The sequence below is a fragment of the Blennius ocellaris genome (assembly GCF_963422515.1).
Source record: "Blennius ocellaris genome assembly, chromosome: 6".
Classification (NCBI taxonomy): domain Eukaryota; kingdom Metazoa; phylum Chordata; class Actinopteri; order Blenniiformes; family Blenniidae; genus Blennius; species Blennius ocellaris.
Window position 1 is genome coordinate 17,821,272 of NC_137655.1, and position 144,179 is coordinate 17,965,450.

Genomic DNA, 144,179 nt, shown 5'->3' on the forward strand with positions numbered 1-144,179 from the left:
TGTGAAAAATAGTAAGAATGAGAATTTAGACATAAATGTTGTATTAAAAAACATTATTACAGCAAAAGAGAGAAGTATTACGCCCTATGGAGTTTTAAAGCCCGCCAAAACAAATGAAGGCAGGTTTCTGATATGTCTGTCTGCACTTGTAATGCAATAAAAGCTTCTAAATTTCTCCCCATGAAAATTGCCTTGAGGCGATGTTTTCTTTCCCTCATAACACGTCACTTTGATTCAGTGACCAGCTATCTGGTGGACTGCCAAGCGTCTGTTTTATTTTTTTTTCTTCATCTTCCTGATGATGTTTTTCCAGACCATTTTCACTTATTGCACCCTCAGGTTATCACTTGCTGCAGTCTGGCCATGTTACAGACATGACTCCATATGTCCTAATGACACACCACAGCTCATGCAGCGCAGTGTTTTCACCATATATCTTGAATTGCTAACACTGAGCAGCACTATGCACAAAGGGAGCGAGAGTCTCACCTTGAAGCATCTCTTGAACCTTTTGCTGATGATGTACAATGCGATAGGGTTGATGCACGAGTTCAGGGAAGCCATATTAATTCCAAAATAGTCAAGGACAAGAAAGACACTGAAATAGAAAGAAGAAAATTTTAATACATTTGACAAAGTTAATTGGTTTTGTAATGAACCATAAAAATAAAGATAAAGTTCCCGATACTTGTATCTTACCTCAGTAGCTTGCACCTATTAGGATCTTTCTCATCATATATGGTTAACTTCAAGAGTCTGCTGAGGTAAAGCGGCAACCAGCAGAGTGCAAACACAATCACCAGACAGAAGACAGTTTTTGCAACTTCTCGTCTCTATAAAGAAAAAGAATAATGGCTCATCATTAATTCGCTTAAAAAAAATTAATTATGTGTGGGATTACAAAATGTTATGAAGTGCACTTGGAAGTCAAAGAGTTTTCTCTCCACCTGCTTGATGTGGTCAATTAATGTGCTCTCTGTATTTCTCAGCATCTTCCTGGCCATCAGCGTGTAAAAGACGGCGGTCCAAGCCAGCGGCATGCAGAAGTAGAAGCCAAAAAGCCACCAATCTTTTACGGCTTTGTAAAACTGTTGATCAAACATGACAGAAACCCACACTCTGTCAGAGCAGCAGAATGACATGATATTCAGAGGACGCCATGATACAGTGGCCATGAAACAATATTTGACAGACATGTACACAGGTTTACAGAGACATCTGCAGAGGGAGGGGGGAAAAAAAGCAGGCATCTGTTTGGCTGAAAGTATGTGGAGAGGAATAACAGAGCTATTGTTTACATCAATCCTTTTCTACAGTTATAAATACTACTGTATGTTGGAAATGAAAAGGATAATCAGCTCCAACATGTGTGGATCTCTTCATTTTATCCTGTTGCTCAGGACTGACACAATCGCATTACCTGCATAAACTGCGTAGTTTGCATGGGATGAAGCAGACAGATTCTCAGATGCTTTTCTTTATAGTCCATTGTTATCATATCAAAGCCAACAACTTCGGGAACAGCCAGCAGGATAGAAATAACCCATATGAGGGTTATTTCAATTGCCGTCCACATAGAAACCCAGATGCCTTTGATTTGATTCCAGGATACTACAGCCCGGTATCTGCAAAATCAGGGAGAAAGCGTTTCGGCTCAGGGAACATTTGTGTGTTGGAATAATGTTTTTTTTTTTTTTTTCAGCTGAAGAATATTTCAAGGGCTTATGCCGAACAAATCTACCTGCTTGATGAAATACAGATAGTCGCCACTAAACACTACTTTCTTGGAGGGGGTGGGATGGGGCTGCTTATCTCCTTACCTGTCAACACTCAAAGCACATAAGCTCAACACGGTGATTCCAACAGAGGTTTTCTGGATGAACGGGACAAGTTTGCATAATAGTAAACCGAAGGGCCAGTCTTCTGCTATGAGCTGCAACAAAAAGGACAAAGACACAATGAAATCCAGATAAGATATAAGGTTTATAAATTCAGTGACTGGAAAACAAGATGAGATGATGGTGCAACTTTTTTTTCTCATTTTGAATGCACATAATGTGGAAAAATGACTCACCCTGTATGTGTTGATTGGAATGTCTATGACAACGTGGATGAGATCCCCCAAAGCGAGGCTTGCAATGAGAAAGTTTGGTCCGCTTCTCATGGTTTTGTTTACATATATGATTTTGAGTAAGGCTGCATTCCCCACTATTCCAACGATAAACACAATTAAAGAGACCATAACATTTATATTTTTGAAGGTGTTTCTGACTCCTGCCGACTCCAAGCACATGGGGAGATGTGGTGTTTTTGGTCCGGCGACTTTAGGTGGATGAAAGGAGCCGTTAGTTTGTTGGTTTCCTGGCGTTATGAAACTCAGGGAGGTTGTTTCAAAGACTTCAGACACTGAGGACAATTCTGAAGGCTGATCATCTGCCAATCCTGTGACAATCAGGTTTCCCAAACACAGAACAAGAGCCACGGTCCTCATTTTCAAGGATTTCTTCCAAAATCAATGAAATGTGTTTTTTCTTTATTTGCCAGCTCTAGACAGAAAATGAAAGTTGCAATAAGAAGAAAAAGATTTAGGTAATGTTAGGGATTCAGGTAATTTACAAGTGTGAACTGCAACCAGTAGCGTAAAGACAGTGATACGGTATATTCAGCAGCTTACCTTAGGTTGTTTGTCCAAACTGAGTATGTGAAAACCTTTTAAAAAAAATAAGCTGTAGATTCAATACAAAAAGCTACTTTTTATACTGGATGTTGTTGTGCTTGCTGTAAATGTCTGAAACCAACTGGGGGAAATCAGAGTTTTATAGACTATAGTATTGTTGTCAGCATTACTCATCCATCTGTCAGTAGTGACTATAATTACTTCCCTTGATGCCTCACCCTTGAATGGAAAGACAGTGTTGAAGTGTGTTATCTGCTTTCATGCAGTGAGATCATTTTATAGGCTTCAGTAGGAGTGGAACATTACACTTCTTTCCCCTTTCTTTTGACAACATTTGGCTATTATCTGCTTTGACATAAAAGTTTCCAGCATAATCTAAATGAAGCAAAATGCCTCTTGCAGTGAAGAGATTTCAATGTGCTTAAAGCTCGAAACCTTTGATCACTCTGTCACACTTCCAGTCTTCATTAATTATTTCAAAGGTAATGTGTAGCAGAAAAGCTACCTACCGCTACCACATGACATTGTGAACGTACAGAAGCTTAATGCACTTCCAGCTGTACTTGAACAATAATGAAACTGATAGGAATGGAACTGTACAACATTCAGTGAGTTTTCTCTGGAGACTCTCTTTCAGCTGACATCTCACGTCTTAAACACACGAGTCAGTCTCCATCCTACCGCAGAAGCCCCGCCACCGCATCTCCAGAGCCTTGGAGAAGGTGACTTCTTCCCCCGACAGCTTTATGACAGCCTGAGGAGCCTGGAGGAACCAGGAGACGTGAGATGACGAGAAAGATCCCATTGTTAATAACACACCCGACAACTACACCAGCTCTCTTTGAACAGATCTGTGCCTCAATCCTGAAGAATGACCTTGAAACCTATGCGCTGGCATGTTTCCACAAGAGCTACAGATTAAGAAGACTGAGCTGGAAATGAGAAAAACTATAACAACTATTTACAGCTATATTGTCTGCGTACCTGACAGTGAAAAGACTTTTCTATTTTCTTGTAGGTCAACCGCTGGATAGAATCAAAATGCAGCATTTTCTATAAGCAGGAAAAATCTTAGTATAAAGTATTTTTCAACACAACTGACTATTCCTTATTTATTATGTTTTCAACCTTCTGAATTAGATTCCATCAAGGTGCTACTTTATTCGAAAATGCATTTTGTTTTGTTTTTGTATACTTGAATCTTGATCCTATTTCCATCTGCAATGTTCGACCGACAATGTCCAATGATGGTCATATGTATTGGTCAAAGTGCGCATATGTTTTTTTACATACAAACTTAAATATGCATTGTCTCTGCTGCCTAAAATGTGTGTGTGTGTGAGTGTGTTGTTCAGCAAAAACATCACTGCTATGGAACATTTGCATTTGACCACAATATAATTTGCAGACATGAATTATTCAGTGCAACAGAGTTTGCACTCACTGGCTCTCATAGATTTAGTCTCTGTGAAGAGATTCCAGCATTTTCAGGAAGGACAAAACAAGTGCAGGTCTCATGTCTAAACACATCTAAAGATTATTGAATTTTTAAAAGTCCGTATAATGGAGAGTCTCTGGTCTGTAATGGGTGATACCTTTCTGATTTTGGGGGGTTTGTCTAAGTTATTTCAGCACCGAGATGAAATATACAGAGGTGAAACGCTTATTGTGTTTGATTTGCACAGACAGTGAAGCCAGGCACTCACAGATCAGTCCACTCTCAGCAATAAACTGAAGCGAGAGCCTTGAAAATAAAAGTGTAGTTTTGCTGTGTTTTCTTTGACAGTAATGATTGTGATTTAGACGACCGCTGACTCGTCAGACCACGAGACCAGCTATGACCTCTTGAGACTATGGGCCACAGCACTGAGCTACCATCTTGTTTGGTAAAACAGATCATCAACGAGCTGTGTTCAAATAGGAGTGGTTAGTCACAATATGTCAAGTTAGGAGTATTTGAGAAGAGGAACACAATGAAGAACCATGTGTAACAGTCAAATGAATTGACTGCATCAAATAACATTAACATTTTCTCTGCTATATAACATTACAAACAAATGAACCCCCCAAAAATACAATAGACAGTATTGGACTGGCCTATGCTATACACAATTGATGTGGAAAAGTATTAGGACAGGAAAGTTTATTGAATTTATTCGAACAATTCTTTTTTTTTTGTTCTTTCTGATAACTTAAGTGTATTACGTCAGTAACTCATCTGGCATAAATTAAAGCTAAAGATAGTTGTTTAGTTGTGACCAAGATGGTAAAATAAGCTAATAAACAAAGGGTTTACTCCAAAGAGAAAAATCCTAAACTGGATGAAGCAAAACAAAGGTAATATGTCTAATCTGGAGAACGGAAATAATGGAATAATTGTATGAAATATGAGCTTCACTGTCCAGTAAACAGCTACTTCACAGAGATTCTTAGAAAAATATTTGACTTACTTCTACTTTTGAGACACGATCACACATTTATCCAACTGCATTATGTTCATGTTACTGTGCGGTGGTTAAATCTTCATCACGTGCAGAATATCAGAATTACTTCAGAGCAGTTTTTAGCAGATCAGTTTCTGTATGTGTCGGTATATTCATTAACAGGGGAGCTGTGAAACTCACTATGATAAATGAGTGTCAGTCAAGTAGGAAGTGTTTTGATTTTGTTGGCGAAGCAGAAGCATTGAGTAAAAGCAGTCAGACAAGGAAACATTTTAGGTGACACCTTAACAGTTTTGTGTGTTAACAGCTTAACAATTTGTTTGTCTTATTTTGTCATTTTATTTTGTATACAATAAGTAAAATCTGAATAATGAGCACAATGAATGCAATGGAAATGAAAACTTAACTTTGAAAATGAGTAGGAAGAAGCATGCGCTTAATCCTCCCCAGTCAGTTTGTTTGCAACTGTGTTTTTTCATAAAATTTAATACATTTCAATAACAGGTCCTAATTTTTGTATCAATTAAGATTACAGTATGCATAGTTGCACTGACACTTTTGATACAGTTGACAGCAATCCATATGACTTCATGTTTCACATCCGCAACAAAGATCGTCATGAAAAAAAAACCCAACTATTTACTACAGCTGACTAAAAGTGTTGTATTAAAGCATGGCAGAAATTCTTTATTTTCCGCGCCTCCAGTCTCACCAGAGTGCATGGAGGTCTGCATGTTGGATAGGAGATGTATCACTTTGGAGAAGAGACAGATTGGGTGTGGGAGGAGCAGAACCTCTCTTTCAGCTGTCAAGGTAAGCTGTGTCATCAGTTTGGGTGCGAATGGGTCACCTGTTCCTGCCCTCTTTTGCTTCTCATGACTTAGACATCTGTCAAATTTCTAATTATTTCTCTCCTGTGCTGTTCAAAAGAATATTGAAGATCCCAGTTGTTACTGGCAGAGGTGAACATGGACACTGTGCAGTCGCAGTGAAGTCACATCTTCGTTTCGCCCACAATTTAAAAGTGAAATAAGAAAGTATATTTACTTAAATAGACTGCAGTTTTCACACACTTGAGTTACATGGTTACCTTCATGCAGAAGCTCAGTAAAATATTGTGGAGTGTTTACATCACTTCTTTGACAGATATAGCTGATCTGGATATTATATAGTCACAATATATGCATAATAAACAAACTGCGATAATATATAACATATAACCCGCAAAAACATTCAACAATTGACTGCAAGCTTAAACTACTGATGCTATGCAGCTGTATGATAAGACATGATCTAGTGTCCCCTATAATATTCAGTTTGAAGTAATTATATTGAAAATATTATAAGCAGAGATCACTGAATGTTTTACCAAAGATCTCCCTGTGATTTGTAAATATTTTCTATTTTTTTCCAGACTATAGACAACAACACACACAAAATACATGGTTAGTAAATATTGATATTGCAGGATACCTTGAATTACTGAAGATTATTGTAACAGTTTTGTACTTGTTAGCACTCTTAGTGACATAAATTGACTTGAGGTTTTTCTTTGCATGTTCTCCCTGCATGTTGGATCTCTCCAGGTACTCAAGTTTCCCCCTACAGTTCAAAAATATGCATTTGAGAATAATTAAACTGGCAACTTGTCCAGTTTATAATGGCTTTTGTCCTGTGTGAGCTGCCCTGAAATTGATAAAGAAATATAGAAGATAATAGATTGACAACAATCAAAACCATCGTACAAACATAAAAGTTCAGTATTTTAATGCCCAATCAATGTTAAAAGAAAAAGAATAATCTTGTTTATCAATTTGCAACAAATTAATGTCAAAGATGTGCTGCTATGAAAAACGCCCTCATGTTTTTATAACCCAGATGAAGGCATTATGAGTGCGGAACCCCTGCAGCTCAGGCACCTGTGGTGGAGCAGACTGGTGGGCGGTGGATGGGAGTGTTTGAGAGACTCCCTGGTTAGGTTAAAAGATGTTTAGAAAGGCACAATGAATGCTCAACAACAATATTTTAGGAATCAGTGGTAATAATGTTTGTTTGGATGTTTCTGCACAGTGTTATTTCTGATTATTATCTAATATCTAAAAAACACATTGCAAAGTGTGAAGCTTCTGTAATATTTGATTTGCATTCATTGACTGGGTTCAGTTTTTTTGTGCTTATTTCACGTGGGAAAAATGTAAAAAAATTTAAAGGAGGAAGAAAAATGTTATTAGTGTCCACTGCTGCAGCGCGGACTCAGACTGGAGCAAAAACAAACTTCACATGTTGTAAAAATAGCGTGAACATTGCTCAATGCCTGGAAATGACTGTGATTGCTTTTTTTTTTCCATTTCCCACCATAATAACAGTGGGTGGAGGTGATAATATCAGAGGTTGAGAGGTGAGTGTTGCTCAGTATTTTTTCTTGCTGCAGGTATCAAAGGTTGAATCTAAAAGCTGCTCATTGGGGTTATTTGCCTGGAGCTTTGTTAGCTTTTCACCCACAGAGGCCATACTGGGAAACGAAACTCACTTTGAGAGGGTCAGTGAAGTTTGCATTGTTGTAATTTATTATATTAATAATATTTGTTCTAACTTTTTTATGAGCATTAGAATCACCTCAATCTGTGGTGAACAAGCTTTCATTGCAAAGCAGCGAGGCAAATTAAAAAAAAAAAAAAGGGCTTTGTAATACAAATTGTTTTAGCCCTTTTGTCACGACGAAGCTTGAAGAATGACGAGCCTTATTTAGGAGCAGAGCACAAATGAGGCACCGAGGCAGTCAGATAGAAAGACTGATGTGAAGGCTCATGCACTCTCAATATGAGTGAGAATGAGACAGACACTGCAGGAAGGAGGTGAGTCTCATGCACTGCCTGTTAATTTGTCTGGTTTCATGGACGACACAGATCAACCCCAGCATTATGATCACAAACCTGTGAAGTGTATTATTCCGATTATCTTTTTCATTAAGGTGGGTGGGCTATATTATCCAGCAAGGGAACATTTTGTCCTGGTAGTTGAGAAGTCTGTTAGTATTTAAGTGATTTTAAAGAAATGTGAAATTGTTATGGAGCATCTTCAATCCTGCAGCTCTTATTGTGGGGCGCTCCCTGTCTGCAGAGGTCAAGATCTATCAAAAGTGGTCCGAGGAAGGAGATGTGGTGAACCAGTGAGGTTCATGGGTGGCCAAAGCTCAGTGATGCATGTGGAAAGTGGAAGCCAAGTCTGTGTGGTCTGACCCGACGATTTACTGCAGCTCAAATTGCTGGATCAGATAGAAAAGTGTAAGAATACACAATGGATTGACGTTTGAGGGCATGTGGGGAGCAAATGGTGGTGGTGGTAGTGGTGGGGGGGGGGGGGGCTGACACAATGTGAAGATGTTTTCATAATAGTGACAGCTGATGGTGTCTTCCAGTAGTTCCCAGCCTGTGGTCCACCATAGATCACATGAGGCACTTTGCCTGCAGTGAATTTTGTCAGGAATGGTGGTGAACAGGATTCAAACGCCAACTAGTCCGGGATGTAAATTGAAAGTAAAGTTTATTTTGAGTCGCTCCAACGGGGCGGCAGTCCGTAGCGAGGGATCGGAGAAGCAGAGGCGGACGTCACGGAGACGGGGTCTTCCGAGCAGGACGGAGCGGCGCACACCGGGACTGTACGGGAGAACACACGGAGGTCAGAATACTCGGCAGCTTCCACACACGAAGCAAACAACCTCAAAAAACAATGAGCACGAGGGGCAGAGTCTAGGTACCGCAGAGTATACGTAACGATCTTGCGATGAGTGCCTGGAATCCCGGTCCTTAAATACTGGCTTCCTCATCCGCTTCAGGTGTGCGTCCTGCTCCGTCTGCTCCGCCTACGATCACACACGCCCAAAAACAACAACACAACAGGAGACATCTGCGGGTTGTGACAGTACCCCCCCTTTAATGGACGCCTCCTGGCGTCCTACCCGGCTTCTCCGGATGCTCCCGGTAGAAGTCGGTCAGCAGACTCCTATCCAGGATGTGACCCCGTGGCACCCATGACCGTTCCTCAGGACCATAACCCTCCCAGTCCACCAGGAACTGGAACCCCCTGCCCCGGCGACGAACATCCAAGATCTTGCGGACTGTGTACGCTGGATGGTCATCAATGAGCAGGGGGGGCGGCGGGGGCTCGGTGGAGGGGCTAAGAGGGCTTGACTGGACAGGTTTCAGCAGAGAGACATGGAACGTGGGGTGTATCTTTAAGGATGCTGGGAGCTTCAGCCTCACCACCGCCGGGTTGATGATCTCCTCGATCTCAAAGGGTCCGACAAAACGAGGCGCCAGCTTGCGGGACTCCACCTGGAGTGGAAGGTCACGGGAGGAGAGCCATACCTTCTGTCCAGGTTGATACGAGGGGGCCGGAGTCCTTCGACGGTCCGCCAGCCTCTTGTTGCGCGCTGACGAGCGAACTAAAGTGGCCCTCGCCTCCCTCCAAACGCGGCGGCAGCGCCGAAGGTGGGCCTGCACCGAAGGCACGGCAACTTCCTCCTCCTGGGTGGGGAACAGGGGGGGTTGGTAGCCGAGGGCCACCATGAACGGGGACATACCAGTGGCCGAGCAGGTGAGGGAATTGTGGGCATACTCCACCCATGGCAACTGAGAGCTCCAGGAGGATGGATGCCGAGCCGTCACACACCGTAGTGCTGTCTCCAGGTCCTGGTTGGCCCTCTCTGTCTGACCATTCGTCTGAGGATGATACCCTGAGGAGAGGCTGAGAGACGTTCCAAGAGCTTTACAGAATTCCTTCCATACCTGGGACGTGAACTGCGGGCCTCGGTCCGACACCACATCCAGAGGGATCCCGTGCAACCGGTACACATCCCTGACCAGCCGATCCGCTGTCTCCATAGCCGTGGGCAATTTAGGGAGGGGGACAAAGTGCGCCGACTTTGAGAAGCGGTCCACAACAGTCATTATTACCGTGTTAGCTTCAGAAGGGGGGAGACCGGTAACAAAGTCAACGGCAATGTGGGACCAGGGTCGACTCGGGATGGGCAAAGGACGGAGCAGCCCTGCAGGAGGTTGGCGAGATGTCTTGCTTCGGGCACAAACGGCGCAAGCAGCCACAAAGGTCCGGACATCCCGGGACATGGAGGGCCACCAGAAGCGTTGCCTCAGGAAGGACAGAGTTCGCTGGGAGCCTGGATGACAAGTCAACTTAGACGAGTGCCCCCACTGCAGAACCCTAGACCTCATTGGCTCCGGAACAAAGAGACGGTTAGCTGGACCATTACCCGGATCAGGGTGACCGAGGTGCGCTTGTCTGACCTGATTCTCGATGTCCCAGGAGGCGGCTGCGACCATACAGGTGGAGGGGAGTATGTTCTCCGGTTCCCCCTCAGCTCTCTCAACGGTGGTCTGCCGGGACAGGGCGTCAGGCTTAGTGTTCCTCGAACCTGGTCGGTAGGTAAGTGTAAAATTAAACCTCCCAAGAAACAGCGCCCAGCGTGCCTGCCGGGAGTTCAGCCGCTTGGCAGTCTGCAGGTACGACAGATTCTTGTGGTCTGTCCACACCACGAATGGTTGGGCAGCACCCTCCAGCCAGTGCCTCCACTCCTCCAAAGCCAGTACTGCTGCCAACAACTCCCGGTTACCGACATCGTAATTCCGCTCCGCTGGGGTAAGGCGCCGTGAGAAGAAGGCACAGGGATGCATCTTGGAGTCCTCGGCACGCTGGGATAACACCGCACCTACACCAGTGTCCGAGGCGTCAACCTCCACGATGAACTGCTTAGTGGGATCCGGATGGCACAGCACCGGGGCCTGAGTGAACAGCTGCCTGAGGGTAGTGAACGCCTGTTCAGCTGCCGGTGTCCACTGAAACGAGGTTGAGGTGGATGTGAGTTGAGTGAGTGGGGTTGCGACCTTACTGTAGTTCCGAATGAACCGTCGGTAGAAGTTGGCAAACCCAAGGAACCGCTGCAACTGTTTACGGGTCGTCGGTCTGGGCCAGTCCACCACGGCTTGGACCTTGGCTGGGTCCGCCCTCACCTGTCCCTGTTCAATGATGTACCCCAGGAAGCTCACAGAGGTCGCATGGAAGACACATTTCTCTGCCTTCACGAACAGCCGGTTCTCCAGAAGACGCTGGAGCACTGCGCGGACATGGAGAACATGCTCCTCCTGGCTGCGAGAAAAGATCAGGATGTCATCCAGATACACAAATATAAATTGATTCAACATGTCCCGCAGCACGTCGTTGACCAGGTGCTGGAACACTGCCGGGGCATTTGTGAGTCCAAAAGGCATCACCAAGTACTCAAAATGCCCGAGGGGAGTCTTAAACGCCGTCTTCCATTCGTCACCCTCGCGGATCCGAATGAGGTGATACGCATTCCGGAGGTCGAGCTTGGAAAACACAGTGGCATCATGGAGAGGCTGGAAGGCAGAGTCCATTAGAGGCAAGGGGTATTTATTCTTAACTGTGATATTGTTCAGTCCTCTATAGTCAATGCAGGGCCGTAACGTACCGTCCTTCTTGGAAACAAAAAAGAACCCGGCTCCAACGGGAGATGATGAGGGACGGATCAGGCCGGCGGCGAGGGACTCGTGGATGTACTTCTCCATGGCTTCTCTCTCAGGACGGGACACGTTATACAAGCGGCTGGAGGGAAGGGGCGCCCCCGGAAGAAGCTTGATGGCGCAGTCATATGGTCGGTGAGGGGGAAGGGAGGCAGCTCGCTGCTTACTGAATACCTCCCTTAGGTGGTGATACTCAGGAGGAACCGAACCCAGGTCGATCTGCTCCTGGCCCGTGGAGGGAGGTGTCAGGGGGCTCCCTGGAGCAGACTGGAGACAGTGAGTGTGACAGTAGGTTCCCCAGCTGGAAATGGTGCACAGGTTCCAGTCGATATGGGGGTTGTGTCTCTGTAGCCAGGGGAGACCCAGGATCAGCGGGACGTGAGGCGACGACAGCACCAGAAACCTAATCTCCTCACTGTGGTTCCCGGAAACCAGTAGGCGAAGGGGAATGGTGCGGTGGGTGATGTGGGCCAACCTCCTGCCATCCAGGGCACTCACAGTCCAGGGGTTAGGAAGAGGTTCCAATGTTAGGCCAGCCTTCACCGCGAACTCCTGATCCAAGAAATTGTCGTCTGCTCCAGAATCCACCAGGGCGTACAGTGAGAGGCTGCCGGCCTCACTGATGAGAGAGGCTGGGAGTTGAAGGCGAGAGGGAGCCGAAGGCTGGGTGCTGGGATTATGGCTCATCAGGACCACCTCCAATCCTGATAAGCCTAGGCTTTTGGCTGATGGGGACATGTAGCTCGTTGGTGTCCTGCCCCCCCACAATACAGGCAGAGACGGGCCTTGAACCGGTGTTCCCTTTCCGCGGGAGACAGGTGGGCTCGTCCGAGCTGCATGGGTTCCCCAGGGTCCTCTGGAGCTGGAAGGGCAGGATGGAAGAGGGATGAGTTAGCAGGAGTGGCCGCCGGGATCCCAGGATGGTGTAGAGACCGATGGGTTCTCTGACTCTTGCGCCGATACCGGAGTCGATTGTCGACCCGGATCGCTAGGGCAATGAGCTCCTCCAAGTCGGCCGTGTCGTCCCGGGCTGCCACTTCATCGTGGACCTCATCGGACAACCCCTGGAGAAACACTCCTTGGAGTGCTGGCTCATTCCAGCCACTCTCCGCTGCGTAGATCCGGAAGTCCACAGCATACTCGGCAACCGACCGCGATCGCTGAGACAGAGACATCAGTCGTCGGGCTGCTTCCTTGCCCTGGAGAGGGTGATCGAACACCTGCCTCATCTCCGCCATCAAACGGTTGCTCGATCCACATATGGGTGACCCGTGCTCCCACAGTGCAGTCACCCACTTGGCCGCCTTACCAGACAGCAACCCAATTATATAAGCAACCCGAGAGTCATCAGTGGAGTAGGTGGCTGGCTGCTGTTTAAACACAAGTTCACACTGGAGGAGAAAACGGCCACAACCTCCCAGTTCTCCAGAGTACCGTTCTGGAGTGGGGATCTGGGGCTCCCTAGCGGCGGTCGGCGGTACTGTCGCGGGCGGGGGAGGAGTTACGGCTGCGCCAGCCGCAGCGTCACGAGGCGGTTGTTGATCGGCGACAAGCCCGTCCAGGCGGCTGGTGAGGCGCGACATCTGGGCGGTCAGTTCAGTAAGTGACGTCCCAATCTCCCGGAGGAATACCTGGTGTTGAGACAGGAGGTTTCCGTGTGAGGAGATGGCGCGCTGGAGGACTTCCGGGTCGGCTGAATCCATGGTGGCAAGATCGTTCTGTCAGGAATGGTGGTGAACAGGATTCAAACGCCAACTAGTCCGGGATGTAAATTGAAAGTAAAGTTTATTTTGAGTCGCTCCAACGGGGCGGCAGTCCGTAGCGAGGGATCGGAGAAGCAGAGGCGGACGTCACGGAGACGGGGTCTTCCGAGCAGGACGGAGCGGCGCACACCGGGACTGTACGGGAGAACACACGGAGGTCAGAATACTCGGCAGCTTCCACACACGAAGCAAACAACCTCAAAAAACAATGAGCACGAGGGGCAGAGTCTAGGTACCGCAGAGTATACGTAACGATCTTGCGATGAGTGCCTGGAATCCCGGTCCTTAAATACTGGCTTCCTCATCCGCTTCAGGTGTGCGTCCTGCTCCGTCTGCTCCGCCTACGATCACACACGCCCAAAAACAACAACACAACAGGAGACATCTGCGGGTTGTGACAGAATTTGTCACGATCAAGTTTGCAAATGTCAAAAGACACTAGTAATAAGACTCTTTACGGGAATCAGAGCACATATGAGAACAATTGCTTGTATTCTGAGGTGTCCTGTGTTTGTGTTCTGGTGAGGGTGAACGTGTGTTCTTTTCCTTTAATGTGACTTTGGGACAAATTGGACACTGGAGAGGCGGTCCGGTGTCATTAATAGGTGGTGGGTGGTAGAAAGGTCAGGGACCATGTCTGTATTTGATAGATAAGCAGCAGACAGTTTAAATATTTGTTGTAAAAATAAAGCAGCTTCCATTTCTTTGTGATAATTGTTAGAGGAAATTGGAATAGCATCTGGTTTTGTGCTTTGTTTTGTTCCTACTCATGCAGATTCTAACTTGGTCATTGCGTAATGTAGGTATAGACACGACTCCAAAGAACACCTAAAAAAATTGTATATGTATAAAAACCTAAGTATTCAAACTTGAGCTTTGTCTCAATAAATAATGACACATATTAGACATCCAGTCTTTCTTATACTTCTGACTGAAAAAATATGAATAAATGCAGACTCTTCATTATTTGTTCAAGGCGTACTGAAATCCGGCATAACACCAACAAGCTGTTAAAGAAGATTTTCTAAATCAATGATGAGTCTCACACCCCTCAGATAATTAACAAAAAGGCTGCCTGCAATTTCTCCACAACAAAAACAGACAGATGGTGAGCTCAAGGTATACTCGTGCTTTTGCAATGGCATTGTTGTTGTTGTGGCCTTGCTTAAATCATGGGGATTTCATCATCCGTCAGTGCCAGAATAAGAGACGTCATTGCTCAATTCTGAAGGCATTATTTCCCCCCCCCCTCCAAAAAAAAAAAAAAAGCCAGAAAAAAAGAGCTGAGCCGATTGTATTTTCAAGAAACCTAACTATTTTGTAGAGTGTCTAAAGGAAGCCATTAAGATAATCTGCAAATGTGGGGAATGTTTTCTGACCTCACATCCAAATGGAGCTGGTAATGTTTTGTATCCTTTTAAGCTGTGCGCAAAGTGGGCAATCAAAGACTAGGTCAAAGTACAAATGAGAGGCTACATTTGATCTCGTTGATAAAAAAGCGTTTGCACGGAGTTAATGATCCTAATAGACAAAGTTATCCTTCTGGGAAAGCAGCCATTATAATATCCTCCGCAGAAGCTTCTAACTTTCACTTACATAATCTTGGAGGACAAGGACGCAGCACTCAGCATCAAAGGCACTTTGACGAAAACAGGCTGCACCAAATGCTCTCATCCCAGTGGAATGAGATGGTAATTGTTATGCCATTAAAGTTATAATTTAAATAAAGGCCCCACTGAAATAAGGTCTTAAACTAAGGGTATGACATTTTGAGAAATACGCTCATTCACTTATGTGGTGGAGAATAAGATGAGAAGATTAACACAACTCTCGTACAGGAGTGCCATGTCAATCTTCTCATCTAATCTGAAACTTGAAAGTGAAGTGGCCTTCCACAAATGTAAAACAATTCTCTTCTATCAATTATAAATGTGATAACATGTCAAAACCCTGACAAACGACATCGCTTGTACCCTCAGTGTGAAGTGTTTAAGACATCTGAGTTTTCTTTTTGACGAGCAGAATCACACTAACCTCTCTGGTTTATTTAAAGGTTGAATCTGATCCTGGTTGGGATCTCTGCTTCACTGAGAAAGGAGATTTGACAAGGTGCTGGAATTGGTTCTATTTTGATCCACATCCATGCACTTTTTTTTTTTTTTTCAAGCCTGTCACCTTGATCCCTCAGCCACACATTATTGTGCACATGCACTCACAAATGCTCATACATCCATTTTCCACATCAGGATAACATTGTCTCTTGACTGTGTGAACAATGGAGATAATAAATATCAATGCTGCACAGATTGTGCCTGCTGTGACTAAATGTTTCTCTTATGCATGAGAATCATATAAGTCATAATGTAAACTGAATGCAGCAAATTGTTGCCACTTTTATTGATAATCAGTGGCTTATTACCCATTAAAAAAAAAAAAATGGGGGGGGGGGGGTCCTTTATTGATTTGTCCTGCCAGCCAAGAAAATCAAGGACAAGACATCCTGGAGAGATAAAGCCGAACAAAGAGCATGGAGATTTACTGTCTGCTCGACCAGATGCAGACCTGCATCTGCAAATCTGCACAACATTAAGCCACATTATGGCGCCTTCACCCCGATGCAGCAGTTTAACAAACAAAATGGAAAAAGAGAAGTCACCCGAAAAGATAAAGGCTTGTGTAAATTAGGAGAGAAAACATAATGACAGTGCAAGAGTTCACTGCATTAATTGTCTTATGTGTCAATTGTCTAGAGTCATTCAGAGTTAAAGCTTCACTTGGAGCTTTATAGATAAAGATTTGTATGTTTTGGTCAATAGTTTAGTCCGGTTCAGTTAACGTTACAAAACAGTTCATAGTGAAACTTGGCAAAAGAATTTTCAAAGAGAACTTTTCTATGAAGGACGAAAACATATCTCGCATTTCACAGATGGCATGAAGGAAACTGAAAGAAAAAAGTTAGTGGATACCAAGCTCTTACATGGAGGTCAAATACATACAGGACATTGTCAGTATGTAAGTACTAAGTCTGGGTATTGACGGGCTGTCTTTCAGTTCAACTATAAAGCAACAAAATGCTAAAATTGTGTGGAATCTATGCTATTTCTGAATGTTATTTTCTTCTTGGCACTGTCACAAGACTATAGCTTGCAATGAAACACATCCAGCCCTGGTTCTCTTCCTCCCCATGTGGAGGAGGTCAAGCACGTTGGGGTCGTATTCACAAGTGATGGGAGGAAGGATCATGAGCTTGGCCAAAGATTGAGACAAGCAGTCGCTGTAGAAGAAAGTTATCATGGAAAAAAAGAAACTGAGCTCTGTGTTCATCAGTCTCCATCCCCACCCTCACATGCCGTCATGAACTCATGACCTGTGGAATGAGTCTGAGATTTCTCTGCAGGGTGACTGGCTTCAGTCGACATGATGACGGATCGAGAGACTCAAAGTCGAGAAACCACTCCTCCAGATTGAGAGCAGCTACGTACTCAGGTAGCTCAGAGCCTGATTAGGATGCCCACTGTCACCTCTCATTAGAGGTTCACCAGGCACGTCCAACTGGGTGGAGACCCCGGGGTCGGGTCAGGACCCGCTGAAGAACGAGAGCAAGATTCGGGGGAAGTTGCACGCACCCCACAAGCTCATGTGGACTAATCAGAAAAAGTATGTGGAGATTTTCAGGGTGAGGGAGACACAGCAAAACCTGTGAAAGTACGTGTGCACAAAGGACAAAATACAAAGTAACAAAAGGTTCCCTAAATTTACAACGCCTATTATTTTTTCTTTATTGAAAAATAACTAAAGAGATTGCCTTCAAGCGCTTGACAAGGACAGGCAGCGTTTTAAGAAAGAATCCAAGTTGCTCATTTAGATATAAAAACACAACTTGCACAAAATGTGCCTTCTCCTTAATAAGAAAAGGGTAAAGAAAAAAACGCAGCCGCCACACAGACACCAAGTTATAAATACACCCCATCTGTCATCTCCAAATAACACCCTGCTTTTTTCTAATTTTACCAAACTCGAAACTAGTTGCCATCTGTACAAGCAATCTACAAACATAAAATGATAATAACAGCAGCCATTAAATGTGTGACTGTTGAATATTGTAACATAGCAGTCAGCTGGACATTCTGGTCCACAATACAAAGCTGGCACCAGAACTGAAGCGTTGTTTGGCATAAGTAAAACCCACAGCAGTATTTTTTTTAATATGCTTCGTGAGAACAAGTCGTATCAAAAGCTATAGAACAACTGTAGATGTGGAGTCTTCATGAATTATTGATGCTTAATATTCTGCAACTCTGTTCCTGTTGCCAAACATTGGTATTTTTCTGAAATAATTAAATCTACCAGTCACATTCTTCAACAAAATGCTTCCCCCAATGGGATTTTTGGATTAGAACTTTTTGGATTTGTCTTCAGTTTTAGTCTTGAGAGTGGTAAAGGTCATGTCGTGTACATCGTATCAAAAATGAACCTCTAGTATTCCTGTGATAAACCCTGTAAGAACATCCTTTATTTATAATAACCAAGACATTGTAAAGCACACCACACAGGGTTTCTGTCTCTGTGTGCATACCTGTTCTATCAAAAGACTCTTTCATGCACGATGATATATTTGAAATCTATTTGGAATACATTTGAATGGAACTCCAGTTTGCTCAAAGCTGTTGGTAACACTGATGGTGACCTATTACAAGTCTTTAGACTTGTGGAATAATTTATTTCCACTTTCTTGTTCCTATATATGGCCAACTGCAAGACTGTTAATTAGCTGTTATTCCAAAGTCTTTAAATTATTGAGCTTGTACAGTAGCTAAAACAGCATGTCGCTGCTGTACTCTTAGAGTTTGTACAGTTACTTCCGATTATTAAACACATGACCCACATGAGCAAGATTCATTCTGCTTCTTTTTGTCTTACTTTCACTCAATCTAATTTACATTTACATTAAATTATAGCTGGGCAGGCTTCATTAGGTTTTGCAGTGTCCAGAGGATCACAACAGATGGCATGCAACTACACCATGTTGTGTATGTGAAATCGAATTATTAGAATAGAATAGAATAGAATAGAATAGAATAGAAACAAGGATACATTCAGCAGGAAATGTATTAAAATTACAAAGCACATTGTGTATTTTGCATGATGATGATGATGATGATGATGATGATGATGACGATGCTGATGATGATATGGTTAGTACTCTTACCAAACAGTGTGATGAGGTTCGGGGGTCTTTCTATCAGCAGTTTGCATATTCTCCCTGTGTTTGCCCGGGTTTTTCCATCATATAGTAAAAGTATTAAAACATAATCTATATCTAAATTAAACATTACTCATGAAAGAGACATTTTCCACACTTGCGTGTATGTTTTCGTTCATATTGTGAAATAGGTGTGTAATTTCAAGCTTGATTTTCGGCTGTCTCAGTGTCGTCGCTCTCTTCACGTAGCCCAAAAGCACTGCGTCGGAAGGTTCCACCACCTGCTGCAGGACTTCTTCTTGTCACTGAAGAAAAGCTCTTGATGTCTCTGGTTATACAATCAAACACCACCCTGATGGTGCTGCTTGATGGAAAACAATCTAAACATCTCAGTGTTTACTGAGATGTTTACTCAGTGTTGTACCACACATCACAACAGTGCTGTGTGGTAATGGGCATGGTGAGAACCCGAGAAAAAGAGATCAAATAAAAGAAGGGAAGTCGATCTAAAAGAAGTACACGAACGCTGCAGCTATGGAACACAAGGAGCAAAACATGCCGCGTTCATTTAACCATCCTGAGAGTCTCTTGTGCATTTGTGGTTTCTCTGCTCACCTCTATTTCTGTTTGTAAGTCAAGGATAGCACAGAGATGATGCAAACATCCCGTTCACCGGGCAAATCAGCAGAGCCAGATTAAATCCTACATTTATAAATAAAGATATGGTCAGGAAAAAAAAGCCACAAATACACAGACTTTCGTCACAACATCATCGAGAACGTACACTTATGCAGGGAAACAAAGACAATACAAAAACAAATCTTGCCTGCATTGTTTTACAGGTTTTGTTAAAATGATCATGGTGAACATAAATCTGATATCATAATTAATTCCAACACAAACATACACAAAAACCAAAACAAATAAAGGCGCAGATATAAATATAAATGAGTCAACACTGGTATAATTTATGCTAGAACAGTAAATGAATGTGGCATCCTCTCCATTGTGCACACTTTTTTCATTTAAGCTCAATCAGCTTTGCGATCGGTTTTCTATTTGACTTGTCTTTGTGTCCTGCCATCCTTTAACCTGGATCACAGAAGAGGGGCAGAAGATGAGAAATACCAGTTCATCACAACGGTAAACAACAACCACGTCACCATGACCTTTGAGGTCAAAATGTTCACTTGCTGCTGAACATATTCCACCCACTAACCAGTGCCATGGCAAAGAGATTATTCATTTCACCGGTCGTGGTCATAATGATAATAATAATAAAAGGAAATAACTGGCAGACGGGGGTATCTCCACAGCCTCTTTTGAAAACAGAGCATTATGTCATAATAAACTATGCACTCAAATTAAAAATATATATAAATTTCCTCTTTAGCAGATTAATTCTCTTTTGTTTCTTGGTAATAAATCTCCAAAGAATGAAGAGCCTTTTTTTAAACCTTTTGAATGGTGCCACATTTGTAAGGAATATGTATTTGTAGAAAGAGTGGCAGAGCTGAACATGCAGATAGTGTCCATAAGAAAAAAAAAACAAATATTTGCTGAATCTTCTCTGCCAAAACCAAGCAGCTTTTCTTTGCTCGTTGGTTTTTTGTTTTTTGTTTTTTTTTTTGGGGGGGGGGGTTATGGGCAAAGTATTGGCAATGTACCAAGGTATTCATTGAACAAATGAGGCACTTGATTGTCAGCATGTGGATGTAGCAGAAGCGCAAAGCAGCAGACAATAGCAATGCAAAGAAAAGCTGTTTGGCAAGGGTGGTAAAAATTTCTTTTAATGCCCCAATGGAATCAGCTCTGCTGCTCATCCCACAGATACATATTCCTTACAAATGTGGCACCATTTCATCAGGAATTTAACATGGTTTTGACTGGATTGCATTGTCAAGAAAATAAATGTTAGAGTGAAGATATCATATATCAAAAACAAACGTCTTAATTTCTTTGTGAGTAGATTAAATATTTTGCAGAATTGGTATTTCCCCTCACACCCAACATATACGTGGAGTTTCTGCATCTGTGCATGTCTGATCGGTCTACGCTACCCAGCGTAGAACAATCTTTCTGCAGGGTAGTTGAGAAGAAATGCCTGAATCCCTCCTGGTTTGGTGACTCGGTACAGTTTGTACCTGACGATCTATGCTTTTGATTCAAGTTGTCGTCAGAATAAGTGTTTAGTGATTGACTGTAAATGTCTGAGATAATTATGTTTTATGCTTTTTTAATACCATGTTGGTTGAATTCCACTTTGAGGTTTCAAATTAAATATTGATGCTTCTATTTGTCTTTGAAGTTTTGAGTATTTTACAGCTTTTCTCATCTTTTTTTTTTTAGTTCTGAAAAGCTCTCTGTTACTGGAAAACTGCTAAATAGAAATTTACCATCATTATTGTTGTGAGTGACCATTCATGGACTAAATATAATTAAAAGAGAAAAACCAAAAAACTACATGTAGAAAACACATATGACAGACAAGCACTTGGAGCCTCATACAACAGGGGGGGCATTAACACAAACTCACAATGAGGCGCTATGGCTCGTAAAAGAAAAACGACTCTCTGAATGACAGCAGAGAAACGTCCTTGACAAAATAAAAGCTTCACTGGGATGCCCAAAGAAGGAGAGCTTTCTCTGAACTCCACTATTTCTGTGCTATTAAACTAATATTTGAAATGCACTTTGTAGAGAGCCCTCAGACAAACGGAGAAAAGACACAATTAGCATATACGAAGCTTTTATTGTGTGTGTTGTATAGATAATTTTCCAACTGCCAAAGAAATGTGGATTCGAGTTTTCACAGCCTTGTCTATCCTTGTCACAGTGTAAGTTTCATCTTGTGAAAGATGATATGACACGGTATCCAGAGACATGGAGTTTCACAGTTTTGATTTATTCATGAAGCACAAGTTGAAGACCTCAAAGAATTTAATAAATTATGAACTGTCTTTGTTTTTTCCCTCCTCGGAGTGTTTCTGAAAAACATGAAGTCTGAGTTACAAATATCCCAAGATAATGAAGTGTTGGATTCTCTCAGTAAGGAAACTCCCCAAACTCCTGCAACCTGCCAAGGAGAAACTGAAGTCTTTAACTAATGTGGACAAGGTATAGAAGAAATGTCACTTTTAAAATGTACCTTTCCCTCCTGTTGTATAAATTTGAATTAATTTATGGACCACACATATAATTTACATTTATCTTGTATCTTTATCCATCACTGGTTTGAAAACATGTCAGAAATTGACTTATTTTTGGAACCGCTCGTTAGCTGGAATATTTGGATGCTACATATTTTCGACAGCGCATTGCTTTAGGAGAGAGAAAATAATTAAGAAAAAAAATGCTAAAAGCGAAGACTCGGAGAGCGTTTTCAGATCTCAACCTCGAGTGGATCAGAGGAGCTGCTGCAGACTGTGTCGAACATTTGCTGCGAGCTCTGCCAGCAGCTGAAAAAAAAAAAAAAGCCCCAGTGACCAGTGATCAGATAGCCAACAGTGCTGACCCAGAAGAGGTGAGGGAGTGAGTGTGCTGCCAGAACTACAGTTAATATGGAGCCACAGACATCGTAAACAAAAACAGACTGGACAGAGGGAGAAAAAAAAAGGAAAGAAAGAAAGAAAATACATGATTTTTCTCATTCCCACTGTCACTGTGTGCAGCTCGGAGTTAAATCACAAATAATTATGAGTTAAACTAATTTGAAAAATATTTTTAAAGCCTTCGAAAGTCCAAGAACTTGCATATAAGGGGAATTTGTGTCTTTAAACTGGCTACACTCTCTGTGTTTGCCCTGTGATGCGCTGGAGACCTCTCCGGGGTGCACCATCGTCAGCTGCGATCGCCTCCAGCCGCCATTACCCGAAGCTGAATACGATGGACTTCAGACATAAAATAAGTGGCCTACATTTTTTTTTTTTTCTTTTTTCACAGATTTCAGACTGATGTGCTAAATTCTGGTCCCAAAGAGCCACAGTCCTGCACGTTTTCTGTCTCCGTGCTCCAACACACCTGAGTCTCATAAATGTGTCATCAACAAACCCTGCGGTAAGCCTGACAGAGGGTTACTCATTACAGTCGGGCGTGTTGGAGCTGGAAGTGTTTGGACACATGCAGGGCCGAGGCCCTCCAGGAACAGGGGTCGACACATCTGGCTTTGGAGATGGTTGTGTTTGTGAGTCAACCATGCTGGTCTGACAAAAACATCAGAACATTAAGCTGACTGACTGTAGAGATCCCTGTGAGATAGAAATCAGGGCTCCCGCAATGCTGCGTGCTCGTCTCGTAACTAATAAACATTGGAGACATTGTGGTTAGGTGTAATGTTTCACTGCAAGACCAAATGGGGTTCGGTAATTCTGACACATAAATTACACATTAAACTAAGTCGGTGTACAATGGTATTACTGTGTTAGCATTACCATGGTCTCCTTTGAAGCAATTACCTGAAAGGACCACTCAGCCAAAGTGCAGCCGCGGAGCATTTGAGAACAGTTTTAAGCTCTCGACGGTCATTTTATTAAGGTTTGCATACGTCTGTACAATATGCAGTGCTTTAGGTTCCTTTATAACCATTCAAGGCTGAACAGAAAAACGGATTTTTTTATACCATACAAAGTCCAACGTCTCAGTCTAACTAAATATTTAAGCAGCAAACATGTCTGAGTGTCCTTGGTCGTTGTTCAACTTTCAATCTCCTTTGAGTGGCCTGAATATTCCAACATTTCTTTGAGACCTCACATAAAAATTTCTCAGCAAATTGGATTTTGATTCCTTTCTAAAAACAAAACAAAAACAAAGCAAAACAAACAAAACTAAACAACAACAATAAAACTGTTGAATGAAGCTGAGACTTCCTCTTTGAATTGGTAAACTCTGCGAATCTGAAATTGTTTCTCTCTCTCTCTAAAAAAAAAAAAAATAATGATTCAAACGTCTTTCCAGTCTGGGATTCTCTTATAATCAGGATGCAGCTTGCTTGCATATCAGATGAGCAATAATGAGTATAAATACATAGCGAATGCCTGTTTGCCTTGAATCAGAATTTTAAACATTTTCAGCATTTCCACATTTATGCTCGGCTCTTTCTTCTTTGTGGTTTTTTTTTTTTCCGGCTGTAAGAAGGAACGGATGATATCAGAGAGTTTGCCGAAGGGCGCAGTGGTTATCTCTAAAGAAGCTGTGACTGATGGGGACCCGTCGATGCAGACAGATCAAAGGTCAGGATTGCTCGCATCTATTCCTGGCTTCCACCCATTAAATGGTGTTTTCAAATTAAATTTCAATGCTGTTGAATCTGCGATGGTACCGTTTCCGTAACACACTGCAGGTTGAACAGCTTGGAATAATAAAAAAAAAAAAAAAAAAAAGGGCTTCAGATAGTCAGGCCCCTTAAGCAGGTTACACACACCATCGACCACAGAGCGATGTCTCATGCCGATTAAATTTGCCATTGCTTCCCTTTTTGTTAATCCATGTCATGACACCTTTAACTTCATTATAAGACACAAACGAGAAAGTGCCACCCCACACAATCGACTCCCTGATGCTGCTCCGAGTGCCCGAGAGTGAAGCTTCACTCCCTGAAATAGGAATCACACACTGGCAACAAGTTCCTATTTAGAAGGGGTGGGGGGCTAAAAAAAATAAAGACAGGAGTACAAAAGCACAGATCTTTCTCACTTAACCTTGGTGTTGTTAAACGTTCAAATCATCTTTTATGTTATTTATGCACTTTAAAAAGTCCCACAGCATTATGACACTGCCTGTGAAACACGACTATGAAGCATCCTTTAAAGTGAGTGTACTATAGCAATCCAATCTAATGGCTGTTGACAGTATTTGCATTTCAAATGCAAATATTAAGTATGTGTAGATCTTCCTACAGCTGCTGCATTAATAAGCAGTAGAAAGTCTTCTGCTGTGGACCTTGAAGACAAACCACAACAGCCTTGTATTCAGGCAGGTTTAATAAGCAGGCGAGCCGATACCGCAAAACTCGCTGCACTTGGCACGAGTGTTTAATCATTAGTGACATTTCACTTACCAGTGTGGACATAATTGACCAACAAGCCATTTTTTTGAGGAGGAATTTCAGGTAAAATTTTCAATTACCGAGAAGATACTCAAAGGAGCAAAATGACAAACTATCTGGATGAGACAATAAAAACTCCCAGAGGGGTTTATTGTTCACAAGCTGCGTCTCTTTATATGTAGAAATTGGACTTCAGAGAGCCTCCTACTGCACTGATGCAGAAGATTTGAAGACATCCTGGAGCTGACTGGGCAGGGATACGTTTGCTCCAACAGCAGCATCTGCATCCACTCCCGATAGCATGTGACGTTTAACTGATAATGATCAGGGGGGGGGGGGGGGAGCACCAAGTATTGGCAAAGCTGAAAGTAACTCAACAGGGCTTGGTTTTTTTTGTTAACATACATTTAAAATCATTAAAACAGCAGCGATAAGAGCTTGAGATCAAATCATTGATTGTAATTTACTTTACATTCTGTCACAGCCAAGGCAAAGGTCTCGCACTGCCAGGAACTGACATGCTTCAGAGATATCTGAAGCAGAAGAGTGCAGAGATCAATGTCCTGCTCCAGAACATCCAGTCCCTCATCACCTATCAAAAGACTGTCAGTCCACAGAAGGTCAAGCCCCAGCAAAGACTCATCTCACAGATGGAAAGACGGCAGCTGCCAGTGAAACAGAAACTGTCTGCCAAGAAGACCCCCTAAAGTCAACGATGTCCTTGAATGGCAATTTCTTCTTTGTGTGAAGTGACTTGAACTATCGTGTTCCCTGAATTTAAATAGAAAGACAGAGCATTTGAGAAACAAAGCCAAGAAGCATTAATAAGCTTCTTTTTTTTTTAATTCGAATGTCCATAAATAGCATAACTGTACACATCATCTTACAAAGATCACACCAAATGTTACAACAGTCCCGTTACTTCTGTTACTGTGAGCGACCGCGAGAAAATACACCCAAGAATCATGAACATAGCAAATCCGCCCAAGGTCACCAGTCCATTATATTGCTAGAATAAACCACTTTAATCAGCATTGTTATAAAAGAAAAAAAAAAAGGTATAAAACATAAGATTTCATTGTCTTTTTGTACATATTTGCAAATTAATAAAAAAAAAACCAACCCTCTAACAAGGACATTGATTAGACGAGTTTTGTGGATTTTGATTCAAGGTGAAAACTGGAGCTATTAAGGCAGCAAGACGATTTGTGCATGAAGAACTGTGTATCTGTATCTTGATTTGTGTAGGTCTGTCATTTGTCTTACTGCATACTTAATTTACACAACTTCCCTTTACATGGGTGCTTTTAGATTCATGCGTGGGTAGTGGAAGTTATGTGTTTAATATGGCTGATGGCTGTGGGTCTATAATACCTCAATCGCCACTTTCATTAAACTTTGGCCTCTCAGTCAGCTTTGATTTTACATATTTATCAGCATATTTATTTATCCCCATAAGTAGAAAAAGGAAATAAAAAAGTATTATTTGCCCTCAGTTTTGACTCCATTTGAAATCACCGACTCCATAATGTTACTTAGTGTTACGAAGGGCTGTATAACCAAGGAGAGGACGCACCAACAAGAGTGAGCCTGCCAGACGACACTGAGAGCAAATAAAACCTGGAATTATTTGTTGTGGAAGAAAAGGAGGAAAAAAAATCAGTCTGTCCATCCAGGTTCACATATGTATCTTTACAAGGTGTTGAACCAATCACAGCAGATTGTTCACACTATGGACAGGTTATGAATCCATCACAATACAAACAAAGAGAAACACCCACATTCACACTTAAGTAGTTTTCACAGTCCCAATAAAAAAATCTGTGTAGACAAATTTAAGTTGCATTCACCATTCGCATCACAGAAACTCATATCATTATACACACACACAAACTTCCCTGCCAGCATGCACGTATCATTTTGCTTCGATAATAGCTCCGTAGAAAACCTGCCCGCCTGGACACACCTGCAGCATCATTAGGCTCCGACTGACCATTTTACAGACTGCTACATTTTAAAATATTAAACAAACCTTTTTGCAGCATTTTTCTCTTATTATCCTTCCAAAATAATCAAGGTGGAATCTGATTGGAAGTACCCTGACTCGGCTACCGAGCTGAAGAGCTCCATTTGTGTCCCCCCCCCCCCCCCGACCCGGGTGTGCAAATCATCTTTATTCTGAACAATTTGGTGTTGAGATGAAACTATCATAAATCCACTACAGTTAAAATGGATCTCTCCTACATTGAACAAGCTTTCCAAAACACCCACTTCTTTTTTTTTTTTGTCAACGAAATGATCAACTCAGTACCCAAAAAATAACTCTCCACCTCCCAGTTGGTTGTCGACTTCAAGATGAATACCTGAACCCTTTCATACTGCTGGAGCCTCTTGTAGAAAAATCTTTGGCCTTGTGCAGAGCTTTTTTTTTCTTTTTTGCAATCAGCTCAGCTCTCCTGGTCCAGTGTGCAGCTGGTGTGCGGTATTCTGGTCATCTCTCCCACTCAGCCTCCCAGCTCTCCTGGTCAGGGCTGGAGGTGCAGCAGCATGTTGCTATCCAGGGGGTATTCGCCAACATTGCACCGCTACACCAAGCATTACTTATTCACAGACAGCAGCAGGTTGACCTGAAAGAGAGCCGTGAAAAATTATGAGCGCTCACCGTGGCTTAGCCGATATCTGATGTTTAATGATACTTGAACTGGAATTTTGGATGCTGCTGCAGTATTATTCAAAATATGCCAGGTGCCTTGAGGCGCTGCTCATCCATCCAGAGAGTAATATACCTGCTCCATAGATGGACAGGCAATGATTTGAAGGTCTTCTCCACTGTATTCCTCCTGAAGCAAAGTGTGCAGTCTTTGGAATACCTGCTGGATGTTATTCTGTGGAAAAAGACATGCTATTACTGAGTGCTGGAAGGAAATTAATACTGCATTTCCATCTGGCCTATGTCCCCTCACTATCTTGTTTCCATGTCAACCGCTGAATTTTGTTCCTCTCTCATTCAGCCTCACCTGGCACCTTGATGAACACTACACAGGCTGCACAAAGATTTCTCTATTAAGAGTTCAATCGCACAGGCAATTTATAGCTAAAGGCACAATCTCCCAGCCAAATTTAAACAAGAGTCAGGAGTCACACAGAACTATCATTTATATCCCTTTTAAATTAGGAGACAGGCTTTCTAATAAAACGTCGAGGTATGAATGTGATCCAACAGTGCAAGAGGTTTGTTAACACTGCAGAGTACACCTGCAACAGACCTGCAACTTCACCCCATACAAGGAGCCATCAGCATGTTATCAGTTCAACTTGCTAGTAATGTGCGAGTATCTTCCAAGTTATATTATTTGAAACAAATTAGACCTTGGAGTGCAACATCATGTTATTCACGCTCCGTGGATCTTGTATGAAAAAGAATCTTGAATTCTTTGAGCTTTAACAATGACTTGAAAAGCAAATGACTCATGCAGTACATGCTATACTCTGGTTCTGCTGCCACCCACCCGGACAGGCTTGAAAAGGATGAACTCTGTGTCTCTATTGGCTAAGTACAAGGACATGCTCTGTAAAGTGCTGGGCAGCTTGCTCTTCATCACCCGGTAGGTCGCCATCACTATATCGTTGATCTTTGCTGGAAAAAGGAAGAAAAAAAAAAAAAAAAAGACAAAAAGGAAAGACTTGAAAAACATTGATGTGCCGTCTTTCAATAATTACAGGTCATGATGAATTATAGTGCGATGCTCATGGTGTTTCCTGAAGTAGAGCCTTACCCGGCTGTGCCCAAGGTTGCTGAGGCAGACTGTATGTGGGACCACCTTGGATAGCCATAGTTTTGAGAGCTGCAACCTGAGTGCAGAGAGCCAGAAGAAAACATTAGTTTGAGGAGACCTAATTTGTGTTAGCTACGGTGAGATACACAAACAAGCACAAGATGCTCGGCTGTCGGTTCAGCCAATTTAATACCGTCTTGAATTTGAGTTGTTTTTATATAAATACACACACAAAAAACCCCAAACACAAACAAAACTGAGTGCAATGGGTAGACAAAAAAAACCCACAAGTGAATAGTTGCAGCAGAATCACTATATTGTAAGCATACAAAAACTGTAAACAGCCACACGCACATACTCCCCATCAAGTGAATTAGATACCCTTGGTGCAAAATAGCTGTTTTATCTTCACTTGTCAGCTAAGTACCGAGACCGTCTGTGATCAGTGAATAAGAAAATATATATTTTTTTTGGTCTCAGGGTTCTTTTTTTTTTTTAAAGGTAAAAGCTGCAAAAAAATTGAAGGTCACGATGAGCCGTCGCAGCCTCGGGCTAAGTCTGCCTTCACTCTAACAGTTACCTTGGTGAGAAACTCCTCAAGGTTCCCCACAAAGATCTGAGTTTGCTGCTGGATAAACTGCTCACAGCTGAACTTCAAGTGCCGGTCCACATCCTTCTTTGAGTCGATGTAGTGCTCCTTTATCTCTGGCGTTCCCTGGAGAGCACAGAGTAAAAAAAAAAAAAAAAAGCTTTGGCACTATCAAGTGGCGTTTCCCTCAGGCAGGGTCCTATCAAAGTACATAAAGTATATAGTATGTTGAGTAGAAAAGGTGGAAAAGAAGACGAAAAACAGTACCTCTAACAGGAATTCAAGTATGGCGTTGTGACTGTTAAATCGGAAGAATTTGGGGACAGTCTTGGGGTTGAGGATTTTGAAGGCAGCATCTGAACACAAAGCAGAGATTAAATCTCAGCTGGTGTAGAATTAGAGTGCCCTCTAGTGATACTCTGACAATATGTCCTTGACTGGGGACGAGTGTGACAGTCGCAGCCGATCTGCCCTCGTGGGCCACCGGTTAATGTACATGATGGTGTTGGATTACAATTTCCACATTAATTGTTGCCACCGGTGCGTGCGATAGGCACAAGTTGCTTAATGAGCATGAAAATGTAATGACTGGCTTTATGGCGCCGAACGCCAATGTTCCCTCCACCTTTAATTATCTTACCTCGCGTTTTTTTCAGGTCCAGTGAAATTTCCTTGATGGCAAAATCGGTGTGAAATGGGGCAATCTGTTCACGCATAATCAGCAGGTGCTTGATCAGGAAAAGTTGCCCATCTATTTGTGTCTACAGAAAGTGAAAGCACACTGTTAAATCCACACTGGGGGGCTGCCAGCACAAAAGGGCTGACTACCCAAACCAATGCCAGAATTAAAAAAAAAAGAAGAAAAAAAAAAAGAAACACAGGCTCAGAGGAGATAAGGGAATATCTCTAATTAATAAGCACTGATTAATCACAGCCAGGAAATGAACATATAACAGTGGCAAACAGAGGAGCAGAAAACATTTATTGTTTCGCAAGCAACTAAAACACTGGAAAAAGACACTAAGTGGAATCTGTCTTCGGAGATTGATGCTGCGGCGTTAATTTGACGTGTTCGGCTGAAACGGGCCAGTTGGCGCAGATATTGACAGCATATTTGAAGGTGAGAGCTGCCCATAAATAAAGGAAGGTCTGCTGCACACTCAGTAAAGCATAATGAAGCACGCATTAAAACAAACTTTCAATGACATAGCAGCTGCCTTTTGTTAAGGATTTTGTAGCCTTAAAGACCATTATTCTCGAGAGAAACTGATCTTATTTATCGAGGGGGAAAAAAAATTACTTTTCTGGCCATTTCAATGAAAAGAAAAGTTTGTGAAGTTCAGAGGAAAAATACAGAATGCACATTATTCTTAACCATGTGTGCCAACCTTGTTTTTAAGGATGATGTCAGAAGCTTTAAGCAGGGACTGGATGCAGGCAGATAAGGCTTCTTGAGATAAACCCTGGAAGACCGCTCTCTACAAAGAGACCAACATTTGGTATTAAAAAAAAAAAACCAACAACACAAAAAAAAAAAAAATCAACAAAAACAGTGAAGTTGCAAAGCTACAACCCCGGAAGAATGTTTGGCTCAATAAATTAGCAAGTTAGAAAAATTGAAGACTCACGTCAATACATCTGTAGAGCTTGGATAGACAAACCAGGGTTCGTCTGACAGTAGGGTACCACATGCCGTGCAGATCAGCAGGAGAGACAGATGTCGGTATTCGGGATGCTTCAACACTGCCTGTATTCATTGATTCATTTTACAAAGGAGGAGAAGACATCAGCCCGATGACAGCAACGCCAAATGTGGAAGAAAGGCAAAGTGAAAGCAAGTGTCACGATCTGGAAACAGACCAGCATTGCTGTTTCTTCTGCCATCGGGATCCTCAAGCTGTACATCAGAAAACATGGACTCCTGTGACATCTGCTTCATCTGCTCTTCCTTCAAGCTCTGAGCAATTCTCTATTGATGACAGACAAGCAAGAGGCAAAAGGTGGTTGGTAGAAAAACGTTAAGATTCTGTAGAGTCATGTTTTTACCGTTTTTGTTGCAACAGCAGGCCTAGGGGCTTCTTAGAGGTACGAAACATCATGAAATGCAACTCGTAAAACAAACGTGTATACAGACGGAACGTAAGATAAACATCTGAAGTACATCGAGAACATCGCGCGGATTCCGCATCGCATCTGAAAGTGCAACACGTTCGAGAGCCGTTTAATATAAACTGAGACTCACAGGCATAGTTAAAAACATCTGTGGATATTCGCAAGACCAGAAGCCTTCAAGACTTTAATTTGCATAATTCAACTTAAAACATTCAAACTTTTTAAGCAGCTGTAGATAGACAGTGTTAGATGTGGATTTTTTTTTCCCTTTCTTGACTACAGAAGAAGTCTACAGGTCTTTGAACGCTTAACATAAAATGAAATTAAACTTGAGGAGAAAGAAACAGACAAAAAGACTTATAAATATCTGAAGAAATATCAGACTCTGCACTATCGAGTGATTTTAATAAAAATAGAGAATATGCAACACATTTAGGAGCTTTGAAATATCAGTCTGGACTCAAAGGCATATTTAACAGTATGTAGACCAAAGACCTTCGGAGGCTTAAAACATCAGTCCTTATCAAGGAGCTTCTGGGAGTCAGTAATGTTCTGGTTAAAGTCAAAGACTATAAGACGCACATAAAGAGCATACGTGAGTATAAATTATTCGTCCATCTCCCATTCTGCTTTATTCAACAATCACATTCAATTTGGAGCTACCATTTAATCGCAAACCCAACCCAATCAAGCAGATGGATAACATGCAAACCATACAGAGAAAGTGTGAGGCAAACGCTCTCACCACTACACCAGCGAAAAGACCCAACTATGAATTATTTAAAGCTCTGTTTGAATCTGATGTGTGCATAGGCGATAGGCTCCATGCCTCCCAGCACAAAAGCATTACCTCCATCATTTCCAATTTTTCAGGATAGGCCAGATCCCCCGGAGCTGGGTTGTAGCCTGTGATATCAGTCTGGATGTAAATGTGGGTCCTATACACCAGCCTCTCCTGAACATCCTCCAGCATTTGCTTCACCAGCGCATCAAAGGCCCCCAACTGAGCAGCTGTGGCGAAAGACACAGAGGTCACGTTACTGTTCAGCCAATACCCAGAAAAACTACAAAGCCCCGCTTTCGAGGTTGCTGTGAACACGATCTACATATACATGCCTCACGAGCTGAGCTGTGCACTACGCTCAGGATGTATAGGGAGATTGCATGTGGTTGGGTAATGATGGAAAAAATATCCAAATGTCATGAAAGCATCCCACTGCTCACACCAAAGCCAATCTAATAATTCTCTGCTTGTACATTTTTTTTTCTCCCCAACTTGGAAGACCTAATGTTTGACTGAACCGATCCATACTCTGAGTTTCTGTCAGAAAACGAGACATAAAAGTTTCACGATAATGAATGATGAAATATTTTCTCACTGACAATATCAGAAACGGGTACGGTTTATTTCATTAGCTTTTATGTCTCTGTAGATACATTCTTCTTTTTTTAGGTGTTTTAAATCATTCAATCCATTCCAAAGACGGGGGTTTAATTAACTTCGACTGAAATAGAATCTTGCAAAGCAATGATGATACAAAAACAAAGAGCGAGCCCAAACTTGAGAGGCGTTTCTTGGCGCCAGTTTAACAAAATGTACTGCAGACGACACGACGCACCGTTGTTGTGGACGTGATCTTCCAGCATCTCGTTCTTCAGGATGCTGCAGAGCTCAGACAAGGTTTCCAGGTGGATGATGTGGATGATCAGAGGCCGGAGGACGTCGTACAGCGATAAACACAACTTCTCCAAGAGCTCGCTGTCAAGAGATTCAACACAAACAATTCAGTTGCTTTGTTGAAGACAAAAGGTGCGGAATGGCTCGGTTAGTAGAGCGGTTATCTCCCAATTGGAAGGTTGCAGGTTTGATCCCATCTCTGCCTGCTCAAATGCCAAAGTGTCCTTTGGCAAAAACACTGAACCCCGAACTGCCTGTGTGAATTAAAAGTCTTAAAATACAAATTTTTTCCAGTCAAGCTTCAGGGTTTTTTTTTTATTTATTTTTTTATGTTTTTATTTTTTAAGTGAGACATTTTTAAAGTGTGGCAGGAAATTACTGCTGACAACTGTTGGTGATAAAAAAAAAGAAAAAAAAAAGCACAACTTAATTTGAGTTATCTGGAAAGTCTTTTTATACCGTCTGCTACTGTTATGCTTGTAGTTTTGCATTATATCGTATTTTTAAATGGTCTTCATCACACGCACAATAGATTAGTTTCAAAAATGTGTGTTGACATAAAATAATCATTTGATGATAAATTCTAAATAACAATAATAGAATGAAAAACACAAGTTTCCCTTCCAGTTTATTCTTTCTAACAGGATTTATTGTGAATTGTTAAAAGGAAAAATATGGTAGGAAAGGGCCTCCTCCTGATCCTCAACCCACGTGCAAACACTTTGAAACAAAGAAAACAGGAGTGGATTTAAAAAGACAATAAAAATGCGGTATAAATTTGTATTTCAAGAACGGAAACCAAAACATCTACGACCGCTAATTGTCTTTTCAAAATTGGCACGCCTTTAACAAACATGTCAACGCGTTGCAGAATGATCGCGCTCGTGTCGGTGAAGCGCGCTTCTACTCACTCGAGTTTCTGTGTAGGTCTGGTGAAGAAGTCATTGTACAGCTGGTGCTCATCCTGACACACATGCACCATGAATGCGCAGCCGCTGCGAACCTGTACGAAAACACAGTTAAGGATCGCACGCTGCCAGGCCAGCAAATACCTCGGCTCCACCACAAAACCAGTAAACACATTCTCCCAATTAACTATTACAGCAATCATTAACACGATGCATAACCTTTCAAGGTTCATTACAGGAAAGCTGTGGACAGGTGGTGCGGCTGTTATGATGTTTTATTGCTTGAAAGTCTGACCTTTAATTATAGCCTCCCCATCAAGCCAATTAGCGGAGTGTTTAAAATGCCACAACAGTATCAGAATACGTAGTCTGAGCAGGAGCCAAAACTGGACCAGGTTTGTCTGGAGTATCACATTAGAATAAAAAATATTTCACAATCAATTACTGCCAACCTTTGGGTCAGTAAAAACTTCAAATGCAAAAAAAAAAAAAAAAAAGGAACGGGAGTAATTTACAGCTTTATAGATGAGCTATGACGAAGGGTACACAAACAACTCCGGCGAAGCAATTCACTGGTGAACAAAGCAAGGAGAAATCTCCAGACGCCTGCTGCACACAATCCCAGGTTATGCTCATTTATCATGTGCACAGCTTTGTGTCTCTAACAAACAGTGCAGAAAATACCCCAGAGGGCCCACACTGTCCATTCTCTGCAAGCTCAAATGTCACCTTGCTATATCCGAAAGGGCACTCCCCACTTCGAACCGGCCAAGCCTTACCAGAGCACAGTGGTCTTTGCTGTTTTGGTTGGTCAAGTCGGTAATGGTGGATCTGATGCAGGGATTGAGAAGCTGCTCTCTCTGGTCGAGGTAGCACTGATGGATTTCACCGAGGAGCTGCTGGTACCTGCTCGTGTCAATTAGAAAGATTGATTCGTTTATTTAGGACAACAACAGTGGGGGGAAAAAAATACTTTATTCAATCGAATATCAATGTTAATACTCACTCAGGGATCTTTTCTGCTCGCTGTTCAATCTGTTCAATAAGTGACTGAGGGAGCAAATTGGAGCAAATATTTTCATTGCCGGAAATTAAGGGAAATAATGTAGCATACATTTTGGGTGTGTAATGAAATAGGTATACTCACTCTAACTTTAGGTGCAGCTGCTCTGAACTTAACATAATACAGTGTGAAGGCGTTGTCGGCATTTGCCAAACCCAGTGGATCCTGGCAGAGACACACGCAAATATCAATCTTAGCATCTGTTGACTTTGTAAGAGGAGTGCGTCGTCTGTACTTACCCTTTTTGTTAACTGGCTTGTGAGATTCTGCAAAGTGTTTACGATGTGGATCTTCATGAAGTGCATAGCTTTGGAAAGACATTGTTTGAATTTGGCCAAATAGACCGGATAGTCCTTGAAGTTAGGCTGCAGTAGAAATAAAAAAGACGATATTAACAGGAATCAAATCAAGAAGGATTACAAAACTACACTAAGAAGATCACTTAGCGATACTTAAAGTTGAATGGTTACAGCGTTATATTTTACTGTTTAATTAGGGGACATGACAACTGATCCAAGTGATCAACATGATACTTTTTTATTTTTTTCCCAAATGAACAAGTTCTGGCTGCATTCTGGCTCCATACACAGAAATGGAGAGCTCTCTGAACAAGCATATAAAATTTCATTAATCAAATACTATGCCCTTTGGAGTCACCAGATCACAAAACAACCAAGCAGCCACGGGTCACTTTGGAACGCTGCGTGACGGGAATCCCAACTCCAATTACAGGTTTATAACACTTCAGTGAAGTTTTTGGAGAATAAATGCCGTCTCGCACTGGAGCCGTTCTGGCAGAACTTAGTAGCTTAATGCCTCACTTACACTCTTTTATTTCATTCTCCTTGCAATAAAAATCCATTCAGTGCCCCAGTGCAGAACTTGTATTGCAATGGAAACACAAACGTGTGGTGATTATCATGTTTGTTTGAATTTTCACGATGCAAAAAAACAAAACAAAAAAAAAAACCCTCAAAAGATGTATTCAAATTGGAACAAATGGATATTAGCAATCCAGAAATTCAACCTGTTCGCCATGTACAGTGATAAAGACTAAAGCATGTTTGCGTAATCGTACTCACATGTGAAGAAACATATTCTATGCAGTCGTCTAACTTTGACAGCATTGGAATGAAGCCCTCACTGTTCACAGACAATGTCGGCGAGTTCAGTTTCTGCAAAGACAACAAAGAAGTGAACCTAAAGATATGTACTTTTTTAAGCAAAGACAGCAAATATAATGGTTTCACTTTATAATCTGTCAAATACAAAAAAGTTTACTTTTAATTACAATTATTTATGTTTTCAAAGAATAGATTTACACAATAAATACAATAGTCATTCAAAACTTTTTTGTGAGCGTATTAAAAAAAATACTTTGGTAATGTCTATTCAATATTTAAGTGACATGCATGTCACAGTTCATACATTCAGTGTTTAATTGGCTAGATTATGTTGATGACAGGAAATACGTCTTACCGTGTTTATGTTTTCCAACTCATTAAAATATGACAGTTTCTGCTGTATGCTCTCTGCCAGGTCAACCAGCTCCGACTGTGAAGAGACAAAAAAAATAAATATGCAGTTAAAAACTATTTGACATGACAGTTCGGTCTCACCCTGTTTTTCAGGTTCTCCTAACAGTCAAATCTACACTAAACTCAAGCGCGACATTTGCAAAAGCTGGCAAAACCAAGCGTCACTTAAAGCTGCAATAATAAGATATTTTAATGTACTACAGAATAACAAACAAAAAAAGGTATTTCTACTCCTCGCAGTGACTAATTTGATGTTATCCCACTTGTATGTTCACTATTTTTAGTCAAAGAATATAAACAAAATATCGATTTCCCGGAGTGAAATAATAAAATACTCTCGCCATATTAAAAATAAAAGAAATGTAGGAAAATCACTTAATAATGCTTTTTATCGTCATTATGCAAAGAGTCTATATCTAAATAATGATAGCAGTCATTGATCAATACATGGAAGAAATAGGAATTCAAAATATAAAATCAATTAAGATATCCTGGTCTTTACAGGAGTAACAACAGTTGTGGTATTTGCACTCAGTCTAAATACTGAATGAAGCAGGTATCAGGTGTCGGGATTGTGTGCTACCACACCTGTTCTTTTAGGAGCTGTTCACAGGCTTCATGCAGGGCGCCGGTTTTATTGGAGACAAACAGGTACTGCTTCTGGAGGGAGTCCAACTGCTCAAGAGCTGCACTGACGTCTTTTAAAATAGCGTCACATTGTTCCTGGTAGCAGTTGAGATCGTCTCTTGTTCTCCTGAAAGGGAATCATGGCACAAATTGCCAACATTGTCAATGAAAAGCTAAACATATGTAGCAACATCCTTACGTGAGGAAGTGGACAGAGAATCGGAGAAAGAGTAGAATTTTTGAAAACGTGCCAACTCTTATTCTGTTGTAATGGCCCTTGTGCTCCAGACCCAAATAAGTCCTTTAATAGTCCTCTGCTTATTTATCTAAGCAGAAGTGGGTGTGTAAAAGCTTTGGTCAATGACATGAAATATATTGTTTTAATAAACTAATCGTACTTTGTTAATCCCCTCAGGGAAATTCCTTTTGTGACAGCCACATGAGACTGCTCGTGGGGGTCAAGGGCTCAGTGAGAATCAAACTGGCAAACTTCTTATTCCAACTCTTTCTCTGGCCACTAGAACACCGCTGCTCACAAATAATGCAGCTATAATGCAGTTTGGGGTTAGGCTCAGTCACGGAGCACAATATACACACAATTTAACTGTTGAGGAAATTAAACTAAGCTTTCACGATTAGAAAGTAGAGTTTTGGAAAGAATCATCTTTGTATGATTCAAGGAGCCCCTTTTGGGGAATTTTTTAAAAAAAGAAGTAAAAATGGTTAAGTTTAACCCAAACGTACCCTAAAGTAAGCTTAAATCTGAAGCTTAATTCAGAGAGTGATATGTGATAAATAAATATTTCAATCTGAGGCAAGTTCAGTGTATGTTTCATGTCAAAGTATTTTGTTTCTGGTCTGGTCTTGCATGTCCTCCAACTTCAAACTCCTCTCATCAATCGAACAGCATGACACACGAGTGAAGACATAAGCATTAAAAGATTGAAGTACCTATACTTTGCACTCTCTTCTTGGTCCATGTTCGACTGTAACTTGGCAAACCAGGCAAAGAACTGCAACACAGAAAGGCATCACATCACTTCCAAGAACCTCATCTGCCTTTAATAAGTCCTGTAACAGAAGAGATGGAGACCTGCTGTGCAGTCTCGATCCTGTCATTTTCCATATCCAGCATCTGGAAACCTTTGAGCAGGACGTCTTCAGTGGAAGCAGGGACAGTGGCTGTGAAGGTGGACTGCAGGGACCGAGAGGACAGGCTGCACAGGTCCTCGATGGGAAGCTGCAAAAACAAAACAGGACTCCACTTGAAGCTAACATAGCTACATGGCTACAAGTGTCGGATTATAAAAACAAACACTACAAACTAATCAACTCGTTGGCATTCCGTGGCAATATTCCTCAGGGTTATCGTAATAAAGTAGTGCGAAAAAGACAGCTTCCTTGTCTATATACACTTGCGTGCATAAAGTAAGTTAGCAGCTCTGTTAGCCGGCTAGCTGCCCCGGGATTCCGAGCTCACCTCCGAGGGCACAGACAGAGTTTCAGCCGCAGCACGAATCTCCAGGACGGAGTCCATCTGCTTCTCCGTGAGGGGAGCCGAGGCATCCGTGCGGCGGTCCCATAAGGACAGCTTCTCCCTGGTTTCCTTGTCAGTGAGATCCAAAAGGGAGTGATCTGTGGACGCCATGGCCGCTGTAGACAGCATCAACGTCAGCAGCAACGCACACAGGTACTTCCTGTTCCGGGAATGTGGGCGGGGCTAGCTTAATGGGCGGGGCTTGTATGTGTGGGGCGGAACCGATCTTTGTTTACGTTTACAGACGCGTCTTACGCAGATCTTGGAAATGTTATGACCCAAATCTGCTCGTTTGCTTCATGTTTACGAGAGGCAACATGATATAAGGTAGTCATGTTGGTATGTCAAACAGAGATAAGTCCATCTTACTTTAACACTTTTGTGTTTAATTGCATTCATAGTTTCCTTAATTTCGATATCATTGTATTTATATGATATTTTCAGTCTTTACACTAGAGGCAATAACAAAAACTTCAGAGAAAAATCAATGGCGCTGACAAATATACCATTTGCTTTTTAAAGTGATAAAGTTATCTTCATGTATTTTTCTTTTTCATGGAGCGTGTCTTATTTTTCGTTTTATTTTTCTATGGTACTTGATTTATGAAGACTGTTATTGTTGCAATTTGCATCATATACATTGACTTTATATTTCAGTCAATGTATATGCAGCAGTAAGTATCCTGTATTGAAAAACAATAGACATACAGTACATAAGAACTTGAGTCAAACTGCTTTTAGTGCTGTAAAAAAGTCATACAGTTGCAATAATTGTAACTGTAAACAGACCTACAGCCTTTTTTGTGGTGGACTATCATAAATTAAAATGTACTGTTTAGGCTATATAAGTGCTTCTACCTTTGGTGAAAATTCTAAAGTTTAAAATCACTTTATATTTTCTGTATAATTTGAGTTGACCTATTTACTCTTTTTCTTACTGATTTCCTGGCACCCACATCTGTTCTGTTCGACTCTCGTCTTGGTTGTGTGAAAATTTGTACAACAAACAAGCAATTAAAACAAGTCTAATTGCTTGCGTCATTTATTCTTCTAAACCAAAAAGAATTCCAGCAGGTGGAGCCCTGAGGGGAATTTTAAACTTTGTCCTTTCATTCAATCTGCCAAATTGATTTTCTTCAACAGGCAGTCAAACATTTTTTCCAGTGAATGTAAGTGTGGTACTTGTACAGAGATGTTATTTTCAAATCTGTCAACTTCAGTGTGTCTGCTTGTTCAGTCAGGTGGAAGAAAAAGTGAGTGGGCGTAGAAAAACTTTGATTTGATGTGATTTTATTCACCTTGTGTTTACTTTCTCATATTGCAAAGTGAAATGTGTACCAGTGAAGTATTAGTGTTCATGTCAATGATTAAACTCAGTGGGATCACCTCAAAATGAAAAGTTTGGTAGTTTGTACAACTGTATTTTACTATGCCAAAAAAAAAAAGTATTGTGTTGTGGCACAACAATTTTAAACAGTTCAATAATACAATTCCTGTGACATCAAATGGAAATGAAAATGTTCATGGCAGATCATATCATTGAATGGGACAATTTTAAATAAGTTAAAACAGATATTTTCCAAATCATGAGGATTAACAAACTTACATCAAATGCCTTCCACTTTTTCTTTTTACAGGGAAAAATGAACACGCCTGAAAATCCTGTCTTAACAGTGTTACAAGGAGGAGGTGGTGTATTACAGCTTTATCTGCAGGGAGTCTCATAGAGAGGTCACGGAGAGTTCAGATACCCCCCCCCACCCCTCCTCTTTTTCTTTTTTGCTCTTGTCTACTTAGTTGAAGGGAGACACTGCAGAATTCAAGCCACGTTACTTCAGTACAAAAAGAGATGTCAGAGCAAATCTTGTCAAAACATGTATTTTGGTTCAGCGCAGGTCAGAGACCCATAAAGAAACACTGACACTTTCCTCTATGCTGGTGTTGCCGTTTTCTTTTCACTCTATTGTGGACACTTATTCATGCTTCAGTGGAAACCCCAAAGTGAATGCGTACAAACAATATGCGTGTATTTCATAGTTTTCCTATCGAGATACATTTGTTGCTTACACTTAAACAAAGAAGACAATCCACACAGGCAATTATATCATTTATTGCATGTTGTTCAAGAACTTTAAAAGTAAAAACTTTATGGAGGAGCTGTTCTGAAATGGCTACAACAAAGGGGATGAATAAACTCATGGATCTAACTGTACAAAGGCATTTACATGTAATAAATATCTTAAAAATGCTAGGTAAAACAATTTTTTACTATTATTACTGGATCAATTTAAGTGCATTTCCCTTGAAATCAGTGACGGGTAAACATGTGTATTATAACATACGTGGCTTAAAAATGCATTTACTCAGGATGCTCTTCTAACAAAGTGCTATAATGTTTAATTAAAAAATTAATCAAAAAAGTCTGTAAATCAACCCTCAAACATTTGAGAAAATGACTCACTTAAAGACTGATGATCATCCTTTTAAGCACCACAAAGATAAGCGTGTATCACACGACTTTAGAAATCAAACGATTTAAAATATAACTACATTTCAAATGTAAAACCACCCAGCAGAACAATGTACATGAATGTGCAAAGCAAAAAAAAGAAATACATTTACAAGTGCCTTGAAATAATTTCTTCAATAACTCCAATTAATTTCCACAAAGCCTCAATGTCAAAGCTCTAATGGAAGTGATTTCTTTTTTTTAATTATCATTACTCAAGATCTGTCCACATCACAGTTTGCAGAACGGGCAGTTTAGTGTCTGTACGGACACATCAGTTGTACTCTGTACCCTCTAAGTGATCAGGGATGGGCAGTCCACTGAGAATTGTTAAACATCTATTCCACACGCTAAACACGGGGCAAACGGGCTGAACAAAGTCGATGTCGAACGTGTGCAAGTGCTGAGAGCCGACGGCGTCGTAGAAGGACAGCAATGCAGAGTCGTAGTCCAACAAAACCCCGAGACGCCGCAGGTGCGGAGTGGGCTCGATGGGTATCTCCTTACTGTTGTGGCGCACCACCCACGAGTTGTTGCAGCGCGCCAGAACCCAAGATGCAGAGTTTTTACCAACCCACTCGTGCTTTGGCGCCGACTTGTAAGCGATGCCCACTGCAAACCTGCGCCACAAATGAACAGCTGCAAATTAGGAGTTCAGAAAGAATAATATATAGCGGTAAATTACATTCGCCTTGTTGTGTGCCACTATTGAAAGAGTAGAGATCATTTGTAGTATGGTGCAACTACTGTTACAATGTTCCAAATAATACTTAACTACAAGAAAAAGTACTGTTGTTTAAAAAATACTCAAGTACAGGTAGCTACAGCGCATTCATCTAAAAAAATATTTAAAGTCTTAGATATAGTCCATAGTAGTTAGTTGCCTTTTACTGCATAAACAATAACATGCATTCAATGCATTTCTCAAAGAATGAGGTATATATTAATAATACTACAAGCATTAGTTTTGTAAACATAAATAAAATATAATACCGGGAATTAATGATAAAACTTATTGGTTACAAAATAGCAGATCAGAAACATAGCTTACATGAAGTCAACTGTGTACTTGTATAAGAAATAATGATGCATGAAGTACATAAAAAACACTGCTTAACACAGTACATGCAGTATTATTACTAATTAATTGCCCCCCTGACTGTAGTTACAAAATTACTTTTGAGATCTCCCCGTGTTGAATAAAATTGTATGCTGACAATCTGAGATACACCATCGTATGTGAAAGAAATCAGGGAAGGGTTTTACCATGTGCTTCCTCCAATCAGAGCTTCCCAGTAATGGCGACCACTGTCGATGTACACGTTTCCCGTGACTCCATAGCTGCTGTGACTGGAGAAGCGATCCTGGCTGTGGCTCTTTTTGGATGAGGTCTCGTCCCTCTCCACCGTCAGGTTGTCGTGGGACACCCTCAGCTTCCTGTGTGCAGACTTTGGGTCCAGTTTGAATGGCTGACCTTAAAATAGAGGAGAGAAAATGTTACACACATGGATCTAATATGTTGAAGATAACTAACGATTTGGGTGATTGTGTTGAACTGTTGACATACTATTGGTCTTCAGTCTGCCCGGTTCACTGCTGCGGTTGCCTGCCTGGTTTATGGCCTTCACTATGAAGATGTATTTGGTGCCACACTGGAGTCCGTGCACAGTGTAGTGATTCTGCTTAATGTTTGGCACTATCATCCAGCTATCAGCAGAGTTACACAAACCTGCATTACAGACACAAAAGTCACTGACCCAGAATCCAACATTTTAAAGTCGGATGAAATGAGAAGTGAAACAACGTAGAGCAACAACATTGCTATTTTTGACTCATTAAACATGGTCACATTAATACTCTTGGTAGCGTGTGCAAGCACTGGAGCAGATAAGAACAAATTGCTTGATTAAGCATGTGAGCGCATTAATGTAATCAATTCACACAGTATGCTGCTTATTTCAATCCGGAGATAGCATCAAGCCTACATTGCAAATGTGGATGCAAATCTGCTCTGTTATTTTCACATCTCTTCCAGGGCAGTGCAGAAATTGTAGTGTATTTTGGTAACATCTCATTATCCGCACAAGCCAGGAGAGAGCTTCTCTCTCTTGTAGTTACAGCCCAATATTATGTTTGGAAATTGTAACACAGCTCCTCGTTCCTTTCAAATCTCCCCGTCACTGTTATGTTTCCCCACCACAAACATCATGCTGCACTCCCATAGGAAAACTGCACATATACTTACTGACAACATTGGATTGGTTGGTAAATATGGCGTACTGAAGTTCATACGAAACAACAGAGAATTCGTCGTCTGATGTCCAGTGGACTGTGATTGTGTCATATGAAGCCGTGCACAGCTCCTCGCGGATCGCTGGTGGATTTGGTGCTGCAAAGGGAAAACAAAAGGCAAATGTTATCCAAAAACAGTAATGGAAGCCGAGTGGGATGCATTCAATACACAAACACATCAAATAAAGGGCCTAAAAAATATGTTGACAAGACCTGTGCTGGATAAATGGCATCATCCGTTTGTTTTTTGTTTTTGTTTATTTTTTTTTCCGTTCTGACGAGTGTGATTAATCTAGGCTGGAGTTTCTCCAGCTATTATCGTGAGATCCCCCATGCAGAGTTAAATACACACGACGCACAACAGGAGCCGAGTGTAAACAATCAAACCTCTTCCATTCAGCAGAAAAACAAAACAAAAAACATCCCAAATACCTGAGGTTTTCAGTTTTCTGCCACTCACTGACAAACCCATATTTAAAACATATGGCTTCTATCCTGACTTGCAACATCAATGCTCTAAAAATAAGTGTTGTTCACATAAAAGAACATTCATTTTTATAATGAAAAACAAAGATTTATGCAAACAATTTTAAGAATTGTTTACATAATACGTACATTGTACCCTATAATTCAGTACCGATACAACCCAAAAAAAAATTTCTAGTATTTACACAAATTCAAAAGGGGGAATTTATAATAATATAACAAATATATTAGAATAATGTAAAACTGAGAATGAAACAATAGAATATTTTAAACCTGTTCATTATATAAACATTTTGTGAAATCCAATTTCATTGGCCAAAGGCAGGGTATTCCCAGGACAGGTTTACTTTATTTGTGACAGGTTTCACCAATTAGCCACAGGTACAATTTTTGTACGTGTATGAGAACCCAGCAAAAATAGAACAGTCAAAATCCAATGCACACACAAGGAGAACAGGCAATCTCCACACAGAAAGGCTCATAAGCTCAACCCAGACTTCAAATGTGGACATTGTCGTTGCATACACTCCACTACTAAGAGGATTCAAGACAAACCATAACATAGTGTTCAACAAGTTAAACTTGACAAACCTGTGAGGTAATCCAAGCTTTCTAACATTTTCTTCTCCCTTGTGAAGTCCAAGGCAAAAGTATCAAAGGTGTCATTCAGGTTTATTTCTGGGAGCAGGATTTGGGAGGATGCTGTTGCCATAGACACTCTGTAAAAGACAATGACAAGTACTAAAGTGCTTTTTCACTCAAATGGGTTGTTTCTTATCAGGATTGCATTTTCCCCCGGTCTCGTTACCTCTCACAGATACTTTTAGCCGTCTGAAGGAAGCGGGTGTGATCCGTCTCTTTGAGGGTTTGGTCAGCATGAGTGATGAGGGAGGAGGACCTCTCGATGCACTGCTTGCAGCTGGCTATCTGCTGGGCTAACTTCCTCAGCCTCAAGGTCTGGTAAAGAAACAAAAAACAAAAAAAACCAGGACATGTGGATAAATAAACCAGTAAATACACATGAGGCACCGATGAGGCGCCAACCTGCCAGGTGCTCTAGGTTTCTCAATGCCAATTATAAAATCCTGCAAGGGAGAAAAATCAGATTCCACATGATCCTTATGATACCATTATAGTCACCACATGGTTCAACCTCCTATCTGTGCTTTTGTTGCCCTGCAAACTGACATGAGGTATGAGGTGAGGAAGGAAAGAATCTCCTCCAGAGAGTCCCATCAGAGGAAGTGGGACTCTATCTTACACCGACACTAAACACTGCACAGCATGCCATCACCTCTCCGAGGGCCAGGATAGGAAACAATTTAGGAGGCACAATCCCATTGAAAATATTACCCAACATGCCAGACCGCTTTCAGAGTGGAGGAAAAATGCAGAGACAAAACACAGCAACAAGCTGTGATGAGTCAGCCAGTTCAAGTAGCCCACAAGTATGCAAAGCCCATCGTGAAGGACCGCCGTTTGTTTTATGTTTCAGCCCAAAGGTTAACGGCTCTTTTCACTTTGACCATTGCTTTGCCTTCACCACGTGTTTATTGCACTCCTGATGACAAAAGGTATATAAGCCCAAGCCCAGCTCTTTTCTTACACTGAACCACATTGTTTTTGTGCCTAAACCAATCCAAACAGAGACGAATCATGTCTGTGTTTTATTACCCTCTGATGGGTTTCACAAAGTAATTTGGGTTGGATGACTTGTTTGTGGCCACAAGTGAAATTACAGACATATTTCACCTCATATTGCAGGATTTTTCCCCTAAGATTCTCAGTTGCTGTAAAAACACAATCACTATCACTATCCAGCCTCACCGAGAGCAAACGGACATCAAAAACAAATAATATCCCCAAGTTATGTGACATACGATATTTTTTTTGCTCATGTAATGAAAATCAAAGCTATTTTAAAGAAGTCAGTAACGTAAATTACTTTCCTTAAAGCTTGGTAAGTTTAGCTGTGAACCAACTGAGTGTTTTAAAAAGTTTAGACCAGTAATTCATTTGATTTCTGATAGCCTAGCATTCATTGAGCTTGTGACTGGAAAATTAAGTTTAGACTTAAACTGAGAATTAATCTAGGAAGAGAATTTGATGTTCGATTGGTATCAAACATTCCACACCAATGTAGCAACCGCGGACAGCATCAATAAATCAAATTCTCTAAAAATAAAACTAAAGCAGTGAAACAAAAACAACTGCTTCCAATTGGAGTAAAGTCCAACTGAATCCAGTTCACGGTCTGAAAAAGCACCAAATCCAACATACACACTTGTGTACCCTGATGGCCCAATAGCCATGTTCTGAGTCCACTTTACTCTTTTATACCGATGCCAGTTATCACATTTTATATAATAGTTTGTACCTCTGTGTGATCAATAATTCCAAAAGCCAGTGCGTAAGATAATGTGACCTTTATACGAATGTGTGGCTGTAATCAGACTGCCACAGTGTCTGTGGTGAACCCTGAGGGAATCTGTTCTTATGTGACACGTTTCCAGCTGACCGTGCTTTATCGAGGGTGGAATACGAGTGAGGTTTGTCTCAGAACAACGGGTGTAATTAGCAGAACAGTCGGCTGCGCCCACCCCCCGTGGCGCTCCGTCAGGAAAGATCTGTTCAGGTCAGGAAGTCGATCGAGAAGCGAAAGAAAGAAGAAATGAGAGCTGGTAAAGAGGACAGTGGTGAGGGACGAGACCCGGGAAGGAGGGCTCACGAACACAAGTAGCATCACCATCAAAAATATGAAGAAAAAAAAAAAAAAATGAGGGAGAAAGCCCAGATTTGCCAGATGGCTGAAGTCTGTCGCAGGCTCGGACCATGGAGCATTTTATTGGGCTTATAACCGTAGGCTTGTTATTTTGGTTGTGATGGGTGTATGATAATTTTACCCAACATACAACAATCTGGAGCATCTGGTATCTCACATCTCGCATTTCCCATATGGCGACATTGCAGCACACAGGAAACATATGAACACCAATCGGGCTACGGCACATGTAACAACCAATAATGTAATCATGACTTATCACGTAATGATATTGGTCTTTTTGAGTGCAATAAAGCCAATATTTTAATAACATGCCAATAGTGTAATAGATTATTTTAGTCATTATTATAACGTCTTCCCAGTAAATGGATTACATTTGTCATATTATTGAAGAGGCTTTAACAAAAACGAAAACATAATAATTGCCGCCAATAATGTATACATAACCAGACCCATAATTCTTTGAAATCAAACATTTTTTTAATTCAAGAAATATGTATAGTGGATAGTATAGTTGTCATAGTAATACTCCATAGTATCTCTGGTGTTTGTCAAAAAGAAAACTCATTATTTGATTACAATATTGGCAATTTACTAACTAGACTGTTGGTTTAATTACATCCAAAATGGCCAAAATGATTACGTCATTGGCCATTATTGCATACATATTACATATATTATTGCTTGTTACTACACAGAAGAACAGATACTGCAGTCCTGAAACACCTGTGTTGTGTTTGGATGCATACAAATTCAACTTTTCATCTGTATCAAGATAAATGGAACTCGACATAATCTGTTTAACATTTGAAACAGATCCATAAGTTCTCGCCATATTTTGCTGTTGCACTCTAATAAAAACACCATGCTCGGGTATTTGCCAGAAGGCAAGGTTATCAATGCAGACAAGGCGATAAACAAACAAACATGAAGATACAAGGGGTGATAAAAAAGAAAATACCTTTCCCTCCTTTATCTTGGTGGCTATGATTTGTCTCCGCTGCTGTATGATATTAATCAGCAGGTCACACTCTTCCACCAGCTTGTTTTCTTGCCGCGATGCATTTACCTGGACAGAGCGGGAGCACAGATAAGAGACGGTGAATCATGGTGTTTTGCTATCAATTTGCCTTGTGTCACATGTAGTGCTGCACGTTTCATTACAGCATGCATTACAACACAATGTTTTGCTCTTGCAAATGTTGTGTGACAAGGAAAAAAGATTATAGGATGATGCTGTCTTCTCATGTTTGACAGTAGAGAGCACAATCAACTGACCTTGTTTCCAGTTTCTCTTCAGAAAACAAGATTAAAGGACCTGGTGACGAAGTGACAGAGCAACATCTCTCGCTGGCTTTTTATAAATCTAAATTAACCCATTCCTCTCAAAGATTCTACACTGAATCCAGGCTTGTTCTGTTACTGAAAGTGTAATTGAACTCATTTTTCACAGGTTGTCAAGTGTGGCATCGACTGATGAGGCCGCCTCGTCACTAAAATTAATGAGCGTTTGTTATGCTTTGTTTCAGCTGCCTCTAATTTGGTGGAGTTACAGATGAGAGTTTTCAGAGCAGATTCAATAAAACCAATGTTTACTGAGTCATTGTTGTAAGGCTGTTATTTACTCATTAATTCATAACTTTAATTAGATAGAGTTTTACAAACCTCCATCTGCCTTGGTGATGAAGTGACGGGCAGAGTTTATTGTATGTGAAAATCGCTCCAAGTGTCTCTTATGAAATCTTAAATTTCTCATTCAAGTCTTGCAGCTGTGGAGCCATTTTCAACTTTGTGGTAGAATAAAATAATTTGTACAAAACAACAGGGCAACATTTGTTTGATAGATTTACTCAATAAGACAATTCACAATGAGTACGCTTAGACATTATGTGGATTATTCAAGTTTCCACATGCTCCGAAGCCGCTTGATTTACATGAACATGTTGCAGATATTATTGATCTGAAAACAAATAAGCACTCCGTCTTGCTGACATGAGAACATACAGCTTACAGATACAGCAATTCATCATGAAGTTAATATTTTAATGAGTTGTTGCCCATGAAATGCCACAGAGCCTGAAAGGTAACAGATAAACAACCTCACCTCCACATGTTGGCAGGTCTGGATAAGTTTGCCCATCAGACTTTCCAACTCACTGGTCCTCTTGATGAGATTGCTGAGGTTGGAATCCAAGGCCTGCTGCAAAACAGAATTGAAAGGGAATATTTCATTAGATATGCTCCCCCTCTCCATCAGACTGTAAACAGCAGAATAAATCTTAGAGGAAAGTCAGGTGAATTGGAACATAAAGACCATATAAGGACCAAACGGAATGTGAGCAAGTGAAGACATACACGGCTGCCACTGAAAGTGGCTGCCCACATTTCGGTTATGATCAATGTGAAGCCCTCACAGTCTCTCCCCTGTGCGCCAAAGATCCCATCACACTGCCTGCTGAGGCCATGAAGCTTAGCGGAGCATCTGCTGGTGATTTGGACAACTAAATCCTGACTGTATTAATCACGGACTCAGATCAAAGGCTTATGTTTCAAACCAAATCTCTTTCTGTAATTAAGTAGCATGGTGATGGTGTGTGATGGCAAGAAACAGCTTCACAGAATTTTTTTTCCCCCAATGAATAAAATATTAATGTGTATTTATATCAAAGTGAGCCATTTGATTTGAAGTTAAACAAGATTGAAGTTGTACTGAAAACAAAAAAAAGAAAAGGAATCGTAAGTGGAAAACAGAGCAACTTTAAAACTGATTGACAGATGTTTGCAAATGCTAACAACCCACCAAAGACCAATTTTCACAAAATCAATGGTGTTTTGCAATGTTGTTGCCTTCGGAGTATGCTTTCAGCCCAATTGCACAAACAGATAGGAAAAAAAAAAGCTTTTTTAGTTTGTTACTGAAAGTTTTTGATTATCCATCTTTTATACTGATCCATCACAGGACAAACACAGAGAGACAAACAATCACACACAGTTTAGAAACTCACATCAAACATGTTTTTGACTGTGGGAGAAAACTACAGTCCTGGGAAAACATGCAAACTCCCCCAAATTGACAGGAACCAGGGATATTCTCACTGAGCGGCAGGATAAAAATACCATGTCACAATTTTTATTTTTCCACGGGGGATGCAATTGTTTAAAACCAAACCATACAACCTTGATTCAAAGGATTTCAGTTTAGAATCTGACTGCTTCTTCAAAAATCTTGATTCAGACCAGATAAAACGCATTCAATTAATGTATGTCAAAATAAAACTGATGCAGGGTTGCCAACTTTCAGATATTCAGAATGAAAGTCACCCAACTGACTCCAAGATCATGTGCAGCTTGTGAATCTTGTAGTAAAAGGCAAAATTTGGATTATATCAACTTCCTCACAACAGAAAGTGAAAGTTGTGAGGATGGGTCCTGATATAGTGCCACTATGGCTTTATAAATGTGATTTACATTAGATTCATGTTGAGAAATACACCTTTTAAAGAAATTATCAGTTTTAGAAACCAGGCCACAATCCCCTTTTCATAATAATCTCTTAGTTTAGAGGAACTAGAGCATGCTGGGAAAAGAAAATCCCCCAAATCCCTGTTTTATTTGAATTGGAAAGCTTTATTGTCATTATACATCACATAATTAAATTACAGCCACACATGACATTTAAGATGCTCGAGATGCTATTGAAAGGTCTAAAAAAAATTACTTTTGTATTTTTACAGTCAACAAACTATTTCCATCACCCGATACTTCATTTGATGAATAAATAAAGAGCTGATCTCTGTGATGGATATGAGGTTCAGTTTGCATAGTTTCAAAGTACGAAGTGGGGAAACTCGCTCTCTTTAAAAACACAACAATGCCAAAAACAACATGTGCAATATCATCTAAAATTAATGCATTTTCTATTATACAACAGATCTGCCATTTATATATAAGACAAACTACAAAGAGGTAAGAGGAGACTGACAAAGCAGCCAAATAGTGGGGAGACCTCTTTCATGTTCACTGTTTCACGTTGTGATTTTATAAGACGAATGCGTCACTGCCGACGGAAATAGAAGAGGCTTTGTTTCAGCACTCTCATAAATATGATTTATTCATATGGAAAAGAATGTGATGAAAGCCATTTCAGATGAGGTGTTTCCAGCGTCTGCGAGGGGCGAGTTTGAACTTTCCAAACGGGCACATGAAACATAAGATATTTATCAAAAAGATGTTGGATATAGCTGAATGTATACGCTATAAAGACATGGAGGGGAGATGGAAGAGGAAGTTTGAGGCCAACCCAGCTAACATTTGGCTGTAATGGTTTTCTTCATGTCCCTATAATGTGGCGCTCGCTACAATATTCATGTTCTTCACATGTTTATACAACTCTTTCTAATGGAGTTTCCCAAAATCATATAAACCTGATGAGAGGAAAGAATAGCTGCTTCCTTTTGTACGCGAAAGCTTCTGGTCCCACACCTTTGCATTGGCTGGTCTCTCTTCCTTCCTCTGAGTTCTCATAGGTCAGTGTCAGGTCTTTGAGTTTTATCCTGTGTCAACATGAGGAATTGTATCCACGAGCTGCTGCTTCCTCCTGAGAGCTGCACTGGGCTTGTTATACATCTGACAATTTTACTTTGTTGTAGGGGAGTTTCAGCTTTTGGTTGTATCAGAAACATAAATCATAGTGCTGTAATCTACCATGATACGCACCTATTAAAGGTTTACGCATGTGCTGCAACTGTTAGCTCTGTTAACTGTGCTGCATTAGAAGCTAAGTTCATTACTTTCTCTGAGTATCCACATAGTACAAAAGTTCTGTGTATAACTGAGAACTTGGGACAAACTGCAGATTGCAGTTTTCATGATCACAACAGTTCTGCTCATCAAAAACTGTGCGTTTGAAGCTGCAAAACAACAATTTCACTATTGAAAATCAAAGATTGCTAGATGAAGTAAAACTGCACTTTTATTCCCTTCATCTTATTTATGGATTTATTCACTTCCAGGTCACTGAGGCCAATCAAAGCCAACAATGAGTCTAGTATAAAAACAGGCTATTTAAGTTTATAGGAAAACATCTATGATATGAAAAGAAGAGGAAACAAGAAAGTGCTAACTTTGAGTTTCTACATATTAACTGCATTTGTCTTTTAAATGGAATTCCAGATTTGTTTTATTATATTCTCATCTGATGGAATGTAGGTTTGTAAACACCAATTATCAAAATTGACATATTCTCTTGTGTAGCCATTGTTTTTAGTGCAGTAAATGACAGAGAGGAACATGGAGCATTGAATTGTTCTTTTATGACACTTGAAATTGTCATCTTGATCTACAAAAAAAACAAAAAAAACATTCAAATCTGTCATAGTGAGACTGAGGACAGATTGTAAACTCCTCCTAATCACTTTATGAGTGGATCACTTCATGTTGGAACCAAGTCACAGCAGGGCACAGGGGTCAGGATCATTATACATGTATGCATTGTTTTGGTGGTGCTCGAGGGTCAGTCTTGACCCCAACTGTGGGAAACTCCACTTTAATTGCTAACAGAAAAGGCATCCACCGTAAAGAAATAACAGAAGTCTATGGTGGTGGCTGCACTAACTTTCTGTGATTAAAAAAATGAGAAGCTGAACAGACGATGACTTCAGTGATTAACCTGCATTGACAGTTGCAGTAGTTTTGTCTTTCTTTTTTTACTATTGGAGAGCATAAAGTTCAATTACAGTAAACAGTTTAGTGTGGAGAATAATGGAGGCAGATCATGTTGCCTGCATTTCTAACTGATACTTATCCAGTTTTGTCAAAAATACACAAGACAGCATGCAGGGCACATAGTCCCAAATAAAAATATATTTCATGTTTTGATTGTAGCAATATCTCTATTAAATAGGCCAATATGTCATACAACAGTAACATGTATTATGCGTATTATATAAATTATTTAAAATACTTAATCACTTAGGTCTTCTCAGTAATATAATAATACAAATACTAAATAATAGTTGTCAAGAATAACAGGCTTTTCTTTAAGATACATTCAGAGCAGCTGTATGTTTTAAATTGCCGAGTATGTTTCATGTGGAATACTGCTCGACATATCTTTATGGTGTCGAATAATACACATCCGATAACAAAGGCAACATACAATCATATCTTTTCAATGTTTACGACATTCAGACGTACTGATCTCACAAGACAATGCTGCAGGCCAGAGGGACATCACTGTCTTTCAAACATGAAGTACTTCACCTCAGCTGCATAATCAATTCTGTGACCAGGAAAATTAGTCAAGAAAGTCCCACTAAATGATGATGTATGTGAAGTCGAATTGTATTTGAAGTAGGGGTGCTATTTAGCATTTAAATTCATCTACAACTTATTAGCCCCATTTTTAATAGGCTTATTACAAAATAATAAATGCAACTCGTCCCACCACTGCAAACCATCATTAATGTTAAATACATCAACTCTAATCAGCAGTGTCATTTCACTAACAAAATGACCTGGGTCGTAATTTAATTTACCCGACTCTCAAGATTACATGTTCTTCATGTGGCTGGATGCATATTTTTCCTCAGAGTTCAACTTGGTTTGAAATGAGGTCAAACTTGGAGATGCTTGTGTGTATGGCCGTTGAGTGTGTTTACATTAAAGCCCAGACGGACTGGCAAAATGTTTCTTTTTCCCCTTAATGCTCCAGGCTCTCCTGTGACCTTAAATGGCAATGCATCAAAAATGCATGATGCATGGATATTTATAGAGATGATTATAACCTCGACTCATGTCACATTATGCCTAAATCATGCTGAAGAGGTAACACAGAGTCTCTCCCACATACACACACAGACAGACAGACACAAACCTTAATGTAACAGTATCCATTTGTGTCTGAGAAGTGTGTGGCTCTGTGGCTGTAAATGTGTTTGGAAAAAAAAATAAAAAATCACCACCAAGCTCAGCTGCATCCCACCTGAGTCCTGTCCTGCAATGCGTGAGATAAAAATCTCCCTAAGATTGGAAGTGCCGCTTCCTCTTTCACTTGAAGCCTAAAACAATGCAAGTGAGTGCATGTAATATGAGGTCAACAGAATATACAAACAATTCTATCCATTAGAAAGCCGCTATGAATTTACACCACCCAGAGAACTAAACATTCTGTGTTATGCCCTATAATATCATAACCCTAATGTATAACCATCTACTGTGTGTTATTGAACGGCAGCCAATGGCGCCTGAGAAAGACATTCCATACACAAACCAGTGAAAACAAAACAGGCTCAAGACTCGCCACGAGGCAACATGGCACTTTCATATTCCTCCTTGTCAATGACCAGTCCCAGCTAGTTTGTATAATGTTGTTCACCATTTGTTTCCTTTGAAAAGTGCCATTCGTTTTCAGGCAGATCCATGTTGCAAATCTGCCCTGAATGTGTAATCAAAGAAATGATGCTGATCACCTGGTCTGCCTCCTGGTGAGAATGATCACGCCCCACACAGAGAAAGCGGTCGGGAGATTTCTGCACAACGACAGCATGATCAAACAAAGGAGAGAGGTTAAAACGGGTCCCCTAAACTATGAGTTAAGAAGAAAAAAAAAGATTGTTAAAAAAAAAAAGATTGTTTGCATCCCAATTCCACTGTGACCGAGTATTGTGAAAGAAAGAAATGGGCACAAAGGGAGGCCGAGTGTTACTTCTGATATATAAAACCAACCTTTTGTGACTCATGCATGAGGACTCTGAGTGTTTGTGGAAAGAATAAAAGGAGGACGCTACCTTTTTTTTTCATGCAGTCTCTGGACAAATGGTGGGATAAACTCGGGCAAACTTTGAATCGAAAGGCTTCATCTTGTCGACTTTCAGACATCAAATTCACACAGGAGATACAGTACGTGATGATCTAAAAGACAAAGCCTCACTCCCCGGTGTTCAGTGATCCTACTACTTTTGTGTTAAAGGCATTACAATAAAGCTCCAGAGCACAAATGCTTCATGGCAGACTATTAAATATGACACTGCAAGTTAAAATCTCCTCTAAAAGAAGCTGGAGTTTACAATGAAAGGAAAGTTGAACCACCTTTTTAGGCTCCGGCTAAGAGCATCTTCTCATGTCTTATTGATGTCAACCCATCTGCTGAAAGCAAGCAGTTCCACTTAAACTGAGACTGTGACGGCAACGTCTGGCCCCGATGCCTTCACATTTAAGATTGGCCAAGTGAGAAACAGCTTCCCACTCAAACACTAAGACATAACTGTAAGAATTAATTGAGTAAGGAAGTCATTTTGTAGAGTTCACTTCACTCTGGTGATCTTGGGAAGTTTATACAGTTTCTAAAGTGCCACTGCAGATTTGCTTAAAGCCAACACTCACGACCAAATTGCAAATGACATCCCGCTTTCCATAAAATAACAAGTAGTAGTTCCTTACAGAGCAGTTGGTTCAGATAAAATGCGTGATCAAATAAAGCCAGGTAGAATTTTTCACATCATCTCATCGTTTGAAAAAAAATAAATAAGTAAAAGTAAAGCATATATAAGTAAATCATCAGCATGTGTTCAAACTGCGACAAACAACCACAACAAAAGCTAAATTCATTATCAGCTGTTGCCACTCTCCCACAGAGATGTACTGAACTGAAAATGACTTCACATTCAGAGGATTCTTCTTTGATTTCAGTGTTCAGATTTTATCATTCCAACATAAATCTCCAAAACATTCCCACAAAGCTACAAATGATATCTTACCTTGAGTTTGTCATATCGGTCACTGAGAGCGGCGACTTGGTGGTCTCGGTGTCGCCCAACTAGCTTACACAACGCGCAGATCAACTGTTCATCTGTCACACAGTACATGTTAACCTTCTCATCCTCATGCTCCAGACACATGAGACCTTTCAGATGGGAGTCCAGTAAAGGCTCAATTAGACGGTGGCCCGTGAAAGGCTTCTTGTTGGGATGGGTGGCCTTGAGACACTCATCGCAGTAGGACACCTCACAGGTGACGCAGGTCTTCACCGCGTCCTGCGGAGGGTCCTGCTCGCAGAACTGACACTGAACCCGGCTGCCGGGCGATGTCATGGCTTTGCTGTCGGGGACGGCTCGCTCACGCCGAGTCTCGTTAGGAGAGTTAGGTCCACTCAGAGACGCCTTCTGATAGCGGTCGATGATGTTCTGCAGGGTTACGTTGCGCTTCAGTCCCTCTAGGCCCCTCTGGTTGAGGGTGATGACATAGCGACAGGTTGGGCACTGAAAGGCGGTGATCGACTGAATGGGCTCGCTGGGGGTGCAATGGGAAACCAGGATTCGGTGGGCACAGTTGAAACAAAGGCTGTGAGCGCAGGGCAAGAGCAGCGGGTCTTCAAAAAGCTCCAGACAGATTGGGCAGGTCAGCTCTGACTCCAGTGTTTCCATCTTCAGGCAAAACAAAGAAGGAAAGTAGGCGAAATCCAGGGAAGCCGATTAGCTATCTGTGAAAAGAAACATAAACATATGTGGGTTGTTGTATACCTTCTTGGATGGGAGCGAAAGTGTGTCGCTTATTTCCTTTGTACTGTTCCAAACACCATTTAACTGAGATGAATTGATAATCGCTTGTAGTTCCAATGCCCAGATAGAAAACTAGAATACAATACTTACATTATGAATTTTCTGTCTTGTTTATTGAATGCTTCATTAAAAATAAATAAATAAATAAAGTTATTCATCTCTGTCTTGAGCGTTATTTGATTTCCATTCAAAATTCAACATGAATACATGTATTATGCAATAAATATGACGCGGCTATCTGATTATGGAGATGAAATAAATTGGAAAACTGCAACAAGCAAGTGGGAGAATCCTGGAGCAACAACATGTTAGCATATAATACATAAACATGCATCAGATTTGCGTTTGGTCTCTCTCAACAAACTTAAAGAATGCAGCAGCGGCTTATTTTAATTTGGCACAGGCAAAGTCTAGCCTGTCAGCATGTTTTCTCCTCTACACGGGAGACCGTGGGCCACCAGGCCAGCAAGGACTGACAACTCAGCCAAGCAGAAGTCTATTGGCCTGCTTGCTGATGGCTGGGTTTCCACACCATCACAGACACTGAGCCTTTGTTCCCGGCCAGTCAGACACCCCAGCTGCGAGTGGACATACTGTGCTCACAGCATCGCTCCATGTGAACTCTCTACCTTCACTCATTATGTGTGAAAAAGGCAAAAGCTCATTATCTGGACAGTCGGATACAAATAGCCTTTTGAAGTTGGGAGGATACAGCAATTACATCTGAGCGACAGACCTGGGTTTGTTCTTTCTGTTCTATTCAAATCAACACAGACAACCAGTTATCCCGCTGTACCGTACAGGACAAGAAGCAATTGTTGTGCCTGTCTTATGTGACTATGATGCATCTGTGGGCCTTTGTTTGTTTGCTATTCTGTTCTTCATAGATGAATTGACAAATGCAGGTGTCTGGAAACTAAGAATCTCCTCATCATTTAAAATCTTCACTCCCCTGCAAAGTAAATTTTTAATGATTGGCATTACATATTTAATATAATAAAAGCACATTAAAGTCCCAATTGTGCTTCGAGTGAATGTTATCTGTGTCAACTTCTTGACTAAATTATACATAAATCTATTCAGAGTTATATAACAGTTGCACACAATAATAAACAGTTTCCTGCATTCCTTTCACTTTGACGATTTTCCTTTGGAAACACAATAGGATATGAGGCTGGTTTTAGCAAAGCTACTAGCAACGATTTGCTGCCTTTGCAGATCTTGTCAAACAGGTTAGGGTGGAGATTTTCCAAATCGTCACAAATTTAAAAAGTTAAAAAAAGAAGAAAGAAAAGCAAAGCAACGACATTCATCCTCTGAAGTCATCGAGTGTTACAACATATCCTGAAGTTACAAAGCGCTTGTAAAAGGACACTGTGGAAAAGAGCTCCTGCAAAGTGTGTCACAGCCCCAAGTACATTACGCACTCCTGAAACTCTCCATTCATACACAGTTTACTTTACCCACCGATGGATTTCGCCCCACTTTGCACTGCCGAGACATTTTTGCTGAAGGGAAACTTCTGAACCGAGTCATGAAAACATGTTTATAACAACAACTGCACCAGTAACAAACTCCAGCATGCTGTAGAGGTCTACGTCCGGGTGGCACGGGTTCTTCACAGCCCCAGTAATCCTGCAGCAGAGCTGTCATTAAGCATGAGATTGAGCAAGCGGGAGCAAGCACAACAGGAAAAGTTGCCCGACAATTCCAGGAAAGCCAGCTCCACCTACAGCTGGAAGCTCTGGCAAACACTCGAAGAGAGAGAGGAGAAAGCAGCAAGAGGGAGAGGGAGAGAGCCAGTGTATGAGAGAGAGTCAAAATCAGCAAATAAGCAGAGGCGCAGGATCACACAGAGCCTGAGCCTGCATCCTCACAGGCAGGTCAGTGTCCTCTCAGCCCTGCCCATTCATAGATTCAAAGGGGTTAGGATCAGTTTCAGGTTTCCTTGTGTGACTGTCCCTTTGCTTCAAGCAGCACAATGCTGTAGATTGGAATTTTCCTCAGAAAATCCCTGCGGGGAGTCAAAAAGAAAGGCTGAAGACACAAATAAAGATGAGAAGGAGCCTGAGAGGAGGCAGCTCATCTGTAACGTGGGACCGAGGTCTACAATTCCCCCAGCATCGAGCAAACAAAGTGACAGAGAATTTGTTGGTTGCATCAACAATTCTCTCAGAGGTTTATGATTTGTTGTGTGGAAGAGTTCCTCCAACATAATACCGTCTTACTCTAAGGCTGCCAAATAACTGCAGAGTCCCTCAGCAAAAAAAAAAAAAATGAAAGACACAAGCAATATTACAAGACTACAAATAAAGACAGTCACTGTGCAGCATCATCTGCTACATCCACATTTGTCCCAGCTGGCCCTCATGTGGGAATCACCGAGATGCCATCTGCTTACCATGTGCCTCTGTTTCCAGACACACCCCTGCTGCGCTCCATTTGAATTCTCCTGTCATTCAAAGGATTCCCCAGCGTGACTATCCTCTCCAAGATAGTTACACACTGTAAATATTAAACACTTGCTAGTTAATACAAAGCTGTGGGTACAGGCGATGTTGCTCGGGAGATGCACGTGGGAATGTGACTGCTGGCATTCCCTGTGATGCCATGCCACTGTCATCATCTGGGAGGAATCCACTCCATCAGGAAGAGAAGTCGTCGCTTTTGACTGAGCACTTTGTCGGAAAAACATCTATGATTAAATTTAAAGTAACTTGAAAGCCCTTTCTCTTTTGTCAGGTGCTCGCATCTAAGCTGAAGCCGTCAATTCCTTTCTTATTTGCTGAATGCGTGTGAGACAAAAATGATGGCTGCAGCCAAACTGCAATCCATGTAATACAAAATCTTTTAACCAAGGGCCTTGTAAGAGCTCATCAATAAAATCCCATTGCATTCAGCCAAATGGCATCCCAAACAATAATAATAATAAACAACATGCTGATGCATTGTTGCTAATTGAGAGTACAGTGACGTGGAGGCAGGTTTGCAGATTCAAATCTCAATGCAGACAGGTTAACATTGTTGGAACATGAGTATGACCCTTCACCCCAGCAGCTAACTGGACACCATGCTGTGGCAGCCCACTGCTCACACTATGCTTGGTTAAGTGTAATAACTATGAGGTTTGTTGTAAGTGGAGATGTATTTTCCCCAGACGGTACCAATAAAGTATGCTTCCTTTCTTCTTTCTTAACTGTAGTAACACGTCCTCTTGTTTACATTGTATCCTTGGGCATCTGTTTCTTCTGTGTGACTACTGAGATATTAGACACTTTTTTTTATTTCTTATCTATAAAAGTGTAAGGTTTTATTTTCCATTTTTACAGTAAAAGCATTTATAGATATAAATCCACCAGATAATCTTAGGATGGAGCACATACATGCATACATACATACATGGATGCGCAGAGAAGACATTCAAACCTTCCACATAAAGGCTCCAAAGCCCAAATTAGAGTAAGACCAGAGATAGTATTATTATGAGGTGAGAGTCGTGCCCACCATACCACAGAGAAATAGCATTGAAGTAAAATCAATAACATATACAGTATATATATATATATATATATATATATATATATATATATATATATATATATATATATATATATATATATATACTCCTCATGGAAGGTACTGTCATGTTGAAGTTTCCTTTTTATAATTCAAGGAAGAGTGGCAACTCCACATCATGTTTGACATCACTTAAAACCAATGACAATTGAGGGAGACACATGAGGTGGCCAATCAGATTACATCCTCTTCTCACCCATTCCCTTTTTGCTCCACCCCAGCACATATCAAACCCCCCCCTACAGGAAAAAAAAATCTGATAATCTCACAATGGTCATGCAAACTTTAAGATAAGGAAATAACACAGCAGCCTATCTCAGCATATATTATAATCATAATCCCATATCAAACCTACTCTCTTATCACAAAACCATCCTTTTATCTCGTGTATTCAAACAGACACGTTTGTTCAGTGGCTTGAAGCTGAATCTGTGCAAGTGCTTTCCTTTAAAAGCACAGCTCAGACTTGCATTTAATTGCAGTTGGCAATTTGGATCATATCACAGCTGAAGTGTGAATCAGGATACTTAAGTGCTGAGTAAGCGTGGATAGACATTTGTGAGACAGATGCCCTCAACTGTATGCTTCTCTGACAAATGATGAACTGACTAAACATTTTGAGTTTTATTTGATCACGATGTAATGGGTCATTTACAGATGAAACAATTACAATGTCTCCGATATGAGAGACAATTTCCTGCTCAAGCACTTTCTAATCCTTTTGGATATGGTCTTTTATCACCCTTAATGATAGCTCTGAACCATGCATTCAGCAACTGAAAGAGTGTGATTGCTCTTTGTCTTCTTTCCTGGGGCAGACACCTAACATATTTATCTGTAATCCTGTCTTCACAGCGTAACTGTGACCAATGTGTGGCCTGTTGCTGCTCCCTAAAGCAGCCAGCTCAGCAGCGGCCCACTCACTCCTAATGTGATTTACAGCTGCAGCAGCAGCAGCCAGCTGATTAGACTGACAAATCTACCTGATCTGCAGCTGCACACATTACCCAGATTAGCTTAATGGAGCCTGGCCTTGACCAACAGCCACTGATAGTCTCACTTAAATGATTATAGAGGACAAGTTAATTAGAAATCTAAACATTTCAGATCCTGAATTTAAGACACATATTTCAAACATGATTTCATTTGAAAAGAATAACAGCATCATCACTTTTATATTGTCGTAATTCAACTTTTGGCTTGAGCCTGCTTGTAGAGTGCAGAGGTATGTTAAAATGTTTATGAGGCCTCAATCTGATTGAAAGCCTAGAGAGTGCATAATATTTGCAACTACTTTTTTTTTTTGGTTAGTGAATGAAAGAAAGTTCTAGAGGTCAGCTCAGCAGGTTCTTTTTCCGTATCTCTGTCTATTTAATGTCTGTGCTGTACCGGTCATCCTGGTCAGCAGCACAACTTGCACCAAAAGCTCATTTCCTGCCTGCGGCTTGGCAGGTGGCATCAACGGGAAAACACTGTATCCGTCCCACAACCACAGGAACTTCACATAATGTCACTTTCCAAATATGTGGCTGGGCCCATTTAGTCACAGACCAAAGCTGGGAAAAAGAAAAGTTTTAAAAAATCTTTATCATTGTGCTTTAAACTAAAGCACATTATATATTGTTCAAAACCAAAATGATGCTCTATACTGCTATTTTAATAGAGTCTTGCAAGAAAGAAAAGTTTCCAGAGGTCAAATAACGACAGTGCGTTGATGTTGAGGAAAACACTCAAAGAGCGACATCATGTGGTCGACTATTGAAATGCAGCTGAGTGAGTAACCAGGTGTGCTGCGGAAAGGAAACCATGAGGTGTGGGCCTTTCCCTCCTTTAAAAAATAGATAATCGTGCCACAAATATATCATCAGAGGAAATTATAATTTTGTTTTTCATCCTATGTTTGGTGTCCTACTGCATTTAGGTTTAGTGAACCTAATCTCCTTTTATACATTTATGACATCCACTTGTCTAACCTTCTTAAGCCCGCATAGTGTTCCGCATAGTGTTCCATTTGTGAATCCCCTGCCACACCGATATGTTCTTCCTGTCTACAACAGTGACATGGAATATACACCCCACAGTGCCAACATAAGGCAAACTACACAAGTTTTCAACTAAAACGAAGAAAAGTGTAATATGAGCCAACAATGGGGGAAATTAAATATGGTTGACTGCAAGTGGTTAATGATCATTTTTGAATAGTAATTATCCTTTAATTAAAATCACTGTCAAAAGCTCTTATACAATGTAAAGCCCTCCACATGTGTTGCCAAGGTAACGGCTGTTTGTCACACTGGAGATCACAGGCGGAGCTCTGGTGGGAAGATGTCTAACATTTCTGCAAACAAGAACAAGATAAGTAACTAATTAATAGGGAATACCGCAGACTCAACTGCAGTGCCCTAGTTTTACTCTTCATTAGCTCCAGTTTGCTTTTATGTATGCATGCCTGTCCCAAACTGTGTCCAGATGTGCTGCCAGAGCACATATGGATGTTACAGAGGAGGGAAATGTCAGTAGCTTTTATCTTATCTGTGGAGCAAAAGGTATGTTGTGGGTCACGAGGCTGCCAGATTATGAATGAAAGGGCACTTTTTAATCTTTCACATGGCTGTGAGGGTCAAAGGAAATGTAAAGAAAATCATCTTTTGATGACCAAGAAATCTTGGTACTGATAAACTGACATGATTGGCCAACTTTAATTATATATTTAGCAATGATAGAGTCAAATACACTCTTAATCTATCACATTAAAATATAATCTTTCAGGCAGAGCAAGTGCTTACATGTGTAATAAATGTGACAAAACACACACTAAATAGCTGCTTTAATGCTTGAAATCTATTTTGTAACACCCCCCATCCCCATGCTTTTTAATTACAAAATCCCCGTTGGCCTTCTCACTTAGTCATCTTATTCCTCAAATATGATCCAGAGTATGAAACATGAAGGAATCTGTGAGCACTACCAGGCCAAACAACCTTAGCATTAAAACAGATCCCAGCCTGCAGGCTTGGAAACACACGGTGACTCATTGTTTTTGTTCAAAAAACCCACACAAACACAGAGGCAGAGCCACAAGAAGAGTACAGGGTGAAGTTAAGTACGACCTCTGACTTACCTGCCACATGGTTGCAGCCATAAACAAGCAGGAAAAGAAAAGTGCCACCTCTAAAATCAGTCACTGTTGATATTTAGTTGCTGCAAAGCTGTCCCACTGCAGTGCTCTGAACTTTAAGCAAAGTGTCTCGCTCCTCCTGCTCTCTGTGGATCTGTGACCCTCTAACCCTTCCCTCAAAGCCCACTGAAATATAGCAGGAGAATCAAAACTTTCTACCCTTTTTTTTCTTCCCTCACTGAGAACTCTACCTATCCCATCTAGATGTGGGCTGCCAATTGTTGCATTAGCCAATAGTATGAAAGGGGCAGGACTTCAGCTGGTTTGGTCTATCACTCTGGGCTATCAGAGCATGGCCTGCTGCCATAACTCTCAACAAAGCCTTATTGTCACCCTTTAATACATGTAAGTATACACTCTACAAGACAACTTTCTGTGAATTGATTCGACATTGGGCGCAGACTTTTACAGTAAGTGGAGCGATGACATTTGCAAGTAACTTGAAGGCAAAATCTGCACTGTTGAATCCATGTTAGACTTTATTGCCACGCTCAATCTGTTTCACGCTTAAGGCAATATTCAATACAAATGAAATAGTGCGTGGTGGAAACACAGTAATCAATTATCGTTATACTCTCCACATGAGAGAAGAGTGACGATTTGTCTGTGGAAAAGATCTAATTCTGTCACAGTTAAAGGCACAGTATATTCAAACAGGATCAGCCGTGTTTCATGCTGTGTACTTCTGACAATTAACATGTTTATTACCAAAGCTGTTCAACAAGGAAGCGTCATTGAGATGAAAACATAGGTTAATTTTTAAACTCTGAAGCAACTCTATCCCATAAAGAATCACACCCTTTTTTCTTGTGGGCACATTCACTGAAATGGAAACGTACAGGAATGCGGCCTGGCTGCGACAGCTGACTTAGATAGTGTTGAAAGTTGTCTCACATTGTTGGCATCTGTTCACCAGTCTTTGGTTGTGAGGAAAATGCTCCCAACACAAACATGTGCTGGCTGACACAAGTGGCATGCACATGGGGATGCCGATATAAAGTTTGATCAGATGCTTAACTCTGGAGTTGAGTTTACTGTGAAACTTTTTTTTAATTAATTCAACTCGATACATTTACCTGGGACGACCTTGCTGTCAGAATCAAACAAGACTTTTTGTTTAGAAAGTTTCTCTGCAGTTGTTTATGTTACGGGACATAACACAGCACATAAGGCACAGAGTGATATGGATTTAAACCCAAGGCGCCTGCCAGGAGTCTTTGCAGTTCAGTTTAGCCTGCAGGGCTCCAAAGAGTATGACAAGAAAGTAAAACAACTGCTGTTCTCAGGTATGTTAACGTGCACGGTGAATTCAAAAATGCAATGCAAACGTAAAGCCAACACAGTCTATGCTGTTTAAATGTATGCAATGAAATATTTAAAGGAACAAAGTAAATTACTGTTCGACATCAAACCAGAACCTTTCTTCTGTTTGTTTACGTTGTGGTCCTCAGCTTCCTGTCAATCCAAAACAGTACATCACTACATCTCCAGTGTCCTGACAAAAATACACTGAAGTGGTATTAATTTAGCTCATTCAAAGTTTAGCTGAAGTGTCAAAGGGAAGATTTAAAGGGAGTTTTCAAAGTGCTATCTATTGGAAATACAGATCATGCCTTACCTCTCAGCCTGGTAGAAAGTCAACCAGACAGTCCACAGTCAGGGTGACAGATGAATACAGAAAGAAAGCCCAGGAAGAGATTTTTCTGAAAACACCGGCTTTCCTCTGAAGCCTCCCTTTAGCTCCTACTTTCTGTCTGAGTTCTGCAGCTTCATCTGTCTCACTGCTATCTCTGAAATTCTCCTCACACAGCCTCTTCTTCTCTAATCCTTTCTAAAGCAAGGCGAAACAGCTCCAAATGGTTCAACCAGGCACCGACTTCTCAGGCTTTTCCCTCTTTGTATTATTTTGTTGGCTGGGATCATTAACTTAGTCCCATGAGAACATAAGGAGGTAAATAACCCCCCTCCTTCCTGTGGGTGGCTGTCAATCACATGTGATGATGAGGAGGTGGTGGGGGCGCTTTCCGCCTCTGAGGAAGCACTGCTGATTGGTCACCGGGGAACAGAGGTGCCCTGCACGACAAATGGGAGCTCTGGGATGGTTGGAATTGTAAAGATTGCTCAGCTGAGGTTACATGCACATTTATAATAGACTATTACACTGCTCAGTCATTTACATGCCATTTACAAGAATATAGAGCCATTGAAATGAGTGAGTCATCAAATGTGGCAGTAAAGGTCTATTTCATGCAGCTGAATGCAAGGAAAAGGTAATTTACGATGCACATGAGTAACCAGGTGAATGTGAGGGTCAGCATTGGTAATCACAAGTTCTATAGAGGACCCTTTGGTACAGTCTGGACCCTCAGCGGGGGGGGGGGGGGGGGGGGGGGGGGGGACTGTGAAGGAGGCAAAAAGCTTCAGTTGCCATGACAGTGTGGCATGAGCAACGATGCATCCCAGCACTTGAGCCAAATGCCACTCTAATCTTTTCACTGGCAAACCTTCAGCTCTCTCCTCACAGCTTGTTTGTTTCTCAGTCAAGCCTAGTGCTGTCTGTCACCATCCAGTCTTGTCCAACATCCCATGCCAATCTAAAGTCTGCTGCATTTTGTAAGGAAAAGGAATGTGTAAAGACACTTTTTTGTGAGACAACAATACCTGAGGGAGGTCACTCTCCTTCTAAGTGTCCCCAACTAAATTCTCAGCTTGGCAAGCAATGAGAAACAATGGGCAAATTAAGACTCACTTCCAGTGCGACTCCAATGCGTGGCTCATTCTGTACAAATTACCAACACGCTAATGGATTTGTAAACAGTACAACACAAATTTATTCACAGACAGCAAAGCCACATTATTCTCACATTGCTCCATAGATGTACACCACTTTTCCACTCATTTACGACAGCAAGTCATCAACAAGAAAGCATTATTGCCCCTGCCCATGGCTATACAGTGCAATATACATTCACAAACTGTCATTGAAATAATTACTTTGCCACTTACTCTCATGCTGGGTTTCATTTCGATGCAATAAAATACCATTAAACTCAAGACACTGCCATGGATTTTAGTGTCATACTGACATTTGAAGCCAGTGCTTTTAAAGGTGAAAATCCCTCACAACTCCAGGGTCAGTCAAAAGTCACTCCCCTTTCTGAACAGTAATAAACATTAAGTGGAAAAATGTCTGTTTCTGTTTTAATCATTCTATAAAAGAGAAAACCCGTCTGGGTTGTGGTTTTAACAACTGTCCCCAACTCGCCCACTGAAAACCCAAACTGATTTGTATAGTTTCTGTGGCTCTTAGTCCGGGAAATAAATCAAAATAATTTATTTATGTATATCCCTGTTACTTAGTAGCGTGCATCTGTGTCAAAACAAATACAGTGTTCTACAAAATACACATTTTTGACAACAACTACATGATCATTTATCTGCTGTGACAAAGCTGAGGCCTCCAGACATCAGGGACACAATATTTAGAATATTTTCTGTTAATACGAATGTACAAGAAGCAATCAAGATGCTGACAATTTTTATGTAATCCTACCAAAATTATGTTCAGAAAATATGCTTCATTATACTGTACATAGATTCCCTTATCAATAAATAACAGCACTGTTGGAATAATTATTCAAAACAATTGAATATTCATCCTCACTAAATAAGGCCATTTGCTGCCTGAGGCAGTTCTCTCACTGACGGTTGGAACATCAAGCTGTATTAATTGGGGGAAAAAAAGACCTGAGAAGGGCCAGGAAAAACCTCCTGAATGAGCTAAGATAAGAAGTTAGACTGGAACAGGCTGTGAAATTGAATGTTATATAAACTTTGATGCTTGAGAAAGAAAAAGGGATTTCTCCGAGGGAACAAGAGAGAAGACATTTGTAAACTGCATCATCATCATATTACAGGCTTCACCTTGGTTTTCAGCCACAGAGCAAACTTGATTCATACAGAACAAAGAAACACTAAAATATGCATGTAATCCGAGGTGTGCAAATAGTCGCGATGCAGAAAAGAAAGTATAAGTCAACACTTTCAGACTCATATGTTTGTTTGATCAGCAGGACGACAAAGTGCACATGGTCAGAAACTGCCTCGACACCAAACAAACTGCTCACTCAAGCATCATAATATCCACATCAGGGTATTTCTGGTAGACTCGGCATGCCACAGAATAAGCATCAAATCTGACTTACACACAGTACGAAGTGATCCTCTGAAGCACAGCGACAATACGCAATATTCCCATTGACAGGTCAGCTCTTCATTTCAGAAACACATGGATGAGAGATTAAAGAAAACATAGAGTAGCATCATGGCTAGTCCCTCTCCATGCTCTCTTCCTCATTGCCAAAGCTCCCCACCCTACCACAACCCCAGCCGTATGCTCATACGAGCGTGAAACATGCCCAGGAAGCGTCACTTCCACTGGGTCATTTCATGGATACTGTCTCCATTAATGGTCGGGCCCATCAACCCCCCTTGTGGGGTTGTGCTCTTGCCCTTGGCAACCCCACCCTCTCAGCAATAAGACAAAGAGGTAACAAATGGAGGGACAAAGGGGGGGGGGGGGGTTGCACAAACCTTGGGGACCACATTTTGATGAGTTTCTAACTAACCAGCCAGGCCTTGAGCAGATGGGATCAGTCTCCAGGGCTATGCTGCATGGTTGCATTTAATACACAGCAGTATACATCCTCACAATAAATGCTGTGCTGCTCTCCAAATGGCACTCATCAGATCATAGAGCTCGTACAAACAAAAGCAAAATATCTTTGCTCTGTTATGTTTGCAATTAAGCCCTCAGAAATGACAATAATTATCGTTTGAATGTACATGCCTAATTGAGTTAACACACGCCTCAGCATCTAGATTGTCTTTTTGATCACACACACTGATCTGAGTAACAATAATTATTTTCCTAACTAGGACAGTAGAAAACACTCCTCAGTCTGCCAGGAAACAATAAGATGAAAGCGTAGGCTGCCCCCGTCATGGCAAAGGTTCAAGATTTTAATTGCTTTCATCCCCAAGGCATGCTGCCCATAAACTAAGCAACACACAATCAATCCAAACATCAGCGAAATGAATGAACACGTTAGTCGCAAGCCAATTAACGCTTACTGTAATTTATCTTCAAGTTCTCAGTGAAGTTGTATTAGCTCTGTGCGAGGGTACAAAGAAAAATGTGTCCTTTTCTCATTATAATCACATGAAGAGAGTAGAAACTAAAGTGTATGAAATATGTGCTGTAAGCACCAACTAATACCTACATACATTTAGTGTGATTTATGATTAGCTGGCAGAACATATAAGGCCATTGTGAGCAGTGACCTGGAATTGATTCCTTTACTCACTTTGCTGCAGCTTTATTGGACGTTGTTCATGGTTTTGCCAACAGCAGAATCGATTGTCACCCTTGTTTAGATTTCTGGTGTGCATCCGACAAATACATTTTGTGTTTTTGAAATTATGGCTCTGAAAGTTGATTAAAATGTACATATAGTTGAAAACAATTCCTTCCCAACAGTCTTCATGAAGACACTCTGGTCATTTAACTGTCCTGACCTGTTTTGACACATATAAAGTGGTTTCCATCATTATATGCTGCTTTAAAGTGAGTTCATAATATGAGACTTATGATAAAACATTAAATCAAAGTTGAAGGCTGAGGACACATTCATATGTGATTTAACAAGAAGACTAGCTATACTTTGTGGCTAAACCAACACATTGAAAAATTGTACTTGCCAGTGTTTTCTCATTGAAATAAAACAGTGCAGCAGTTTTGGAAAAGAAGGGTCATATGTTATGTTTAGTCCACACCACAAGGCCTTTAGCCTGAAAGTCTTGGCTTTTTATTTCTTCTTTTTTTTTCCTGTAAAGAAAAAAGTATCCTGTTGAAAGGGTGCGGTGAACGCCTGCTACATTCTTTGCTGCTTGGAGAAGTCTGTAATTGCTTCCAGCTTCTGAGAGATCTACTGAAAAGAAAAAAAAAAAGCTGGTGTCACATCTTTATCACGAATCTCCCACTGACAACACTGAATTTATCTTATCAAAGAAGGTGCTTCTGAAGCGTGCAGCCATTTCGCCTGTCTGGTAACCCTCTCACCAGACACCCAACCCCCAAAATACAGTCTCCATTTCACATACCAACTGCTGCAATTAAACGCAGCGCTTCTCCATTGCAGGTGGATATAAATGTTTAACTTCTCACTGGAGAAAAGGTTAAAGACCTATTGTTCTTTTCAGTTAGACAAACGGTGGTACTTCAGCGCCACGTTCAAACCTCCTACACCGACGGTTTGCTGGAGGTGGTCTGAACATCTGTTGTGGTGTGCTGCGTTCATGCGTCCAAGGAGACCGTCGGAGCCAAAGGCGGAAGCCCAGCTGCCGGGATCTGGGTCAGCAGCATCTGGGCTGAGGGATGTTTTCAGAAACTCTCTGCTCAGGTTAAGTTGTCACTATTGCACCATCAAAGATAGTGGCAGATGTTTAACGCACGCAGACGTAGAAGCACCAGTTACTGCGGCTTTAGAGATGGTCTCAAGGTTAAAAGCTTGTCAAGCTGATCAATTTTCAGCTTTGGCTGTGTACGTTGGCTCGGTGTGACCCTGTACAATTGCTCCACTTACACTCCACTCTGGGTGTCAACAAAGCATTCCTTCAAGACGGTGCAGGACACATTCCACAATCTTGGCTTGCGAAGCACATTTTGAGGAGTTTGCGAAAACGAATGAACCATCCACTGATAGATAGAATATTACTCTACAGTCGCGTCATGTGGGGAGTCAAGAACATGTACACAAACATAAGCCCCCATTTCCCCACTGGACCCCTTTATCATGTACATTCACTGGCTCTGAGAAAGAGAGTGAACAAGCATCAGCTCTTGGCCAGTCACAACAACCAGGCCCGGAAATCTCGCAGCTGCTGACGGAGCTGGCACAGCTGACCTCTCAGACACACTTTTGTTTCTCATCTGAAGCAAAGACTTGTCGAAAGAGAGCTGTGTAATGAGAGAAAGAGCCAGGTTTAATAAATGGATCGAAATTACTAGAGCACAAGGGAGTTTTAATACATTCAAATGTTCTTCCTGGACAGGTTATTTCATTAAATAGGACGGTTAAATGAATATTATTCAACACCTCAAGCACAAAAGATTAATATATTTAAAAAAAAGAGTACTTTAGCTGATTCTCTTAAAACTGAAACAAAGTGAGAGCCCCAGAACAATAGCAGATCCAGATGCTTGTGTGAAAGAAAGTACTGAAAACCAAAATGAATTCGCCAGAGTTCCCCTCCGCAGTTATTTGGCACAATTACACATTCTGTTCTCGCTTAGAACAACATGGCATCACTTTTGTTCCCACCAAAACAGAAGTTGGGAGAAGAGCAAAGCTGCAGATCGAAGACTGTGAGCCATCTCATGAAAATACGCACAACTGAAGAGCTTGGACACCAGAAGTATGACAGTAAATGCCTTCCAGCACATAGGAAAGATTGGGTTTTTGCCGGTTCAGTAACTTGCCAGCAGTGAGAAAGAAAAGCTGTTGTGTCCAAACTACACTGGGTTGTCAGCAGATGTGATGCACGCACAAACAACAGCAAGCTTGTTAATAACACTGCATATCTGACTTCTCTTTAAATTAACTTTTCTCGCACAGAGTCACCAACATTTTACAATCTTTTCACCCGTACTAGATAAAGTGCTGGTGCCTCTTTTCAGGCAAACCCGTCTGTGCACTCCTGTGCATTCATGCATGTGTTCATTTAGTATTATCCTGACGGTGCAGAAACCAGCCTGTTTGTTCCCCAAGCAGAATACATAAGCTTATTACATATAACATGTAATAAGTAATATGAAATCATTAAAATCTGTTCAGGTTTTTCATCTGTAAAACATAATGCGCAGGGAATTTTGGCCTTTAGTCACTTCTACTGACTCAGCAAAATGCTTGTCAGTTGCTCCTTTGCTCAGTCTGAGATAATTAGCAATGCCTGTGTGCAATAGGAACAGCATTTCCAGGTTGGCACTATTTAAACCCCATTAACCCACTAAATGTTTCTTTATCAGATCTTACCTGCTTCCCCATGGCTGCGGTGGTATGTGTCTCTCCCTGGTGAATAAATACTAAAGCTAAAACAGACTATCACTCTTAGGCAGCTGGCACCTCCCCTGAGGTAAAACAGACAGGAGACAGAAGGCTGAAGGTGTTCATTCTGCATGTGCACTCCCCCTTCAGTGGGGTGTGTACCGACACATACCTCACTGACACACACTCTCAGACTCATCTGCTTTACAGGTTTACACAGGAGCATGGAAAGCTCCAGAGAAGAACACTTAACTCTTTGATGAGCTGACATTGATGGCAATGAGCTTATCCCCATCGGGATATTCAGCCAAAAAGAGTGGAGCTTCCTTTTTTATTAATCCAGCGACAATAGCAACAAAACTGAAGAATAGAAAGAGTTCAGTCCGGCCTTATATAGCTACTTTATCAGATAACACTGATAAAGGGCTTTTCTTCACCACCACAGGGCGGCTTTATTATGTCGCCATGTAGAGAAAAAATAAGTCTTAAAGCCGAGGATTCACAGCAGCCAACAGGCAAGAAGCAGCATAGCAGAAATAAAAACCTTGTTATTAAGCAAGCGAGAATTGCTTTCCTCCACCCTAATGAGAATTCATCCTGTGAGATAGATGAGTCAGACTGAGAACACAATTCCATAATGAGATCATATTTGAAGAATTGGGCGTACATCCCCATGAGTGCGGGGAAATAACTTTGGTCAGACCTGATCTTATCTTTGGAAATGCTTGCATTTGAACTCATCAAGAAATAAATCACTGCATTGAAAGGTTAAACACACACACAATCCAACTTTGGAAGGAAAAAAAGGTGAGGATGTAAACCTGCGAGGGAACTTTGCTATTCTTCAGTCACGTCTGCTGAGGCACAAACATAAAGACTTGAGTAGCCAGGATCTGGACAAGTAATAGGCTTGGCCACACATTAAATCAGGACTGGAAAGTTTTGAGAGCTGACGAATCTACTTGGGGAGAAAGCAGAAACTTTAGACTTAGTCTCCATGGAGGCTATTTTTGATTTTTTTGATTTTTTTTTTTTAAAGGTGAAGCTAGAACTCGTGCAGGAGTTCAAATATACAAAGTCATATCATGACAAAAACAGGAGACTGGCAGTGGAGGTGCACAATTAGTTTCTGCATCACTCACACAGCTCTCAGGGAAACATGCTATAAATCAAACTGGAAGTTCGACAACATAAGCATCTGTCCACACAACCAGATGTCCTCTAACCTTGATTTTGGGTGTATTAAAACTATAATATTACAGTGGATGTGGATACTAGCGAAAAGTGAACCTTCGGGGCAAACTCTGAGTGGTCTCTCAATGGTGTGTCTGACCGTGACTTGACTGTCTCCAGTTAGTTTTGTGTGTCTGAGTGAGCGTGGCAGAGCCACTGAAGTGGTGCAGGTGAGGTTAGAAGCCGACATAATGAGGTTAAGGAACGTCTTTCCTTCAGTAATTGAAGCAAACTCCTCAGGCACCTCTCACCTTATTTTCACCAAATGTAGCACACAGTTGCTTCTAAAGATGGCGGTGTCTTTTCTGTCTTTCTTCCAAGGGGAAAATAAATAAATCTGATTGGACACAAACGGGTCCTGGAGTTCAGTAAATCATGCTGACAAAGCATTTCACCTGTGGAGTCTGTTAATGTATAAATCAAACCTCTGCTACTTGTCTAAGAAGAGGGAAAAGTGAATTGATTCTTGCTCTCAAGGAGACTGCTGGGTCTTCCCCTTTTGAGACATGATGACTATAGCAGTGATCTCTATTTAACAAATCTCGTCTCTCATTAAGCTTAAGCATCGCTCTGAGCAGGTTTGTGAATGTGAAACACTGATTTTTTTTTGGTAAATGTATTATTAATAAGTCTATTTTTTTCTAACCTCTCCCTACTTTGTGCTTTGTAAGAACTCAGTTTCGTGTCTGTTCATTGAATTGATCTGATCTGACCCAGAGGACTGAATGGGCTCCAGGAAAAAAAATAATAATCAGCTTCTCTCAATCAGTAAGAACTGACAGATTCAGGTCTCTGACGTTTCTGCGGCTCTTCTTTAAAATGTCATCCGTACAAGGATGTCTTCCAGGTTCTTGTTGCAAGACATTTTTCTGTCTTCATCTGCGAGGAAACTGCAAAAACATGGTGATTAGACGGGACTTTTTACACACCTGTTGAGGTGAAATAATTACACCTTTATGCTTCCTTTATGTTTGATGATGTCACTGAATTTCCAAGAAACAGAAGTTAAATGAGTGTGGGTGTGTAGAGTTTTTTTTTTTTCACATTTATGACAGATGTTTAGTATCAAACTATTGGTTGAGTCATTCTGAGGCTTCACTTACCTTAGATTGCATGAATTAAAGTTTGGTTTGGATCTGCTTCGTGGTAAATGTTAAGTAGACCAGTTGAATTAATTTAATTTGTAAGATCTATCATTAAAATAATACAAAACCTATATTTATGAGAAAGGGAGTTGTGCTGCATCATCTCAGCATAAATTGAAACGCTTGTTATAATGCTGCTGCCTTGTGCAGACTGATCAATAGATAATCCTCATTTAAGGACTAAACGTGTTTCCTTTGTCAATTGTCCGTCACTAATCAGGTAATACTCCGATGATCTGATTAGTGATGGCACTTGGAGGGTTTCTCAGCTGTTATACGCTGTATAAAAATTGTCAATAATTGGTATGAACATTTTGTGGGCATTTTGTGGCCACGATAGGTTCTTTTGGAAGAGAAATCTTTACAGAAAAATTGTGGTAAAATGTGTGAAGCATATCTCTTTCAATATAAAAGCAGTAGCATCTCCTGCAGTTCTTTGTCTGGGGAATTGTGTGGATTTTTAACAAACTAGGATGTTTATATTATACTACAAAACACATAGAGGTTTAGAATATTTACTGTTTTTGCCCTCAGTGTTTAGTTCTTCTATGTCTGTAATAGGAACTACCGGTACATTTCAGAAAATGGCTCTCAGATGCATATTTTCACAGAACATATGTTGTGAGATTTCACATCTCATTAGCAAATGTGAAGTAACCACTAAATGAAATGTTTAGAGACCTAAGTACTCTGTCAGCAAAAAATAGGAAATGAGGACTTGGCCATCAGTGGGTGTTGTTTGTTGTCTCATACAATCTCAACAACAAGCTTAAGGAGAAAACATCTGGTGGCTCTAATTTCTCATGTTGCATGGGAGTCATTTTTTTTACTGCCACATATTTTTCTGTTTATTGCGCAAGTTTGAGGACTGAACAAAACGGACTGCTGAAAGCTGCCTCTTGGTTACTGTCCTGAAAGAATCCTGTTAGTGTAATTTAAACAACAAATCACCCACGGCCCAGCACAGCCAAAGAACTGACATACTGAGACTGACCCAGTCCAATCCACACCCCCTCCGATCCCCCCATCCGATCCCCCCGTCCAATCCCCCGTCCCACCCCGAACACAGTGTGCATCCCAACTGAGCTGCTCCAAGTATCATGTGTACCCAAGGAGAAAAGAATTGAACATAGCTGGTGAAAGCTATGGGGTATCTGCAATCTCACAACCACATGTAGGTCCACACATGTCATCTATTTCCAAAGCATCGAGAACACTGAGTATTTGAGCAACAGATCCAACATATTCTCCGTAATTTTTGTTGACTGCAATGTGGTCCCTGTTTCACAACGAGAAGAATTAATCATATTTATCCCAATTGGAGCATGAGGCAGACCAGATGGCGAGAATGAAATAAGATTTTGCAGGCTGCCTGAACACAAGTCTTGTGTTGCCTTTACCGAGTTTGCAGGAAAACACGACGGGAGAAAGTGTTTCTCAGTATTCTGGGCTGATAATCTCACACTGATACAAATTAATTGATTTGGAAAGGCTTGACATTAAATTAAAAATTCAAAAACCCAGACTAAAAAGTGGTTCTTCAAACGCTCCTCTCCAAAGACAAGATGGGAGACTTGCTCAGAATCCGAAACTGCACAAAATTGCTTGAACTTGTTTTTATCACTGACACACTTGGTATCTGAAACATCACATTTTGCTCATGAAGTGTTGAAGTGGACTAAGCTGAGAGGCTTAATGCAATCACAGCTAATCCTTTTATCTTTAAGGGTTTTTTTGCTGGGGAAAAAAAAAAAAACTCTATTTCCCAGCGAGGACCATGGCTCTCATAAGCCACTGTTACTGACATCTGCGTGCTGTGTCACTCTTGCAGCCATCAATAGACTTCTTACTGTTATATTACATGTTTTTCCTTGAGGAAAATGATGGATGTTGGTGTTTACAGTTGTCGAGTCACTGGAGAGAGTTCCCTCTTAATAAAGGCTGTGGAAATGCATTGTCAGATAGACAATGAGGCCCGAGTGGAGTCATTAATCAGCACTAAATAACTTTGGGTCTCAACTTCGCAAAATGCAAATGCAGCACATTCACTTGGTTGATTGGGGGCAAGGATTATATTTGACTTAAAGGTACCACTCCCAGATTTTAAGCTACATTTGGAACATTAGCAGTGGGGGTAGACCTGCTCATACATGCTATGGACTCTATCAGTGGGCACTCAGTCGCGTCAAACAGAAAGGGAGTCAAGGCAGCCTGCTTAAACCAGCATAACAGGAAGTCCAGACCTGCAGCCTACAACGGCAGAAAGAAGAACATTTTATTTAAAGGACTTTTGCATGCATGACTTATACCTTAATTAGTTCTCTAGAGATTGATTTTTTTTAATGTCCTCTGCAGAGATTTGTGTCTCAATGTCGACCTTGGAGCCACAGGGCCAGGTCCTCTCTTGTTTCTGAACACTGAGTCTGGTTTTTGACGCGACCTTCCTTCGTCCTCCCTGCAGCTGCTCCTGATGCTGCAGAGGAGACTCAGTCCAACAGGATGGACTCCCTTCCTGCTGGGAACAGCAGCCACACTGTGCCAAAATAGACCAAATTACATCCATCAGCACGACAGAAAAAAACATGTGCAGTTTCATCTGGTTAATTTGAATGGTTTGCTTTCTGGATGCAGGTCACCAAGAAAACAGTATCCTCTGTCATCCAGTATTTGTGACTGTTTAGAACAATGAAAGGCTTAATCTGCAGCAATGAAAAAAAAAAAAAAAGCAGGGGAACAGTGATGAGGCTGGATTTTCTGTAAAACACATCCAGACATCCTGTTCTTTCTCTTTGGTCTCGTCAGAATGAGACTGTGGCACAGCCAAGGCATCCTGACTCCCACAGCTGTGGAGTTTAACCCAACATCTTGTCTTGACAATGTTCACTGTCTTTCTAAATGATGTATAACCCTTTTCTAACACTTAGCAACACTATTCCAATAAACGCTGTGGTTTCCATTATTGTGAAGGTATTTATTCAAAAACACCCCATAGCAACAGAATAAAACTATTATGAGACTGTTGTACAGAGGTCTGTCAAGTTAACCAGTTAGTGACATTAACATGCGTTTCGGGTGATCCCATCTCAAGTGGCAAGCTTTATAAAGGCATAAAGGCCTGGGTAGAGGATACCATCCATCTCATAACTGCACGCCGGGCTATAGAGGTAATAATACAATCCGAACTTAAGTGAATAACGCATGATATAGACAAATGTAAACTGCCCTACCGCACCTTTAACACCTTTTAACCACTCACCTTATATACATTTTGTGATGTCTACTATATATACACACTAAATATACACACACATATTTATTATTTTCAAAGCCAGATATCAACTTTAAGAACCATCATTATTGACATTAATTAATATGAATTGCAGAAGACAACTGAGGGTGTAAAACAACACAATTTGTTTTTACAGAAAAAAAACCCCCATCATAGCTAAGTCTATTAAAAATGACATCAAACAAATAGCTTATCAATATATAATGATTCACTCCGTGCTCAATGCTCACTGGTTTGAGGAGGCAGAGAAATCATTAACCAGAGAAAAGTCTTTTCTGGTGTCATGCTGCCCCCTGATGGGCAATTTAGGTAACTCTTTGAGTCCCGTTACTTCATGCTGCTTCTTGAAATTACCCCCCACTACAAAGGGTCAAATTACATTATCTGGCACCTGCGAGCGTATTTCATTAATAGGGGCTCAATATGCATCCCACTGTCTTTTATCTCATCTCTCCACCCTTTTCTATATAGCTATTACATTATTTAAATGATCCTGTGGTTCAGAGAAATAATTTAGTTCATATATTATAAACATTTATATTAAAGGGAAGCCATCTATCAGGAGCGTAGCCGGGGGGAACATCAGCACAGCCATGTTCTCTTTATGCAGCACAAATAACACATGTCAACTCTACTTCATTCATGAAATATCAGTCAGATTCAAACTTCAATAAAAGTAAGATCCTACTATACCCCAGTCTTTGCATGTTTGCATAACTTTACTCAGTCGTTTCACTTTTCCAAATCATTAACTGAGTCAGCAGCGTCTCATCATTCAGTAGAAGTGATTTCACTCCGCGTTCTCATTTTCGTACTGGCAGCAAGCGTCTGCTGTGTAAAAGATACACTCACAATGAAATGAATAATGAAAGAAAATATTACTGAGTGGTTTCCATGTTAAACACATGAGACAAATGACTTTAATTAAAAAGAGAACAATGAAAATGCCTTTATTAGGTGACACCAACAAAAAGAATATTTAATTTAATATTTTTTTCATTAAATTACGAAGTGCTAATTTACAAATACACAAGATTATCCACATCAACACTATTTCTTAATATTACAAATTAAGTTTGTGGATAAGCAAAAACCATAGTGAAATGTGAAAAAAAACAATCCAATGTAACACATGTTTAAAACACATCTTCCACTTGAATTTTCTGGACAATCCCCATCAAAATATGAACTTTCCACCAGTAATAACATTGCTAAGCCATATCACTTGATAATGAGAGTTTATATTTTTACATTCAATATTGAAAATTATTCAAGTGTAATTATGACATTCGCGTCCAAATGGAAGTTTATGTTAAAAAAAAACTAAATATTTTTTTTTACAACAACTTCATATAAACTACGGATTATGAAGACAATGATGCTTCAAACCGTGTAAAATAATATCAGTAAATGCATGTACAGTTGGTATAAGGTTTTATGTGTGTGAAAAAAACAAAAGTGGTTTACTACAGTAATGATGATCTGCTGAAGTGACAGGAGAGGGTAAAGTAATCATCATCATCATCATCATCATCATCATCATCATCATCATCATCATCATCATCATCACACCAGGGTTTCTGTGAGGGCTTCTGGATTTTCTTTAGACATCATCTGCCATACGTGCCACCTCTCCTTCTGCCAGTTTGTGGTGTCGGGTCCCTTTTGTTCTCCAGGCCTAGAGGCGTGTGTCCTGTCTGCAGTCTGGAGGGCTGGGCTCTGCAGGGACAGCTGTGGGCTTTGGGGGTGAGGCGTGTGTGTAAAGAGGGAGGGTGTGGAGTGAGAAATATGAGTCTCTCTTAGTGGTCCAGAGCAGCAAAGGGGAGACAGACTCTCAGTCCTGACCTTAGGTGATGGACACGCAGGGCATCCTGTCCTTTGTGCTAAGTTGTCTGAGCTCATGGCTGCTGATTGGCTGCTCGTCACCTGATGCAATGATGATTCTGGCTGTCTCTGCTCTCTCTGGTCGTGAGGGCCACTGCTGCTGCGAGTCACCGGGAGGTGTGGCCTGCTCTCCACAACGCCCAATGACGATTGTGTTGTTCTGACGGGCAGCTTGTTGTTACCTTGGTGACTGCTCAGCCCCTCCGACGATCCATAAGAGTCGCACTCTGACGTGTCTCCAAGGGAGCCTGGGCGGAAACTATTCATTAACATCTTGCATTCATTTCATAACCTGGGACCATCTGGAGCAAAGTGTAAATGGATTCTCTTACCAGTGATCTGATGGCCGGTGAAATCCTTCCTGAACAGTTCATGCCAGGTGTCCCAGAAATTGTCAGAAGAGGCCTCTAACACAAACAAAGGAATTAATGTGATTACTTACAGCTGGTTCACTACAGCATAATATCAATAAAACATATGACAGAAACAAAGCCACGCCCCTTTTTAAAATGTGTTTCTGTTTCCCTTTGGCTTCAGTAAAGTTCAAATATTCAAATATGTTTCCATTGTCCTGAAAATATTGATATCAGTGACTATACAAGCTTTTTAAGCAAAAAAAAACAAAAAAACCTGTATGTACAGTATAAGGTAAATGTGATTATTCATGAACTCTGTATTATTATTATTTTTTTAAATTCTAAATGAAATGATCCAACAGCCTTTAGAAAATGGAGCACTTAAACAGATTGTATGACTTGAAGGTCATAAATGACACCTATTCAATATCTTTTGGGAATGTATTTATGTGAACAGAGGCCACATCCAATCAGCTGCTCAGAGGAAGCCAATACGAGGACAGTGAGACGTAGCAGCTGGTTCGATGTTTGAGAGAAATTTGCTAATCTTTTGCAAATGTTTTTAGACACACACATTAAAAGCATACACATAAAGATGTTTTAACACATATGTTTATAAATCAAGTATAAACTATCTCAACTATTAGAGTTAAATCTAAATGAGGAAATAAACAATAATTTCTCTGCCCAGAGAGATCATTCAGAGTTCAAAAGGCTAAACTGAGGTTCGTTTACCTTTGTCAGTTGACAGCGTGGGGGACGTGCTGCCAGATCCGTCTTTTGAGTGACCCCTGACTTTGTAATTCTCCGAAAATCTGGGGTATCTGTCTGAGAACAGACTGTTATCCTCTGTGTATTGACAGAGCAGCCGGTTTGACAGGACAGGAGAGTTATTGTCATAGGGAGACACTTCTCCACTGGATGCTTTGAGAGATTCATTGGATGAGCATCTCTCAGGAGGAGAGAAGGCCTCCTCTCGTCGTATAAGTCCAGTATTTCTATAGAAACAAACAAGACTTGTTAGATATTCAGCTTCATCCAGCAAGGTCAATGTGTGATGTATGATGTTCATATGGCCACCCTCTGTCCTAAAATGTTCTATTTTTGGGGTGATCAACAAAATACAAAAGGTGATTCCTATTTATTTATTTTTATTTTAGTTTATTTTTTACAGACTGGAACCATGATCGTTTAGCACACACCATAAGGAAATGGCAGGTGGGCCAATCACAACAATTTCTCTCTGCATTGCATTTAAAGCTTTATGAAAAGAGCTGCACACATTTGCCCTGAGAAACAGAGAGGTTCAGAACCTATGACTGTTGAGGTACTATCCTCAGAGGACACAGTTGTTTAACCTAATGTAATGAGGCCCAAAAGACAATTGCAAAAGGATTTATGACATCACACTGACTGCAATTTTCCACCTCTGTCCTTGGATCATGGAATAAATCAGGCAATGTATTGATTTTCCTCAATGTGACTGGTTTCCCAATCATCCCAAGCATCAGAATACGGAAACCAGACATTGCTAAGTGGCCACATGATGCCTCTGGCTCCAGTCTTTGTGGTCTGAGGGGCTAATTTAAAAAAAAGTTCTGTCGTATTTTGGTTTCATATAGATCAGGAGGAATGTCAATTAAACCACAATTGAAGCTTATTTTATTGTAATTGTTATTAGTGTATTAATAAATGTATATAAATAGAAAAAAAAAACCAATACAGGTAAATTTAGACTGACAGTCCATTGTTTTTAATTAATAAGTATTCATAACTGTCAAATGTTCACTTGTTTTGACTGATCCATGTTAAGTTTCCTCTCACTATTTGCTCCCTGACCAATGAAAAATATTGATTTGTAATTTTCACAGTGACCCATTTCCTATGTGGATGAATATAGGTCCCCACAACAATAGTAAACACCCACCCACACACACACAAAACAAGACAAACGATTGAAACTCACGAGCACTGAGAGGCTTTCCTCCGCAGCAAATAATCCACAACGTCGGGATCAGTTTCCAGTAAACTCATCAACACCTCGTTCTGCAGGTCGGCGGGAACCTGGGAAACAAAGCTTTGCTTACATTATCCTCATAATGAAGAATGACAGGTGTGGGGAAATTGAATCATTAATAGTTACCGCCATTTCACAGTGCCTTCATAATGCATCAACACTGACATTAAAACCACGTCTCTCTGAATTAATTAGTTAATGTCTCTGCAGTGTATACAAACAGTAGCATTATTATGAAAGCAGTTTCTTGGTTAATATCTTCAGCACACACGCTAAATTACTTTTACAGCAGCAGTTGTGTAATCGTAATAAATGCGTGCATGAAGTAATGAGAAGATCATCATCACTAGTTGAGACATTGGTATTACGAATGCACAGCAAATGTAAGAGGGGCTTTTAACCTTCTGATTTTCCCGACAGATAATATTAGGTTATTTCAATTAAGTGCATCTGCTTCTAAGTTTCCTGTGTAAAGAAGAACGTCATTATGTAGATGAGGAGTTTGCCCTTGCTCCCATTATCTATAAACAAAACATAAGCTGAAGTGACACTAATTGTCTTCTCCAGTGAGGATTTTCATTAGCACTGAGAGGAGTATTCATTCAACTTAATTTCACAAGGTTGAAGTGAAAACCAAAACAAATTAGTGCAATGTGACTTTAGGTAACCATGAAAGCTTAGTCCTTTTTTAAAAACAGTCAATGTTTGCAAAATTTGCAAAAATAAATTAGAAGATCTGATTGAAAACTTGAGAAAGTCTGCTTGAATAATAAGCTCTTTTACCTTTCAAATGCCTCTCGGCTTGCAGAAAGGTTCACTTACCATAAACAGCGTGTCATAGGTATCGATCATCTTTTGGACCACACTGATGATGGCTGTACTCTCCTCTGCACGTGCAAAACTCTCAACCACAAACTCTTTGTCTGAGTTTTTTTGCTTGTGTAAGAGGTTGGGTCCAAATATGGTGGCTAAATTTAACGATGTCATCTTGTTTCCTGTGATCTGAATAAAACAGAGAATACAAGTCAATAAGCCAAGAGGTCTTCTGAGCAAAGACAGATATTAAATGCAAAAGTTTTTAGCAGCTTTACTGAAAATATCCCAAATTGCTACATTACACAGATTTGACTATTCTCTTTACAAAAGAAAAACTTAACCTTGAGTCAAATATACACATGAAACTGCTCAATCTGTACAGACCTATTAAACCTGTACAGGATAAGCACAGACCTCCCTTGGCACCAGGGAAATGTTGGGAATGTGCACCTATCACCAGCCTGCCACCATCAATAAGGCTGCCTCTGCCTTCTTTTGTTCAAAGAACCTCAGACCTCTTGTTCTTTGTTACAACATGCGCTCGGACCAGGGCCAAAAGTGAAACTTGTCTTATAACCGTGGGAACAAAAACTACCATTGTGATCAAGTCAGTGGTCAAAAAGAAAGATTAATTAAGGAAGAAAAAAAAGACACTAATCACATTACTAGGAGACTTTGACAGTGAGATAACGTTCTAACTTGTGCAGAGGATTCTGGGTATTTGCTATGTGTAAAAGCACTCAGGCAAACAGCAAATAGAAATGCATGTATTAAGATCTCTCATTAGATTTAGAGGATATTACCTTACTTATCTCAAATCATACTAACAATGATGAACAGGAATACAGTCCATCAAATAAAAACAATTATGGAATAGTAAACAGTATTATCATGTAAGTGTAAAGTGGGCAGATGTAAATACAGAGATTGTGCAATAAACTGTGTTTACACAATGCATACACATATTATTTTGTGCTTTACAGTTCATAAACAGCAAGAATGATGGTGTGTGTGCCTATTGAGCAGCAAACTAATACGAGGTTATGAATCATTTAATAAAGATAAGCATGATGGATCATGACACATAATAAATGAATATTTGCACAGCACTTCATTCAAATTGAAGACTGCAGATGTAACACACATCTGTCCTAAGGCTTTTTGATAGTCGTCGAGATTTATCACAATCACATTAAATTCCCAACAAGGATTATTTATGATGTTGTGCTATTTTATGTACCAAAAGGATGACTTTAAATCCCAAAGCAATACAAAGCCTGCAGTTAGTACCAAAATACAAGGTCTTATTTTAACCTTGGCCAGTACCTATCACAAAGACGTCGCTTGTGTACATCGTTACATAGTGGTAAAACACGGGCTCATGTACTTTCTTTACCTGCTGGCCGTCACTGTCTTCAGCGTGTGCAGACACAGTGGACAGCAAGCACAGGAGGCGCTGCAGTGTGTCGCTGTTACAAGGAGGAAGCAAAAACATCAGCAGCTGGATGGCACTCTCTTGTTCTGAATAATCCAACACTGCAGAGAAAAGAAGTGTTTCAATTTTAAAATAGAACAGAAGTCAAAACTGAACAAGTGACATTGACAGTTGTATGACTTGTGAACGGATGTGGGCCCCTTACGTATTGTGTTGATGAAAGCTGTGTAGAGTTCCCTTGTCAGCAGTGGGTCAGGCATGTCTCTGAGAAATTCTTTAAGGAGTGCAGCAACATCGTGGACACTGTGCTCCTCATCCATCTGGACCTCCCATCCCTGGTCAAACTCCTCTCGAAGCTGTGCAAAGCATTACAGTCATTAGTATTGTTAAAAAAAAAAAAAGAAGAACAAAATGTCAGTGAGTGGAAGATCTGCTCTGCCTCCCCTCCTCCACCTGCTGCAAGCCTTTCCTGTTCCCCCGTGTCCAGCTGGAGAAGCACAAAGTGCATCAGGATGCACTCTATGATTGACCAACATTAATCAGGAGGGGATGCGGGAGGCAAGCTTTCTTCAGCTGCTTGACAGTTGCTTATACTTAAGATAAACTGAAGTGTGAAACAATTTTAAGCCTTACTTGTCGTACTCTCTTCTTGGAGCTCCCAACACGGAAAATTCCAACTGTCTGGAGCCCTGAGAAAGACAGAGATGCTCCCTTAATACCAGGATGGTGACTAACGTTTAACCTTGAAGTCATACAATCTGCATGAACCATGAAACACTTGTTCACACGAATACTCTACACTCTTATTTTTTTTTTTTTTACCATATTTTTCAAGGTGCTGGCAGCAGAGATCCACTACTCTGGGAACTTGTTTGTAGATAGGGTTGAGGCTGAGCTTTTTGTCATGGTGCTTCTTCCTATTGCCACTTGCGTCTTCTGGCAGAGACAGCTGGAGGGCCTCCAGGAGCCGGGACTGGTTATCATCAAGGTCAGTGATGCAATCCACAGACACGCCGCCCTGTCAGGCAGATGGGTGACAATCACTGAGTGACTGAGAAAAAAAAAACCCGACTCATCATATGCTTTGACTGAGGAAATATGCTGCATTAATTCATTTCTGACATCATCAAGCGAGAGAGAAAACATCTAAAAAGGTCACATATCTCCAGAGGAAGCGTGTGTGCGAGTCTAATCAGACAGAATCCCTGTTGCTACGTGCCAGTGTGTGGGCTTTATTGACAGAAAGGGCCTACCCTCCTGTGGGTCCGTGGGGCTGGGTCTGGTGTGCTGGGCAGAGGCGATTCATTAGGGGTCTCAGATGTGGAGCTCAGGGACGAGTTACTGCTGGAGAGCTCTTTGTTAGCCCTTTTGAGGCTGGAGGTCAGGTGGAGGAAGGATAGCATCAATTCAGTGGGGTCACTGTGCTCCTCCCGCAGGTGATCGTGCCGCAGCTTGTGTGTGCGGTCATTGGATATGACATGCGACAGTGGTATGCCAAACGCCTGTGGCACAGTCTCTGTGTGTGAGAGAGAGAGAGAGAGAGAGAGAGAGAGAGAGAGAAAAAAACGAGACAGTTAGCCTTAAAGTTCACATCATTAGCTCCAAGTCAAGAAAGTGACTATGATTCACTCCCGAGATGTGTCAATCATATTAGTGTACACTGTCGCGCCTCGTTTCCTCTTTGAATCATTTTCAGAGGAAAGCATCTAAGACTGTGATGTGAGAAATTCATATAACCAAACCTGAACTTTTAAATAAACCCTGCTCAAAATAAATGTGACAAGTGAAGAGGCAACAGCAGCGTTCTGCTCACTCGATATTCAGCGAGAGAGAGCGCATACTTTCCCAAGTGCCTTTCTAAACAAAGGGGGAAAGGAGGAAAGAGGGGGCCGGGCATGCTGGAGGATAGACTGTAATGAATGAGCCGCCACTTAAGATTGTTTTAGTTATTTCCCTCGACTGCCTGTCTGACAGAAAACATCACTTTCCTGCCAGGCTGTTGCAGCGGGCGGGGCAGTTTGTTGGTTGAAGCTCCCACTGAGCTGTAAGATTCTGATCACCCAGTGCTCCATGGGTATAAACAACTGAGTCTCTGCTTCACTGGCTCTATAAAGCTTCAGTAAAAAGGATAGAAGACAATCTTTTCAGGTGTCAGAGGCCTACTCGGCTCCAGACTGTCAAGGAAGGTCTGAACAAACACATACAGACCTCGAGTATGACTAAACTGATTTTGTCTGGTGTTGGAAAACACTTCAGCTCCTTCATCCCCCTGTACCAATGCACTAAGAATGTTTAAATTGATATGAGCCATATCACCTTTGTCTTTACTCTTCTCTTTTGATAACGAGTCCAACTTCCTTCTCAGAGATTTCTTCAGCTTGTGGCCGTCTGAAAAAGAGCAACAATTAAATGAAGAATCCCAGTTGATATGCTCCGGTTCATGCTTGACGCTTTTTTTTTTTCTTATTGTCAGGCTCATTTCTCAAATGGTTGCACAATTCAAAAAGGGTAACAGAGAGTGTCAAAACAAAGACGTGGAAAGCGAATCTTAATTCAAACCCTTGCGCAGGAGTGTGGCTTTTCATGAAATAGCAACCGTACAAGTTTCAAACAGTTTCTTCCTTTGTTTACATACCCCATTAATGACATTCTTAAAGCACAGCATGCAAGCAGGCTCCAAGGATGTTTACTAAACCGGAAAACAAAAGCTCTTCAGAAAATTAACACGGCTTTTCTATTTTTTACCCCCTTTTTTATGTTTCCTTGTCAGTTGGGAGCAATGACTCAAGTCATTACAGGCAAAGGCTGACACACACACACGCACGCACGCACGCACGCATGCACACACACACACGCACTGCGTTGACTGAAGAAAGGAGGGTAAGTTTAGAAAATCCACAGCCTTTCACCATAAAAAACGAAGAGAAGCAAGCTTTTTCCTGCAGCTGTTTTACATATGCTTCCTCAGAAATGCTGCGACAAGCTTATGCCTGGAACAAAAACTGCAACTCTGTGGTAAAAGTAAGGATTTCTGTGTGTAGAGTCCAGTTCTTCTACACTTGTGGGGGCACAATGTCAATCTTATTTTAGTTCAAGGGCCGTATAGAACACAGTTTGATGTCGCTGGGGTCGGAGCAGTAAAACAAATAGCATGATCACACATGATGATAATGATAAAATACATTCTAAATAACTTCACGTCACCGTGCTTCTATCGTGCCTCATGTTGGCAAAAGCGTGTTTCTTCGGTGACTGCACAATTTTCACACTGTTTGGTGTGCACGCTTTCACAAACTTCTCCCACAACATGGCTTTCATGCAAAGGCTATTTGCGCAGTAAGATAAGCTCGCTTTCAATGATGCCTACATAATTCGTACAATCATGGCTGTTTGGATCTGGATGTGAGGGTGATGCTTAACCATTTGACACAAATGGGATGGCTCTTGGAGTAACAGTCCTGTGTAAGACTTGGTTAAGGTTAGGTCAAAGGTTGGGGGTTAGGGAAGTAGATTACATGCAAAGTACAATGCTCCGACGACGCATGAACATGCATCATGTGTGTATTTGTGTGCGTTAATACATTTAGGGATGGTGATGTGGCAGCCCAGGTCCTGACCCCGGAGCAATCGCCTGAGGGCAACATCCTGGAGACGAACCCTTTCCAACTCTGAGAGGCTTTGCAGGGGGATCGGCTTCAGGCCAACGCTGCGCCCTGACAAGCTGCTCCAGGTGAAGTCACCCTGAGGACAGACACACACATGCAACATATTAGCTACATCTATGATTAATTGGTGTCATACTTTACACTGACAGGCTGTCTCACATAATACAGACTCCAGTATGCATGAGCTGACAGATATTTTTGCTTCGCTTGCCTCCTAAAAATGACAAGAATGGCTTCCCTCGAGAGAAAATGACTGTTTATACAGTAGAAACAGCTTCTGAAAGGGTATTACCCTACAGTGTACAGTGAAGAATAGTAAGGTGTTGACTTAAGTGAGTCTTTATGGCTGAACAAGTGCTGCATCTAACTGTGGCTTGTACTCTGCTGATGCTGCATACAGCTTAAGTGTACTCGCCGCTGACTTTTGATCTATCATCAAAATAAATCTAAAACTATTACCAAAATACTTCTTCCTTATTAAACATTCTTACAGTCATTCTAAAGGTTTAGTACAGAAGTAATGATGGAGCAAATAATCTGATCTGAAATCCTCAACCTCAGAGCATCTCCATGCTGGAGATTACAGGGCTTTGATCCAGTACAGTCAAGCCAATCATATGAGCCATGTTCCAAAGAGGCTTAGTCACTCATTATCAGGATAAAGCTTACACTAAAGTGGCTCACTCGCATGAAATGAGATTCAGGGCTGTGCTACAGCACTGTACTATTATCTCGTCCACCAAGCTATGACAAAATGGAATATAACGTGCTAAAGTTTGTTCAAATATCCATTGTCAATAAGTACACGTCTGATCATCAGTCACAAAACAAGCGTATTCAGAAACAATAAGAAAACTTGAGCTCCCGCAACAGATGGTGTGGCTCAAATATAGTCATGATCTATTATCGAATCAGACTGGGATTATATGATGAGGCAGACACATTTGAGACAACCCAAATCCACATAGGAACTGTGGCGAACCGTCACAGCGTGGAACAATAACCTACATACCAAGTACTTCCAAAAGGTATTGACAGGTAGGATATGAAATAGTGCTTGTTTCAAGGCCAAGAGGTCACACCACGTATTCATTAACTCAAAACTATTTCTGTTTATGACACTTTTTTTTCACTTTGTGGCAATGTTGATGCTTGGTTGTCTAAACAATGTTAATTGGACTTGATGTTGCTATGGGCAATCACAACCAAGCCATTTTGCCTCTCATACTGGGAACAGATGAATAAAGCAACAAGCCAAAAGTAATACTTTTGACCTAAACAAACACAGGGATGAATAAACTAAAAACAGCTTGTAACGTACAGCCAAGTTAATAACTCTTCTTCTACACAAACAATTATTTACTAGATCTATAAAACACCCATGGAATTACTTCTAAATGTGAAATGTTCAAATGTCATATTTTGTTTAGCTTGTACATACGGACAGAAATTTGAGAAATATTAGATTTTAACCTACTGTTTCTGCTTTTAAACATAAACTGTCTAATCAGTGGGTCCCAGAAATGATTAGAATTTGTTTTTTTTAAGGAAAGTCGTCTAATTGTTTCAGCTCTTGAATAATTTTGCTTGTAAAATGTCAAAGAAGATGTGCAATTTTGTGAAGAATGCAAAACTCTCAACCAGAGAGAAGACCTTAGAGAGTTAATTATGAAATACAATTACAGTGGTAGCATTTCCCCCCTACATATTACTATTACAAGTGAATAATCAGAAAGTAATTAAGTAAAGTAAGTAGACGTAATTGAAAACACTAAACCTTCGAGGACGCTGGGGGATTCACAGGATGGCATCTATCCTGACATTATTGAATACTAAATTGGTTAACGCTTAATTATCTGCTACTGATGTTGCTCTGTTACATGTTAGATACGTATTCAATGTTTTTTTTTTTCTGCACATCCCTCCTCTCTCAGTGATAGAAAGCTGCACCATTGTGTCTGACGGTGGCCTGGATGGGAGGACACACCCTCTCTCTGCTCATAGAAACGTACGACTTCAGCAAACGGCAAACAGATTTTCTGTGTCATGATTTGTTTCACAATCGCATGAAATTAAAAGAGCTCGGGACATCTGCAGCTACTTGTTTGTTTAGACATTCCTCTTGTCTGAGTGTAAGGGAGTGGAAATTTTCTTTGTATGCGACGTGAGGGCGAGCTGGGTTCCCTCAGTTTGTCTCTGTCCTTGGAATGACATCATCAACTAAAAGCACACAGCCACGTATTGTTGGCAGAATCTTGTTGAAATATTCCTTCAGCTACTTGATAATAACAGGTCTGAGGGCTTCATGTCTACACATGCCAACTGAATGCAGTGCTTCTCCAGTATTTATTCATATTTTAAATGGGTTGTGAACATTGGAGTTTTGACATGCAGCAGGCTTCTGGAGCAACCTTTCATTATTTTTCCAACGTGAGGGGAGTTAATCAGAGACAAGCAGCTGGTTCAGGAGCTGTCAGTGGGTGAAGTAACTGTTTCATATCAGACTGACTTGAGTGCATGATTGCAGGCAAGAGTCTTTAAGTATATTATTAACATGAACATTCCATATTTTCAGTGCAAACTACAAGTTTTTGTCATATTTTAGCCTGGTAACAAATCCAAGTCCAATGGCAGTAATCATTAAATTAATGATCACTTAATATCTTCCTTTGCATATCATTCCTCTGCTTCTTGCATGAAACTTACACCAAAGTAGTGCTGAAGAAATACATGAACTCATAATTCATCTTAATTTCCTCCCGTCTCAGTGAATGCACTCTGCTGGACAACAGGTGCATTTACAGTGACTCACTTTAATTCAAAGCCTTGCTATAACACAATGGTACTTCCCAGAATACAATGGGAGGAAAGTTGCAAAGGTAGTTCATACAATAAAGCTAGATTTAAAGCTGAGATTACTCTTATCAACCGTACTTGAAAAAGGTCCAGTGGGATGATGAATATTCTTTGGAGCACAGGAAGCCATTCAATGGAACAGTTTTCCACAAGAGTCCAAAAAAGTTTATTTACTGTTTTGTTTTGTTTTTTTTAATTGTGTTGTCAGCTTCTTAAAAATAAAAATGTTCTTTGACAAGTCTTTTTTTTTTTTCAATAGCTTCTCTTCAGTCTTTCTGATGTGGATGAAAATGAAGGGATCTGTTCATACCCACAATGCAATCTTCTTTAACAATTTGAGAATATAAAGACATAATATAAAGAGATGGAATGTAAAACCCTCCTCTTTCAATGAAGCTCCACTCTTATTGTTAAGCATATCATCAATATTTGTTTATTAGCTTTTTAAGGATACATTTAATGTTTTTTTTGTTTTTTTCCACTTGTTTCCTGAAAATTATGTTGTGTAGTTATTTGTCTTGATGCCTTGGTCATATTTATCACAGGTTGTCTAAGATATTATTGTCCTCAGTTGTTTTCCTTTCTTTTCACTAGTTTTTGAACCTTATGTGAAGCACTTTGATCGGCAATACTGCAATCAGCAATATTTCAATTAATACAATAAATTAAATAAAGTTAATTCGTGTTACAATATGAACCTTAAAAAAAGAAAAATATCCCTGTAACATTGGATATTAGACCTTATTCTCATTCTTTTGCTGTGATGATTTTCAAACAGAAATAATTATTTAACAATAAATGATCACACAAAGTGACAGATCATATCAGTCCAGGAGCACGGCTAGACATTTTGGGCAGACGTAAATAAATAAAACTTTCAGGGTGGGTTGAGCCACACTCATTTATTTTGTTTATGCTTTTCAAAGTCTGTCTCTTACGAATCCCATCAAATGGAAATGTCCCTGTCACAAAGTTTTTGTTTTGTCCTGTGTAAACATGCCATCCACTTCTGTGAGATGGATGAATATAGAGAAACCAAGTGGTGGCTGTGACTGCAGAGACAAATCAACAACAGGCGTCACTCACAAGATAGCGGATGCCTCGATGGAGAAGGGGCTCCCCCATCACCCCCACTCGGCTCCCAGTGCCCTGAAAGGAGCGCGCCGCTGCGGACAGTTTCATTGATTTCAGACGGTGTCCTCACCACGGCACACAGCCCCCACGATTACAACAAAAACAAAACAAAATAAAATAAAAAAAACAAACAAAAGAAGACTTGGAACTTCATACGTGTCGCTGTCTGCACTGGAAAGTGGTGCATGTCCTGAAACTGATTTACAACCCGAGTGATCCGCAGCGTGTATGAATAACATTGGCGGAGACTGGGAGGGGTGGACAGGAAGGGTCAGCGCTCTTCAAGTTCAACACAGCGGAGACAGGAGCGCACACCTCCAGGCACGCAACACAAACAAACACTGACGTATTTAGCTCGTTGAGAGCGTCCTCTGGGCGGGGAGGAGCACAACGCGACCCGGGCACACACTGTATGTGATTAGTGTGTCGCATTCAAGTTTAGACAATTTTGGGCCAGTTTATGAAGTAAAAAAAGAAAAGAAAAGTAAACGCGCACCTCCCGTAAACTACAATCCCCATGAGCACCACTAATGAAGAGGCGGAAATTACACCGGAAGTGCCGCAAGTAAACAAGAAGGGAGTTAGCGTAGCATTTTCAGTTGCTTAGAAAAAATGTTTCAGAACAGTTTATCATCTGTTGTAAGCCCGCGTCTGTTTGGAAAATACATTCTGGAATACAGTTAACCGTGTGAACAATATAGCTGGCTAGAAAAGTGAAATCCCAACTTTAAAAAAAACCCCAACCTTCTCTTAATTAACTTTTATCAGTTTCCTTTGAACCCAATAATTCCTACCAACAATTTTAAGTTTTTTTTACTCATCTTTTTCCTTCAGCACTTTTAGATTGTTTACAAGTAAAGTGTGTTATAAATACAATGTATTATTATTATTATTATTATTATTATTATTATTATTATTATTATTATTATTATTATTATTATTATCCTCTCTTTCCAACACCAGAAAAACCATGGCTCAATAAGTGGCAGGTGGCAAGATATTTAAATGATGGGATTGTCTGGTTTCAGGAGTCTTTTCAACAGATTCAGCTTTGTCCAATTAAAGCCATCCATCCCATTTTCTTGACATGTCTTGGCAGTCTTCCACCTCTCACTAGCAATAAATATTTCTTCAAGTTTCTTCATAATTATCAGTGACAGTCTTTTGGAAAACTAAAACAACAACAAGATGACACTTGGTAATAAACTGCCTTCTGGTATTTGTATGGCTCATGTATATAAGTTGTGCAGTGTCTTTGCTGCCCGGAGTCAAATTTCAGCAAGAATCTCAAACCCAAGGCATTACTGACATAGTAGAGAAAGCACATGTGTAAACATGCAACTACAGTACTTTCTTCAGATCTACATTCATGATCCTTAAATGTAATATGACATTTATTTTGCTTTACTAAAAAAAAATAAAAAATCAGTCAAGACTGATTAAACTAAAGCTGTCAAAATGTAGAAGTGACAAATCCCTGAGCGTTATGAACAAAAGATTCTGCATTGACAGATGCAGCATGACAGGAGCTACTGGTTTATTGCCTACACAGTCAGAAGAAGTGTTCTAATCAGGCAATTCAAAGGCGAACGCTTGTGTATGTATAAATGGTGAACCTGCTTTAATTAAGTAGTTAGATACGATCATATCATGAGTCACAACTGAAGACAAGCACAAGGGTGTACTTAATATGATCACAGATTAACAGTTAGGCCTATAATCTTTTGTTCCCTGAGCTTAATCTGGCAAAGAGCCACTCTAACCTTATAATGTAAGCAAGATAAATACAGAAATACAATTTCATACATAGTTTTTAATGTTGAGCAGCCCAGGCACAGTTACAGATACAGCCAAACGATTCTCGGCTGTGATGCTAAATACACAATAAATCAACTTTGAGGTGAGATTTTTACACCATTTTATATAGTTTTTTTTTTTTTTTTCCCAAAGCACTCCAACCCACAAACCATATCTTTTAAATTAAGTGCATATTGAACCCTCACAAAAACAAATAGAAGCCAAGCAATGTTGGAGTCGTTTGTTTCCTCCAATTCGGGACCAATTTTTCTACATTTAGTCATCGTTTTCTACCACTGTGAATAACAGTATTGTGCCTCTTTCTAGCTTCATACAAATAAACAGATGTTTGTAATAAACAGGCATGACTCACGTTAGCACATGTTTCTTTTGTTAGCACATTCTCAGTGTTTGAATGGTTTATTAAAAGCATTGTAATAACCTATAATTACAATCTGCCTCATTAATTGGACTCCAGGTTTGTGTACTGTTTCAACCTGCTCTTGAGAAAAATGTGATGCTGTATTGAGCATGGAAATACCAACAAGCATAAGTGTGTTTTTGTGTTCTTGACAAGGGTTGAACATTACCACATAGTCTTAAATAAACAAAGACCTAAATCTGGGCTGTATTTGTGTTTACTTGATGGTTATACAACTTTGGGAATATTATGAAATTGAATAATTTGGATTTATAAGCAGTTTTTCTCAGTGTGCAAGTTCTGTTTTCTTGCGTAGTGAATTGTGAAAGTTGAAGATGTGGAAGGTTGGTTTCTGTCATTGGGCAGAAGGCAAGTATAGTCTGGAAAGGTTGCCAGTGTATCAGAGGGATTTTCTGGGAATAAGGTTTCATGATGCAATGCAATGAGACAATATAATGCTTCCAGTAATAGTTCAAAGTAGCACAACCAAAGGCTTTCGAAGCAACACAGGCAAAACATACATTATAAGATCACATGCATGAATAAACCTCGACCACCTGCACCCCTATCAACAGTAAACCTTTTTTTTTCTTTTCTTTGACCACTTCTGAAAGACACTGACCACAACTGCCTGGGAACATCAGACAGGAGCCGCAGTTCGAGAGATGCTCTGACGCAGTTGTCAAGTCATCACTATTTGGCTCTTTTCAAGTCCATGTAAATTACAACACTTGCATTTTTTCTACTTGTAGTCTACGGATACTCTGGAGGACTACAGAAATTTGTTCTCTCGCGCAGTTTTGAGAAAAAAGAAGGATGTCAATTCTTTCCCCCTCAACCCTGGTCTGGGTTTTTTGTTCATGGAATTTGAAATGTATTTGTGGAAAACCCCTTGAGATGTGACATCTCGTTTTTGAGGGGGACCCAAAGTGGGCTTGCTCTGGGCACATCATCTGGGCAGGAGTTTCCTCTTGTGCAATGTCCAACAAGCATTTGGTCACACATTTTGAGTGGGTGTGATTAAAGCAGAAAAGAGCACTCTTTTTCTAACCTTCTCCTCACAGGAGTTCCTTTCAAGCATGAAAAGTCCCAGCCAGAACCTTTTTCTTAATGTCACCAGAAAATAAGCTGCTGTTCTTGCAGAGTGCGTATCTAATGTAGTCATCATACTGTTCTGGCTCATAATATCAATATATTATAGCAAGTAAATGTCACAAATAGTTTAACACAGATACCCTGGTCCTCTAGTTGTAGGGAGGTACATGCAGGTGAATATTTCAGCAAAACAAATGACTTTAAAATCTGAATCCTGACACCTTATTGAACCCTTTTCAACCAATAAAAGGAACTCGGTTTAAAGCTTTATTTTCAGAAAATGCTGCAAAATTTAATATCTCTTGTTACGAAGATATGTGCAGGTGCACTAGCTCTCAGGAAAAAAAACGAAATCTCAATTTTGCCAACTATGATTAGGCCAATAATATCCTTTTTTTCCAATTATGTGCAGCTACAACACAAGGGGCCTCTCTGACTTACTGCTTCTCAAAGGCAGTTAAAACAGTAATCAAGTTCTCATGTCCATTTTATGGAGATTACTTGTTCTGGTAAAATATTACCGGAAGCAGTCACTGATTAATTCATGAGCCTGAGTGTCAGTGGTGCTTGTTAAACTGGTCCACGTAGTTTTCAAGCCTTTTCTGTGGTACTGAAAGTCCAACGCTTGAGAACTCAAGAAGTAAAGCTTGGTGAGACGCCTCAAACAAAGTTGTGACTCAGAGCTGAATAAAAGTTGAGTTATTATCAGCTTTTCCAAACTTGAATTGGAGTCCTACTTTTAGCGCAGATGTTACTTTTCCAGCATTTCTGCTTCATTATTATTGAGCACAAGATAACAGAAGGAGAAGCACTCCTCGACTTAATGAGTCCTCCAACTGAACATTGTCTTGAAATAAGCTACAATTTAATTTAAATAGCCCATTTCCTCTCACGTTTACCAGTGTTCATTTCCTTTAGTGAGATCCCAGAGAACAGTTCTCAGTTTTCCTGCCAGCTTTTTTTCCTCCAGGCCATCCTCCTCCTCTCCGGTGCTCAGAGGAATGCAGATGACACTCTGCCTAAACACTCCAGCAGCACAGACTTCTTTTTCTCTGTGTCAAATTATTCCAGCAAACCACCCGGGGACCATTGTTTTGTGGCACATCGTGACTTCTCGTTATGAAATTCAATGTCTCGGAGACCTCCATTTGTGAATTAACCTTGCAGTTTTGCTCACTGGCATATGAAATGAGGTTGCAATGTAAATAGGTATATTCAAATGACGACGTTAGAATAATAATGTTGGAAGCATTGACAAGGCAAAGTCTTGAAAGGTTCAGATGCTGATCTGCAGCCCAGTAAAGGTGAAACATGCAAAACCTTTATTTATTATAGAAATTCAGCCTCCTGCGGCCCGACATAAACAGAATAAAAATTAGATCAAAAAAATGACATTTAACTGATGTAACCCAGTCACAATGCGGCTTTATCAAAATAAAGCAAACTGACAGCCTTCTGTGAGTACGATAATATAGTGTACTCCGTGCAGCTGTGAACAGCAGGATAACTGTGTACATCAGCAAAGTATGTTCCCCTATAAAGGATGAATACAAACATCTCCGAACACTACCTCCTATCAAACCTAAACCATTGTTGCAGTGATTAATGTCCTCATTTCACGGCTTCATTACCACAACACAATGATGAATGGCTCCCTCTAAAGGCTTTATAAGTTCCTGCAATTCACAAGATACCTAAGTGAAACCTGACTGAATGAAGATATATGATCTAATATATCTTTAGAGCATCATACACAAGCATTCCTCTTGAGGCTTGTGCATTATATCAAATGAATAAAGATTACATCCCACGCTGCAGGAGGTCTGTTCAGAATCTTCATCTTTCACGCAAGATTTCATATAGATCATGTTCAAGGTTGGATGCAGAAGAAATAAAGGATTTCAATCAGCCTGGTTTTAACAGCAAGGATTTAACCATGAGGAGATATTTTCCAAAATCTCACGAAGTCATAACCAGGGGCAAATGCTATTACAGAACAAAATGAAAAGCAAAATCAGCTCCAATTATTCTTAAACGTGACCAATGTGGGATTTTATGTGGATCAAAGAAAGAATCCATCACATTTATATTAAACAGTAATTGACTGGAGGGGGGCAGACATGCCTCTTTTTATTATATTAAAGCATGCAAAGAACTGCTTGCAGCAGGACTGTGTTACACTCCAATGTGATGGGCAGATGTGCAGAAGAGAACAGTGCAGATCACTGGTTAAATACTGGGGGTAGAGCAGCACTGTACACATCGTTGATGTTGCCTCAAGCACCGCATTTGCAAGCTTTTTTATCAACCCCTTGCAAACTGAAATTACTTAGTTTAACAAAGCTATTATTGCTCAATGTTCTGTTCCCTCTTATTGTGTCCTTTTTATTTTCACCCCAATAACATCCACTCATAAACGTGTCGTTCCTATATGTGTGCATATGTGTGTGTGATTGCAATACACAACAGAGAGGTAGGGAATAATACAAATGTGATGATAAAAAAATGAAATCAAGGTTGTTCTCATATCTTTCCTGTTGCCTTATATGGAATAAGGTATTTCCGAAAACCCATGCTACCAATGGAAACATTAGATTTGAAATGAATAATCTTAAAAGTTGGTACGTTTTAACCAAACCAAAATAAACTATAACATCCTGTTATATAATTCAACAACTGGCAAGGTCAAACATATACAAGTGTGGCAAAAAAGCAACTTTCTAACCAATAGTTATTTATAAAAATAAAAGTCTCACCACATTTCTACAATAATACCTTAAGCCTGGGGTGTCAGTGTATTCCTGTTTCAGGGCCCACATGATCTACACTAAGCAGATGGTATTTGTTTGTATTTTAACAAAGGTAAATGAAAGTGAATTTTTCAAGCAAACTAATGTTAAACAATGGTTTGACACTCACGTTTACGACTGACCCGCTGGGTGTTTTTCATTGATCTATTGTGGTGGAGTTGCGAGCCAGCAGTCTTAGCCTCATGTCAGGCAAACGGACAGTCTCTTGTGAGAAGAAATATGTGCCTGAGGGACTGTAGCCAAGGATCAGGTCATGCTGCTGTACTGTGAGAAATAAGAGTTGAAGCTTTCTTCATGTAAACCAGATGTCTCTGCTTTCCATCTACACTCAGTCTGCTGAGCGCACTGCAAACAAAGCACAATCACATTCAACCTGCAAAAGAATACACTTTCATTCATAACTCTTATCAAAACTACCATATTTACACACTTCTCTTTCAAGAGGGGCAGTTTGCCACCAACTCATTGTCCTAATTGTGGACATCAGAAACATTCGAAAAGAATCCCTACAGACACACACTTCTAGGGGTTGAAAAGTTCTCCTTAGCCAGTCACAGAACACTGTTCATCTTACACAAAACAGTGTAAATTGCAAGTTATTAAAACAATTGAGTACAGTATGGTTGTTACTGGGGACTCAGACAGTTACAGCTACGAAATGTGTAGTGCATCTCGTAAAAAGAGAGTCTTGCAGAGCTGGGGCCATTATTGGGTGGAGGTGCTGCAGTGTTTTGTGGAAAAGAGGAAAATGTCAACTTCACTCATGGTGTTGCAACAGTCTCTTAGAAACTACTGTCCTTGACTGGAACAGTACTTTGATTTGCACATCTCGAAAAAGTGACTTATGTGACTCAGAAAGTGGTTGGCATAGCCAGTAAGCAAACTGTTACTGTAAACTGACTGTGTGTGTGTGTGTGTGTGTGTGTGTGTGTGTGTGTGTGTGTGTGTGTGTGTGTGTGTGTGTGTGTGTGTGTGTGTGTGTGTGTGTGTGTGTGTGTGTGTGTGTGTGTGTGTGTGTGTGTCTTCAAAACAAAGTATAGATCTTAGTCTAGATTTGTTTTCTTTTCAGTTTTTCAATACAACATAAACACAATATCAAAGCTGCACTGCCCATCAATACCCCATAAAGTTTCAGCGAAAGTAATGTCTGAGGTAGTTATGTAAACTGGGTATTTCAGCTTAAAGTTTAACGATGGCTGGAAAACTCAGCTGTCCTCGTAAATAATGAAGTCATGCCTCCAAAGTCACAGATTACATCAAATATCCTCCCTCATTCAGAATCATCTCCAGTATAAATCAGCTTCTTTTTGATTCACAGAATACATTCCTAACAGCACAGGCTGCTGGAGCCATGTCCGTGTTGATGACTGTAAGAAAGACCAGATACCTGGCATTCATTATAAACCTATTATAATGTCATGTCTGTAATACATTTCCATTACACTAAACACAGTGTTACCATGAAGACCAGTTTAAACACAACAGTTCAAGCTGGTCCAAACCCAGTGACTGATACTCAGTGGTTTGTTTCAAGGATGGCTTCCACATAACAGAAATGTCAAACAGCTGCTCTCGCTGCACTGCTCATGTTGCTTTGCATGGTGTGTTACTGCTGCTTCAAATTAATATACCTACTCCTGCTGTTATTTATTTATCCATTTCTTTATTATATAAAATCTTCCATATGATGTGCTGTTCTCTTTTCATTCACATTTCTGGCTATTTTGTCATACTTGCACGCATGTGTAACCCCATGTTTACACTTCAATGTAATTCCATAGTATAATATAATGTAACAACATATGTTTCTAATCCTAATCCACAGTGACTCATCCAATCATTTATTAATAAGCGTGTAAAGATATTGAGTTACTTTCAAAGAGGTCTTCAGGTACACAGTGAAGTCCATGCAGGTAGTTGAACACATTTTATTCAATCACCTCAAATATTGTATTGTCACTTTATAAAACGTGTTGCAGCACAAGCAAGAAACCTTTAAATCAACGCCTGCAACATTTCCATTTAAATATGAAGTACACTCAACAATGGGGTGTGTGAAACTCATGGGAGTTCATAAAGTTTAGTCTCAACAAAGTGACAAAATGTTGCACTCATGCTTCCATCATCAAATTAGTCAAAGCTGAACCTTCCTCTGACATCAAGGAATGAGCTAAATGGTGTGATGCAACAGTATAATGCTTCAAAGGGCCACAGGGAAGATGCAAATCTCTGCCCTTAGTCATGGTTTAATGTTGCAACACTGCAAAGAACCAAGATTTAGATTTTTTTTTTCCCTCAAATGTACAGGAGGCAAAAGTTTTGGCATTTGGTAAATTGAAGAAGAGGGTCAAACGTAATTTGCAATGAGCTTTTTTCCAGAACTTAAAAGATCTCCAACAGGCATTTTTAAAAGGCACAAAAGGTCTGAAACAACGTGAGTTTTACTTTCAAAGGCGTTTTGACATTTGCAAGGCTCCGGATCACGGTATTTCTGTCCTTATCTAAGAGTTACAAGCCAAGAAGAAACCTGCAGATGTCCCCGTGCTGCGACAGGAAGGTCACTGACCTTAAAGGTTGGCTCTTCAGCTTCGGTGCCGTAGTGCCGCATCAGCGCCGAGTCCAGGCTCCGCGTCTGCCTCAGCCTCCGCTTGGAAATACTTTTGGGGCTCAGCGAGCAGGAGAAAACGCTGCTTAACAATCCATGTGCGGACATATTTCTTTCAGACAGTCGGCTTCAGAGTGAAGACAGTCGCATGTCACTGCCACGGATCCAAAGTGAAGGAGTGAGAGGAGGCAGACGCGCGCCCCGTGCGGGCGCGTCACCATGCTGATTATGAAATACGCGCCTCGTTATTCCCAGGTCACCTCTTCCACCTCCACAAGTCTCCGTGTGACTCACAACTTCCTGCTCCCTCCAATCGAATAACGACTGCAGAAAAAAAAAAGAAGAAACTTGGTTAGTTTTTTCCCCCAAACACCAGAACCAACTAATCGACGAAAAGCCTTTAATTTACAAGGCGATGACTCGGTGAGCACAGCGACTTTAAAGTTACTCATGGTGCGGCTTTGTTGGAAAAAAGAAAGAAAGAAGAAGAACAAAAAACGTATGGAAGATTGCATCCCTACTTATTCATTTTGTTTTTTTAAATAGCATTTTATCTCTCATGGTATTTTTTAAAGTAAAACAGCACAACACTGAGACCCGAGATCACATATCGCCGGTGATGCTGCCATGAAAGACAATGACCTCGTTGCTGTCAAAGTATACTTGTATATAACTACAGCCTCAAAGACATTCTGTCAGAGCGAGTTTGTAAAAACATAATGCCACAGCGAGAGAAGTCTTATTTTTTTGACATTTTACTGTATTTTGCAGCAGAAAGTATCACTAAAATTGGGCTTGTGTTGCGATTATAGTAATTTTCCATAATAATAGTTTAGTTTTCGCAAAAGTGTAGACATCTTCATCAAGTATACCGTAACAAAAAAGTTCAGATTGAATGGTACCATGGCACTATTTTATTAGTCTCACCTGCTCAAGAAGAAATTAGACTGTTTGTGCCCCTGAACTAAAATGTTTGACAACCCTGAGCTGGTGGCACTAAATTAAAAAGGAAGCATTTTATCAGAATAAAAATATGTACAATTGCATTTTAACTTGCTTATTTTCCTTTATCTTAATGCAATTCTGTTAAGTGTGTAACTATTGATTGTGGTGCTTTTAAATGTGTGCTTATTAAGATGTTCGCCAACGTAGTTCTAAGGTTCCCCCAACAATTACTTTCAAAGAAGATTATTTTCAACTATTCTCAAAGCACCTTATAAAGAAAATAAGTCATGTGAGGGAGTGCACTTGTATAATTCATATATACAATGTATACAATTTTCCTTGTGAAATAGAATGACATAAACATGAATGTAGTGACTAATTAGTCAACAAAAGTCTTCTTTACATAGTCCTAATCGCACGGTTACTAAATGCTGTTGTTATTATTATCTTATCTTTGACAAGGCTTTCAGTTATACGGAAAAGTATAAATTGAAGATGATGATTGGAGATTAATAAATGTGGAGTAAATATTAATGCATACATCACAGTGTATCACAGCCCACACACAATTGAACTATCTCAGTTGGATTGGTAGATCTATTATTGATTGTAGTTGTAGAAATAATTTTTGTTGGAGGCTTGCTCACACAATAAATGACCATCGTGCAACGTGGAAACAATATAAAAGGAATAAGGAAATGTGCTATATATGTGGCAGGTGCTGATGGCTATATTTCTAATGAGGCACTTTAGAAGCCAGATGTCGTGAAGTTAAGCTTAAAACTCTTCCACCTTTTCCTTCATTAAGACTAAGACAACCCATTCATTCTGACTGAAGGCAGGGTAAACCTCGGCAGGTCTCCAGTACATCATAGGGCAAACTCAGAGATTCCAACTAACAATCAAACTAATAACTATGACTATATGATGGGAAATTTAGACGAAAATAGATGTGGAGAGATACCCCCCCCCCACACACACACACACACACACACACACACATAATGGAGAACATGCAAACTCCGCACTGAGAAGCTCACAAGCCCGGACTTGAACTGATGATGTGTTTGCTGTGGGACCAGAGTACCGACCATTTCTTTGGCTGAGTCATAGTCAATAAAATGTCATACAGACCTTTCCCACAATTTACTGCCCTCACTTGTTCACATTGCCCCCCTCCACACACACACGCACACACGCCGCCCCCCTCCACACACACACACACGCACGCACACACAAGCTGTAAGCCAGTTGAGATACATGGCATGCAGTGCCCTCAGGGCAGACTCTTCCTGTGGGAGCCCTGGGGAAGGGACCTGTGCGATAACATGACATGTGAACCAGCACTGTACGGCGACGATAAGGATTCATCAGATACTAAGGTCCACCAAACAGACAGGGGAAGTGGCGATAAGAGGCCGGCCTTTGCTTTTGATCCACTTATTTGGTGCTGGCGAGGTTTGGAGTAAGACTCAGAGCAGATTTTCATCGGATTTCCCGTTATGTCATGTCTCAGAGGGATAGATGCAATTCACCATCAACTAGCCGTGTGGATGAAGTAAGAAGAGCCATCTGGTTAAAACAAATCATGCACAAGTGCTTTTCTAATATCTCAAGACTGAATGTTACAGAAAGCCTGAAATGTAAAACAGCAAGTTTATGTCAAATCCAATTTATATTCTTGAATAAAAATAATGACCTTCCTCTTGATCAGTTGACCAGCACAGTGCAGACTTACAATACAGTTGAAATATAACGAGCAGTACAATATCAAACTTGCTGGTAGGCATACTGTTAATACTGCCGTCTCAGTGGAACTGGGCAGGTTTCTGGAGATGTACGTGGGAGGCAATAACTCAAAGTGATTTATTAGGTCGGTCCTCAAGTGCTATTAGACTTTGGGAGGCACATTAACTGAAAGAAAACAAGGCTCACTTGTAAGCGTTTAGATATGCTTCTTGAGACTTCTTAGACCCTTGATGGTAATATAAAGATTATATAATAATTGAAGCAATTTCTTCCCTTTTAACTAAAGTGGGGGTGTATGTAGCAGCAGCAAGAGTCGTCGCAGTAGTAGTAGTAGTAGTAGTAGTAGTAGTAGTAGTAGTAGTAGTAGTAGGTATGTACAATAAATACGAGAAGTAGTACTTCAGGACATAGGAACAAATTACTGATAATATTCAGTTTGGCACAGACATTGGTTGACAATATAGTATAAGCACTTTGACTCCTCAACTTCATTTCAGTCACGGCACAGTATGCGGCACAAATCATCAATAGCAAACCTATTTTTATTGTTGAAATAAAAACAAGCTTGCACCCAGCTAACTCTACCTAAAACCCTAATGTGCATTTCATATGGGTTTTACAATGGTTGCATGATGACTATAATACTTCATTGCTTCAGGTAAATCAAGCAGTGCAGCTGTTATTAAATACACAAAATAAGCAAATATATAAGCATATATTCCCTCCGAGCACTCCAGTTTCTCCCCCACAACCAAAAAACATGCATGTGAGGTTAATTGGTGACACTATATCGTCCCTAGGTGGGGCATAGTGTCATCTATCCATCCATATACATCCATCCATCCATAGGATACATCCATCCAGCCATCCATCCATCCATAGGATGGATGGATGGATGTATGTGGATGGAAGTTGGCATTGCTGTATGCAAAATATTAGCTGTTAACAGTGATGTCTCGGAATGAATGAAATATAAAAATATAGTTTGTCCCTTGAGGTATAGATATTTTTTTTTCTTTTGCATGTGCAAGATATCATATCCAAATCAAATCAATTATTAACATGTTCCTATAAATTAGAGGCTTACATCATGTTTTGATTAAATGTTTTGACTCAGTAACCTCTTGATAAAGCAACCAGTGTCGTCTTTAAATATCAGATATTCTATATTCGTTTCATTTTTTTTCAGTGTTTTGAAAAAAATACTGAGGGCATTAATTTAGGAGGGGCATAAAATGTTTTATTTCATTTTCGCAATTGGATTCACCACCAGCTGTGGGAGTGAAACTCATAGCTGCATTACCACATGCCAGAGGTAAATTCTGCACAAAGAGCGTGCCTGCACAGTATTATATAACTGGTGTTTATAGAAAAACTGACAGTGAGGATTCCATTTCCGGCACCACTGAGCCCCTTGCAGTGCCTTGTTTCTGACACTTGTCTGTGCTGGTGCACTGTGGAGCTCAAGTGCAATGCAGGCAGCTCATGGCGTCACAGTGTTATGAACATCTGATATTACACATTAAAGCAAGAGTCTATCTTTGAGAGCCAAAAAAAAAAAAGGAGTGAGAATGACATGGTCACTTTGCAAATATAGACATTTCCCCCCTGCTCATCTGCTTCTCAGCCATCAATGAGCAGATGCTAAAAAAAAACAACCTGATGAATTGAAAGAAAACGAGGTCAACTTCTTCTTAAATTGTAGCTTAGTAGGGCTGTTATGTAGAAAGGACACACCCTTTTATTGCACTGTTCTGTGTATTTATTCAAAGTTACAACAAAATGGTTGAATTCACTTTACCTCTGCAGAGATGCAAAAATGTTTAACTCAGTGAGTCATCGCAGACGCCCCATAATTTCCAGGAGACTGTACATTTTGAGGTTTAAACATGTGGCTCATGCACCCGCAGTGTTGATGCCTTCGGCACAGAGTAGAAACACAATGCATTTGTCTTCTGAAAGCTGAGAAGTAAAGACAAAACACAATTTTCAAGCCCCTTCAGTAGAGTGCAACTAGATCAGATTGGTGGGTTTTCTTATTACTCGGATTACCATCTCTTGCATTTGATAGCACATCTTTTCTACAGTGAAGGGGGAAATTGGAGGTAATGGTGAGAGGAAAATGCAATCTTGATGTCAGACAAGTATTTGATTAACCACTTAAAGAAGCATCCCTTGCCTCAGTGCTAAGCCACTCCATCTCATGCTTCCACTCAGTGTGATCTTTCAAACATTACTGATCACAGGATATTGATTTTTCATTCTTCTCAATATCCCCTTTGCTGTTAATAGAATTTACACCAGACTATCAATGTTTTCAAGAAGGGGCCCCCTCCCTACCCCTCTCAGTACTGCCGGGATCTCACCCGCGGAGAGGGCACAGTCCATGCTTGCCCTCCGTTAGGTGCAGTTGGGAGCATCTACCTGAGAAAGGAGACATGGACACTGGCAGCATAGAACAAGATGAAAGTTGCGTTGGATGCAGTTTGGACCAGAAGCATGAGCAGCAGAGGTGAGTCTGAAGCTGTTTTACTTCCTTTCACCAAAAGGGAGGCAGGGAATGTTGATGGTCTATAACAAAGCTAGATCTTATACATTCTGTGGGCCACATGCTACCCCCTGGTTGTCCCAGATAACGAGACAGCCAAAATATCATGAGATTTAATGTATATGTTGTTTGTACAACTGCGCTGCCTTTATTGATCCAATGAATTTATCTCATGCTTATGGGTGCTAATTTACTCATCTTTTTTGTTGAAATATTACAATTTTGACCACTATTAACAGGCAATACCCGTAAAGGAATACAAACACTTGACTGATTGTAATGTTCTTTTTATTCAACTATACATCCATACTGAACAGAATTGAGTAGAACGTATAGCTCTGCCCTCTAATCTAGTGCCACTTCTCTTGTGCCCCTTTTGGGAATTTATCCTTGTAAATCCATTGTTGAGTTATATTTCCCACTGGACTGCACTGACTCAAAAGGCCTATGTAACAAGTCAAATATGCTTTTACTTGAGTATAAACTATTTCCCAAAAATGTGGTCATGTTTATGTCTCAATCAATGACAAAGTAATAATACATTATTGTATGGATAAATGATTTTCTACGTCAAAAAAAACCCAAGTCTAACTTCAGCCAGAGATTCAATTTTCTGTCAAGAGATAGTTTTATCTGTATTCTTGAATGGATGAGATCTGTAACTAATTTCCTTTTAACAATGATCACATGCAAAAGCTAATTATCTTCCATATTGTCGCTCTAATAATTACTGCAGATTCTGGCCAAGAGCCTTGGAGCCCTGCCTGCAGCAACACAGTGCTTTTGATTCAAGTGACAATGTCGGTTTGGTGACCTTAGCAGCTTTCCACGGGCACATTGATTTTTCTCCCACATTACAGATAATTGCTGGATGCTGTGAATCCTATCCTCCCAGGGCAGCAGGGAGGAGCTTCTGTAGTGTGTTGACACAAGAGTGGCTATCTGATTTGAGGAATGTGATATCCTGGGATCTCATTGAATGTGATTGACTTATGTGTACTTCCTGTCTATGGTATGAATGTATTTACCAGCTTGTTTTTATGCTTCCGGGGGTGGTTAGTGCTCTCTTTTACTGACGGTGCCCCAAAAAATAGAATAAGTAATGAATGATTTTCTCAAAAGGCAGCTCACTTTAATGTTAATGTGTGATTTAAGTCTTTAAGCATTTCAGTCTTCATGAGAGCTAATGCTTTGTCCATCTCGCTTTCATGGCTTTCTAACTTGTTTAATTCATTATGATTAATTATCCATTCAAGCTTATTGTGTGATGGCAAGGAGGATAATCATCCTGATACAAATTTGTGGATAACTGGTGTAAATCACATTATTTGAGGGGAAAAAATGAATCCAGCAGATTGTACAAATACAGCTGTAACCTTTAGTGAGGGCCAACCAATAACTCTTATTATATTAATATGATTTTCCCTGTTCTGCATGAAGCTACTCTCATCATTTTATGCAAATGCCGGCGTCTAGTGTTTGTTCTGCCTCATAAAGTAATGAAAAAGTCACTTCCACTGGTAAAGTCACTTCGACTGTTATTATATGAGCCACAAATGTGCTTTGGTGGTCAGAAAATCAACTTGTATCATCTTGTTTCATGTTTTTGTTGCAAACTGCACATTTTGCAGGACCTATTTGAGGGCAGCCAGTGTCCTTCTGTCTATTTGTGTGATTAATGAGAAAATCATAAATATCATTAGCAGTCACATAAGCAGTCAGATCAAGATGCTTCACATTGTCCGAAGAAAACAAATGAGTTATCCACCCACAAACATCACAATGACTGGATGAGTCTCAGAACACACACTGCCCATCATCACCATCATCTTAAATCCAGACAACATGCTAAATATGAGTCTTTGCCATACACGCTGAGCAGGGTCATTGCACTTTGCACATGCCCCATCCCCATTCTAAGTGCCGTGGCCTGTGTGTCACAGAAAAACAGGCCACTGATGTAGCGTCTTACAGCCCAGGGGCAAATGTTAGATCACGTGATCGGACGGAATCATGCGTGGTATTTATCTTGCAGAAAAGTCTGCTTTTGTCTGCTTTAACCCCTTGCTGCACTGCATTGTGGCCATATGGTCATGCCAAGCTCCTGGATAAGCATAAACAGAGAGTATTGGTATAACTGGTGGAGTAAACAGCATGCTGTCGCAATATTGTGGTGTTTTATGTGCAAGGCAAAACATGCCTTCGTTAAAAGCCTGCAGAATTTTTTGTTGCACTGTCTGATAGTTCAATAGGAGGCTGAACTTTTACTTGCCGCTGTGTGTGTGTATACACGGCATGGGATGTGTTACGCAAGCAACTCCATTTGCTTGCAGAGGCAAAGACACGTGCCTCAGTTCATAACTAATGGAAGACTGTGTATGCCATTCATGCATGAGAAAATCAGCATGGTATAATACAGCGTGAACTATTGTGATTTTAAAATGCCACAGCACTATGAAAAAAATCCAACATGTTGACAAAATAATGACAGGTATTTAATAAACATAGTGTGACACGGTGCGTTATTTCAGCAAGCAGTGAGATCGTGGGATATTAATGAGTAAAAGTAATACCTGATGCTAGCGTATAATATTTAGGTTAAGATCTAATTGTGTGGTTTATATAGGATTTAGGTTTGGCTCTGTTAAGGGTGACAGTTGGCAGGCAGATAGTGAGAGAGTTTGGATTATGGTTAGAGCTTAATTTTTTAAGCTCTTGTGGATGATAAAACACATGGCATTTCCAAATGCCCCGTACAGGGATGAGATAAATGTTTCAGATACTGTAATTTGGTTGTGTGCTGAAATATTGTAAATAATAACAAAAACAGTGATGTTTATCAGCTTGTGCCCCGACTGGAAACACTCGGGTATATTTTAAGCCTTGTGATAAAGCCAACGGAATAACGCTGAAATATGAAAACACCACAGGTGAATTTTACCCAGACACACCATGTTTTTCATAAGAGCCTCTCTCATTGAGACAGCTTTAACCAACACAGCAGCCCATTGGACTCCAGCTGTTCAACATTGATCTCTCTGTGTTTTCTGATGCAGTGGCCCGGAATGTGATGTTATTTCATTACTGAGGCAGAAGCGACGGGCTCGGTCTCCGCCCCCAGGGTACTGGCCCCTCACTTGGACAGGAGCACTGTATGTAATAATAAGTGAATGGCTTAGTCAGACAAGCTCAGTTGACTATTCAGAGTCCAAATCAAGCATCAAGAAAGTCTGGAGTGGGGAGGAAGGACGCAAGCATGCATCAGTGAAAGAGGCTTGAAAGGCCTGGACAGGAAATACAGAAACAAGTGCTGCATGATACTTGACGAGGCTTGTCATCGACAATGGACCAGGATGACAATGAACTCGGCATCTTCACTGTCATTCAGTGAGTAGTACATGCTGCAGGCTGGTGTTCTGTGCTCTTTTTTTTTTTATATATATTAGCCAGAAATGATTATATAATGATATAATCCAAAATGACAGTTTGAACAGAAGTTGCCCTGTGAGTTTTAATTGTTAGGACTTGTTTTGCTTACTTCCTTAAAAAAAATCCTCCTCAAACTTGTATTGGTCATTTTTAGCAGATTTAAATATGGGCTCTGTAAGTGTTTGTAAAAATGAGGAACTGATTGTGGTTTATTGTTGTGATGTAAATCACAGACTAAAAGTTGTGGATTAGCCAGTGTATTGTGTTCCTCTGCTCTGCAGTAATGCCGCATGTTTCTGTCCAGGCAGTGCAGTGTCAATCAGAGTTTATTGGCTTCACTGTTGGGTTTTTTATGTCTTTGCACCTCAAATATTATGAAAGTGGTGTTGTTTAGTCAGTCTACTTCAAGTACTACAGAATTTCCTTTTACGTCACGATTTCCATTTGCTGCAAAAGCTTTTCTTTTAAGTGTCACAACTTCAGATGGTGAATGCCAAAGAAACATGTTCTGCTGTCAGTAAAATATTCTTATGCAATGACAGCATTTCCTTCAGATACTGTATATAAGCGATATACAGTATTATTCTGAATATTTTTCCATTGACCTCTTTTTATAGCCACTTGTTGCTATGCACGAACATCGGCATGCAAACAAAAACCATACATAATTTGATGGCTGTGCTCCATTTACTGTAGATGTTTGAGCTCAAAGGTGCAGTTGATGCACATGTTCATTCCACTCGTTCCCTTGACTCAGTGACATTATTTGTCACACCACTAACATATTGTCTGTTTGTTAGGAAATAGTTAACTAAAGACACATCCACCATAACTATGATAAAAAAAAAAAAAATCCAGTTGTCGTCTGTGAAATGGCCCTGCTTGTTGTTCAGTGTATGGTGGGGGCTGCTAAATGTCCGCCCAGGATGAATGGATAAATGAATGAACCAGCCTTGACCTGCCACTGACCCATATGGAAATGTTTAATAAGCTGCAGGTTAACCAGGCACACAATGGTTATGGTTATTGAGCACCTTGGCTGTCGCCCCACCATGTTTTATTTTGTCTCCACAGAATAGGCTGCAGCCTCTCAGTATTACTTTGAACTTTATCAGAAGGTGTAGTGAAACTGGTAAATCAAATCTGTAATCTTTTAAAAGCATTGCATAGCCCAGCCAGGTAACACTTCACTTCTTATCCAATTAGTCACGCCACTGAATATTCATGGCATAACAGCGTTCAGATCTTTAAACTCTCTCCTAAAAGCTGTTTAATTCACTGAATAAATCAGCCACAGCAACGGCATAATTAGTGTTACGCTCAGAGACCGGGAAAGTTAAAGTACTGCGGTAGCTTCCAGGCAGATACTTGTCGACAAACACACACAAACAAATAAAACTGTACGATCGAGGCAGTTGAGGTTGTTGTCTGTGGCCGGTTTGCTGGGGTAGTGCCACATCTGGTTGAAGTCCAGGAGCTCCCTGTGTTGAGATTTGAGATAAGTCAAAGCAACGTAGTTCCATTGTCGTGCTGTACAAAATAAAGAGTGAAACTTATTAAAAAAACATGATTTCACGGTACCCATCTGTCGACGTTTCCCTCCTGAAATTTACAGGACGGATGTTTTGCGCATTGTTTTTCATTGTCAGCGACTGTGCTCAGTAGTTATACCTAACTCATTACCTTTTAAGGTAGGCAACCTGAGCCAAAGCCAGTACTTAAAAAAATATAAAAAATTAAGCACTGCAGTGTTTTAAATGGCCTTGACTGAAATCAGCTGTTTTAAAAAGAGGACTTGAGAGAAGAAGCTCAGGATCAGTGAGGCAACAGGGTTTTATCGGTCAAAGCTTCAGCCATAGTCGCCTTAGATCACGCTTCTGTCTGACCCTAATATCCTCTGCCACTCACGTTGGCCTCTGGGCCACAAACCCAAATGGACAAACATAACTGTCCAGAATACGCTGAGTCCTTCAATCCTCCTGCTACACCAACACTGCATTTAGAAGCAAATTGTCAGACATGTTCTTGTGCTCCTCAGTGCAACCTTGTTGTCTTGTTTATACTCAGAGACAGCCAGTGGCCTTCTTTCGGCGACGTATTGTTGGGGGTTCCAAAATATAATTAGCCTGCGCTTTAGTCGCCATTTAAAATACAAATGATTAAAATCATTATATCAAATCATACCACAGATTTAAATGAGTTATGTTCATTTATGTTATTCTAAAATAAGGACGATTTTAAGGTTCCCCCTTTTCAGCTGCATCTTTTCTACAGCAGCAAACAACTCTAATCCTGACTCTGAGTGGAAGTGACAACATTCTTTATTCCATGTATCACTCTCAGCAAAGGCACATTGACTCACTCTGCAGAGGCTTACAAGTTGTGGCATTTTAATATAGGATGGTTGCGACTTGACCAGGGAAACAGTTACAAAATGCAGCTTAAGACTCCCTAACAAGAACCACGCAATATTTGCCTTCTATGTATTTGTATTTATTTATCCTTTGGTGCTTGACATTTGTATTGATTTAACTGTTTATTATTCTGCTGGGCTCCCGATGAAGATTCAACCTGAATTTAACAAGGAGGATATTTCGTATTACTCATGTTATTTTGAATATATTCTGATCTAAATATACATATTAAAAATTGCAACTTCACAGTCTTTATTTTTCCATTTGCTGTTGTTTACTTGTGACAGTAAACTGCCGTAGTCACACACATTGTTTGGCAGGTGGAGCAGATTATTTTATAAAATACATTTGATGTTAGTCTCGCCTTGTGTTTCACCAATATGATGAACAGAGTAAAATGTTACTGTGCGAAGTTCCTTTCATCCAAACTGTCAGAGACACGCAAAGAAGCATCACACCCACCTGGATCAGAGATGAGGCTAATTGGCTTTTAGTGGATCTTGACAGAGGTCCCTCATCTGGGATGTTTGATTTATGAAGACTGATTCTTCCTGTTTGAGAGAATATACCTGTGGCAATTTTTCATCTGGAGACAGGGCTGTGGTGTGGAGTTGCAGTGGTTATCTTCAGACGTCCATATAATGAGTGGCATTGGACGGTGAATACTAAATGCACTGGAAGGTTCCACAGCATGACTGAGATTCCATTGCAAACTAATCAAATACACAAGACATCTATCATCATGCAGTCTGAATGCTGAAGATACAGAAAGAAAAACCTCTTCATCTCTGTTGTCGATGTTTATTAATGTGTGTGTCTTGTTGTCCTTGAAGGATATTCACGATGCATGTGGCAATGTAACAGTCAATCTTTATTGTATCGCTCATTGCATCACATCTTCTGTTGTTTGAGTTGTTGTTTGACTGCTAAAATGCTTGGATGCCTTATGAATGGCATCACTGAGAGTGAGCATTCAGCGGCTGAACTGTGTTGAAAGGTCAAAACAGATTCACTGTACAGTATGGGCATCCTAATTTGCAGCTGTGAGGCAGAGCGTTCCGATGGGGAGGCGACACATTAGGTCCCCCTGTCTCTCCAGCTGCTCCTGGATTACGTTTTCACATACACTGTGTGCAGATGATGACTTGTATCTGTCATTAATTCTTCATTTTTTTTCTCCAGCTTTTCTCACATCCTCGAGACACAACATATCTCATTACTGGGGTATACTTGGAAGCAGCATTGCATCATTGTGCCATTCTTTGCACATCCACAAACACAACATCCTTCTACATTTGTCTTTTCCCTTCCACCCTCATCTCCCCTCACCGCCGCCACCCCTGTTCCTCCCTCCCTCTGCCCATCGCTTCGTCTCTCTCTGCCTCTCTCCAAAGCTGTTGTTACTGTGCGGCTCCCACACATCATTCCACTGCGATGGAAATTAAATGAAGGTGGCTTAACGCAGCTAACAGAGGCATGCTTTGAAGGATGTAACCAGGGAAAGCTGCGCTGCCAGATCCTTTTCCATGGGCTGTGGATTTGCGCTGCTGAGGCGAGGACACAGCAATCACTCAGCCATGCAGAAGCGCAGACAACAGGACTAATCTCTCCACCTGACTTGTGGAAGACCCACTTTTTTTTTTTTTTTTCCTGAATTATTTATTCCCTGTTGCCGAAGACAGTGTGGGGCAATGGAGCCAGAGTGAAGTTAATAGTGAATTTGTGGACTTGACTGCAGTCTGCAGCACACATGGATGTGTTCAGCTTTGTGAAGATGCCAAAGCTGTCAGGGTGAGTCCGCCGGAAGCCGCTGTGTATTTGCCTGCGTGGAGATGTGCCTGTTCGGTCTCTGGAAGGTGGTGGTCTCTGCGTTCAAAGGCATGATTCAGAGAGTGACATGGCAATCATGGGGAGGAGCAGGATTGAAGTGCTGAGTTATTGATTGTTCAAGAGAGGAAGTTGTGCAGTCATGTATGATGTGAAATGAATGAGCAAGTGAGGGAGATGGAAGTGGGGGTGGATGCAAGAGGATGATGCGGTTCATGTACATATCTAAACTGTATCTAAGTTGATGTGTTGCTCGTACCAAAAGCAGTTTATTCTGGAGTGTTTTGTAATATCATATGCTTTTTGAAACAGTTAGAAAAAAAAAATCTGCTCACGTTGTGTAGCATTTCAAGTCACTCTGGTTAATGAGCCGTGGGAAATGCTGATCAGTTATCAGCAGAGTTGTAGTTTATTTTGCCACATTCACATTATAGTTATTGTATATTAAACAGCTTTTTTATCCCACAAAGAACTGCATGATTAGTTATTGGCTATTAGCCAGTGTTTATGACTAGTAGTTTAATCTGTTCAGACAAGTTTGTGTGCACAAACGCTTAGCGATAGGGAGCTACCGAAATAATAATTTTACAAAAATAGGACAAGAAGAAATACCATTTCTCATAGCAATAATTTGATACTGACAATATGGAGTTGTTTTGTTTTTCAAAGAACTGTTGGGAGGTATTTGATTTACTCTGTAAATACTACATGAGCATAATTCCTGAAGAATTCATTCATTGGCACAGCTGACACCTCACCTTTTGCACACACGGGTCTGCTGGATTGAGTTGATCTGACCCAGTGGACATTAATCCTCCTAGGAGATTTAGCTCCATCAGAAACACCACAGGCCACTGGTGGGAAGAACAGCTGATGATCGACAAGCTACTCCATGTGCCACCAAAATACCCATTCAGGGTACATAGTACTGAATACTTTCACGTATGAGTCATCCACAAATTGCACTGGCAAGGTGTCCACTTTTCTTAACAGAGACAAAAAGAAGTGCAGAATCCTTCATTTCAGGATTCAGTACTATTCCACTGAATACAAAATCATCTTCTTTTTAAATAAAATCCCTGCAGGGAGTAAGAATTTTCCATAATATGATAAGAGCATTGTTTTCTAGTGGGAGCGTTTATGATGCAGCTCCCGGTGGACCACCTACGTCACTGCATCCTGTCACTGTTAATAATGCCACACAATGCGATGCCAGATTATGAGTTACCCCTGCTACTCTAGCATTTTTTTTTTTTTGTCTTTCTCTCTCACAACTGCCAGCGAGAGTTTAAGTCAGCAGGATGCTGTTTGTAAAGGTTGATAAAACATACAAAGAAACCCACTGTATATATTTAGAGATGTATCCTCTTATTGTCTTTTCCTCTTGACTCACCCCCAGATGTTTCTGCTTTCAGCAACAAAAATAGGTTCTGACTTTATTGTGTCACATTTTCTTCATATTTTAAGTTTTTGTAGATAAAAAGGAAGTCCATATTTTCCTCTATTAAAAAAAAGCAAGCTTGAGTCAGAGTTGTTCAAGTTGTGTTGTTTTGATCTTTTCATGTGGAACTTTGTGCTTAACTTAGCACCCCTAAGTGCTGTTACATTTTTGATATCCTCTCTGAGTGTTATAAATGGTTTACCAGCACTGTGGATGTAATAAGCATGAACCACACATATTTATGTACAAAGTATCAATTAGAAACGTTTCTTCAGGGTTTCCCTGGCTGAATGGGTCGCTCAAATGTGTTCATTTGCAGGTGATTGCTGAGGAGGGTTATAACGCATGTTCTCTTTTTTCTTTTTCAAAGGTCTAGATTATTGTTAATGTGCCTTGATGTAGCTATTTTAGTCACTCTTCTGTAAATGATAGCTGAGCTCGTTAAATGTGAGTGTGGAAATCTTTCTCCAATTCCCATCAACATGAATAATAAGGAAGGAGAGTTAAAGTAAATTCATTTGGACTGCCTGACTTTCTGCTGCTGCTGTTCGTTTTGTCCACTCCCGGCAATGTTTGTTAAAAAAAAAAAAAAGGAAAAAAAAAAGAGGAGTCTATTATGTGAGCTATTGTTCATCATGTTTTGACTGCAAACTTTTTGCACAGGAAATCACTGGTCTGGACACAAATTGATTAGCCTAAATGTTCATCAGCGCACACGCAGACCAAAAAGATCTGTCATACTTAGCTGTTCAAATCAGAAGCTCTTAGATTAAAGTGGAGCAGAAATGAGTCTAGGTCAGAGATGGGAGCCAGCTGGCTGGTGGATGAGGTCTTAGGCAACCATTTATTTTGTTGTGTCCTTTAGAGCTTTTAGCATAAAAGCAGTGAGTAGCACAAAAAAGTGCGGGAGAATCCATGTCTAGTTTAGTGCCCACAGGGTAAGTTCATCACTATATTTGGTTAATGTTTTACATAAAGTGGTGTTGAGCAAAAGCAGCCTGGGGAGAAAGCAATGTAATAAAATAGTAATGAAATACAAATGCCTTTCTTTAATTTTGTATCTTTTCTGTATAGCCTGATCGCAAATTATTATTCTAGTTTCATCTTATTAAAGAATGCTGCTCCAGTAGGATCTAATGAGAGGTGGACTGTGTCGACTTACATTTGTGTGCCTTTAATTTATGATTTGGAGGGCTGTTTCCCTGTCGAGTGTTGCAGCAGATAAATCCAGCTTTTTAAGCGCAAGCTCTTCAATAGGATAATAGTGTGTTGCTGTTTACCAGGTGAACTCAAGACGGCGGGACGCCCGGCTCCCTTACTCACCGTAAAATGAAGATCATTGTCGGTGGGCTGTCTCCCAGATGCTGTTTTTATTCACACCCAGAGGAGATTAACTAACCAAAAACCCTTTCTATAAAGAGGCAAGAGAGCTGCTCAGGATAGTGCAGTTGCCCATGGCAACAGTATCTGTGCTTACAAAGACAAACAGAAATACAATATTCAGTTGTAATAATGAGGAAAGCAGACTCTCCTATTCTGATGTCATTATTGTGCAGAGATCGGTCGCTAATGTCGTTTTATTTTGCAATGTGAAGCAAAAGACACGTTGATGACACTGAGGCCAAGCGATCGGATCGTGCTGATGCGGCCATGTAATTGGTGTTTGCGTTATATGTAAGTGATTTCTCAATAGGAAACCGCAGTATATTCTTCTCTGTTATATTGCAGTATAGACGCCATATAAAGCAGATAAAGCAGTGACATATACGTTGCACAATGCACAAGGACAGCAGCGTAAAATTGAGCAACATACTGTAACTACGTAGTCAGCAGTATCTGTGTAACCCCTGATAGCTTTCACTTTAACGGTGATATATAAATAGCAACGCTCGAAATTAATAGCAGTTTGGACTACGTTCCATCATGCTGCCATATTGACCAAAGGATTAAAGTCAAGGTGATGGTTGAAAAAGTCAAGCAGAAGGGCAGATGTTTTTTGGAACAAACGGCAGAGCGTTTGCTCCTTCAACAGAATGGAGGCCGCCTGTAAAATAGGAGCAGAGGAATAAGGCTGTTAATCGGAGAGGTTCCTCTCTGTCTGAGCTTTTCCTCTGCTTCCCTAACCAAACTCCCCCAAGGAGATGGTCATCCAGTCTGCTGTCTCACCACAGATTTCATATCCAAACAGAATCACATTAATAGCCTTTCACTGCATACTTTTAAATCAAGAACCCTGAGATAAGATTATTGAGTCTTTCTCATAGTTTTCAAGTAATACTTGTAACCCACTGCTTTCAGTCACAGAAGGAGGGTAAAATAATTGCTTTTCTTCTTTCAGCCTTTGGACTCAGTGGAGACTTTAGTCTTTTGTTATTATCTCATGGTGGAATATGAAGTGAAAGGAATTATAGCAGATGTCAAATTAGCTGCACACAGTGCATAAAAAAAAAAAATCAAATCATGACATTTGTCATATTCTTTCTGCTCAGTTTGACAAAATGTGTAGATTGTTGCAATTTATAATCCATGTATTCATCCCTCCATCTTCCACTTTAATTCACGGTAGTCAAGGACGAGAGGGGATCATATGGGTGAAGACAGGTGAGACCTGAACCGGTCACCAATCCATCATGAGACACACACAGACCCACCTGCAGGCAACACATGACCCAAAATGCATGTTGTTGGCCCAAACTGGACTGGAAGTGAGATTATCATTGCCAATGAATAGTTTGTTGTTCCTGATGGTACATGTGAGGCAAGACAATTGACTTTGTTGGCCTGAAGAGGCTCCTCTGCCTCTTGCCCAATGCATGTTTTGAACTCTGAAAACACAACTTGGGTCTTTAACAGTATTGGTGCAAAACACTTGGAAAAAATATTGTTCTGAATACCAAATCATTTTTTGTTTATTAATTCCCCTTTTAATATGTGTATTGACAAGCATTTGGTGGCAGGGTGTGGATTCATATAGCCAGATCTCATGGAGGTTGTCAGTGTAAATTATGCAAACTAACTTGAGCGCCTGTGTTGGAATGTGCTTCTCTTAGCTAGTTGTCTATAATGCATACGTACTTCCAGCATTGACAGCATTTCAACCTTCATAAAACACTAGAATGCTTCTTAGCGATGAGCATGAATTCACAGAGATGAAAGTGAAAGTGAACTACTGTGATAAAGCAAGGATCACATTGTTCATGCAATATTTATGAAGGCCTGAAAAGTGATCTTTTCCCCATCTCTCAGACAGCACAATTAAACTCTTAGCTCTAGCATCTGTTCATCATAAGAAAGATACCTTTATCTAACAGGTGCTATAATTTGATTAAAACAGATGCAAAGAAAACTGTTGAAATTATTCAATTAAACTATGAAAGCCAGAGTGTTATAGTTGATACTGATGGTAAAGGCTTAATGTTAATGTCCTTTATTGATTGTTCATTTTATGAGCCATGTGTGTGTGCTTGTCTTTCATTTTGGTGGCATTGTATTTGAAGTATTATATTTTTTTTACAGTACAAATAAAGAAAATCAAATGAGATTATGCAATTTCTCACACATTAGTCGGGTGAAACCATTTGGGGAGCCTACATTTGCCTTCAACGTCCAGTTGTAATTGTCCTCACCCTGACTCTTGGGTAACTTGTTCATGAATTGTGCAGCATGGCTTGCCTACTTGGCGCTTGATTACTTAGTCCGATGTGACTGTGCAGCCATTACTTATTAATGTAAGCTGAGGAAGATCGGTTTCACTGTCCACCAGGGTGAAACGTTTCAGCCTCTTGGTTTAGCAGGAATGCTCCGACTCAGTGGGATACTGCACCTCCTGTTCGCAGACAAAAGAAATCAAAGATCATAGTGTCTATGACGGTGCTGTTAATACACAGACGTTGTGGCAGAGGCACAGCAAATGGATCTTTTGGAAGAATTTGTCAGTCCAGAAACGTATTTTGAAGGCACAGCATCTGACACTGTAAGTATAATACACATTAAGTTGAAGACCTTTACAGAAACGTCAAACATATCACTGCTGAAGGTGTAATCCTGTCAAAAAACGTTACGCATAAAATGTAGTTCTTTGACCTTTTCTACATCTCTTGACTCAAACGTGTAAATCTTCAACATCAGACACTGTTTGTGTTAACATGGCCGTCGGTACAACGGCGGGAATAAAGAGGACTCGTCAGTGGGGTGAACATGGCTCCAACAGTGTCAGACAGTGTCTAGTTGTGTCTACACACATCATTTGAGCTGCAGGAAATGTTCTAAATATACACCGTCGAGGCTTGGTCCCAGCTAATGTACTCTAGGTCAAAGAAATCTATATCCATGTGGAAACACTAATATACCCCCAAACACAGCGTTGTATCTGATTGCTTCCTGTAGTCTTAGGCCAACATTATATGTAGCACAGAAAGAAAGGGGAAAAAAAAAATTGGCTGCAGCACTCAATCTTTTATGAATTAATTATGATTTAATGCATCCAATAGCACACTGGTGAGTTTTAGTCAAGGTGACTTCAGAACTGCGCTTTGAGCTTAGGTTGCATTATTTTGTCGCTGACAAACTGCTTCTAAAGAAAAGCTTGAAAACGTTCTGTTGCCTTGCTTTTAACTTATGCATTGTGTTGATAAAGTGGTCATATTTTATTTATGTCTCATGAAACGGACACGTGGATCAGTACAGAAATATTCACTGAAACACATACAGATACATGTATGCTGCATACAATTTATTATCACCGGTACAGTAACTGGGAAACATTTAGAGGGAAAGAAAGAAGGGCTTTGAATAATGAATGCGAAGAGCCCTGTTACACAGCAGACAAGCCTTTGAAGTGACATAACTTACTGCCACCGCTTTTATAGCATCACCAGTGCACAGACACAAAGAGAGATAAAGCGAACAAAAGCAGAGGGCCACAGACAAAAAGACAGACGGAAACATTTTAACCAATTACTACTCTCCTGAATACCTGCACTCGGCAACGTCCTGACACTAAGGAATTACAATGCAGTGCTGTGTCCTCTCGGCGAAAAATCTGAAAATCAGCTGAGATTGAGACAGTTGCCGCCTTTCCAACACCACATCACAGTGAACTAGTTTCTCGATGGCTGTAACCGCTGCCGTACTCTGATAAACTTTATCAGATGGTCTCGACATTGAGCAAATGAAATGAGTACTACACAAAAGAAATTCCTCCGGGCTTCTTTTTATGAAAAATGTGCTGACATCTAGGAATAAAAACCAATTTCATGCCTCTCAAAGCACAAGAGTGAAGCATGACAACTCGGCCTGTGCATCTATCTTACGTAATTAATTCGATTTGTATTCGCTGGGTGAACAACTGTGACTGTGGAACATTGTTTATCATGCTGGAATGGGACAATCTCCTATCACTTGAGTGAAATTGCTTTATATCAGTACATTTTGTTTTGTGTTATTAGGATTCTAACGTTTCCTATCAGGAATTATTTGGGAAGTTTTCTTGCAATTAAACTTATCTGGGGAAGCTCTCTATTTGCATCACCTCCGATCTCGATATTGCGTGCAAATCATAGTATTAAAGCTGAATTATGCTTGATTTGTCTTTCTGCCTCTACAGCCAGAGGACCAAATCCTCAGGCTGGCCGCCCCCTTCAGGGACCTGGGGTGCTTCACAGGGACCTCCAAATGGATGGGACATGGGCACCAATAGAGCGGGGCGTGACTGCTACATCAAGTAAGTGCCCTGTGTTTAAAGGAAACTGAGGGGGAGCTCTCTCCATCCCAGATGTTTCAGACACTCTGCCAACCTGTGATTATTCCAGCCACGTCACTGCCTCCACACTGTCTCCATCTGTGCATTCAGAATACTGATTTTCTGCTCCTTTCGCTGCTGCGCACATTCTACCACTGCCTACTCTCTCTTTTTCTCTCCCCCTCTCTCCTTTCTCTCTATCTCTCTCTCTCCCTCCCTCTCTCTTTTTCTCTCTCTCTCCCTCCCTCTCTCTTTTTCTCTCTCACGCACACATACTCTCACAACACACCCACAATACTCCTCATGCAGTCTCCCAAATGCAGAAGAGGGCTTCTGAGAGTGTGACTGTGTTTGCCGCCGCCGCCGCCGCTGCTGCAGTTGGTGATGAAATTCACCTGCGCTGAGCGCTGAGGGGGTTTGTTTTGATCCGAGAGTCGTTCCACATTCCTCAGAGGATGCTGGGTTATAGTGTTATCAGCGTAATTGATCCTTCCTAACTGGCACTCCTGGAAATATGTACAGACAGGTAATAACAAACTCTCTACTGTTTTGTTATTTGACATATCTGTGTGTGCAGTAATGTAACAAGTGAGTCTTTTCTGTTGGTCGCACTGTGCTATCTACTATTTTCTCACAACTATGATGTGCAAAATGCAACACCCGGGAAGGTTTCCATCTGTCTCTGTGCATACTAAATATTTCTGCAAGATATCTGCAGCTATCGTCTGTCCACATTGTCTCTTTATTAACAATCTTTGGATTGCAGTGTGCACCAAATGCATCTTACGCATGTGAAAAATGTGAACGCTTTATGTAGAGAATAGGAGGTGAGCACTTGTCACACATGGGTTATGGCATGAGCAGCGTGATGTCAGAGGAGTTATATAAGAAGTAAGGAGCAGTGAAAGTGCTGGATGCAGAGTGTGCCTGCGTGAACGCAGATCATGGAGGCTGTTTTGGCTTCAGCTTTTGCCTTTCTAAATTTGAGAAAGACTCATGAATAATCAAATGTCTGTTTCTGTGAATGTCACGGGCCATCCGACTTTGTCCAGGCGATGGGATGTTCATCCTAAATTGTTGCTTCTCAATGGGACACATGTCTGTGCAGCGTGACAGGAGCACATGAATAAAGGAGTAGGCATTTAATATTTATCCTGAAAGGATCTTTAATTGATCTAATGTATTTTAAACATTACAATATGGTAGAAAAGTACAGAGCAGAGTGCTTTGTTAATATTTGCAGATAAATGGACGGTATTACCAGAAAACCTACGAAATCGTTCAAATTAAATAATCATCAATTTTGAGCTGAAAATATGAAGAATATTATACACAAATATATAAAAGAATAGTGAATTGTGATTGATTACTTTAGCCGACTTCACCAAAGTATTCGTTGCATCTAAGGGATTTGGAAGCTTTAGGCAAGTCACAGTAGCCATTTCTGTGTGGGAACAGTGAGTGACACAGCAAGAGTATAAATAATTGCTTTTAGTGCATACATTTAACAAGGATGTCTTCCAGACTGTTCAAATATAGCCTCCTCAGTACCAACAAGTTGTGAGCCACGTCAGCCCAGGCTTTCAGAGCAGCAATCATGAGCTTATTCCATTTGATCAAAATTATGCAGCAAGAAAACACTTGAAAATACTATTTGTTTAGTCAGAATCCTTCCAGCATTTCTTATTGCTCATTTTTGTTGTTCATCTCTTTCATTATGAAGTTCACAGAGCAGCTTGTGATTGCTGTGTAAAGGGCTGGGGGACTGCACAAGCAACTAATGGGTATGATTAGAGACAATCAGATGCATGGCTGTCTGCACAATGGGAAACCAGCCATCTTTAGCAGGTGGCCGTACAGGGGAGGAGACAGTATTCTTCCTGAATGCACAGGTCCATATGGTTTTGATTTTCACACAATCTGTTGACTTTGCCATTTGTGAAGTAAAACTGCCATTCGAATTCAAACTAAGTTTGAATTTGTCTTGAAGGACCTTCAAAAATATTGAAGTATTTGATGTAATGTTACAGCGTTAAAGACAACAATAGTGCAATACATTAAATTGATAGAAATAGCTTGCATGTCACATATGCAGTTTATCTCTACTAGACATTCAATAATTCAATTGTTTTTTGTTTTTTTTGTTTTTTTTTAGAATAGCTCACTCAAATTATTATTATTATATTTGCCAATTAAAGTGTTCTTTCCTATAAAAGTCTTCAATTTCAAACACAAATGGAAACATTTCAGTTTTTTTCTTTGATCATCTTAGTACCTGTTTGAGAAAATGCTATCTGTAAAAAGAGCAACACCAACAAACACCAGTGTTTGGTTGACATTTTCTATAATTCCATCATCTGCTTCAAGTTCCCCTGGCATTTGAAAACTCTCTTAAAAAAAAAAAAAACCTACAAATGAATAATTACATTTTTTGACTCAATACTAAAGTTAAACTGTTTAATGCTAAACAGGCATATTTGCAGAGGTGGAGAAATCCCCTTTAATTTATATTGAACACTGGGTATCACGATGTTCATGATTCCAGCAGTTTATTTGTTTTAGATGTTATTCTGAGCTTTCTTTGAATCATGTTGGCACATATCATCTGGCTACACTTATGTAGACGCTTACTTACTGTCTTTTGCCATAGAAAGTCATTGCAACTTGCACCGTGGACTCAATTAGTTTTTACACTGGATGTCATCCCTGCCTCATTTGAAACCAGGTTCCCCCACGTAAATGCTTAAAACATAAGTGCTGTCCATCAAAATGATTTTTAGAAATGTTTTTTTTTTCCACTGATGGATAATGGTTGCATGGCCATTAACACTTTCTGAGTAGCTCTCTGTGGAAATACCAGGGTGAACGCTCCATTTGTAGCACTGCCGACCTTACAATGTATTTGAAAGCATTCAAAAGACATCCCTGTAAGTCGACAAAGCCCATTTTTGAACTGACATTCCCCGCATTGTTATAATAACCACAGTTGTGCTGCTTCATATTTGTAGAAATACAAACAGTTTTAGTGCACTGGAGAAGAACATTGTTTTTTCCATGTGTGGGATTTTTTTGGTTGCTTTTGCTATTCCTGTGAGAATTTGGTTTAAAACAGAAGTTCAAGAAAACAAGAAACTGTGGATATTGAATCAATTCACTGTGAACGTGTGCAGGGAGAGAGAAAATGATGTTTGAATCTTTTCATTTCACATTAATGCAAAATGCAGATGACCAATGGATGACTGGGGGCTATGAATTATTGAATTGAAACAAAAAGGATAATCTCAGAATTAGAAATGCATGTATTCATGTGTACATTGGCATCAACATGACAGTCTAGCAGTTCATGTTATAATAACTTTTTATTATTATTTATTTGGAGTCAGCGGCACATGAGTTTTCAGATGTTAAATTGATTTTTAGATTGTTGTTCAGATTGTTACCAATACTGACTGACTTCTCTTGATTGGACTTTTTTATTTTTTTATTTTTTTAACAAAATTAAATACTTTTTTTTAAAGATATGTCTGTCATGTTTTGATCCATTTTTGGTTACACTGACAAAGACACAAGTGGGAGGAAGATTAAGAGCATTTTCCTTGAAATGCAAAGCAGTTGGATTTACCCAGAATGTTTACTTAATTTTTGAGGAATTTTGATTATGGTTACAGAATAATTGCTCTTTAAAAAGAAAATTATCATATGAAATGTTTTTCTTTTTATGGATCATTCCAGCCTCTTTGGAATCTCACAAGACAAAATCTGCCCTGGAACAAAAACAAAAGGAGGGCACCACAAAGTACATTTAGATCATCTTTGTCCTGTTTGAAATAGGCCGTATAATAAGATTTGAGTGGTTATTTTAAAAGCTTTCCTCCATAGTTATGATCTCTTCACAATAAAACCCCAATTTCACCAGAATTGGATTGTGAAATCGATGTTTAGCAACTCTAATGTTTGCTTTATTTGGTCTTTTATAGTTTGTTTGTTTTTTGTTGTTTTGTTTTGTTTTGTTTCATGGATTGGGATTATTGGAGGACTGGGTATCTAATGTATATGTTTGAAGGACAGTGGTCATTATCTTTAATTCTAATTTCAGAAAAGGCAAAGGCATCAGAGAACTGAGGCTCTGCTTGAGTTCACCCTTGAGAAAGACATGAGTAAAAAGGCAGTCGTCCACCATCTATTTTCTTCAGCTTTCTGTTTAACAGCTGCATCTAAATGGAAGATCATTTGTTTATTAGTCGGCGAGTGAATACACCCCCAAAATATTTGTTGACAATCCCTTGACATCCCTGAACCTGCTGCCCTTGTTGCTCATTTGTTTTTTCTCTTCTTCGAACATTACTAATGCGACTGACAGATCTCAGTGTGTCTTTGTGCCACAAAAGATTAATTGTTAGTATTTAGTGGTGAACAGTCCATGTGTCAAGAATAACTGTGAATTACACACTGTCTGCCCACGGCTTTAATTAACCAACATTGTTGGCACCATATGGAGCTGCTGCTGCTGCTGCTGTTTTTGCAGCCAGAGAGAGTAAAGGAACACTGTGGAAATCTGTAAGATCACAGAATATGTGAAAGTTACACGCAGTTTGTCCACATCTTTAAAAAAAAAAAAAAAAAAGAGGTTGGAAGATAATAATCATGCAGCAAGATGGCAGGAAAGTAAATGATGCCTATTGTTTCATGCAGACGATGTGAGAATACAAACATTGGAGCTTGATTAGCTGCACCCACGTTTTCGTTTCTTTTTTTCTTTTTTGCAGCATTATACAAGTTCCTCATTTGAAAACCAGATTCGACATTTTGTCCTAAAGCATTCTGGGTATTGAAAGGAAATTATTTCTGTTCCTCTTATTCACCATCCTTATAAAACAGCTTATTTAGTTTCTTTTTTGCTGTCGGTCATTCCTTTTCATGATTGATTCAGCTGTTTATATGTGCATGTGCACATGCAGTTACGTTTTGGAATGCAAGTATTTATAATACAGATTTAGTTACAGTGTGACGAATGGGAAAAATCCTCTGTCACCCCTCTAAGCAGCAAGAACAATATAGGGATTCAAGGGCATGTCTTTAATTAGCTTGATTAGAAATAGTTTCATTCAAAATCACATTATGAAAGCTGAATTGTTTGCAAGAGTAATTGAGACAAATGTTTATCAAAATAAGCTTTTTGCGAAACCTCAAGAGTAATAGTCACAACACCTGCAGACTATATGTAGCGATTTATCAGATACTTCGAATTTAAAGCATCCAGCGAGCAGAGTAGAGCTCTGCTCTTTATTTCATATAAATCCCAGCAGGCACATCGAAGGGCTCGCATTCAACCAAAAATCACTACTTAGGGTAGAGCTGGATCGGTTGGGAGGTACAATTTGGTTTAAGCTCTGTAATTGAAACTCCATCCGTTCCGTCGTCTCCACAGCCACGTCTCCCAGAGCAACTCCCTGGAGGAAGTTCGCCTGGACGGAGACAAGTTTGTGCCACCAGCGCCACGGAAGGTGGAGATGAGGCGAGACCCCGTGCTGGGCTTTGGATTTGTGGCAGGCAGTGAGAAACCTGTGGTTGTCCGCTCAGTCACACCAGGTAATGTGACCCGGCTCCGCCGAGCGCTCTGACACATCCGTGACTCATTCAAGACTATGACTGTAATTGTATCAACGGGAGGTGAAATCCTACTAAAATGTAGCTACGGGGAAAACCCACCGAGGGTGTAGTTTACTAAGGTGATTCATCAGTTTGAAGAGCCCTCAGTGAGCACACGCTTATTAGAGCTTTAGGTCACAAGACTCGAAACCATGAAACATCAAGAAGATGGGATAACTGTGTTTATTGTACCTCTTGGTCTCGTTTAATGTTTGTTTTTTGTTTTTTTCAGGGGGTCCGTCAGAGGGCAAGCTGATCCCAGGAGACGAGATCATCATGATTAATGATGAGCCAGTCAGTTCAGCACCCAGGGAGAGGGTCATTGACCTTGTCAGGTATGACAACACACCAAGGTGAGATGCTTTTAACCTGGTGTTAGAAATATGGTATTTAACAGAGTCATACAGTGTTAAGCGATGACGAGAAGTTTGACTTTTCCATCTGGATGATGTTATCAAATTTGCTGTTGTTGGCACTCAAACGAATTTGTACAAATATTAGCACATTTTGGAGAAAAAACCTTTAACACAGGTAACAAAACACTGGAAATGTCAGTGGTACTCCAATCATTTGGGGGAGGTTTTTGAAAAAAATTAGTTGATTCCAGAAAAGCAAATAGAGGACAATACAGTGTTGTCCCATATAAAATAGTACATATTTTTTTAAGAACCAATCAACAGTAATGTTCAAAGAATCTGATGAAACCTCAGCGAACAAAGAGACAAGAGACATGGTCAATGGTGGATGGCTGTGATCGTCACACTGTAAGTTGGCACTGCTTTAAGAACAGGTGTGACTCTGTACGAGAGACTACTGCATGGGCTCAGGAACACTTACATAAGTCACTGTCTTGGCTTTTAATTCACAAGTGGGTTTTGAAGTTTTAATGTGCAAAGAAAAAGCTGTCGGACTCAAATAAACACGAGGAGTTAATTCAACTCTGGGCTTTTTGCTGTGTGTACACAATCCAAAATGGGCCAAAAGGTAATCCACTTTTTGATCTTGTAACTCAATATAATAAGTTATTTTCAGAAACTAAGGCATCTTAAACTATGACTTGTACAGTTTACAGTCCAGCGACAATACCTTCAGGAAATCCTGATATATTTCAGCAAGGCAACACACATTGCAACAGCATCAAAAGCCTGTGTTCGGCAAGAATGGGACAACTTTCCTCTTTCAAAATGCCAGTAATTGATCTGGGTGATTTCCATATATTTATAGACCATTGTTTAATATAAATACCAACTGTCCTCAAATTCAAATACTATGAAATGGTAAAATGTCATACTTTTAACGTCTGATAATGTGTCTATTTGCAATTGTTTAGAAAATATAGGTTTATGTAAACGTGCATTTCAACCTCTGTTCCAAAATGTACATGTTGTAGGCAACATTTGTCGTTCATTGTCAAGTTATATTTTGTCTCTCCCTTTCTGATGGAAGGCATGTAAACACCTAATCGAATGTGACTTACTTTTCAAGACAATAATATGTTGTAACTATGTTTCTTCCTACTTTTAAGTCCAAAGTGCTATGAAACCAACCAGATATTTCAGCTGGATGAATTTGGCTCATTATTCTCCACACCTGCTCAATTCACCATGATTCAGCTGTAAGCTGGTGTTGGTGTTTTTTCAACCGTCTCATTAGATTAATTTCACTGACACAGCTGAGTAGCTGACTGTGAGCATTTGGTCCTTGTATGACCTGTGCAGCAGTCGGTAAACAGTACATTAGTATGGGGAAAAGTGCCCATGTGGCCACTCCTTCACAGCTCCCGTGGCCTTGAATGGGCTCTGTCACTGCAGTAAAATTCTGCCCTATGGCAGTACAACGCTGCCAGGAACTTCACCAGGACAGAATGTTCCTCCTGCCAACTATGATCACAGAAAATCCCTTAGCCACAGACTTTTGTTTTATTGTTCATAAATCACGTTTATTAAAAATTAACCTTTCATTAAAATTGTTTTTTTGTGTGTCCTGCAGGAGCTGCAAGGAGTCCATACTGCTGACTGTTGTTCAGCCATACCCAGTAAGCTTCTTGCTCCTTTATGAATGAAATCCAGTAACTGGTGATTAGGCTGTTTGCGATTTTGGAGCTGATTATCTCGTAGACTCTATGAAAGCAAGTCGTTAATCATGCCATATGTTGATGCTGGCACAATGTCAGTGATGCCTTAGCTGAGTGTTAGAGCCAGGCTAACTAAGGGAGTCTGATTGCTGCAGTCTTTCCAAGTCCTCTCATGTTATAGCGTTAGATCCTCATAAGACCTCATGTGAACCTGCCACGTCAACATTTACTCGAGTCACAGAGCACCAGATGGTGATGAACACTCAGTGCCAGGAGCATATATTCGGCCTTTGTTTACAGTTCACATAATAAATCAGGGGAAATGGAATATGCTTGAGTTCTCTCCAAAAATAGACCCGTGCGTGCTGACAGAAAACAAAACGTAGACTGTGTTGTTTGTTGCGTGGCAGGAGCTTCATGAGAAAAATCTGATCTTTACACGATGACAGTAAATATAGTCTTTTATATCGCAAACCATTCACCCTTTGGATCATGCAAATTTGATTTTCATTTAGTCACCAGCGTGTTAAGAGTTAAGCCTTCAAAAATGAAACCATTCATCAAGTTGAGAAAATAAAACAGCAACTGTACAGAAATGTGAGACAACACGGGATAACAACACTAGGAGGACCAAGTTGTTATAAACATAATTACTTCAGGTTGCGAGGAGTTTCTTTGCAGGCTCAATGACATAATGGTGGTGAAGTTGTCCTCGCTCGTATGTCCTTGTTCAGTGCCGCCATAATTGCATCAGCAGCAAATGAAATAAATGGAAGTTGCCATGTTTTAAGAAAGAACCGTGTCCTTGATTTATTTGAAGAAAAATAAAGCGACATGACTCACTTCTGAAGGAGCTGAATGTTTTCAAAAGTCACAGGGGTTTTTTTTCTTCTTCTTTTTTCCCCTCTAAAAAGTCACCTAAATCGGCATTCATCAGCGCAGCCAAAAAGGCCAAGTTAAAGACTAATCCTGTTAAAGTCCGCTTTGCTGAAGAGGTCATCATCAATGGACAGGTTCCAGTAAGTAACCTTGAACACTCACTCACTCCGCACACATCAAGGTTCTGAACTCGAGATAATAGGAGCTGACTTCAATTCCAAAAGCCTGAGCTTCATTAAAAAAAAGAAAAAAACCTTTTCAAGTTAAAAAAATAAATAAATCATCTCTATATATTGTATTATTCATGCGCACTGCACTACCATCACTTAAATGAAATAAGGAATATGTTATGATTGCCTGAAAAAGGAGTCTTGTCTCTGTGAGTGTTTCTTTCTTTCAGTTTGGTCGTCTGACAACAAAAACACAAAAAAATCATGAGAGCAAACCAGAGTTAGAAGTGGTTATTAGTATAATTTCCATGGCTGTTGGCTTAAAATGAAAAAAAGGTGTTGAAATTGTTTTGAATTTATTAATTTTTTTGATTTGGAGCAAAATTACAGTTTTACCTTTTGTGAAATTTCGTTAAGAAGATAATGGAAAATCTATTCTTGCGGCTGTCATAATTATGTTTCTATCCTCAGGAAACTGTGAAGGACAACTCCCTTCTTTTTATGCCAAATGTTCTGAAGGTGTACCTGGAGAATGGGCAGACTAAATCATTTAAATTCGACAGCAACACATCCATTAAGGTAGGTGCTGGGAAGAACTTCCCTTCACCATGAGATGCTGTTACATAACCAAAGTGATGTTCTGTGTAAATGCTGAATGGCATTCACAGGCGTGCTGTACATCTTAAAGTGCATTTCTTTCTCCTTAGCGTGGCCTCGAGTGATTCATTTGAACTGAAGTTATGACTCAAACATTGAGCGGTTAAAACAGCATTATTGTGTTTCACAAGTCAAATTGTTGAATTGTTGAATTGTTTTTCTATTTTCACAGTTTACATTTCTTACACGGCATTGAATAATCATGTAATCATGCATAGTATGTGTTTACATGTAAAAATGATTGACAGCAGCGACTTGAGGAGGAAGAGCCTGCTTGTTGTATTAACCATGACATTATCTGTGTGAAAGGATGTCATCTTAACCCTGCAAGAGAAGCTGTCCATTAAGAGTATTGAGCACTTTTCGCTGATGCTCGAGCAAAGAGCAGAGGGATCTGCAAGCAAACTCATGCTCCTGCATGAGCAGGAGATGCTAACTCAGGTGGGAGCGCACTCTCGGACGTCAATTAGTAATAAAAACCCAAGTTTTTATTACTAATTTTTAAAAACTTTTTTGGCATGTCTTTCTTTTCTTTCTTTCTTTTAACGTCAATTAATCAATTATCATCACAGAAGGAAAAGTTTTTGGCGAAAAGCCGATATTTCTGTTTCTGTCCATATGCAAAGATAAGCTAATCATCTGCTAACTCCAACTTCATTACATGTCATCAATATATATCAGATATTTTCATCAAATCCTTTCAAAAGCTTTTGTTTTCACTATTTGAACTGATTTTAAATGAACTGTTACAGATTGCGCTTTAGTATTTTTAGTTCCTGTCAATTCTTGAGTACTTTTTCTGATCTTTTTTTTTTTAATAGAAAAATCTTGTGATTTGAAGAAATAACAAATGCATACACATAATGACGATTTTGGCTTGCTTTGTCTTGTACTTGTACTCCAGGTGACACAGAGGCCAGGATCGCACAAGATGAAGTGTTTCTTTCGAATCACTTTTGTTCCAAAGGATCCAGTGGACTTGCTTCGGAGAGATGCAGTAGCCTTTGAATACCTCTATGTTCAGGTAGATATCATAGCGGTGTCTGGCGGAGGCTGGTGTTGTTATCAGAACAGCATGGCAAAATCCAATAGAGACAACATACAAATATCCAACTCCTGCAATAGGTGTATCGCGATGGACGTCTAATGTCTCCCTGTGCTTGGTGTCTTTGTCTCCTATAGAGCTGTAATGACGTGGTGCTGGAGCGATTTGGCTCAGAGCTGAAATATGACACAGCCCTACGTTTGGCTGCCCTGCAAATGTATATTTTAACAATCAATACTAAGCAGTCCCAGAAAGTTTCCCTGAAGTACATTGAGTAAGTAGATGGGATTTTAAAATACACCGTGCTTGCATTAATTAACTGCATGTGTCCTAATGAAAGCCCCTTTGTTCTTTCTGGTAGTATATTGCAGCTTTACTACTAAAGCCAGAGAACTGTTGAACAGTAAAATAATGATGTCACGGGCATTGTGAAGTGCTGCTGCAACACGACAGGAAACATTCATAGTTAGGCAGTGACTTTGATTGTACTCTGTCAGTTAATGAATGCACCACCTCTGGGTGAAGTCGATCGATCGGCGGTCAAGAACGATGACCTTTTTTAATCTTTATGAATTGCTCATCTGTAGGAAGGAGTGGGGCCTGGCATTGTTCCTGCCTCCTGCAGTGCTGTCGAGCATGAAAGAGAAGAACATCAAAAAAGCTCTCACCCACATCCTCAAAACCAACCAAAACCTGGTGCCTCCTGGAAAAAAGGTAGAGTGGGATGCCTTTCTTCTTTTTCCTCTTCCTATTTCTGTAGCTTTTTATTTGGCCACCTCGCTTTTTACATTGTACCACATGTGACCCTTGGCTACCACCTAGTGGAAGTAATCGAATAGTCAATCAGTGGGGAAGTTTCAATGGATGATGTTGCACTTTTTAAATCCTCTGGTGAACGTTCAACTCAAGTGTTTGTCAACTTTTGTCTGCTTTGCAGCTCACTGCCCTACAGGCAAAGGTCCACTATCTGAAGTATCTCAGTGACTTGAGGCTTTATGGGGGACGTGTGTTTAAATCCACACTAATTGTAAGTAAAAAGCATTGCTTCGATTGTTTGCAGCCGATGTCACATACCTTATAAAAGCAATATGTAAACTGTCTCTCTCTCTCTCTCTCTTCTCTTTTCACAGCAAGGCGAGAAACACACAGAAGTGACTCTGTTAGTGGGCCCCAAATATGGAATCAGTCATGTGATTAACACCAAGACAAATTTGGTTGCACTTCTGGCTGATTTCAGTCACGTGAACCGCATTGAGATGTATACTGAGGATGAGAACAGGGTTAGAGTTGAACTGCATGTTCTGGATGTCAAGGTGAACAAATGACCTGCTCTTCTAAATAAACACAATGTACTGACCATTTGGGAGAAAACAAAAACAAACAAACTGCGATTTCATCTCAACAACAGTGACTTATAATAAAGTCATTGTACAACTTCACTTTTCCATTTATTTTGTGTTGATTGTCATCTGATCATGTGCCTCTTTCACAGCCCATCACTCTCGTAATGGAGTCTATTGATGCAATGAATCTGGCCTGTTTGACTGCTGGCTACTACAGACTACTGGTAGACTCTCGGCGCTCCATCTTCAATGTGGCCAAAAACACAGACAGTATGGAAACAAGTATGTCTATAATAATCACAAGGTGATTCATCAGGAAGTTTTGTTATGATGACTTTCATATTTTTTGGTTCCTCTTTCCAGGCCATGCAGTAAGAACGAAGCAGAACTACCAAGCCATCGAATGTACCTACAGCACACCACATAAAGGATGTGAAGACAGAAACAACCAGAGGTGCAGCCAAGAGTATTTGAACCAGGAGTGTGACTACCTGGACCATGGGAGCTGCGAAGGCCAACCCATCTACATAACTGAGATTCACCAACCACAGCACACAATTCATATGTCCGAAAGAGCAGAGTGCTGCAGAATCCCTTGTACCCAAACCTATCTGAATGTCCCGAGGCAAAAACCCCAGGACTCTTCCAGGAGTGCAAAGGTCTCCTTTATATTTGGAGACCCTCCTTTAGACTCTGTAAATCCCCAAAATCTGGGCTACCAGAGACTGATGGATGAAGGCGCGGAGATTCTAGACAATCACAGCCCGATGTACAGGCGTCTGGAGGAGGACTATAAGATGATGGATGCCCTTGAAGACAGTTATCACTACTCTACCAAAATCTTTGGGACTGCTGAGTGCATCGAGGAGCCACTGCTGCACGATATCTGCTACGCGGAGACAACCGATGACGCAGAGGATGAGGATGACATCAGCTGCGAGGAAGATCTGGTGATGAGTGACATCGACAAGCCTACACTGCTGTCGCTCTCAGGGTCCAGTGACGACATCATCGACTTGACCTCCCTCCCTCCCCCACCAGAGGGTAACGACGAGGAGGACAACGACGTACTGCTGCACTCTCTTAACATGGCCATTGCCGCTCCACCTCCCGGCTTCAGGGACAGCTCTGATGAGGAGGAGCACCAGCACCAGGGAGCTGGGGTCCGTGCTCAAGGGGCTCGTGGTGACATCCCAGTATCTCTCATAGATTCTGTGCCCACCCATGGAGCAGAGGGCCCCGACGAGCCTCTGGATGACGCCATGGTGTCCACTTTGCAGGCACTTGAGGCCCTTGCCGCGTCTGAGGAACAGAGTCCGGCACAATCAGAGAGTAGCACAGGTTCTTCTTATACTATTGTTACATTCATTCATTAACAACACACCAGCTCCAGCCATTTCACTTTTAATTTGTTGCTGTTGTTTTTTTTTCCAATAAAGTCCATTTTGTTCTATGTTTCCATTTGCATTCATTATTCCATCACTTATTTGTTTCTAATTTGTTTTGTGCATCATGTTGTTCATTTCATCAGCTGAACGCTACAAAATCCAAGTGTTGCTTTTCGTTGAAAAAGATCAGGAAACAAAATCATCACGCTTCGCAATTTTCAGATGTTAACAGATGAAATGAAGTCCTTGGTCCAAAAAGAAACAACCCAATGTCTCATTAAATCAGTTGACAGTCTTTGTAGCACTTAATGAGACTTTCAGGCATCTTTGTTTTCTTTTAGCTCAATGTGTATTGTAGTTGTGGGTTTCACCTATTACCTATCTATAAATGTTCACTTGTATTAAGATCATTACTCCCGGGAGGTCACTTTGCACAGTCAAATATTCTCCTCCTCATGCAGTCTCAGGTGCTTTTCTGTGAACGATTTAGGCCATTATGTGAGCCGATAAGCCTGCAACCGACACAGAGCTTTCTGATGTTACTGAGAGCCTTGATAATCTTCTGATTTCATTAAGCCTTGAACAGTGTCACGTCACCCAGTGTCAGATGCTGAAAAACAACCCCATAACAACTGACTGCAAATGTGACTCTTTCATGTGACACAGTGGTGATGGTTTCATTCGCTTTAAAATCTTCATCTCTGCCTTTGTGTAAGCTTTAATTTAGTTTCATCTGTCCAAATGGCAAAGTGCAAAAACAGTGTGAGCACACACCTTAGAATGAGTCTCTTTCACGTGGCACAGTTGTGGTGCTCTCCTTTTCAACCGTTTGTGTTTTTAATTTATCAAGGAGTCCTCTGTTTTTTGGATTTTAAAGTTTTTGTAATTGACCTATTTTGATTCAGAAGAGTATAGTCTGGCCTATGGCTCTTCCTTTTTCTGAGAATCGTAGCAGAAGTGATGAGCGGAAGATGAAGCTCTTTACAGATCACACTCTACTGTTTATCTCTATCTTGAGTGCCATTCTTTTTTTGTTATTTTCTTGCATTACAAAATTAAACACTTGAATGACTCTATTTGGGGCAAAGGTCCCATGGATGCATGAGCTGTTGATACCTCCAATACCCTTCTCCCCACCCAGCAAACCCCCATCGATCTGCCCCCGCCTCCAATTCACTTGGCTGAATGAAATATGAGATGTTTAAACATTAGACTGAGATATGATACCACCTGAAGACAGTAGTCTATCACACTTTAATGGATAGAAACACTTGTTTCATGCCAGATAACAATTATTTGGAATAATTTATATAAGATCTTAATTTCACATAACAAACAAAAATTATATACGTATGTATGGCAAACAAGTTGTATCCATCTTTTTAAGAAGAAAGACTGCATTTTCCCAAAAATTGTGAAGCTGCATGACTTATATGAGTTATATGCGTGAAGTGACATGTAATGGATTGCATTCAGTATTCTCTGCAATAATTGATACATCCACCTCATTTTTGCAGTTATATACCGATTTACATTGTCATTGTCATTAATATTTCAATTTCACTCACTCTAGTCTGTGATATAAGTGCCTCAGTTGAAGTTATTAACAAAATGTTTTTCTCTCTGTGATATACAGGTGTAGAAATTTCACGAGCATTTAGCCCGGAGTCTTCGGATTCTGGCAATGAGACAAACTCCTCTGAGATGACAGAGAGCTCCGAGCTGGCCACTGCTCAGAGAGAGAATCACCTGAGGATGCACATAGCCATGGCAGAAGGATACCATGCAATGACTGAGGAAAAGGCAGAGGTGAGTGCTCCTGGCGATGGTGCAGTGGGAGCAATGCAGTACAGCCACCCAGAGCATCATGAGGAGGAGGCAAAGTCTTCTGCTGTTACGTCCTCGCAGATGTTTCACTCAGATGGCGGCGAGATGGAGCCAGAGACGATGGAGATAAAATCTGTCAGTGAATACTTCACAAAGATGCACATGGGATCAGTGATGAGCCGACAAAGGGGAAAACACAGGGAGACAGAGAGCAGAAACCAAGGAGATACCTGCTATTCCTCTGATAAATCACAAACGGCCGCTCAAGATTCAGCTAAAGAAGAGCCTCCTCATCTTGTCGGAAAGTACAATGCTTTCACTGTGAGAGATTCCTATTACATGAATCAACTTGATCTGGGGCGAACTCACTTCAAAGACAGGCATCAAAAATGGCAGCAGAGGGTGCCCGGCAACAAAATGGCAGAGACTCTTGCTCCAGAATCTGTGAATGACTCACAGGCTTCCCACGCAGACAGGTTGACAGCAAAGGGAGAGAGGCAGGACTTAGATGAAAGAAGCCAGCAGTTAAATGCCCGTCTCCTCTCCCCATCCAAAGGGCCCGTCACTGCAGAGGGTGATGCCACTGCACAGGACATCGAGCAGCAGCAAATGAAACGTCCACCGTCGGAGCAGGACATCACACGACTGTATGACTACCACGTGACTAAGCGCATGTCATCAATACAAAGTGAAGGCGTTCATTCTCTTCAGAGCTCACAGTGTTCATCCATAGATGCCGGTTGTAGCACAGGCAGCAGTAGCTGTGTTACGCCCATGGATTCACCCCTTTGTGCTACAGACAATATGCATGTACTGTCCGAGTCCTCCATGAAGGGACCGAGTTACGTAACTGCCGAGGAGAAGGCTTATGGGGCCCAGGGGCCAGGAAAAGCTGGTCATACCATGGATCACACCCTGCTGCGGAAGATCCATGCAGCCACCAGCGCGGAGCCTGGATTCGGGATTGCACGGGATGGCAGTCACAGGATGACTAAGATAAAAGAAACCACAGGTAAAACTAAAGAGGAAGGTGCTCATTCTACTGTGTCTAAATAGTTGCATACAAACAATAACAGTAAGAAATCACAGATCTTTATTTCAAAGGATCAGTCAGGGGAAAAAAAATCTAGTGATATTCTAGACATGAATAGTCTTGGATTGATGTTGTATATCTCTTTGAGATACATAATGAGAAATTCAGTAATGAAAATAGGATATTCCTGGTAGTTTTCCCAGTGTTTGATTATGGCATGTTAAAAATTCAACATCTAAAAAGGTTTTCTTTAAATGCCTTGCACTGGCCACTTTGCAGATCAATCAGTGGTGTTTAAAAGAAGCACTTGCTACTGAGAAGCTATAAAATCTGCAAATCGCTTAATCTGTAACACAATTAGAGTTTAAGGAGGTTGCTTGTATTGACTTTCCTTTTAAAGGATGATTTACTGTTGATGACATGCTGATAATGAGCATCATTTTAGACTGTAAACACAAAGATGTCTTTACATAAAAGAACTGCTTCATATTCAAAGAAGCATGCTTGACTGCTCTCTTATTCCAATGACATTGATACAGCTGTTAATTCAATATATGAATGAACAGCTGGGTAAAGCATCTGATTTTTGAATCATGGTATTGGAAACAAAACAATGTCTGAAGGCAATGTCTGGTTTTATCGTACACTTTTGCTCCCGTCATCTTTGGCACCACAAAGAACTCGGACTCAGTCAGGCCTAAACATAACTCAACACACAGCCCTCCGTAGAACTAAGCTTTGAATACAGGAAATGATTTCATTGCCTTTAAACAGAGTCAGTTATAGATTAGCTCTTTGTTCTCTTTAAGTTAACTGTCTGCAGGTTCATGCAAGGAGGTTATTAGTGTAGTGCTGTAGTGTAGTAAAAAATCCCTTGTTGAAGTATTATACCCATGTCTCTGTTGAAAAAAACCACTAATTTAAATGTAAATGTCTCTCCACACATGTACTGCTGATATGTATGAAGAACATGGCATTACTATCAGCAAGATGCTTAACAGTTCTCTTTGTTTTCCTGCTGCCCCTAGTGTAGCTTGCACACAGCTGAAGAAGGCGGGGGAAGAGACATCTTTCGCTCTCTGTAATGATACCAGAGTCACCACCACAACCATGTCACCTTCATCATTACAAAGTAGCACAGGGCCCAGTAGGCTCACCCAGGCCAGCCCCAAGCCCGACCCACACGCCCTGGCATTTTCTTCAAGCGGATCTTCTCATGATTCCACAACAGGCAGCCTCAGGAAGCCACGCAGGGTTCGGATGCCCAGCAGGAACTGGAGCACCTTAATGCCAGGTTCTAGGAGCTTAGAAGCACTCATAGAAAAGACCAAAGCCACACTTACAGGGAAGAGCGACAGTCAGAATTTGCAGTCTCAAGAATTCCCAAAGGTGCCGAGGACATTTTCTGCCCAAACCTTACCGAAGAGCTTGTCCCAGGGTTCTGTTGCCTCTGATGCGACTGGCAAACGAGTGCTGAGAGGAGCATCTCTGCTGTTGCCAGAGTCAACAGTATCGAGGCAGGATGCAAGTACGTGGAGGAGCAGTGGGCCGTTCAGTCACTGCTTCCGCAGGAGAAAGTTCAACACTCAGGATGGCGATGAAGACAGAGCGATGCCCTCACGTGCACGGTTCTCTGAAAGCTTGGTTTCTTTCAGAGGCAAGAAAAATACAATCTTCAAAGCAGACGTCAAAGCTGAGTTGAGTAAGGTCACCACAGTTCTGACTGACACAAGTCTCAAAGCAAGGCTGGCCCACATAAACTCAATGAAGGGAAAAACCTACAGCCTTCAAACAGGGTTTGCACTTGCACAGAAAGATGCCTTAGAGATGATCAGTGTGTTGCGTTGCAGTGTCGGTCGCACGTCCAGGGGTGACGTTCAGGAGGTCAATGAGGCTGACATTGAATCGTTCTCACAGCTGCTTTTCATGCAGGCCAAAGTGTTGAGCGGAGCCTGTAGTCAAATGGCCGTGGAGTACAGCAGCCCAGAAGAGTTGCTCCTCACTCTGACACACAGCTTCCACACACTTTGTTGCCTCACGCAAGCCTGCATGTCTCTGGTGGAAGGTCTGAGCGCCGAGAGGGAGCGGCGTGAGGTGGTAGCCAAGGTGGATGAGGTGCTCACGAACTATGTGTGTCTGCTGAAAGCTGCAGAAGCGGCTTCAGGGGGCTCTCCCAGTGACCAAAGTGTGAATGCATTGACACATTACTCTGCCACCATGTCTGCTAAGATAAACACAGTAACTCACTCACTGAAAACACTGCTTAACAAGAAAACTGTTATTTTGTCCTAATTATTGATTTTGAAGCCATACATATAAGACATGGGTTTAACAACCGATGTGAACTGCTGTGAAAAAATTATTAATTTTGCCTTGTGTATACACTATTTTATTATGTAAAGAAAAAATTAATTATATGAATAATTAAAGTTTTAAATAGATTATATTAAGGCATCTATGAAAAAGTATATGACCCACTTCTTAAGTATATTATCTAATATTATATGATATAATATAATATATAATAAGGAATATTTTCGTGATTTGTTGGTTGTGTTAGGAGTTTTACATGTAAATTGTTACAACCTTATTAGTACCTTGTTTATAAATTGTACAACAAAATACATATTATGTTGGATGAATCATACACAGCTCTTGACAAATCACTGCAAAGGACAAGATAAAGGGAAATATATCAAGTAATGCATTCAGATCTTTAATTTGCTGAAGTCACTTAAATTTAATGGATCCTTTACACACGAACACTGAGTATTTTCCTCTTATTTTTGTCAACACCATTAAATTCAAACTTTTGAAGTTTCTGATGCAATTTTCTTGTATTTGTTTCTGTCTTTTAACGTGTTGTTTCTGATCAATCTCACATCAACATCATGTTTTTATTCAAGCTGGGTTTAAAAGCACATTCAAATGCATCCATTTCCTTTTCAGTTATTCGCTATAGCATTAAAAGCTGAATCACAGGGGCTGGCAGACTTTCTTCTCTGAATTATACACATATGCTCCTTAAATTTCATTATTCATAAGGTAACAGTTCTTCATCTGTGATTGGCGTAGTAATCATTTTTAATGATTTATGATTTTACCTTCCTTATGAGTATGCATTATGGTTATACATATGTGTGATCACATGTTTGCCACCAGGCCAAGATCCCTGTGAGATTATTGACATGGTGCTACTTTTAATGTTCGTGGGTCTCAAGGGGGAAGATGCCATGCTCATGATGTTAGTGTTAACATTTAATATTCAGCATGTTGACTATGCCAAGTGCATCTCAATAGTTACGTTTCATACTTATCAATATAAAGTAGAATATACAAGTACCATTTTTGTAAATATCATTAACCTGATGCAAATTACATGACCTGATATACCCAAAGAGAGGCATGAGTTTCACATTCCCTTGAAAAGAAGAATGGTTGTTGTGGTTAGCACTAGCTCTCATGAGTGATCAGCAACTTTGTATAGCTATGCTTTATACTGCACAATAATGCAAAGACATATCATAACTGATTCATCTACGAAAGAAATATATTTAGAATTATCATCTACATGTTGTTGTTTTTTGCAAACAGTAATGAGTGGACTCCTTCAGACACAAAAAAAGGTTGAACATGTACATGTGCATGGCCTGTGATAATAAGGAAGTGAGCCCAGCTAATAATACACACGCTGGTGAACCTAGACACCTGTTGCTCTCATCTTATCATCTTGTAACAGACTGTCAGTGTTACATTCCATTTCAACCCTGCTCAATCTGATAACTTTCTATTCAAGGCAACGGCCTCTTTTCAACAATGCCATCCTACTTGGTGAGTATGAATTTTTCTTTTTTAACTACAGCATATACTGATAATGGGCAGGAACATGTAGGCCGACTTTGATTAAATATGTTGGTTTACACAGTTGTACAGAAGATGGTTATTCACTTGTGCTTTTCTTGAGTTGTACTTTGAAGGAAGATATACTGTAAATCTGACCCAGATATAAAGACATTATATGATAATGCTTGAAATCTCCCACACGTCTGATTTATTAATACGGTTGTGTAACTTTCACATTCGCTTGTTCAAAATTCTCAATAGTTTCCTGTGGTTTTGTTCAGATGTGTATGGCACTGCTGGGTCTTTGGGTCTGTGCCCCGGTACTGAGGGCAGGAATCTCCTACCCGAAGACGCTCCCATGTGACGTGAGCGAGGTCAACAACGGGAGTGAGGTGAAGGTCGATTGCACCGAAAGAAGCCTCACACATATCCCCGCGGGCATCCCAGGGGACACCACCAATCTGACGCTTACCATCAACCACATTCCTGAATTAAACTCCACCTCTTTCTACGGTCTGGAGAACTTGACAGAGATCGACTTGAGGTGCAACTGTGTGCCCATCAAAATCGGCCCCAAGGATCGCATGTGCACTCAAAGTTTGACGATTGAGGAAAATACCTTCATCAAACTGAGGAATCTGCAAGCTCTGTATCTGGATGGCAATCAGCTTGACCGTATCCCTACAGGACTGCCTTCAAATCTGACCCTGCTGAGTCTGGAAGTGAATCACATATATAGGCTTTCTATAGCTAACCTGTCTGAGGTCAAAAATCTTGAGGTGCTTTACCTTGGTCAAAACTGCTATTACCGCAATCCCTGTAATGAGTCCTACGCTATAGAAGATGGCACATTTTCACAGTTTAGCAAGTTAAAATTGTTATCTCTGAAGTCAAATAACTTATCCTTTATTCCATCCCAACTGCCAACAACCTTGAAGGAGTTGTATCTCTACAACAATAACATTCAAATGGTCACTGAAGAGGATTTCAAAAACTTAACCAACCTTGAGATTCTAGACATAAGTGGAAACTGTCCTCGGTGTTACAACGCCCCCTTTCCGTGCACCCCATGTCCAGAAAACGCGCCACTTAAAATCAGCGACATGGCTTTTAAAATGTTGACAAAGCTGAAAACCTTGCGCCTACATAGTAACTCACTGACACAAGTGACGCCCGAATGGTTCGCTCAAATGAAAGAGCTCAGAGTCCTTGATCTGTCGTCAAATTTTTTAGCACGGGAGATAGGGGTTGCTGCCTTTCCAAAACTACTTGGTAAACTTGAAGAACTGGACCTTTCATTTAATTACGAGCTTCAGCGGTATCCTGAGACACTGAGACTGAACTGCAGTTTCTCCTATCTCAGGTCGCTAAAGATTCTCAGACTGAAAGGTTTTGTGTTTCAGCAGCTCAAACCAGACAGCATTGCTCCTTTGAAACCTCTGAAAAACCTAGAGGTAGTCGATCTGGGTACAAACTTCATTAAAATAGCAAACCTGAGAATTCTGATGGAATTAAAGAGCTTTAAAATTATCAGCCTGTCGGACAACAAAATATCTTCTCCCTCCGATGGGCAAGGTGCAGTTGGATACTCTGAAAAGGAGCCTTTTGACCGGTCTCCCATGTCAGCTGCTGCTCACTACCAATACAATGAGGCGAGAGAGATTCATTACTTCAGATATGATGAATATGCACGCAGCTGCAAATATAAAGATAAGGAGCTTGGAACTGTTACATCCTTTGTCAATGCAAACTGTAGTCAGTTTGGCAAAACCCTTGATGTGAGCAGAAACAACATCTTCTTCTTGCACTCAAAATATTTAAATCTAACAGAGCTGAGATGTCTCAATCTGTCTGGAAATGCAATGAGCCAAAGTTTAAATGGATCGGAATTCATCCATCTGACTAATTTACAGTACTTAGACTTCTCCTTGAATCGTCTGGACCTGCTCTACTCCACCGCATTTCAAGAGCTGGAAAGTCTGGTCATCTTGGACCTCAGTAATAACAACCACTATTTTGAATCAGAAGGCGTTACTCACATGCTGAACTTCACCAAACATTTAAAAAAACTGAAAGTACTGCTCATGAACCACAACGAGATCTCCACTTCCACAAACACTGAGCTTGAGAGTGAATCTTTGGAGAGACTTGAGTTCAGAGGCAACCGCTTAGACGTTTTGTGGAGAGATGGGAACACCAAATATTTCAACTATTTCAAGAAATTAATAAATCTTTTATTCCTTGACATCTCTGATAACAACCTCCATGACATTCAGTCACAAGTGTTCACCGGACTACCAGACAAGCTATCTGAACTCCACCTGAAAAACAACAAACTATATAGCTTTACATGGGAAAATTTACAATATCTTCATTCTCTGCAAGTTTTAGATCTCAGTGGGAACAGTTTAGCCACTGTACCCTCCAGTCTGTCAAACTGCACCACAACTCTTAAGAAGCTAATTTTGCGTCATAACCAAATCCTAAAACTCACATCAGATTTCCTTAGAAATGCCTACAGTTTAAAATATTTGGATCTTAGTTCTAATCACATAACACATATTGAAGAATCCAGCTTTCCAGATGACGTTGTTAATCAGATGGACATGTTACTTCTTCACAAAAACAGATTCGTCTGCACCTGCAATGCCACCTGGTTTGTCCATTGGCTCAACAGGACCAACGTGACCATCCCTAAACTGGGCACAGACGTCACCTGTGCCAGTCCAGGGGCACAAAGGGGTCATCTTGTGATCTCAGTTGACCTGCTGGCCTGCCAACACAACAACCTGTCCATTATCCTTTATATCCTGGTGACTTCTGTCACCCTCATTTTCCTCACCCTGCCCGTCTCCAGCCATCTCTTCCTGTGGGACGTCTGGTACATATACCACTTCTGCAGGGCCAAGCTCAAAGGCTATCGACGCCTGTGCTCCCAGAGTGAAGTCTATGATGCCTTTGTCATCTACGACAAGGATGATCCCGCTGTGTCGGAGTGGGTGACGAAGGAAATGTGTGTTCAACTGGAGCGCTGTGGCGACCGTCACTTTACACTGTGTCTGGAGGAAAGAGACTGGATCCCTGGATGTCCACTGATCGACAACCTGTCCCAGAGCATCCACAGGAGCAAGAGGACAGTGTTCATTCTCACCCAGAAGTATATGAAAGGGGGAAACTTCAAGACAGCATTCTACATAGCTCAGCAACGACTCATGGACGAAAAAGACGACGTCATTGTGTTGATTTTCTTGGAGAAAGTCCCTTGCAACTCAAAGTACTTGAGATTACGAAAGAGGCTATACAAGCAGTCTGTGCTGGAGTGGCCATCCAATCCTCAAGCCCAACCATACTTTTGGTTCAGCCTAAGGGGTGTGCTATCAACTGAAGGCCATAAACAATACAACAACTTATTCAAAGAGACACTGTAACAATGGACAGAAACATTTAGTTCCGTGTCTCACTTTAGTTTGAATATACTTCTGTAAATGAAAGACACTGTGAATATCATGCTGTTTAAATGTCTCCAAAGCCAATTGTAATTTAATATTATTGAGTAATTGTATGTGTCTTGCTTACTGCTCTGAAGGAATTACCAAGCACTCAGCTACCTATTTGATTTTAATCTTGTCTGGACTACCAATGAAACCACTGACTTTGCTGAAAAGGGGAAATGAAAAAGATGCACTTCTTGAATTCACACGGTACTTCTTCCCCAGAAACGGTCTGATTGTGTCACCCACCCAAATTATTTATTGTTTGACTTGTGGCGCCAAGAGAAAGGGTGAGAAGTAAGACACTTTAACTCTTCTTACATGGCTGGTGTGAACAAAAAGTATTAATTCTGTCTTTCTTATGTAACTTACCTGAAATATTTCATAGTTCCAGAGCATTACCCATTTGCAAGGCTGTCCCTTGGAGATCACAAGAGATCAATAGTACATGCATAATGGTAAGTTTTGTGAAAATTGTTTTTTTTTTTTTTTTTTCTTGAGATGATAGAGATGTTTGCTTTTATCTCCTCAGCTGAAATATTTAGCAGGATTACACTGATATGAGTGTCTGGTGTACAACACTGTATACAATCATGCTTCATGGTTTTGCAGGCGCAGGATTTCTTGATATTAAATTTGTCTACATTTTTATGAAACCACAGAGGCGGGATGTTCATATAACTCATTAGAAGCAGTTTCGATGTGCTCTGAATGGTGTACAGTCCATTAAAGTTTAAAATGCTACTCTCTATGCTTCCTCCCTTCATTGCAGAGCTGCAGATCATATTGTGGGTGTTACAAACTCTATGCAGCCAACCATTTTATTTTAATTTCAGAGTTTTAAACTTACTACTGTCCTGTGGGTGCTAAAAAAAAATGTATCTCCAGTTATTCATGACAAATGTGTAAAAAGGAAGGAAGGAATAAATGAAGGAGGTAGATGCTCAAGGAGACCCACAGGACTTTTAGGAGAAAACATTGCACATTCACTGGTTTAACAAAAGACACACTAAACGCTGGAGCACATATAGCATGATTTGACTTCATACAATTAAGTTTGCTTTTTTTGTTTTTTCCCCCTCATGATTGTTTGGCATGGTAAAACCATCTTCGAGTGGCAAATGTTAAT

General features: G+C 40.5%; 6 protein-coding genes across 9 annotated transcripts in view; 2 read left to right on the forward strand and 4 right to left on the reverse strand.

The window, feature by feature from the left end:
* LOC308131622 (endothelin receptor type B-like) overlaps positions 1-2,491 on the reverse strand; it is a gene marked incomplete at both ends in the record, with an annotated part of 2,895 nt that extends 404 nt beyond the window's left edge. Inside the window, 6 exons of the mRNA XM_080498410.1 lie at positions 490-598; positions 700-833; positions 948-1,088; positions 1,421-1,625; positions 1,821-1,933; positions 2,075-2,491. Of these exons, the coding sequence (XP_080354536.1) occupies positions 490-598; positions 700-833; positions 948-1,088; positions 1,421-1,625; positions 1,821-1,933; positions 2,075-2,491 (1,119 nt within the window). The remainder of the gene's footprint in view (positions 1-489; positions 599-699; positions 834-947; positions 1,089-1,420; positions 1,626-1,820; positions 1,934-2,074) is intronic.
* A 24,365-nt stretch (positions 2,492-26,856) lies between these two features.
* cog3 (component of oligomeric golgi complex 3) lies at positions 26,857-38,650 on the reverse strand. Its single transcript, XM_080498596.1, has 23 exons — positions 38,459-38,650; positions 38,072-38,218; positions 37,930-37,991; positions 36,940-37,105; positions 36,293-36,367; positions 35,896-35,988; positions 35,053-35,178; positions 34,898-34,978; positions 34,757-34,800; positions 34,530-34,656; positions 33,754-33,845; positions 32,784-32,923; positions 32,015-32,175; positions 30,913-31,021; positions 30,681-30,799; positions 30,441-30,530; positions 29,693-29,813; positions 29,320-29,408; positions 29,044-29,178; positions 28,464-28,539; positions 28,197-28,324; positions 27,474-27,572; positions 26,857-27,314 (listed from the first exon to the last, which is right to left on the reverse strand). Exons 1-23 carry the CDS (start codon positions 38,642-38,644, stop codon positions 27,285-27,287), a joined length of 2,496 nt encoding a protein of 831 aa, XP_080354722.1. The 5' UTR covers positions 38,645-38,650; the 3' UTR covers positions 26,857-27,284.
* A 1,959-nt stretch (positions 38,651-40,609) lies between these two features.
* mid1 (midline 1) lies at positions 40,610-71,019 on the reverse strand. 4 transcript variants are annotated; one of them, XM_080497757.1, is made up of 11 exons: positions 70,989-71,019; positions 55,341-56,062; positions 54,054-54,113; positions 48,689-48,784; positions 47,546-47,653; positions 44,611-44,759; positions 44,394-44,521; positions 43,270-43,413; positions 42,592-42,753; positions 42,291-42,498; positions 40,610-41,644 (listed from the first exon to the last, which is right to left on the reverse strand). In XM_080497757.1, exons 2-11 carry the CDS (start codon positions 56,004-56,006, stop codon positions 41,299-41,301), a joined length of 2,067 nt encoding a protein of 688 aa, XP_080353883.1. In that variant the 5' UTR covers positions 56,007-56,062; positions 70,989-71,019; the 3' UTR covers positions 40,610-41,298. The 4 variants fall into 4 exon arrangements, with proteins under 4 accessions (XP_080353883.1, XP_080353881.1, XP_080353882.1 ...); XM_080497755.1 differs by lacking the exon at positions 70,989-71,019 and adding an exon at positions 62,839-62,988; XM_080497756.1 differs by lacking the exon at positions 70,989-71,019 and adding an exon at positions 57,609-57,808.
* A 6,588-nt stretch (positions 71,020-77,607) lies between these two features.
* On the reverse strand, positions 77,608-99,722 carry LOC308131889 (rho GTPase-activating protein 6). The gene is made up of 13 exons (XM_080498769.1): positions 99,520-99,722; positions 86,757-86,916; positions 85,492-85,563; positions 84,429-84,691; positions 83,998-84,193; positions 83,809-83,864; positions 83,381-83,531; positions 83,137-83,276; positions 81,747-81,926; positions 80,874-80,971; positions 79,643-79,905; positions 78,884-78,958; positions 77,608-78,799 (listed from the first exon to the last, which is right to left on the reverse strand). Exons 1-13 carry the CDS (start codon positions 99,664-99,666, stop codon positions 78,234-78,236), a joined length of 2,367 nt encoding a protein of 788 aa, XP_080354895.1. The 5' UTR covers positions 99,667-99,722; the 3' UTR covers positions 77,608-78,233.
* An 8,421-nt stretch (positions 99,723-108,143) lies between these two features.
* LOC308131865 (FERM and PDZ domain-containing protein 4-like) lies at positions 108,144-138,008 on the forward strand (the record flags this gene model as incomplete). Its single annotated transcript, XM_080498738.1, has 17 exons — positions 108,144-108,187; positions 119,517-119,633; positions 125,080-125,240; positions 125,533-125,635; positions 127,290-127,335; positions 128,289-128,393; positions 128,895-129,002; positions 129,390-129,521; positions 129,985-130,104; positions 130,263-130,399; positions 130,713-130,839; positions 131,063-131,152; positions 131,256-131,438; positions 131,618-131,750; positions 131,832-132,809; positions 134,493-135,695; positions 136,750-138,008. 17 exons carry the CDS (start codon positions 108,144-108,146, stop codon positions 138,006-138,008), a joined length of 5,046 nt encoding a protein of 1,681 aa, XP_080354864.1.
* Positions 138,009-139,840: 1,832 nt separating this feature from the next.
* Positions 139,841-142,987, forward strand: LOC308131569 (toll-like receptor 7; the record flags this gene model as incomplete). Its single annotated transcript, XM_080498345.1, has 1 exon — positions 139,841-142,987. One exon carries the CDS (start codon positions 139,841-139,843, stop codon positions 142,985-142,987), a length of 3,147 nt encoding a protein of 1,048 aa, XP_080354471.1.
* Between the last annotated feature and the right edge of the window lie 1,192 nt (positions 142,988-144,179).

Bases quoted from the DNA above. Each gene is read 5' to 3' on its own strand.
- LOC308131889 (XM_080498769.1), bottom strand. From the start codon at position 99,666: ATGTCCGCACATGGATTGTTAAGCAGCGTTTTCTCCTGCTCGCTGAGC. The intron at 83,532-83,808 runs GTAAGGCTTAAA...TGCTTTGCACAG, and splicing joins CCAAGAAGAGAGTACGACAA to CTTCGAGAGGAGTTTGACCA. The intron at 81,927-83,136 runs GTAAAGAAAGTA...TGTTTTATTCAG, and splicing joins AAGACAGTGACGGCCAGCAG to ATCACAGGAAACAAGATGAC.
- cog3 (XM_080498596.1), bottom strand. From the start codon at position 38,644: ATGCTGTCTACAGCGGCCATGGCGTCCACAGATCACTCCCTTTTGGAT. The intron at 34,657-34,756 runs GTGAGTATTAAC...TGACACGAGCAG, and splicing joins CGAGCAGAAAAGATCCCTGA to GTACCAGCAGCTCCTCGGTG. The intron at 31,022-32,014 runs GTAATGCTTTTG...TGTCATCAATAG, and splicing joins AAAAATTGGAAATGATGGAG to AGAATTGCTCAGAGCTTGAA.
- mid1 (XM_080497757.1), bottom strand. From the start codon at position 56,006: ATGGAAACACTGGAGTCAGAGCTGACCTGCCCAATCTGTCTGGAGCTT. The intron at 42,754-43,269 runs GTAAGTATATGT...TCTGTAATGCAG, and splicing joins CAACCAATCCAATGTTGTCA to GTTTGTGTAACTCTGCTGAT. The intron at 42,499-42,591 runs GTATGTCAACAG...CTCTATTTTAAG, and splicing joins GGGCAGACTGAAGACCAATA to GTCAGCCATTCAAACTGGAC.